We start from the raw sequence: 143,830 nt of genomic DNA on the forward strand, positions 1-143,830 counted from the left end.
TGTACCATCTATACATCATTTTCATCACATTTTCCTTCAACGCATTACATGCAGTGAAGTTCAGCCCAGAGGTCCACAACCTTTCCCAATCTTCAAACATAATATTATACCCAATATCCTGCGCCCATTTTATCATTGTTGATTTTACCATTTCGTCATGTGTGTTCCATTTCAGCAGCAAGTTATACATTCTTGAAAGTACCTTAGTCTTAGGTTCTAACAGTTCAGTTTCTAACTTTGACTTTTCCACTTGGAATCCTAACTTTTTGTCGTTTTTAAACACTTCTTTAATCTGAGCATAGTGTAACCAGTCTCGCACTTTGTCTCTCATCTTTTCTAAACTCTGCAATTTCCAGTTGTCACCATCCTTTTCTATTATCTCCCAATATTTTGGCCAGTTGGCCTCCATATTGGCTCTTTTCCGAGCCTTAGCCTCCAGGGGTGACAGCCACCTCGGAGTTTTATTCTCCAGTAAGTCTTTATATTTTGTCCAGACATTAAAAACTGATTTTCTGACAATATGGTTCTTGAAGGCCTTATTTATCTTAGCTTTATCATACCATAAATATGCATGCCATCCAAACGCATTATTATAACCTTCCAAATCCAAGACATCCGTATCTTCAAGAAGTAACCAATCTTTTAACCAGCAGAAAGCTGCAGCTTCATAATACAACTTTAAGTCTGTCCCTGAGACCTACAGGAATAGGGCGGTATATAAATTCAATCAATAATAATAATAGTAATAATTGTTGGCAGGCACCCTGTCCGGTTGTGCATCTGATGCACATAGTAACAGAGAACACCATGTACCGGTACTTGACTCTATGAATCAGTTCTGTGATTTCCTGCTGTAATAAACAAAATCTGCCCTTATTCCCTTATGGGGTATCCAAGAGCCCTTATAGAGTCCTTTGTAGGTTCTCCATCGGTCAGAGAAAAATAACAGAGGCCAGCCAGAGAATATTGAGAAGCAAAGCAGCTCGTAAGCCTGATCTTTATTGATCTGTTGCAACAGGGTGCTCCCCTCACACGCAGGAAAGGAGGAGGACCCAGAACCAAGGTGTGTTTGCCCTTATATAGACATTTTAAATTGCCTTCCCTGGAGCTCAAGACCACCCCTCCATATATCATACATACATCACAGAAGGGATGTAACCCAAGACCACCCCCCACAAACATCATACCTACATCACAGAAAAGGTGGTCTACAACAGAAATTTGAATGTAGTTTTTCCTGTCTGCCAGTTTATCTGATAATGCCTTATCTGATTGCCTTTCCTGGTAGTCTGGCCATTTATTTGAGATGGTGATTACCAAATTCCTGAGACAATGGGGTGGCTCCCTCACCCCCTCCCTCCTTGCAGAGAAAACATTTGGTCAGTTTGGGAGTCAAAATGATTTCAGAATGGTCTTCTTGTGCTGCTCCAGACCATAGCTATCAATGTTTCAATTTTTTTAAAGGGAAATTCCCTTATTCCGAATAGGATTCCTCGCAAGAAAAGGGAAAAGTTGGCAGCCATGCTCCAGACATGTGGTCCACATATCTATGTCCGTGCTTGGTTGGTACATCTTTGAGCATTTATTATATATATAAGAGGGACGCGAGTGGCGCTGTGGGTTAACCACAGAGCCTAGGACTCGCCAATCAGAAGGTCGGTGGTTCGAATCCCCGCAACGGGGTGAGCTCCCGTTGCTCGGTCCCTGCTCCTGCCAACCTAGCAGTTCGAAAGCACGTCAAAGTGCAAGTAGATAAATAGGTACCACTCCAGTGGGAAGGTAAACGGCATTTTCGTGCGCTGCTCTGCTTCGCCAGAAGCGGCTTAGTCATGCTGGCCACATGACCCGGAAGCTGTACGCCAGCTCCCTCTGCCAGTAAAGCGAGATGAGCGCCGCAACCCCAGAGTCATCTGCGACTGGACCTAATGGTCAGGGGTCACTTTACCTATTATATATATATATAAGACCCTAAAATTTTTATTTCACTGCCATTACAGTGATGGTTAAGCTTCCTGGGGTTTGCAGCAGGCTGCATGCCTTTTTCTGAACTTTTCTGCTTTATGCTAACTCTTGGTTGTAAAAAATAAGTTGTGGCGGAGCCTCTCCTCTCCCTCTCAGGTTCCTTCCTTTCAGGGGGTTGGACTAGATGACTCTGGGGGTACCTTCCAACTGTAAAATTCTCTACGATTCTATGCCGATTCCAGACGGCAGACGTTGCTGAACATAAAAATATTTTTTTCCTTCCAATAGCACCTTAAAGACCAACTAAGTTAGTTCTTGGTATGAGCTTTCGTGTGCATGCACACTTCTTCAGATAACAGGTATCTGAAGAAGTGTGCATGCACACGAAAGCTCATACCAAGAACTAACTTAGTTGGTCTTTAAGGTGCTACTGGAAGGAAAAAAATATTTTTTTGTTTTGACTATGGCAGACCAACACGGCTACCTATCTGTAACTGTTGCTGAATATGTTTGACAAGTCCTCCTCAAATTTGTCTTTGCCCCTTGGCTCATCCACTGAGCTCTGGCCCTTCCTGAACTTGAGGAAGGCAGAGCCAGTGTGGTGTAGTGGTTAAGAGCGGTAGTCTCGTAATCTGGGGAACCGGGTTCACGTCTCCGCTCCTCCACATGCAGCTGCTGGGTGACCTTGGGCCAGTCACACTTCTTTGAAGTCTCTCAGCCCCACTCACCTCACAGAGTGTTTGTTGTGGGGGAGGAAGGGAAAGGAGAATGTTAGCTGCTTTGAGACTCCTGAAGGGGAGTGAAAGGCGGGATATCAAATCCAAACTCTTCTTGAGTGTAGAAGGTCTCAGGTTCAGCTCCATGCAGGGTTGGGAATCTGGGACCTTCTACATGCAGAGCAGAGACATCACCTTGCCAACAAAGGTCCGTATAGTAAAAGCTATGGTTTTCCCAGTAATGATGTATGGAAGTGAGAGCTGGACCATAAAGAAGGCTGATCGCCGAAGAATTGATGCTTTTGAATTCTGGTGCTGGAGGAGACTCTGGAGAGTCCCATGGACTGCAAGACCAAACTGATCCATTCTTAAGGAAATCAGCCCTGAGTGCTCGCTGGAAGGACAGATCATGAAGCTGAGGCTCCAAGACTTTGGCCACCTCATGAGAAGAGAAGACTCCCTGGAAAAGACCCCAATGTTGGGAAAGATGGAGGGCAGAAGGAGAAGAGGAGGACGAGATGGTTGGACAGTGTTCTCGAAGCTACCAGCATGAGTTTGACCAAACTGCGGGAGGCAGTGGAAGACAGGAGTGCCTGGCATGCTCTGGTCCAGGGGGTCACGAAGAGGCGGACACCACTAAACGACTAAACAACAACAACACATGCAGAGCAGCTGCTGCACCCGCTGCGCTGTGTCCCTTCACTATTAGCCTTCTAGAGAGCACCCTTTTAATCATCTTGTTTTAAAAAATATTGCCCCGCAAGGTGAAAGGCTTCTGGGAAAAGATTTATAATGCATTGAAAAAAATGTTGAAATATACATTTATAAAGAAACCAGAGGCCTTTCTTCTTGGAATAACAGGTTTGAAATTGCCCAAGAAAGATGTTAAATTATTTTTGTATGCCACAACTTCTGCTCGAATTATACTAGCTAAGAACTGGAAGACCCAGGAAATACCAACAGTGGAAGAGTGGCAGATGAAAATGATGGGTTTTTCGGAGCTAGCCGACCTGACCGGAAGAGTCCGCGACCAGAAGGAGGGGGAGTTCCAGGAAGAATGAAAGAAATTTAATGACTATTTAGTTAAATATGTTAAGTTAAATTAGTTGGGAAAACCTTGCAAATAACGGACAGGCTTAGGACTACAATATGTATTATGTGATGGATTAATATGTTTAATACGGAATTGGGAAGAAAAAAAGATGTCAAGAGATAAAAATTTTATAAGAACACTGATTTGGAAAACCGTTAAAATGATATATATTGAGGAAGTCACTAAACTATGTTAATTAAATCAAGGTTTATAAAGACTATGATCTATGTTTGTTTGTTTATATGTGTGTATTTGTTTGTTTAAATTTTTGTGAAAAACCAATAAAAATTAAAAATAAAATAAAATAAAATATTGCCTTCTTGGCTTGATATGAGCAAAGAATTTTATGGACTGTATGCAATCACTCTTAAATTACTAAGTGCTTAAGCTGGTGGTAATTAATTCATGGTGCGTCCCAGCAGAGCCCTATGCATCTATTTCCCAAGTGTTCTGCTTTCCTAAGGGGCAATCCCCTGTTTCCTGGTTTCTCCCCCTGGCAAATCAATCTTATCGGACTCTCTTTTGTCTTTTAAATTTCCAAGCTCAAATGTATACATTGGGAGATTAGCTGGTGCCCATTCATTGCAGATTGAATTTCTGCCTCCCCAGTACATTGTGAAAGGCACCATTCTCCAATAAAAGGTCTTCAAAAGGAGGTCCGTGGCAAAATTACTGAATAAGAATTAATTAGCAAATATGTTTAGGATTCAGTGGAGATCAAGTGCTTTTTCCTCTCTTTCCCCCCACTGCAGGCTGCAAGTGGGAGCCCAGCAACAGCTAAGATTTTTATCGCCAATATTTTGTTACCAGTTCCGTGTTTATCTTTTGTACATTTGAACTTTGCAGAAGTTGTCTCAGAGGGCCTAACTCCTGTACTTCATGACTTTGAGCCCATGCATTATTTTAATAGACTGATTGATAAAATTTATATAGCATTATATGGTTTACAGAAAGAATCATCCAATCAATGTATCAGTAACAACAACAAAAAGTTAAAAGCAACTATCTAAAACGTTAAGAAAATAATTAAAATTAGCTATAAGCTAAGACCAGATTAAAACACCTGCCATCATTCTACATGTCTGGAGAGGCTTACCTAAACAAAAAATGTTGACAAGTATACAGTGAAGAAGAAGTTTGCCTGGTGTCAAGAGGCAGGGAGTTCCACAGGATGGGCGCTGCCAAGCTAAAAATTTGAATTCTTACAAATACAAAGGAGAATTGTGTGGCACCCGTTAGAGTGCTAGTTCCACCAATCAAAGCAGCTTATTTGGTGCGTATGGGGTGATAAACAGTTCCCAAGCCTTTGAAGGTTTTCGTGTACTAGGAGTAACCTGCCAGGGTCTCACTCCTGTCAGCAACAGTGTTAGCATCCTTCACTAACAGCACATTGCAGCAATCCAGCCTTGAATCATTTGCCATTTCCCTCCTTCTCATCTTGTATCTGCACAACGAGGGTAACACAGCTTTGCCCCTTCTGCATGTGAACATAAGAGAGCTAGTGTAGTAGTTAGGGTGTCAGAGCCTGGCCTGGGAGACCAGGGTTCGAATCCCCACTCAGCCAGGAAGCTCACCGGGTGACCTTGGGTGCCAGTCACTGCCTTTCCTCTGTTGTAAACAAAAATCTGCTCCCCTTCCCTTATGGGGTATCCAAGAGCCCATATAGAGTCCTTACATAGGTTCCCTATCGGTAGGAGAAAATAACGGAGGCCAAACAGAGAATATTGAGAAGCAAAGCAGCTAGTAAGCCCGATCTTTATTGATCTGTTGCAACAGGGTCCTCACTCACCACACGCAGGAGGGAGGAGGAACCCAGAACAATGGCGTGCAAGGCCTTATATAGACATTTTAAATTCCCTACCCTGGAACTCAAGACCCCCCCCCAGATACATCATACCTACATCACAGAAAGGGTGGTCTACAGCAGAAATCTGAGTGCTTTGTTTACCTCCTGTCTGGCAGGTTACCTGTTTAATGGTCACTTGATTGGATTGCCTGGGGAGCCTGGCCAGTCTTTTGTAATGATAAATACTTAGTTCCTGAATCACGTCACAGCCTCACACCCTATCATATCTTAAATGTGTCTTTAAGACAGGATTTGTGAAGGAAAAGACAATGGGGAGGCTTTTCCATTTTCCTTTGACCTTGCAGAGAAAACATTTGCTCAGTTTGGGAATCAAAATGGTTCCAGGTTGGTCTTCCTGTGCTGATCTATGTATGTGCTTGGTTGGTACACTTATGAACATCTAACATATATCTAAGACCTCGAAATTCCTATCACACCGCCTGACCTACCTCACAGTGTTGTTGCCCTGGGGATAAAATGTGAGCCTCCTTGAGCTACTTGAAGAGGTGGGAGAAGAAGAAGAAGAAGAAGAAGAAGAAGAAGAAGAAGAAGAAGAAGAAGAAGAAGAAGAAGAAGAAGTAGTCTTGAAGCAGAGGTTGGGTGGTCAAAGGGATGCGAGTGGCGCTGTGGCCTAACCACTAATCCTCTTGGGCTTGCCAATCAGAAGGTTGGCGGTTCGAATCCTCGTGATGGGGTGAGCGCCCGTTGCTCTCTCCCAGCTTCTGCCAACCTGCCAGTTCAAAAGCACACCAGTGTGAGTAGATAAATAGGTACCACTGCAGCGGGAAGGTAAACAGCATTTCCGTGCGCTCTGTTTTTTGTCATGGTGTCCTGTTGCCCCAGAAGAAGTTTAGTCCTGCTGGTCACATGACCTGGAAAACTGTCTCTGGACAAACACCGGCTCCCTCAGTCTGAAAACAAGATGAGTGCTGCAACCCCATAGTTGCCTTTGACTGGACTTAACCTGTCCAGGGGTCCTTTACCTTTACCTGAATGGTCACCTGTCAATGATTTTTACCTGTGATTCCCTTGGGGATCCTTCCAACACGACAAAACTCTGTTTGTAATAAGGTGGAAACCTTAAAAAACTATGAAAAATAAAAAACCAGGATGTTGCAAAGCTCACCTCCCCCTTTCTGAAAAACAGCAACAGTGAACTGAAAGAGCATTGCAAAAGTAAAATAGATCACCTTGGGCAATATGTGGATCTGCATGACAGCTTTGCATCTCAGGCTTGTAAAAATAATTAGCATTATCTGAAGCTTCATTTAATCTTCCTTGAGAAGATGCATATTGTGGTCTTCACCCTCAGGAGAAAGGCTCTTCCAGATGTCCCAGGCCCTGGCCTCATCTGTATGCATGCCCTTCCTGCAAAAGGAATCCCTTTGTTCCTCTATATCAGGGACTGGCTTTAGCATCTGGGGGGGGGGGAATCCCGTGGAATTTCCCATCATCCCCTCCCCCCCCCTTTATCCTGGGTGCAGCCCGGAATACCTAATTAGTCTTGGAGGAATATCTTACTTTTGGGAACTGATTTATCCCAGGTCGGAGCAGAGATGGAGAAAGAAAAGGGCGTTGGGCCATAATCAGAAAAGAACTGGGCTTTGTTCTACAGTTTCATCAGTCATTTGGCTTCCCCCCAAAATATCCAACCCCCTTTTCAGTGTGGTTCTCCAAACAACCCTAGGCTGAGAGGAAGGGGTTGGGGGGTCCAGGGTCACCCTCTGAGCAGAGAATTTAAAAGAAAACTGCCAGCATCATAACGCCATTAGACAAATCTATGGTGCAGCCAGGGACGGAGAGCTTTAAAGCATTAAGATCAGAATGTGGAAAATATGAAAGCAACAAGAAGAGGCAGGAATATTGGAGATATTCCTCAGAGGTCCAGACTATGGGGCGCCCGGAAAAATTAATAATTAACAATTTGGACTGTAATTTGGTCATTTTTTAATTTTAGTTTACTGTTTTTAATTGGATTATAAGGTGCATATGTTGATTGGCTGTTTTTATTGGAAAATAAATAAAAATGATTTTTTTTAAAAAAAGACAAATCTATGGTGCAACTGCAGTTTTGGGATATTGTGTGCCGTTCTGGCCGCCTCACCTGAAAAAGGATATTGTAGATTTGGAAGACGTTCAGAAAAAGGCAACCCAAAGGAGCAAGGAGCAACGAAGAAACATTGGAGAGTTGGGGACTTTTTAGAGAAAAGGAAAGGGAGAGACGACACGATAGACGTTTAGAAAGTTATCCATGGCATGGAGAGAGCGAAATGTTTTTCTCCCTCTCTCCTATAATGCTATAACTGTTGTTGTTGTTGTTTAGTCGTGTCCGACTCTTTGTGAACCTTTGTTGGCAACGTGATGTCTCTGCTTTTTAAGATGCTGTCTAGGTTTGTCATTGCTTTACTCTCAAGAAGCAGGCATCTTTTAATTTTGTGACTGCTGTCACCATCTGCAGTGATCATGGAGCCCAAGAAAGTAAAATCTCTCACTGCCTCCATTTCTTCTCCTTCTATTTGCCAGGAGGTGATGGGACCAGTGGCCATGATCTTTGGGGTTTTTTGATGTTGAGCTTCAGACCATATTTTGCGCTCTCCTCTTTCATCCTCAATAAAAAATGCTAGAACTAGTGAACATCCAATGAAACCAATGAAACCGAAGGTTGGAAGGTTTAGGACAGATGAGAGAAAGTATAGGCAACTCCCCGTTCGTACGAGTCTTTTTTGGGGGGTCATTGCGTGCATCAGTTGTTGTGCATAAGCCCCGTTCTGCCCTCTTGTGTGGCTGAAATCGGCCCGGGCATTGGCAGTGGCACATCAATTGGCAGTTGTGCAGCATGGTTGGCGCCTGTACTTCATGCAGCGCACAGTTAGACTGTGGAACTCCCTGCCACAGTGATGGCCACCAACCTAGACGGCCTTTGAAGAGGATTAGACAAATTTGTGGAGGAGAGGGTTATCGATGGTTGCTAGGCAGGATGGCTCTGGCAGCGGTGCTTCTGAATCCCAGTTGCTGGAAACCACAGGAGGGGAGGCCTGATCCTGCAGCAGGCTCTTCTTCTGTCTGCATGAATGTGGGTCTCTCTCCGCCCGCCCCCTTCCCCATCCTGATCTGACACTTCTACTGCATCACCACTGTTGTAAACAAAAATCTGCCCTTTTCCCTTATGGGGAATCCAAGAGCCTATATAGAGTCCTTGCGTAGGTTCCCTATTGGTGGGAGAAGATAACAGAGGCCAACCAGAGAATATTGAGAAGCAAAGCAGCTAGTAAACCTGTTCTTTATATGCTGCTTGTGTGTAAAAACAAAACCATCGGCCTTGAAGGGATTTGCAAAAAGAATACAATGAATTAAAACCAGTTAAAAAAACTATTCAAAACATAAAACGTGAAAATCAACAATGAGGTAAAAATCAGTATAAAAGACATTTAAACATTCTAAATGTATGAATGTCTATAAGCAGTGAAGGACTCTGCCTGGTGTCATAGAATCATAGAATAGAATCATAGAATCATAGAGTTGGAAGAGACCACAAGGGCCATCGAGTCCAACCCCCTGCCAAGCAGGAAACACCATCAGAGTACTCCTGACATATGGTTGTCAAGCCTCTGCTTAAAGACCTCCAAAGAAGGAGACTCCACCACACTCCTTGGCAGCAAATTCCACTGTCGAACAGCTCTTACTGTCAGGAAGTTCTTCCTAATGTTTAGGTGGAATCTTCTTTCTTGTAGTTTGGATCCATTGCTCCGTGTCCGCTTCTCTGGAGCAGCAGAAAACAACCTTTCTCCCTCCTCTATGTGACATCCTTTTATATATTTGAACATGGCTATCATATCACCCCTTAACCTCCTCTTCTCCAGGCTAAACATGGCCAGCTCCCTTAGCCGTTCCTCGTAAGGCATCGTTTCCAGGCCTTTGACCATTTTGGTTGCCCTCCTCTGGACACGTTCCAGTTTGTCAGTGTCCTTCTTGAACTGTGGTGCCCAGAACTGGACACAGTACTCCAGGTGAGGTCTGACCAGAGCAGAATACAGTGGCACTATTACTTCCCTTGATCTAGATGCTATACTCCTATTGATGCAGCCCAGAATTGCATTGGCTTTTTTAGCTGCCGCGTCACACTGTTGGCTCATGTCAAGTTTGTGGTCAACCAAGACTCCTAGATCCTTTTCACATGTAGTGCTCTCAAGCCAGGTGTCAATAAGCAGGGAGTGCTGCCACACTGAAATAATTATTTATTAGAACTGTGGAACGCGTATTATTGTGGTTTTAATTGTGGAGGTTTAAGCTGTAATGTTGTGCCATTGGTTTTTATATTTTGTGAGCTGCTTAGAAGCCGTTCTGCATAAAGCTCCCCCAGCGGTGCTGAACAGGGAGCAATAAAAGAGACAGAACTTGCAAGGAGAAAGCTATTAATTAACATTGCAGGGGACCTTCACAGCAAATACCACATTCTCAGCAAATATTCTAATGTCGTTTTTGACCCAAAAGATCACCACGTTTGATCATCCCTCTCGCCGAAGAGATCCCAGGTATGTTTTAATTAATTTTATCATGCTGAATCTCCAGTGGTTTGACTCAGAGAAGCCAACTAAAATAATCTTCTTTCACAAAATGCCACCACCGTAACGCTTGCTTGGCTGCCACTAACCAGACTTCACGCCCGTGGCTCCCAAACTTTTCCGGGTCACCTCCCCCTTTGTTCCACATCTCTGGTGCCCCCTACCTGACACTATAAAAAACAGTATTCAGAAGAGCGGTTTGCACACCCCCCCCCAAGGAAGATAAAATAAATTTCAAAACTGTAACCATTAATTGCACATTGGTTCAAAACCCAGTTAAAACTACAGTGGTACCTCGGATTACATTCACTTCAGGTTGCATATGTTTCAGGTTACAGACTCCACTAACCCAGAAATAGTACCTCGGGTTAAGAACTTTGCTTCAGGATGAGAACAGAAATTGCATGGCGGCAGCAGGAGGCCCCATTAGCTAAAGTGCTTCAGGTTAAGAACAGTTTCAGGTTAAGAACGGACCTCCGGACATAGCTGTCAACTTACAGATTTGAAAATAAGGGACCAGCAGCCTCGAAAATAAGGGATCAGCAGCCAAAATAAGGGATCAACAATTACTTTGATAAAATACATATTTTGTTGCGTGCAAATGGCTTTAGATACCTATTAGGTCCATAAATTACCATATAGCATATATTCAACGCAAAAAACCCAGCAATGTTGTTGACAAAGGACAGCTGGACATAGAAAGGGCCCCATTAACTTCAGTAGCTTATTTAAGGGACATCATCAATAAGGGACAGCAGTGGGACATGGCGCTGGAATAAGGGACTGTCCCGCCAAATAAGGGACGCTTGACAGCTATGCCTCCCGAACGAATTAAGTACTTAACCCGAGGTACCACTGTATTTAGTCTGGTGGACTTGATCCAGGGAAATCAGATTTTCAAAGTCTGGTAGTCATTGATCCTGGCTCAACACCCCCTTGCTTCTTAGCGCGCCCCCTAGGTCATCCCTGGGGAGTAGCACCACAAACCTTGCGAACCACTTCTTTAGACTTTTAATATTTTTGCTGCAGCTGTGTGTGCCTCTCCCGCTTGCCATTTTACTGCAAATCATCCTCCACATTCCTCCTCATCTACGAGGGGCTGGGTGTGCTTGGACCCCCCCTCCCCTCCCCAGCACCATCTCCTGAAGTAGCTGCATTCAGGACGCAGCTGTCATAAGCTCACAGAGCCTGGAAACCACTAGTACTCGTGGAAAGAATTTCTTAATAAGTGCAGGCCCTTTTATTTTTACTGCAATAGGAAATGATAACCATGATTTTTACTGCACCGCTGGGGCACTGAGTCTCCCGGACAGCTCTACTGCTCCCAGAGCCCCAAAAAGCAGCTCTGTTTGCAGATGTTGACAACGCCCGTCTTCCTAAGGGCACCAGGAGAGCCCAGCAGATCAGGCCAGTGGCCCCATCTAGCGCAGCACCCCTTTATCACAGTGGAAAACCGGATGCCCATGGGACACACGCAAAGCGACTGGCATTCCAAAGCGTTGCTGCCTCTGTCTGGAGAAGCAGGGCAGAGCCATCCTGGCTAGGAGTCATCAAGAGCATTCTCCTCCATGAATTTGTATAATCCTGTTCTGAAGCCATCTAGGTTGGTGGCCATCGCATGTCATGTGGCAGTGAGTTCCATAGTTCAACAGTGCACTATGTCAAGAAGTATTTTTATTTTTTATTTTTTTACCATTTGAAGTTTATTATCCTTTGTTGTTGCTGTTTAGTCGTGTCCGACTCTTTGTGACCCCCTGGACCAGAGCACGCCAGGCACTCCTGTCTTCCACTGCCTCCCGCAGTTTGGTCAAACTCATGTTCGTAGCTTCTATGACACTGTCCCACCATCTCGTCCTCTGTCGTCCCCTTCTCTTTGTGCCCTCCGTCTTTCCCAACATCAGGGTCTTTTCCAGGGAGTCTTCTCTTCTCATGAGGTGGCCAAAGTATTGAAGTCTCAGCTTCAGGATCTGTCCTTCCAGTGAGCACTCAGGGCTGATTTCCTTCAGAATGGAGAGGTTTGATCTTCTTGCAGTCCATGGGACTCTCAAGAGTCTCCTCCAGCACCATAATGACTACCAAATACAGAGGACATTCAAAACACACCGGGAAAGAGTTATTTACAGCCATCAAGAAGTCTGGCATTGTTTTGAAGGAGCCAAGATAGCCAGTTTAGAAGTTAAAGAAGGACAACTTGCTTCCATGTTTGGATGTCTACAACTCGCCTTCAGTTGGTGGGTTTGGTTGTGGACTTTGCCTAGAATGATAGGGATTCTCAGGCAGTGGCCGGTCAGTCTTCACTTTAGTGACCTTTGACAGCTGTCCCAGATCAGGTCTCACCCAGCCCAACTTATCCAGAACGCACTCTTCCAAGACCTGCTACTGCTGCTTGCGCCACTGGCGAAGCTCTAGCAGGTTATTATAGTCAATGCAAGTCCAGTATTGGATAAATGGCTCCTCACAGTGCAGTTTAAGCTGCCTGAAGAAGTCCATTGCACACTTGTTCACTTCCTTGCCTTCCTTTAAACATTTCCGTGGGTCCTTTTCTTCTCAGCGGCAAAGCATGAACTTGTTGGGCTTGTCACACTCTGAACCATAATGATGAGCTGCTTCTTTCAGTACGGCTGAGGTTACATTCACCTCTGTGATAGGAATTTTGAGGTCTTAGATATATGGTAATGTTCATAAGTGTACCAACCAAGCACCTACATAGATCAGCACAGGAAGACCGACCTGGAACCATTTTGATTCCTAAACTGAGCAAATGTTTTCTCTGCAAGGTCAAAGTGGGAAACCTCCCCATTGTCTCTTTCCTCACAAATCCTGTCTTAAGGGCACATTTAAGATATGAATAGGGTGTGAGCCTGTGACCTTGCCCAGGAATTAACTATTTATCATTACAAAAGACTAGCCAGGCTCCCCAGGCAATCCAATCAAGGTAACCTGCCAGACAGGAGATAAACAATGCACTCAAATTTATGTTGTAGACCGCCTTTTCTGTGATGTAGGTATGATGTATCTGAGGGGTGGTCTTAGGTTACACCCCTTCTGTGATGTATGTATGATGTTTCTGGGGGTGGTCTTGATCTACAGGGTGGCAATTTCAAAAGTCTTTATAAGGCCTCGCGCACCATTTTTCTGGGTTCCTCCTCTCTCCTGCAGGTGAGGGGAGCACCCTGTTGCTACTGTTCAATAAAGATCAGGCTTACTAGCTGCTTTGCTTCTCAATATTCTCTGGTTGGGCTCTGTTATTCTCTCCTACCAATAGGGAACCTGTGTAAGGTCTCTATATGGGCTCTTGGATACCCCATAGGGGAAAAGGGCAATTTTTGTTTACAACAGGGGCCAACTCCAAGTTCCCTGGAGCAAAGCAATCTGCTTCAAATGGACCATGGGCCTTTCCCTGAAATTTCAGGGAAGGTAGAGATGATGCTTTAAAAAAAATATAAAATGGTAAAGATCCTTTGTGCTTCACATTGGCCTCAAAAGCCAACTTTCAAGCAGGTATGGTGCATTTTGCCTGCTAAAGAAAGTAAGGTCTGCTGAGTTTCACCTTTCACCTTTCTATTAAAGGCACAGGACAGGAGCCTTGCCCGAAAAGAGGTTGGCAGCTCAACTGCTTCCTAGTTTCCCATGCACATTTTGAAACTATGCATGCTTTGAAAGCAATAATCCAGAGTATCTGATTAAAATGACACCCAGAAGCCCTAACATTCCTCACAGAATTAAGTATTAAGCAAAATGGATTTCTGGTTTGATAAGGATCATTTCATTTCATGCTGTGCTTTTGTGTTAACGGAGGAGTTTCAGGTCAGTGTTTTCTGCAGAATTTAGGCAGCAGTCCTGCACCCACTTACCTGGGAGTGAGTGGGACTTACTTCTGAGTAACCAGCCATGCAAGCTAAGCCTGCAAAAGTGAAAATCATAATTTACGAATAAATCTGGTCAGCAGTCTAGAATTAAAATGTTGCCCAGTGTGAGAGATTACCCAGTCTAGATGCTTAAGATGTCAGGGCTACAGGAAGGGGTTAAGAGGATAGATACTTAAAAAACAAATATATATAATGAAATAAAACAGTATGTCTGAGTCGGCTTCTTTAACAGAAATATATTCAGCAGGTGCTGAGAACAATACAGCAAAAGCAGGGAGTTTGCAGAGTACAGGCGCTGTCACACTAAAATACTGATTTTTATCATGTGTGAAACAAACATTCTACGCATTTTACATTCTACTTGCAAAAGTGGCAGCTCTGCACTTTGCTAAATCTGGTCTCCTGCACAAAACTTGGAATAATCTGCTACTTGAAACACATTTAATCAACTTGCAATTGCCCTCTGCATTTGTGTGGGGTGGGGATGCGCTGGGAAAGAAAGGCAATCTGCACAGCCTCAGAGAAACACTTTCTACTATTACTGCACAGAGCAAAAACAAAACAATTTTCGGCACCCAGTCATTTGAATAACTTTTCCCAGAGGAGCAGGAGGTCTGTCAGAATTATTTATCTGCATATACAAACCATAGAGCCTAGGGCTTGCTGATCAGAAGGTCGGCGGTTTGAATCCCCGTGACGGGGTGAGCTCCCGTTGCTCAATCCCTGCTCCTGCCAACCTAGCAGTTCGAAAGCATGTCAAAGTGCAAGTAGATAAATAGGTACCGCTCCAGCAGGAAGGTAAACAGCATTTCCGTGCACTGCTCTGGTTCGCCAGAAGCGGCTTAGTCATGCTGGCCACATGACCCGGAAGCTGTACACCAGCTCCCTCGGCCAATAAAGCGAGATGAGCGCCGCAACCCCAGAGTCGGTCACGACTGGACCTAATGGTCAGGGGTCCCTTTACCTTGGTCCTGAATTAGGCAAACTCTGTAGAACAGAGCTTTCCAAACTTTTCATGCTGGTGACACACTTTTTAGACATGCGTCATTTCACGACACCGTAATTCTGTTTTACTAGCAAGAGGGAGGTTAAACGAACCCTTTTCCGGCCCCGAGAGGAACTCGTGGAGTGTTCACACGACACAACCACACACTATAGCCGACACACTAATGTATTGTGACACACAGTTTGGGAAGCTCTGCTATAGAAGTTCTATCAGCAATTGGGCCGAGGTCTGAGGCTTTAAATACAGGAACCGTTCCAGGGGAAAAAACCTGAGGTTAATTTATTACAAAAGTCCACAGATAAAGAAAGCTAAATCCCCACCCAAATTTCTGATTCCCAACACAATGTTTGCTCATTGCATCATACAACACATCCTGGTCAATCACTAATCTTTAAGCAATGTTTCCTGGTTTGAGCAATAAGACCACAGTTAAAGCTAGATTGATCAGAGACCATTTTAAACAAACTGAGAGACCAGGTTTCTATGCTCTCTTTCTCTCGCTCTCTCATTAAGGATCTCATTAGAACTTTTCCACAGGATCCGGTAATGATCTGGCTGCATGTCAGTCATTGCTTATTTATTTCTATTTTCTTTCTGCCTTTCCACACTGGCCAAGGTAGCTAACAAAACGAAAACACAAAACACATATATACAACACACACACACACACACACACACACACACACACACAATCATCGGCCTGTGAAAACGCAGATCATTAAACAACAACAGGCAAATGAGCCCATCAGGCTAAAGGTCTGTTCAAACCAGTAGCTCCCAAAGTTTTTCCAGCCTCTGACCCCGTGGTTCCAAAAATTCATCCGCAGAGCCCCCCTGCCCGACCCTATAAAACGCATTATTCAGAATAGCGGTTGCATGAAGAAAGATGATAACACCATAAAATTCAAAACAGAAATAATTAATTGCACATTGATTTGAATTCCAATCAAAACTAGTTAGTTTAATCCAACAAAATGGATGAACTTGATCCAGGAATACCAGCTTCTCAAAGTCTGATACTCATTTACATCTCCAGGTAATCTCACTGCCGCCCAGGGAGTTGTACGTCTCACTCTGGGAACCAGTGCTTTAAAACTCCAAGGAAGATCCTGGCTAAAAGAACAAAGTTATTTTGAGTCATGTATAACTGCTGCATTTCAGTTTTGCCTGATACAGATTTCCGAGGATCAAAAAAAATGTGCAGACCAAGCTAGACTGGTCCTTTATACATGTATGATTTCAATTTCTGTGTATCCCTGGGACTAAGAAGGTGACGTTGACCTACTGAAACTCTTGGCCTTAGCTCTTATCTCTCATCCATGAGACCAGGAAACCGCTGCAGATATCATCTTTATCAAAAAGTCTGTTCCATACAATATAGGAATCAAGCCTTTAGTGTGGAACTCCCTCCCATATCTCTCTATTGTCATTTATATGTGTTTGTTGAAGACCTTTCTTTTTTCAACAACCCCTTTGAAGTTGGATATTTTATTTGTCCCAATCCATATTTGCATTAGATCAGACCTTGTTTTCACATATGGCTTTCGATATATGGAATTGTTTAAAGTTGTTTTTACTGTTGACGCTCCATGCAATGCGATTCATAAACAGAACCACTTTTTTAAAAAAATAAATAATATTTTGTATCTTCAGGAACTAAATTCTACGCAGAAAGTATTCATAGCTCACACTGCCTCCAAGCTCAAGACTGGAATCCAATTTCGGGTTCCTGCATATTTTGACCTTGGAATCTGGCCTTGTTACTGTCTCTCTGTAATTAAATCTATTATGAGGACTCTGGGTGGGAAGAGGGAAGTTTCAAATGCTAATGAGTTAAATGACTTGTTCACAATTCCAACTGTATATGCATATGCTGATTTGACAGCCCGTCAATCACCTCCAAGGAACAAGTCTATTTCTGACAGTACCTTTTAAAAACCGCCCTCTTTTTAGAACTTGCAAATTTTAGCATAATATTGCAGGAAACGCACCCCGTTCACCCAGAGCTTTTGGTGCTGCACCTTGCTTTCATTAACCTGGAAGAACAGGTTGGGTCATCTGTAAAAATGTTTGCTTGGATACATTGCTGGCTGGATCAGACCCAAAGCCCCATCTAGTGCAGCATTCTGTTCTGACAAGGGCCAACTTTCCCATGCATTAACTATTTTTACACATACGTATTTATTTTAACTGTGAGAGCTGGACCATAAAGAAGGCTGATCGCCGAAGAATTGATGCTTTTGAATTCTGGTGCTGGAGGAGACTCTTGAGAGTCCCATGGACTGCAAGAAGATCAAACTTCTCCATTCTGAAGGAAATCAGCCCTGAGTGCTCACGGGAAGGACAGATCCTGAAGCTGAGGCTCCAAGACTTTGGCCACCTCCTGAGAAGAGAAGACTCCCTGGAAAAGACCCTGATGTTGGGAAAGATGGAGGGCACAAGGAGAAGGGGACGACAGAGGACGAGATGGTGGGACAGTGTTCTCGAAGCTACCAGCATGAGTTTGACCAAACTGCGGGAGGCAGTGGAAGACAGGAGGGCCTGGCGTGCTCTGGTCCAGGGGGTCACGAAGAGTTGGACATGACTAAACAACTAAACAACAACAATTTATTTTAACTGACTACAGCTGGCTTTTCCAACACGGAAATTGGCATTAGATTAGGAAGAGAACCAGGGCTGATGTTCCTGGACTACAAATCCCATAATCCCTGACCACTGACCCCCACTTGCTGAGGCTGATGGGAGCTGGTTTAACATCAAGCAGTTTCTCCCAGCACCCCCTCCAACAAGACAAAATCTTAAAAGAGCAAGCAATATATGTGTATATTTTTAAAGTCCTCCACCTCCTAACGCAGCCTTTGCCCATATATTTCGGAGTACAACTCCCATTGGCACACCTGGAGGGAACTGGGTTGCCCAAATCTGCAGTAACTCAACCCATTTAGCCGTGATTCCTGCACTGCGAGGGGTTGGCCTAGATGACCTTTGGGTTCCATCCCCACTCTACAATTCTATGATTGCTTTTTTGAACAACAACAAAAAAGTCTTTTTGCAATTGTAACCGATGGAACTACCCGCCACTGTACACTGACTCCCCTTCCCAGGTCTCACGGTGATGTAAATTCTTTTTCAAAAAATCAATTCCAAAACCAGGTCATGATTGCCGGCCATGCAATTCTACTCTCTGCCAAAGAATGCTGTGTGAGCTGCAAGCTTGCAGCCTGGAAGCAGGGCCAGATTTAGGTTTGATGAGGCCCTAAGCTACTGAAGGTAACGGGGCCCTTTATATGTCCAGCTGTCCTTTGTCAACAACAAATTGTCGCTGTTTTTTGTGTTGTAAAGGGACCCCTGACCATTAGGTCCAGTCGTGGCCGACTCTGGGGTTGCGGCGCTCATCTCACTTTATTGGCCGACGGAGCCGGCGTACAGCTTCCGGGTCATGTGGCCAGCATGACTAAGCCGCTTCTGGCTGTTTACTTTCCCGACGGAGCGGTACCTATTTATCTACTTGCACTTTGATGTGCTTTCAAATTCCTAGGTTGGCAGGAGCAGGGACCGAGCAACGGGAGCTCACCCTGTTGTGGGGATTCAAACCGCCGACCTTCTGATCAGCAAGTCCTAGGCTCTGTGGTTTAACCCACAGCGCCACCCACGTCCCGTTTTTTGTGTTGAATATATGCTGTATGGCAATTGATGGACCTAATAGGTATCTAAAGCCATTTGCACATAACAAAAGATGTATTTTATCAAAGTATCTGTTGAATTGAAATACAGTTAAGAAGACGTATATTAATAGTGAAGTAATTATTAACTTACAATGATTTTTTATTCATAACAAGCCTAATAATGCAAACACAGGTTTTATTTTATTTGTTTTTTGTTTTATCTTTTGGAAATGTACATCCAGTTTTTGTTTCCTTTAAATTTTTGGGGGGCCCCCAAGAGCGTGGGGCCCTAAACTAGAGCTTGTTCTAGGAAGTTTTTAATGTGTGACATTTTAATGTATTTTTATTCTTTGTTGGAAGCCGCCCAGAGTGGCTGGGGAAACCCAGCCGGATGGGTGGGGTACAAATAATAAAATTATTATTATATTATATTATATTATATTATATTATATTATATTATATTATATTATATTATATTATATTATATTATATTATATTATTATATTATATTATATTATTATATTATTATGTTATGTTATGTTATGTTGTTATATTATATTATATTATATTATATTATATTATATTATATTATATTATATTATATTATATTATATTATATTATATTATATTATATTATATTATATTATATTTAAATCCGGCACTGCCTGCAAGCTCCTTCCCGGAGATGCGCTCGCTCGCTCTAGCAGCCGCCTTGTGGGTGGGCGCGCGCGCGCGCGCACGTGGAGCCCCGCAGCTGCGGAAGGGTTAAGCACCTGCGGGCGAGAGGCGCGCTCCTTGCTGGCTCCACCTTTCGGCCGAGCGAGAGGAGGGTCCGGCGGCGGCGAGGCGCTTCTCCTCCGGCTCAGAAGCTGGTGCCATCCGCCGCCGCCGCCTGCGCTCCGCGTGGGGACCCCGAGACGCCTCTCTTTGTGCTCCTCCAAGCCAGAGAAACTTCTCCCGGCTCCGAGGCGTCCAGCATGTTCCAGTGGTGAGTGAATCTCTTTCTCAAAAGAAACCTCTTTGATTTGCATCTTTCCCAGCTGCGCGTTGCTCCAACTCCGAGGGTCCTTTTTTGGCTCTCCAAGACGCGCGTTTAAAGAATCGCCTCTTTCCTTCCCATCTTTCGCTGGCTAAGCTGAGCATCCCAATTCAAGGCTCCTTCCTTCTTCTTTTTCAGCGTGAGTTTTTCTCATCCGCCCTCCTTCCTTTTGCCTTTCCTGCTGAAACACCATCCTAGGGGCTGTGCTTAAAAGCGTGGAGCAGAGTGGTTTTCTTCAACTCCAGCTCTTGCTTTCAGAGTAACGCACCCCACTACAGTGGTACCTCGGGTTAAGTACTTAATTCGTTCCGGAGGTCCGTTCTTAACCTGAAACTGTTCTTAACCTGAAGCACCACTTTAGCTAATGGAGCCTCCCGCTGCTGCTGTGCCGCCGGAGCACGATTTCTGTTCTCATCCTGAAGCAAAGTTCTTAACCCGAGGTACTATTTCTGGGTTAGCGGAGTCTGTAACCTGAAGCGTCTGTAACCTGAAGCGTCTGTAACCCGAGGTACCACTGTATTCATCTTTTCTGTGCTTTGCTTCACTCGCCCCCATCCCATTTAATTTTATTTTTTTGTGCCCGGGCTTCAGTGTTCTTGTAAAAAACAAAAGGCGACAAGTTATGTGGGCCTGGGGGTGGCTGGATGAAGATGTTGAAACTCTGCAGGGTGTAAATTCCATACTAGGGGATTTGTTAAGAGGAGAGAGATCCGAGTCAGAACTGGCGATATCTTAAGGCTGCCCTAGTGGCGAGACCCGGCTCGGAATTCTGTGTGCATTTCTGGTTCTTGGACCTCGAAAAGGCTATTGTGGAGTTGGGGAAATGTTCAGAAAAGGGGAAATGTTCAGAAAAGGTTGCAGCGTTTGGGATTTCTTAGTTCAGAGGAAAAGCGAATTAAAGGGTTGGGGGGAACAATGGTAGAGATGTCTGAGATGGTGTCTAGAAAATGGACAGTCAGACGTTTTTCTCCCTCTTTCATAATCCTAGGGCACAGGGTCATCGAGGGAAACTGAAGGATAAGAGATTCAGGACAGAAACAAAGGGAGTTTTCCAGTGGCTTGCTAGCCACAGTGGCGATGTTCAGGCAGTGCGCCTCTGAATGCCGGTTTTTGGAAGCCACGGGAGGGGAGATGTGTTCTTGCGCCCGGATCCCGCTTGCAGGTTCCCTGTGCTGTCTGTCTGCTTGGCCACTGGGAACACAGGCTACTGGACTCGATTGGCCATTGCATTGCTCCGGCAAAGTTCATATTTTCTTTTACTGGCTGACAGTTTATCAGTGGGTAGGACTTTTAATGCATTTAGGAAGTTAGGAAATGCAGATCTGAGAGTCATATGCATTGCATATGAATTGCATTGCTCCGGCAAAGTTCTTCATATTTTCTCTTATTAGCTGACAGTATATCTAGCTGACAGTACAGTGGTACCTCGGGTTAAGTACTTAATTCGTTCTGGAGTTCCGTTCTTAACCTGAAACTGTTCTTAACCTGAAGCACCACTTTAGCTAATGGGGCCTCCCGCTGCTGCCGCGTGATTTCTGTTCTCATCCTGAAGCAAAGTTCTTAACCCGAGGTACTATTTCTGGGTTAGCGGAGTCTGTAACCTGAAGCCTATGTAACCCAAGGTACCACTGTATATCAATGGGTAGGACTTTTAATGCATTTAGGGAGTTAGGAAATGCAGATCTGAGAGTCATATGCATTGCATATGAGTTGCATTGCTCCGGCAAAGTTCATATTTCCTCTTATTAGCTGACAGTATATCAGTGGGTAGTACTTTTAATGCATTTAGGAAGTTAGGAAGTGCAGATCTGCAGCTGAGAGAGAGAGAGAAGTCGGTGGCCAAAGATGCTTGCCAACTGTAGTTTCCTGTAACAGATCCTTCTCAGAAACAACCCTATCTTTCCATCCCAGTCTTGCATTTTCTCGGTTTGAGGTTTTCATCCTGAATTCAAAAGATTACTGAGACCTACGACTTATGGTGTGATCCTGTGTCTGATGATTACTCAGCAGTCTTCCTATATTTAGTGGGGCTTACTCCCGAGTAATAGGATCACAGGTGTATGGGGGGGGGCTTGTGTTCAAGCATCTTTTCACCCATAGGGCTCCGTGGATGACTTGGTGCTGGGCGTCACACACTTTCAACCCAACCTGCCTCGCAGAGTTGTCGTAAGGATAGCCTATCCCTTGAGCAACTTGCAAATCAAAATATGATGTTGATGGTGGTGGTTGGAGTGAAGGACAAGTGGTCAAACTCTTATTTATTCCTTCATTATTATTATTATTATTTAAAAGAGAGACTAGGATACTAGTCCACTGGCGTGTTGCACATCTGCAGAGCCAGGAGTGTGGATCCAGTTTAACAACTGAACTGCCACTGATTTTCTGCTCGGTGATCCAGAATATGAGACTCTTGCTTCGAAACATGAGCAATTGCTTGCTGGATCAAATCAAGGTCCATTTAGGGGGTCTGCTAGAACAGGCTTCCTCAACCTCGGCCCTCCAGATGTTTTTGGCCTACAACTCCCATGATTCCTAGCTAGCAGGACCAGTGGTCAGGGATGATGGGAATTGTAGTCTCAAAACATCTGGAGGGCTGAGGTTGAGGAAGCCTGTGCTAGAACACTGGCCAGTGGTCTGTTCATGAACTACAACAGACCTTCTGTTCATCCTGGCTAAAGATAAGAAGAGACCACTGGCACCAACCTTTTTGCAAGCTCCTTTGCACAGGATAAGTTTGGTCCATCTAGCTCAGTATTGTACGTTAGCAATATCAAAAGCAACACGATGGCCAGAAACAATTACAATGTTTTGAATAAAGTTTTTCACATTGTAATTGTTTCTGGCCACGGTGTTGCTTTTGCTATTGCTGGCTCATATTTTGCAACACAGGGGTTTATTTGTTTACTCAGTATTGTACGTTGACTGCTAACTCTCCAGGGTTTATAGACAGGGGGCATCCCAAGTCCCACCAGGAAATGCCAGGGACTCACCATCTTGTGTTACCTGTTGGGAAAGATGGAAGCTGCCTTAGATGTCAGGCTGCTGGTGTATCTTGGCTCCTGGGGGTTTTTAGCTCTAGGTGAATTTGCAGCAAAATCTGCTTCTTCCTCCTGTAACAAAGGGGCGAGTTGGTTTGGGACAAGTTCGCAGAACCTCCAGAAATCAGAAGGATTGAGAGCGGAGCGGAAGAGGATCTCCTTTTCTGCACCATCTCTGTATGGCGCTCCGGAGAAGTTGGTGGCTATTTTTGTGAGGGGTTCGGTCACATGCTGCACAGGTTGCATCATCATCATTATTTTTTATTGAATTTTACAAGAAAAGGAAAGGAAAAAGAAACAAAAAACAATACATAGCACTGTAAACACATTTATATACATGTTTTCCAAAATGCAAACTAACAAAGAAAATACTTTTCATAATCAATAATATTACCAAATTCATGATTCGAGCATTACAATGTATAAATCTTAGTTAAAATATTATAAAAGACTTTCAGCGCACGTCTCTTAGTTATGTTGCTCGCCTTTACATCTGTTCTTCAATCATTTCCCTTCCTTAGATTCTTTCATAATCAGTCAAATATTTATGTTCTCTATATTCTTTGCATGGTTAGTCTAGGCACAACCAAACTTCCATATTTGAGCCCTGCTTGTATAAATATTCGTTTAAGCATTCCCATTGTTTCTGAATTATGATTTTTGATTTATGCCTTATTGAATACGTCAGTTTTGCTAACTCCAGGTACTCACATAGTTTACTTAGCCATTCCCCTTTTGTTGGGAAATAATTTCCTTTCCAATGACTGGCTACCAACGTTCTCGCTGCTGTTGCATCATTAAATAGCTGGTTGGGAGGGTCTTGTGCAACAACCTGCTTCCCCGGAAGATCAGACTTTTTGCGATAAGGAAAGTGAAGATGTGAAAAGGATAAGGGAAAGGGCAGTGTGGAGGGAACGCTTGCTTTTGACACACCATCCCTCTAACCTCCCTGCAAACATAGAAGAATTGTTGTTGTTTAGTCATTTAGTCGTGTCCGACTCTTCGTGCCCCCCGGACCAGAGCACGCCAGGCACTCCTGTCTTCCACTGCCTCCCGCAGTTTGGTCAAACTCATGCTGGTAGCTTCGAGAACACTGTTCCACCATCTCGTCCTCTGTCGTCCCCTTCTCCTTGTGCCCTCCATCTATCCCAACATCAGTCTTTTCCAGGGAGTCTTCTCTTCTCATGAGGTGGCCAAAGTCTTGGAGCCTCAGCTTCAGGATCTGTCCTTCCAGTGAGCACTCAGGGCTGATTTTCTTCAGAATGGAGAGGTTATACAGATATAAGAATTAAGGTAAAGGTAAAGGGACCCCTGACCATTAGGTCCAGTCGCAGACAACTGTGGGGTTGCAGCACTCATCATGCTTTACTGGCCGAGGGAGCCGGTGCGCAGCTTTCGGGTCATGTGGCCAGCATGACTAAGCCGCTCCTGGCGAACCAGAGCAGCGCACGGAAACGCCGTTTACCTTCCCGCTGGAGCGGTACCTATTTACCTACTTGCACTTTGACGTGCTTTCGAACTGCTAGGTTGGCAGGAGCAGGGACTGAGCAACGGGAGCTCACCCCGTCGCTGGGATTCGAACTGCTGACCTTCTGATCGGCAAGCCCTAGGCTCTGTGGTTTAACCCACAGCACCCACAGCTCATCAAATAGAACACACAGTCTAATCTCCCTGCAACAAATGAAGATGGGTGCTCATTAACTAGGTTGTCTGGATGTGTCTTTTGACACCTCCTATTTAATTATTTTATTGCATTTTCATCCCTCCTTTTCCTCCAAGGGGTTCAGGGTGGTGTAGTTGGTTCCCTCCTCATTTAATCCCCAAAATAACCCTGTGGGAAAGGTTAGGCTGAGAGGCAGCGACCGGCCCAAAGCGAGACCTTCATGGCCAAGTGGGGATTTGAGCCTTCATGTCCCAGGTCTTAGTCTGAGGCTCTAACCACTAAACCACACTGTCCCTCCTAAATATCTCCTTTAAAGATCTGCTGTCACTTAATTCGGACCGCTGCTGCTTCCACGGATAAGAATCCACAGCCTGTTTTATAGCTGAAAGCTTCTGAGCGGGTGACTTACGGTTTTCTGTTTTCTTTTGTTCTTTTTGCGTAGAGCAACAGGAAATGGCAGATCTGCCACAGGGGAGATTTTGTGCATTGGGATCTAAACTGCTGGCTGAAAGCAGAGGTTGCATGGCCATCTGCCATGGATGCTTTAGCCGAGATTCCTGCATTTCAGGGGGTTGGACTAGATGACCCCTTGGGTACCCCCAACTCTACAATTCTATGGTTCTACGAAGGGCTTCTCCTTTTTTCATCATAATTTTTATTAAGTTTTCCATATTTCATTACATTTTCATTACACAAATCCATGACTTAAAGCATTGCTCAAACAGAGCACTGACCTCCTTCCCTCCCTCTTTTTGACTTCCAAACTCTTTTACCAATTCTTCACATTTCCATAGCCACTTTTTTACCTTATATCTTCTTTTGACATTCACCTCCTTATATGTAAATCATCTCCTTATTTTCACATTACCAAACATTTCAACTCAGACCTACAAACGTTTTCAAACGTTTACAGTTTTCTTTCATATAAGAGATAAATTTGCTCCAGTCCTTTTGAAACTTTTTGTCACGCTGATTCCGGATTTTCCCCATCAGCTTTGCCAACTCCACGTATTCAACCATCTTTATCTGCCAGTCTTCCAGTATAGGAAGTTCCTGCTGCTTCCATTTCTGGGCCAGAAGTATTCTTGCAGCCGTTGTGGCATACATGAACAAATTTACATCTTTTAAAAAAAATTCCTCACCAATTAACCCCAACAAAAAAGCCTCTGGTTTTTTTTACTAAAATTCTACTTAAATACCTTTTTCAATTCATTATATATAATATCCCAGAAGGCTTTCACCTTAGTACAAGTCCACCACATATGGAGGAAATTCCCCTTATGAAGGGCTTTTCCTTATCTCCCCCTTGCACAAGCTTTAACCTTTTTAGGTTTCATTTCATCGTTCCAGGCTGAAGTTTCGTTTATTTCTTTCCAAGCATCAGCCGTAACGCATTAGGCCTGAGGGTCTCTATTTCACTTTTGATGGAAAGAAAGTGTTAATTTCACAACTGGGGAGAAAGCCACACACCTGCAGCTGGGTCAGAGCAGCAGCCAGGAACTGTATGAGTAAGCTCTAGCTACCGTATTTTTTGCTCTATAAGACGCACCAGACCATAAGATGCACCTAGTTTTTCGAGGAGGAAAACAAGAAAAAAATATTCTGAATCTCAGAAGCCAGAACAACAAGAGGGATCGCTGCGCAGTGAAATCAGCGATCCCTCTTGCTGGGATAGCTGCGCAGCCTGCATTCGCTGCATAAGATGCACACACATTTCCCCTTACTTTTTAGGAGGGAAAAAGTGAGTCTTATAGAGCAAAAAATATGGTATTCTCTTGCCCTCAGCTTGTCTTCCGAAACATGGGGATTACAGCATTGGCCTACCTTACAAGGATGTTGTAAAGAGTATTTATTTATTTCATGCAATTTAAATACTGCTCCATTGTAAGAAGAAGAAGAAACCTCGAAGCTCCTTATTGGGATAATGGAACGTGCCGCGTTTTTAAATCCCCGGAAATGTACTACACAAAGGTTCTCTGGAATAAGCTGCCAACTTAAATTAGACAAGAGCTGAGCACCTTGGTATTTGGGACAGCCGCTTTTGTTTAAGAAGGCGACCCCCGAAGGATGGCCCAGGGCGCTTCCAGACTGTTGCTATTCCCATATCGGCAAATCCAGGCTGCACAATTGTGGGTGACAGAGGAACCCGCTTCCCCGACAAGATAATACGTTTTGCGATAAGGAAAGTGGTCGGGGAAATTGCCAGTGTGGGAAGAATGACACTTGACCTGACGCGACGCCCATCTAATCTCCCCAGAAGCGACTACCAGAAAAATTCACTGGAAAGTGTAATCTAACATTTGCTTAATGCAACACTATCTTATCTTCCCTTGAAGGAGACCAGGATGAATGCTAAGCAAACAGGTCACCTGGTTACAGCCACAGACATTTTAAGAAATATTGTACAACTGTAGATACGGCTTTATTGCTTTTCATTTTCTGAGTGCATCACCTTTTGCAGTTTATCTTATTTTTATTGTTTTGCACATCTTATTGTTTGCACATTATAAATCTTCAAAGTGGGGGTGGGGGTGAAACGTTGGATAGTAGCTCCCTTATGCCTTAGGGCAGATTTTCCTGGGCTTGTAGTTTTCCTTTCCCATTCCTTCTCATTTTGCCAGGCTGAAGCCTAACGTAACGCAGGGCGATGGTCTTATCCAGCCACAGTGAAGCCCCAAGTCTTGTTGAAAACCAGCGGTGCTTGACTTTGGCTGCATCACAGACCGTGTCTCTGCAACCTCTGTAATTTTCTTCAGTGGATGAAACATAGTGGTATGTTGTTGTTTTTTCAAAAAAATAATATTTTTTTAAAAAAATGTTGGCACAAAGCTTGCTAGTCTAAAGTTGTGCCTTCCATATTCATCTTGTATTTGACATGCTGCATCGTACAAGAGTCCCTCTGTATTAAACTCTTGCGTCTAGCTCACAGAGTCTTCTCCCAAGCAGGGATTGCTCGCTCAATGAGAAAAAGTTCAGATTGTGTGAATAGCCCTCCTGCTGAATCAAGGGCCCCTTCAGGCCAGTAGGGTGGGTTTTCCTTTTTTTACAGGCGCATTCTGCATTGCGTCATTGATGCAATGGTTGTGCATTGTTGTTGCTGTTTAGTCGTTTAGTCGTGTCCGCCTCTTCATGACCCCATGGGCCAGAGCACGCCAGGCACTCCTGTCTTCCACTGCCTCCCGCAGTTTGGTCAGACTCATGCGGGTAGCTTCGAGAACACTGTCCAACCATCTCGTCCTCTGTCGTCCCCTTCTCCTTGTGCCCTCCATCTTTCCCAACATCAGGGTCTTTTCCAGGGAGTCTTCTCTTCTCATGAGGTGGCCAAAGTCTTGGAGCCTCAGCTTCAGGATCTGTCCTTCCAGTGAGCACTCAGGGCTGATTTCCTTCAGAATTGAGAGGTTTGATCTTCTTGCAGTCCATGGGACTCTCAAGAGTCTCCTCCAGCACCAGAATTCAAAAGCATCAATTCTTCGGCGATCAGCGGAATTAGCGGTGGATATATATTGGACCGTCCATAAGTCAATCTGCTTTATCAGTTGTTCTGTGATGCTGCTGCAATGCTGTTGCACGATTGCCGTCTGGAGGGGAGCTCTCACACGATACAGCAACAGAAGCAGGACAAAAATTAAGAATAATCCCAGAACGTTTGCTGTAAGAAAGGTTACAGGATTTTAGCAGGAAGTTGCCGTATGTCTGCCCTGAAACTTCTGCAAGTGCAAAAAAAAATTGAAAACAAGGTCATGTGTGGCATAAATGCACGTCTGGAGGGCTCCTAGACTGGCCAGAGGCCTCCCAAAATGCCACAGGAATGACCTAGAATCAAACTCACTCCATCTTCAGTTTTTTAAAAAATATTTTATTTATTTAATTTATACGCTGTCCTTCATCAAAAGATCTCATGGTGGTTAACAGAATGAAATACTATGTGACAACCCTTCAGATACTTGATGATGGCTCTCATATCTCCTCTTAGTTTCCTCTTCTCCAGGCTAAACATATCTAGCTCCTTCAACCATTCCTCATACAGCTTGGTTTCTAGATCCTTGTTAATCTTGGTCTCACTCTTCTGCACAGGTTCCAGCTTGTCAACACTAACTATATTGTGGTGCCCAGAACTGGACAGGGTATTCCAGACGTGGTCTGAGCAAGGCAGAATAGAATTGGACTATGACTTCCCTTGATCTGGACACTTGACTTCTGTTGAAGCAGCCTAGAATAGTATTAGCTTTTTTTGCTGCTGCATCACACTGTGGACTCAGGTTTGTGGTCTGCTAAGACCCCCTAGAAGATAAATGACTTATGCTCAGATGACTGCTGCTGCTATCTTCTTGTTTCTTCCTTCTTGTTTCTTCCTGAGTAGCTAGCCATGACAGCTAAATGGAACCTCCATGTTCAGACAAGGTGTATTTCCAGATACCGATTCCTGCAGGACATATCAACGGGGAGGGTCATCACTTTCCTGCTTTGCTTGTGGGTTTTTTGGGAGCACCTAGTTGGCCACTGCTGGAAACAGGATGCTAGAGTAGGTGCTCTCAGGCTCACATTCTAAAAAGTACAGCACAAAACGAAAAGAGGTTGGGAGGGAGGAGGAAAAAAGCAAACTCAGGCATTAGTTCTTGGATCCAAAGTTCTTAGAAATGACCAGCTGGAATTGAAACCGACCAGGGAGAGGAGAAATCAGAAGCTGCTGATTTCTCAGCCGAGCTGATGGAGTGACTCTGCTTCTCTTCTTTCCCTCCGCCGTGGGCAGTTTTATCTTTCTCATTCCAGCTGCCTCTTTTCTGATTGTTGAATTCCCAATTTGCAGGGGCTCTTGAAAAGGGGAGCCTTGCTGGTTTAGAATAAGGGTCCGCCTAGTCTCAAGACTGCTACTCGCAGTAGCCCAGTGCAGACCCTCAGAAGACTCGCCACATAGCAATGGAGAGCTCACACGCAGGCTGCAAATGTTCCGTTTTGAGTTTGCAAATGTTACCTTTAGGGGTATGGGGAAAGTTGCGAGATAAAATGTCAAGCGTGCCCCAAAATAAAGGGGTTGTGATGGCCCAGCATAATTTTGATTTCCCCCCTCCCTTTTTCTGCGATTCAAATATTGATAAGGAAAAGGACAGCAGTCGGGGAGCCACTACAGAAAAGGCCACCCTCCAAATCTCTCTGGGATGGGGGACATAAGAGAAGGGTCTCAGATGGCAAGCACAGGTGATCCTAAAGATATTGAGGTCCTGAGCCATATAAGCCTTTCCCCCCACATGTTTAGAGATATCTCTTCAACACTGAAAAAACCTAGCTGTAGTCCTACATCTGGATTTTGGAATTTCAAAGATAGAATTGTTGGGGGGGGGGGTTTCTCCAAAAGGCGGGGCTTTGTCCTGGATCTTAGAGAAGTCAACTGAATAATCATTTTTCTTGGGTGTTTTGTAAAAAGTAAAAAAAAGAGCTCAACAAAAATAAACCTGGTCTATATTGATCCAAGTTTGAGTAAGAGCCAAACTTGATCTTTGCATTTAGGTATTTGCAGTGCTTTTGTTCTAAAAAAATAATAAATGTTATGGGGTACTCTCATTTTCCTACTCATATTGAAATACTGTCCCTCAACGAGGCCAAACTTTGATTCACAAAATGTTTAGGGGTAGCGTCCCCCCCTAAGAAAAAAGCACTGGGTATTTGAAACCTGCAGGTATTTGAGAAATGCAAATTGCAGCAGCTGTTTGGGGAATCCTTGAATCAAAGCAGGTGAGAAATTTAACCCTTTTCTCTCCTGCTGAAGTCCGGGGGAATTATCTCTTCCCTGAAGCTGCTAGTGGAGGAATCCCATGCACCCCCAGCAAATACTCTACTTCAGGAGAGCACCTAGCAGAGGAGAAAAGGGTTATATGTCCCTTGACTCAGTCTACAGATCTGTGAGGCGGCTGGCCTTGTGGAGGTTTACAAAGTCAGAGTAGGCCATCAGCTCTTGTTTCAGCCCCACATCATATCAAGGAGGAGAACGATAGGGACACACCTTTATTTATTTCCTGCCCTGCCTTCCAAAGGAGCCCGGGGTGGAAAAGGCTTCAGTAATCAAAAAATAAAATTGTTTAAATACAATTAAGCGGCATAAAATGTCTGAAGCATGTGGTGGTTTGCCAAGATTAGTAGCAGAATGCACGTCAAGTGCTGAATTACATATTAAATTTGTTTGCTAAGACCAGACCTTCCCCCTGAATTAAATTACGTATTAAATTTGTTTGCTAAGACTAGACCTTCCCCCCTGAACACATGCTGTAGAAGTTTCACTGAGCGCAGTGGCCCAGGTGAGATGCAATGGTTTCTTGGCCTGATATGCTCTTCTTCTTCTTCCTCCTTCCTTTTTTTCACCAGGTCTATAAAACCATAGTTTACTTCATACGGAGGTCACGCTAAACTCTGGTTCCCTCAAACTGTGGAAGGAAGGAATCTGAAGAAGTTTGCACACAAGCCCAAAACCCATTCACAATGCCCAACAGTTTTGTTACAGCACAGATGGGGAATCTGTGGCCCTCCAGATGTTGCAGGATTGTACCCCCCCACTCCTGGCAATTGGCCGTGTTCACTGGGGCTGTTGAGAGTCAGAGTCTAGCAACTCCTGAAAATATGTTAGAGAGGATGTAATTAGATAAGACGGAACCTTAAAATGCAATTGTATGTAATTTGGGTTATAAACCAGTGTTGGGTGAGCAGAAAGTCACTAGTTTTGTTGAATTGGAATATAGTTGTTGAGTAACAAATGTAACTTTCTGTCTGGAAAAAAGAATAAAGCATTATTATAAAAAAGGTGACTCTTGGGAACGTGCAACTATTCTTGCAGTTCCCAGGCCCAACGGATGGAAACTGCCCTTCTGAACTGCACCAGCCACTGGGCAGGAGTGATTTCAGTTCTTGATAAGATCTGACACTAGGCTGATGCCCTCTGGGCACTTGAAAGGATCAGCTTTTGAAACCTAGAGGAGAAATGCTTCGCCTTTGCTCTACCTGGAAATTTGAGCCAAACTCGTCTGTCCCGTCCCAACCAGGAGAGCCAGCCTGATAAAATGATCCCTGTTCTTCTACTGCAAACATTTGCACATTTAATGTGTTTCTGAGTGTTAACAGGATCCTGGGAAATGTGGCTTTCAGAGAGGCTGACGGCTGCTATCCCACACTAACAATAAAAGAAGAATATCAGGGCAGCTTGCTGGATCCGGCCAGCATCCCATAAGTCTTACCTTTCAAATGATGGACTGATTGTGATTGATCCTCAGTTAAACATTCGACTAATTCAGATTACAACCTTGAGCTCGGTTAATAACTTTGAGAACTAAAAAAAGAAAAGTCCCTTGATCCAGGGGCAGCCTATGTATATATTGGATTATTCCTACCTCTTTTTCTTAAGGTACCATTCTTAATGTAACAATATTCTTCACAGGTGTGAGCAGGGCAGTGCGGTGGGGGACGTTGAGACAAGTGACAACAATTAACGTTGTTCACTGCTCTTGATAAGGTTGCACAGAAAAAGCTTTTCGGTTCCTGAAATTGGTTCTGATCGTGCTGATAAAATATAATGGATAGAATTCCATGGGATGTGGTATTAGTGTGCAAAAACAGTCCAGATCCAATGATCCCCGGATGGTGGAGATGTCAGGTGCTATCCTGACACCCAGGCATCTTCACTTGGTTGCAAGTGGCCGGAAGCCAGGGGCCAAATGCAACTTGTTGTTTAGTCGTTTAGTTGTGTCCTGCTCTTCGTGACCCCCTGGACCAGAGCACGCCAGGCCCTCCTGTCTTTCACTGCCTCCCGCAGTTTGGTCAAACTCATGCTGGTAGCTTCAAGAACACTGTCCAACCATCTCGTCCTCTGTCGTCCCCTTCTCCTTGTGCCCTCCATCTTTCCCAACATCAGGGTCTTTTCCAGGGAGTCTTCTCTTCTCATGAGGTGGCCAAAGTCTTGGAGCCTCAGCTTCAGGATCTGTCCTTCCAGTGAGCACTCAGGGCTGATTTCCTTAAGAATGGAGAGGTTGGATCTTCTTACAGTCTATGGGACTCTCAAGAGTCTCCTCCAGCACCATAATTCAAAACCAAATGCAACTGGTGCCTGGCTAATTCCAAACACTGCTGGGATACCATTGCTCCAAGAAACTAGGAACTTCTCCCTGCTTCCCTTTTGCCCTGTGCTCCCCCCTTTTTTCTATTTGAACAATTTATTAGTTTGCCTGTTTTTACAAGTTTAGAAAAAGAATCCCAGGATTTTCCCCCTGTGTGTTTTCGCCTAGCTTCCTTGTGGTCCATGATGCCAGCTGAAGTTGTCAGCACAATGTACCCAAACTGGCGTGAAGGTAGCAGGTTGTTCTGCCACTTTTCCAAATCCTTCATTTGGACATCAGATCTGGGGCTGATCACACCACACTTGTTGAGTCTGCCTGTGAGATTAACAACAGTATTCCCAGCTCTGTGATCATCAATGATCTCAAATTCACCTGTGTAACCATGCTTCATCATCACGGTTAAGAAGCGGACGATAACTTTGGAGCACGGTCTGATGAGAACTTGACGTTTTCCATGCTTCTCGGCATTGTTGATGCTTTTAAGAGCATCTGCCAGAACGTTCATGCGCACCGTTATGCCAGTGCAGCAATATGGCGGAAAAAAGGCTGCACTTTCTAAGGCACAGATCCACACTGTCCCGGCCTGGCCTGGGCGCTCCCCCCACCCCCTGCCCCTTTCCCCAGGAAAACCTGCTCTTTAACGCTGAATCGGAACAAACAGCAATTCGGGTTTTCTGAAGATTGCCCTATTTGGCGGGAAAGAGCGGTTTTCCGCATGGAAAGCGCCAGGCAGAACCGAATGAAGAAGAAAAGAGCTCTAACCCAGACCTGGAAAGCCCATACCACTATCTAGAAATGCAGAGCGAAGGTGGTTATGCATGAGCCCCAGATTCTAATCTTCCCATTCTTTGTGTGTGTTCTGCTAGCAATTGCAGGCGTTCCCGTTTAAGCCAGCTTCTGACTCTGTTGCTGCTTAGGGTGCTGCTATGGGTGCCGCCCTTCCTGGCGTTGTCGTTTTCTTGCTGGTGTTTTTAGTCTGATAGTTTTGTGTCCTCTTGGTTGTGTTTTTGTGTTGTCATTGACATTTGCAAGTTGCTTTGAGCAACACATTGTGGAGAAAGGATATTGTGCAGGAGAGGAGCCGGGATGCCTGGCAGTGAATGAAGAATCATAATACAGTGGTACCTCGGGTTAAGAACTTAAGTCGTTCCGGAGGCCCGTTCTTAACCTGAAACTGTTCTTAACCTGAAGCACCACTTTAGCTAATGGGGCCTCCCACTGCCGCCGCAGAACGATTTCTTAACCCGAGGTACTATTTCTGGGTTAGCGGAGTCTGTAACCTGAAGTGTATGTAACCTGAAGCATATGTAACCCAAGGTACTGTACCGTTATACAGAGCTCTGGTGCGGCCACATTTGAAAGACAGTTGCGCAGTTCTGGTCACCACACCCAAAAAAGGATATTGCAGAGTCGGATAAGGTTCAGAAAAGGGCAACCAAAATTATTGAGGGGATGGAGTGACCCTCTGCATGAGGAAATATTTGCAGGGCTTGGGACTCTTAAGTTCAGAGAAAATGCAAGTGGTGACATGATAGAAGAAGGATATGAAATAATCCATAGCATGGTAAAAGTGGAAAGAGAAAACATTTTCTCCCTTTATTATAACACTCAAATTGCTGGAACTGCTAGCATCCTGTTCTCACGGTAGCCACTCAGATGACTGTGAGAAATCAGCAAGCAGGATTCGAACACAAGAGCAGGATTCAAACTCCCCTCTGCAATACAGAAGCATTGCTGTGTCCCGACTGTGGAGGCAGAGCAATAGCCAGGGTAGTAGCCGTTGATAGCGCTCTCCTCCTCAATGAATTTGTCTAATCCTCTTTTCAAGCCACCCAAGTTGGTGATCATCCCTGCCTCATGTGGCAGGGAGTTCCACGGTTTAAACTGTGCACTGCAAGAACAACTCTCTTTTACAAGAAAAGAGGTTCCGACTAAACATCAGGAAGACCTTTCTGACAGCAAGAGCTGTTGGACAGTGGAACGGACTTCTTCATAAGGTGGTGGACTCCCTGCATTGCGGGGGTTGGACTAGATGACCCTCCGGGTCCCAACTCTACAATTCTAGGATTGGATGTCCATGAGAGAGGCAGAAAAGCTTACACACACCGTATTTTTCCATGTATAAGATGTCCCCATGTATAAGACGCCCCCTATTTTGGGGGACTTAATTTAAAGAAAATGAAGGGAGATGGCCCAAAGTTGTTGGGCTTTTTTAAAAGGGGGAATTGCACGCACGCCATCACCCCAGCAGGGCCGTTGCTGGGGGTTGGCAAAGTGGGCAGCCGCCCCCCCCCCCACTGTAGGCGGGAAGCTCCCTAGACTGGGCCACCAACCAGCTGGCTGGCGGCGCACAGCTCCCCCCCCCCATGCCACTATCCGTGTATAGGACGACCCCAGTTTTTTGACATGATTTTTGAGTCAAAAAAAACCTTGTCTAATACATGGGAAAGTGTGTGTGTGTGTGTGTGTGTGTGTGTGTGTGCGCGCATGTATATGTATATATTATAATACAGTGGTACCTTGGGTTAAGTACTTAATATGTTCCAGAGGTCTGTTCTTAACCTGAAACTGTTCTTAACCTGAAGCACCACTTTAGCTAATGAGGCCTCCCACTGCCACCGTGCCGCTGTAGCACGATTTCTGTTCTCATCCTGAAGCAAAGTTCTTAACCCGAGGTACTATTTCTGGGTTAGTGGAGTCTGTAACCCGAACCTGAAGTGTATGTAACCCGAGGTACCACTGTACAGTGGTACCTTTAGTTGTGAATGGGATCCATTCCAGAGCCCCGTTCGCAACATGAGCAGAACGCAACCCGCATCTGCGCATGCGCGTGACCTCATTTTTTAGCGTCTGCGCGAGTGGCGAAACCCGGAAGTAACCCTTTCCAGTACTTCTGGGTCGCCGCGGGACGCAACCTGAAAAGACGTAAGCTGAACCGAACGTAAGAAGAGGTATGGCTGTATATTAAAGATTTCTTGGTTTACAAAAGTATGTGCAATGTCTCTTTTGTCAAGTTACATTTTCTACAGATCATTTTCATTTGTTGAGACGTTAGTGTTACATTAGGAAGAAAAGGGGGAAAGAGGTGGAGGGGGAATGGTAGGTGGGGTGGGGTCGGGGGGGCAATGCTTCTATTTTCTATCAGATTGACTCTTGTAATAACAAATTTAAGGTCTTATATATAAAATAAATGTTCATAAATGTGCCAACCAAGATGTGTGGACCACATGTGTGGAGCAGCACAGGAGGACCACCCTGAAACCATTTTGACTCCCAAACTGACCAAATGTTTTCTCTGCAACGAGGGAGGGGGTGAGGGAACCTCCCCATTGTCTCTGGAATTGGGTAATCACCATCTCAAAGGAATGGCCAGACAACCAGGAAAGACAATCAGATAAGGCATGATCAGATAACTTGGCAGGCAGGAAAAACAACAACGTTCAAATTTCTGTTGTAGACCGCCTTTTCTGTGATGTAGGTATGATGTTTGTGGGGGGTGGTCTTGGGTTACACCCCTTCTGTGATGTATGTATGATGTATGGAGGGGTGGTCTTGAGCTCCAGGGAATTTAAAATGTCTATATAAGGGCGGACACACCTTGGTTCTGGGTTCTTCTTCCTTTCCTGCGTGTGAGGGGAGCACCCTGTTGCAACAGATCAATAAAGATCAGGCTTACTAGCTGCTTTACCTCTCAATATCCTCTGGTTGGCCTCTGTTATTTTTGCCTACCGATAGGGAACCCACTTAAGGACTCTATACGGGCTCTTGGATACCCCATAAGGGAAGAAGGGCAGATTTTGTTCACAACACTCTGCAGTAGCCAGCCTCCCCTTCCTCCTTGGTTTAACCTTGCCAGGCGATGCTTTGATTAAGATAGCGGGCAGACGAGAGAGGAGCAGGGGAGCGTATGGCAGTTGCAGAGGGAAAACCTCCAGTTCCTGTCTGGCCGAAGTGATGGGAGGTGTGTGCCTCTCTGAACATTGCACACTTATTCGATGCAGCAAGCATCAAAGAGCCCTAATGATGAGCTCCGTGTTTCTCCCCCCCCCCGGCCCTTCCCCGCTTCGGTCTTGCTTTGAGGGCGAAGAATGTCCTCTGTAGACCCCGAGGCCGGCAAACAGACCTCCTTCTATTCAGGGAAGGCCCCGTTCCGCAAACAGAAACTTGACTTCTGCCTTCCCCCCCCCTCCCTTTGCCGGTAGCAAACTGATGGAGAGAGCCCAGGTGACTGGAATGTGAGGGATTTGGAAACACAGGGAGGGGTGTGTGTGTGTGTAAGCCTGCGGAAATTGGACACTGCCCTGGGTAGAAGTTCAGTTTTTTGCTAATGGAATAAATTTTGGCTGCTGACGTCTCTGGTGGGATGTCTCAGGTCGGGTGGAAAGTACTGAAAACTTGCAACGATTCCCCAGCACTTTGGGACCATTTTATTCCATCAGCAAAGTCGCACTTAGGTTGTCGGTCCTTTCCTGTTATTTTCTCCTCCTTGGTTTTCATAGCTAAACTTAAATTTCTTCAAACCTGCGTGGAAATGACTGATCAAACCTATCTGTGGCTCCTCTTGGCTTTTCACTCTGTAAGCCTTTTTGGCTAAGGCTAGGGTTTCGCGCTGTGGGTTAAACCACTGAGCCTAGGGCTTGCCGATCAGAAGGTCAGCGGTTCGAATCTCCGCGACGGGGTGAGCTCCCATTGCTCAGTCCCACCTCCTGCCAACCTAGCAGTTTGAAAGCACGTCAAAGTGCAAGTAGATAAATAGGTACTGCTCTGGCGGGAAGGATACGGCGTTTTCGTGCGCTGCTCTGGTTCACGGCTTAGCGGCTTAGTCATGCTGGCCACATGACCCAGAAGCTGTACGCCGGCTCCCTCGGCCAATAAAGCGAGATGAGCGTCGCAACCCCAGAGTTGGCCATGACTGGACCTAATGGTCAGGGGTCCCTTTACCTTTACCTAGGGTTTTGCCAGACATTACCGGGATTTCAAAGGCAGAATCGAAGTCCGGGGGATTTCTGAAATGTGTTGCTTTGTCCTGGATCTCAATCAAAAATTCATGTTTTTGTAAAAAGAAGCTCAATAACTTTGGGGGTTGTCTAAGAAAAGCGCAACAATTTTGGGGTCTTCCTAAAAAACTTTGCAACATTTGGGATTTTTTTCCTCACGTTTTGAGCCATGTTTCCCAAACTTGGGTCTTCAGTTGTTTTTGGACTACAACTCCCATCATCCCTAGCTAGCAGGACCAGTGGTGAGGGATGATGGGAAGTGTAGTGCAGAAAAAATAAAATCTGGAGACTCAAGATTGGGAAACACCGGTTTAGAGAAAAGGTAAGTGAGAAATGACATGAGAGAAGTTTATGAGAAAAGCTTTCCTCCCTCTCTCATAACGCCTAGAACACAGGCACATCCCCTGAAGCTTTCTGTAGGAAGATTCAGAAGACATAAAAGAAAGTCCTATACTTGGGGCAGCAGGTTAGTTTAGGAGGTCCAGGATGAGCAAGGTGGCAAGCAGAACTCTTGTCTTCTAGTTGAAGGGATCGGCTTGGCAGAAACAGTCAGGGGTGGGTGGGTGCTGTGTCTGCTCTCCGCACCTGCTGCCTGAAGCAAACTCCTCACTTTGCCCAACAATAGGGCCGGCACATCCCTTCCTGCTTAATGTAGCCCGCACATGTCTGCCCAGAACACCTGGAGAAGGATATCAATGTACATCAGTGTGAGCAGGGCTCGTAAATAATTAGACCGATACGACGTCACCATTTTCTTATTTCAAGGATTTTTATAGCCTGCTTCCCAGGCGTAAACAACTTCACAAAGAGATTTAGGGTAAGATTAAATCAAAGCACTCATCAGGAGCTCACAGAATAAAGATCTGCAGTGCCGGGTTGCGGAAACTCTTATAAGAGCAGATAAAACCATAGTTATAAGTTAAGGAACAAACAGGATAATTTTGATGCAACACTAAACAAGCGATAGTTTTTGGAAACCTGTCTGAGCTATCTAATCTCCATTAATATCTTTTCTGAGTAAAGTTTTTAACTTGCTTCCCCCCCCACCTCTTTTTGAAAGCTGTCATTCAAATGAATGTACCTGTGAGGTTGTTAAAAAGAACAGAACAAATCAGGGCTTCTGACACCAACGTTATGTAGGAGAATAGCCAAAGTTTGCCATCTATATGTATTCAGCATTCAGTTACAGTATTTTAATATTTTTTGGGAAGCCACCCAGAGTGGCTGGGGAAGCCCAGCCTGATGGGCGGGGTATAAATAATAAATAATAAGTTTATTATTATTATTATTATTATTATTATTATTATTATTATCTAATCATATCCTTTCTCCAAGAAGATGACTAGAGTGTGTTAGTATTAGTGCCAAGTGCCTTCTGGCGGTTCCCTCCCTGCGAGAAGTGAGGTTACAGGGAGCCAGGCAGAGGGCCTTCTCGGTGGTGGCGCCCGCCCTGTGGAATGCCCTCCCATCAGATGTCAAGGAAATTAACAACTATCTGTCTTTTAGAAGACATCTAAAGGCAACCCTGTATTGGGAAGTTTTTAATGTTTGGTGTTTTATCGTGTTTTTAATATTCTGTTGGGAGCCACCCAGAGTGACTGGGCAAACCCAGCCAGATGGGGTATAAATAATAAATTATTATTATTATTGTGTTGCCCCCAGCTTTGACCCCTTGCTTTGTTTTTACCGTAGGAAGAAAACCCTCTACAGAAGCGTCTTCCTCTCCTTCCTGCTGGTGGTGACAGTGACGGTTTTGCAGCGGGGCATGGCGCCCAGCCAGTTGCTCCAGGGCCAGCCGCAAAAAGAACTCGCGGCCCAGGAGTCCATGAAAGCTCAGAAGCGGGACGGCGTGCTCCCCGTCGCCAGCGACTTCTGGAAGAAGCAGGGCCCGGCTCTCAAGGCCGCGGAAGCGACGGAGAAGGCGGTTCGGTCTTGGGACGTCACCTCTGTCAACTGCTCTGCAAACCAGAACTTCAGCAAGGAGGACTGGTTCAAAGGCCTGGAGCCCAACTTCCGGCAGTTCATGCTGTACCGCCACTGCCGCTATTTCCCCATGCTCATCAACCACGCGGAGAAGTGCCGCGGAGACATCCACCTGCTGATCGTGGTGAAGTCCATCATCACCCAGCACGACCGGCGAGAGGCCATCCGTAGGACGTGGGGCCAGGAGAGAGAGATGGAGGGCAAGAAGGTGAGAACCCTCTTCCTCCTGGGCGTGGCCTCCAAGGAAGAGGAGCGGGCTAATTACCAGAAGCTCCTCGACTATGAGGACCGCATCTACGGGGACATCTTGCAGTGGGACTTCCTGGACAGCTTCTTCAACCTCACCCTCAAGGAAGTCCACTTCCTCAAGTGGTTCAGCATCTACTGCGACCACGTGAGGTACATTTTCAAGGGCGACGACGACGTCTACGTGAGCCCCAGCAATATCCTGGAGTTCCTGCAGGACCAGAAGGCGGACAACCTGTTTGTTGGGGATGTCCTCTTCAAGGCCCGGCCCATTCGCAAGAAGGAGAACAAGTACTACATCCCAAACGCCTTGTACAACAAGAACACCTACCCGCCTTATGCAGGCGGTGGTGGTTTTGTCATGGATGGCCCCCTGGCGAAGAAGCTCCACAGAGTCTCGGAGAGCCTGGAGCTCTACCCCATTGATGACGTCTTCTTGGGCATGTGCTTGGAGGTCCTCAAGGTGACGCCCGTGGCCCACGCCGGCTTCAAGACGTTTGGCATCGTGAAAAACAAGAACAGCAAGATGAACAAGGAGCCATGCTTCTACCAGAACATGCTGGTGGTCCATAAACTCCTCCCCTCAGAGCTGCTGGCCATGTGGGATCTGGTCCACAGTAACTTGACGTGCTCCAGAAAGCTCCAGATCCTTTAGCACTCCCTGTTATCTCTGTCTGAGGGGAAAACGCTTAAGGGGAAGACATTTGTTGCTCAGAGCCGTGAGCCAACACCCAGCGCTGTCTTTTCCAATGGTGTTCAAGGTGGAACCATATATTTTTGGGAAGGGGGTGTTTGAAGGGGGACGAAGCTCTGAAATGTTGATATTGGGGGGTATTTTATTCCCCTTTGGGTGGTTTTTTTTTTTTTTTGGATGCCTTAGAAGAGAGTTTGACAAAGATGGGCTGCTCAGCCCTGGAGGTTCTTCTACCAGCTTTCTTGCAGAGATACCGGAAGGTTCTCTGTGGTGACCAGACCAAAGTAGGGCAGAGATGCCCCTTTTGTTGCTGTTCGTTTTGTGACATACTTTTCAGCTGAGGGCTGGTCCCGAAGCTAAGACACAACTCTGCGTGTGCGTTTGTGTATGTGCAAAAGAGCGGACTGTTCAAAAGAGAGCGGAACGAGTTTTTGAACCAACACTTGAAATATGAACTCTTCCTCTCCCTTCCTTGCTGTTTGTCGCGGGGAATTTCAGAGAAAGAACAGTTTGGAAATTGCTCTGCTTGGGGTGGGAGGTGATGTTGCTAACAGGCTAGCGTGCATCTCCTTCGGGCATGGCTGGCTGCAGAAGTGCCTGTGCGTCTTTCTCACAGAACGAGGGAAAGACGACCCTCACCCAGCCCTCTCTAAGCTGTGTAACACTCGATTTCCATCTTTGCCAACCTGGTGCCCTGATGTGTTGGCACTATAACTCCCAGCGGCACTGGCTGCGGCTGACAGAAATTGTAGTCCAAAACATCTATCGACATGACACCATCTATAAACTGAGGCCAGTTTTGTTTTTGTTTTTTAAGAAAAAAGAAGTGTCACCATGAGGGGAGAGGGATTTTTGTGTGTGTATTTTCTCTCTGTGTGGTAACTTAAAACAAGAAACGCATCCAAAATTGAAGGGAAGAAAACCCATCCAACAATTGTCTTCCAGTTGGGGGGGGGGAAGCAAGTCCCCCCCCCCTTGGCTGACTGTATCACATGGGGGTATATTTAACTTTTAAAAGATAAGTTATGGTTGAATAAGAATGCATTTCTTACCCAGAGTTTTCCCTGTAAAGCAGGGATCTGTCAGTGTGTTCCAGATGCATTTTTATCCTTGTGACCTGTTTGGGCAGCAGCCGATCCCAGGACCTCGAGCCGGCTCTATTATTGGGCGGAACGTACATCGGGCACCATGTGCCTCTTTCATAGAAGTTACGAGGTGAGAAACTGCTTCCTCCCAACGCCCTGGTGTGAAACCGGGCAAGTTTTGCACACACAGGTACATTTGTACGCTGTTCCAGCCCCTGGCCACCCACCCACCCTTTAGTCCTATCCCAATCCCATATTTTAAGTCCATACTTAAAAAAGAACAGGCAGAATCCAAAGTAATAAAATAACATTGATCCAACGATAGGCAGGGGACAAACGCTTCTGACAAATTATAAGAAACTCCAAAATTCAACAAAAGAAGATTATTTAGATAAGGGAAAAGCCATGAGGTGTTTTTGATTGCCTGCCAATTGTAACTTAGCCTTGCCATTTCTCGCTCAGTATTGACTAGGCCCTAATCAGCCAACCTTTTGCTGTTGAAACTACAATCTCCAATTGAACGCTACCTTGAATTTTGCTGTAATTGACTCTCACCTACTTCACTCCCCTTGATGTCAGGCAGGGGCGGCCCATCCTATTTAGCCACCTGAGGCGAAATGGGAATTGGCAGCTCCTGCCCTGCTCCCTTTCGCATCCCAACACTTCTGCTGCCACCGCCGCACCCTGGTGGGAGCCCCGGTGCTCCCCTGGGGACAGAAAAGATGAGTGGCAATGCCGTGCGCCATAACAGCTCCCTCGCCGGCAGAGCGCCGCCTCTCGCACTTGTACCGCCTGAGGCAGGCGCTTGCTCCCGGCTCTGATGTTGGGGGACCACTTCATCTTGCTTGGTCCCCTACAAGTGGTAAATTGGGCAAAAGATTCCGCCTCTCCTGTCCTGTCCCATCTCACCCCAGCTGTACCAGATGTTTTGTTCCTGCTGTGGCAGAGTTGGCTGTCTTCGTTTTAAGAATGTCCTTATCCAATAAGTAAATAATATACATTTGGCAAGCCGGTCCTTAAGACATCTTCAAAGCGCCATCCAATTTCACTTGATTTTAATTAAAAGTGCTCCTCCAGTGTTGCTGAAATTCAGGAATCTTCGTTTTATTTGGAAGGAGTGCGAAGAGATCCTTTAGGCGCGATTTGCTGCATTGCAAAGGGGGCTTGGATGAGTTGGGAGAGGCATGGGGCAATTCTGACCCACATCTCTTCATGTTGATTGGAGAAGAGTTGGAAAGCTTTAGGATGTGGCCGGTTGCTTGAACAGGTGGAAGGCAGAATGTTTCAAAGAGGAGCTTGAACATGTGTCAACCAGCCCACAGCGTGATGGAGGACTTAATATTGAGCAATGCCACAGCCAGGAACAAAACATCTGGTACAGCTGGGGTGAGATGAGCATTGCTCATTGGCTGTTCTCCGTAGCCACCTGCATGATGTTTCCCTCTTTCCTTAGTGTAGCAGTTGCATAGAAAAGTTGTTCACGCTCCCCAACGACAGAGCCGGCTCCAGGAAATGGCTACTTGTGCTTTGGGTCGTTCCAACGGCAAAGACTCCGGTCAGACTTTTGAGTGATGTTTATTACTGTGAAACTTTTAATTTATGATGATTACTTTTTTTCCAAGGGGGAGGGGAGGAGGGGCACTTGCCCCTCCCTCCAAGAAGCAACTGATTTTTTTATTCCTGCTCAGTTCAAGTGGGAGCGGCTGGCACGGTATCTCATCCCGGGCTGCGCCTGACGACCATCGCCTGCGGTGGAAATCCTTCTGCGATCTCTATTTATGAGAAGACACACGTGCTATAATTTATATGTGTCTGCAGTGTCTCTGAATGTCTATTATTTATAGCAGGTTCCGTTGCACACTCAGAAACAGTGTGGATGCTTGCAGATCTCTCTTTCTCTGTGTTGCTTCGACATAGTGGAGTTGTACATATGATTGCCATAAGATTTATGGATATTTTTGGGGTTTCTAAATAAAGGTTTGTGCTAAAAAGAAGAAAGGAGATTGGTTGCAAATGTGGGAGGGCCGGCGTGGAAATGCAAAGGAAGCATGATTCCGCTGGGTGTTTGGAAAGGGGGGTTGTTTATTCATTCATACCCAAAAGTTCCCTGCAGGTTTTACGCCGCAATTCTGTGTTCGTGTAACAAGAAAACCCATTGGATCTCATAAGACGCATGTAGCAGAATGAGGCAAATAAAACCATGCGCAGCACTTAGGACTGCAGTCAGTCAGTCAGTAGACCTGGTTGAATGCTCCCCCAGCATTAAGTAAATGGACACCCACCCACACCCCTGTCCTTCCCCACAAGTAGAAAACTAGTGTGTCAGTGAGAGAGAGTCTGTATGATTATGATCTGCCAGAACTTTCTGACGGTAAGAGCTGTTTGACTGTGGAACGGACTCCCTTCGGAAAGTGGTGGACTCCCCTTCTTGCAGGTTTTAAGCAGAGATTTTGTGGCCACCTGTCAGGGATTATTTAGTTGTGATTTCTGCATTGCAAGGAGTTGGGCTAGAGGAACTTTGGAGTTACTTCTAACTTTGCAATTCTAATGTTATTTACTAATATTGTATACTGCCCTATGCACGTAGATCTCAGGGTGATTCGCAACACAAAACCACAGCATAAAGAACACAAAATATATAATCAAAATAAGAACAACCCAATAATTCCTTGATCCACAACACAAAGGGCATTGGATGTCAATAGCCTGGTTAAAGAGGAGCATTTTCACCTGGTGTATAATGATGTATTCAATTTGTATATCAAATACAAAGGAGCCTGGGCTAGCAAACATCAAGAGGCTAAAGCAATGCAACTGAAAATAAAACAAAACCTGTTTAAGGGCATGGAAACCATCTGAAACATTTTTTTAAAAAAATAACACGCCTTCCTTCCCAGTTGCTAATTTCAAGGTTGTGGTGGGCAGCTGTCAAGTGCTTGGTATGAACAGGAAGCTATTGAAATTTCTCCCAAAAATCAGTAGAGAAAGAAAAGAATGTGTCTCACCAGAGAGGGCATCCCACAAATGGGGAGCCACCACCGAGAAAGCCCTGTCAGGCGGTCAGTGGCAACTGGGCAGCAGTTTGAGGAGATACCGCCAACAGGGCATAGTTATTTAGCTGGGACGGGGGGACAGTTCAAAGTGGCAACATCTCCTTCGACTTCATCTACAGGTCAGGAACATGAGATGTTGCCTTCTATGCAGCCAGCCCATTCGTCTATTGCAGAGTGGACTCAGATCAAGTGAACTGCAATAGGACTTTGGCACAGAAGCCACAGACCACCCCCTGAATTAAATTTCCATGTCATAAAGTGTTCACAGGACATTTAATATACACAGTATATTTAATTAAATACAAGGTGTGACCAGAAAGTTTGGTGAATGGTCACAGAAACAGGACTGCGAGAAATATTCAAACATACAGTTGGCGTCGCAAACCCACAAAATGTAACTCGAAAGACTGTGTGTGAATGGTTTAAACGTTTCCGTGAAGGGCGGCAAACCATTGAAGATGACCCTCAGTCTGGCAGACCGTCGACGAGCAGAACGGCGGCAAATGTCGACAGAGTCTGAGTTTGTGGATCGGCGTTTGTCCGTCTGAATGATGGCGGAATAATTGCATAAATCGTTACTGAGGTTACTGAATTGTCCTACCGTCCATATTCACCTGATCTGTTCCAATCAGATTTTTTTCTTTTTCCGAAACGGAAATCTTCACTGAAAGGGCACAGATTTTCCAACATTTCACACGTCCAAGCTGCTGTGACGAGGGAACTGAAAGCAGTACGAAAAGAGGGACTTCAGAAGTTTCCGACAGTTCTACGAACGTTGTCAACGGTGCGTTGTATCAGAGGGGCCCTACTTTGAAGGCCTGTAAGGTGTGTATGTTTGAATATTTCTCGCTGTCCGATTTCTGTGGCCATTCACCAAACTTTCCAGTCACACCTTGTATATAGTGAAATACACATTTAAGAGATTTAATGATTAAACTAAGGCACAAACAGATGTATGCTTGTTAAACGCAGGACACAAACCTTGATTTTAAATGGTTTTTAAGATGTTTTTTCTTGAATGCTGCCGAGGGCCTCCAAAATAGGACTGGACCACCCTGATCTTGTCTGCCCTGACTGGGCGTAGCCCTCAAAGACTTCAGAATGGGTCTCTTCTGCATGCAAAAGAGATGCTCCATCACTGAGCTGAGTCATGAATGGCAGCTTTATAGCCTCTTAGCAGTCTTGCTTGACACTTACATGAAACTGATAAGACTAGAAACCCAACAGGGAAGAAGGTCAACTGAAAAAGGGCAAGGCAGGTAAGGTAACTGACTAACTACACCTGTTCTGGGCTCATGACCTGTTGATGATGCTGATCAAATAACTTCAGGTGGAAGATGGAGGCAGGGAGCAAGCTTGTTTTCTGCTGCTCCAAAGGGGAGGACCCAACCGAACCAATGGATTCGGATTTTGAGAAAGGAGATTCCCACTGAACCTTAGGAAGGGCTTTCTGACAGAGCTGTATGACAGTGGAACGGTGTCCCTCGGGTTTTTCCTTAGAGGTTTTTAAGCTGAGGTGGGATGGCCATCTCTCAGGAATGCTTTAGCCAAGATTCCTGCATTGCAGGGGGTTGGACTATAACAACAACAACAACAACAACAACAACAACAACAACAACAACAACAACAACAACAACATAATAAAGGTAAAGGCGCCCCTGACCATTAGGTCCAGTCACGGACGATTCTGGGGTTGCGGCGCTCATCTCGCTTTATTGGCTGAGGGAGCCGGCGTACAGCTTCCGGGTCATGTGGCCAGCATGACTAAGCCGCTTCTGACGAACCAGAGCAGCGCACGGAAACATCGTTTACCTTCCCGCCGGAGCGGTACCTATTTATCTACTTGCACTCTGACGTGCTTTCGAACTGCTAGGTGGGTAGGAGCAGGGACCGCGCAATGGGAGCTCACCCCATCACAGGGATTCGAACCGCCGACCTTCTGATCGGCAAGCCCTAGGCTCTGTGGTTTAACCCACGGCACCACCCGCGTCCCAATAATAATAATAATAATAATAATAATAATAATAATAATAATAATAATAATTTATTATTCATACCCCACCCATCTGGCTGGGTTTCCCCAGCCACTCTGGGCGGCTTCCAACCGAATATTAAAAACAACACAGCACCAGACATTTAAAAACTTCCCTAAACAGGGCCGCCTTCAGTTGTCTTTTAAAAGTAAAATAGTTGTTTATTGCCTTGACATCTGCTGGGAGGGTGTCCCCTGAGGAATCAGTTCTGTGGTTCTACATGAATTGAACTGAGGCAATCACTCCATCCCCGAATAGGGAAGCAGAATGCACGGACTGCACGCTGGATTGGTGTAATCCAGGGACATTAAACTCCCAATAGACTGTGATCTACTCACAGTATAAAAAAACTGGCAGTGATCTACACATTGTCGTAAAAAGACTAGCAGTGATCTACCCAAAGTTATGGAATTTTTTTTAGGAAGCCAAAGTTTGGGGTTTGTTTGTTTTTTGCTCTTTTGTAAGGAGATTACTGAAGGGCCAGAGATTGACCAGGATCTACCAGGAACACCTTGTCATCTACCAGTTGGACATACCTGGCTGTAACCCAACAGTCCTAGGCTGACCCGTGAACGAGGTGCTGCAGGAATCGCTTGCTGGATTCCTGGACATGAAAAAGCCGCGTGGCCACCAGCAGCGATGTAGATGTCAAAGTTTTCCCAGATACGTGCCAAGAATACGTTAATCAACTGGAATTTGACCTCCATCCAGGAATAAATATTGAACCATCTGAAAGCTCTAGGGCTTGTGTATGTTGTGACGTGGGGTTTGTGATTTCAGCTCTCTTGACATAATATGCTGGAGACAGTTCTGTAGTAACGCTTCTTTATTACAGCAAACAAGACTGAGAACTGAGGAGGGGAGAGCTACATTTATAGGGACAGGGAACTAGCTAGAAAGGATACATTTTGGAGGGAACAATATCAGGCAATCACAGTCCTGCCTTTTGGAGGAAACCAATAAGACAGAGGATCCAAATACAGCAGCTTAAATGAACCAATAGTAGCTGTACCCTCTGGAACCAAAAGGCAGTTACTTTACCCTAATGCAAATACAGACAACAATAATACAGATATAAAATCCTTTGACTCAATACACAACACCCCTCCCCCCCTAGTGAGCACTGCAGACGTAATCTCTCAGGTACTGTGGGGTCCTACAACTTCTACTTGATCTCCTGACAACAGGTGTTGCCGGTTCTGGATTGGATGTTACCTGTGGTAGGGGGGGTGCTATAGGGGTTTCGTCAGGAACAGATGGAGTCCCAGACATCGCAGGGTCCCCTACCTGTACCTCGTCCTCCTGAGGACTAGCAGACCCTGGTTCATTTGTTGAAATCCCTGGTGACTGCACCTCTGGGCCATTTTCACTCTGGTCTTGCAGCTCTGCGTCGTTAGCCAGGGATGAATTATCTGACCCCTCCCTGCTGAGCGCCCGGCGCCTCAGCTGATCTATATGTCTCTTCCAAACTTGCCCATTTTCCAAGGTCACATAGTAGGACACTGGTCCACTAGTCCGGGTGACCACACCAGCCACCCACCGCGGACCTCGTGAATAGTTCCTCACCCAGACCAGATCTTCAGGGGCGAGATACCTTGTTGTGTCAGCCTCAGCCTGGGGGGTTGCTCTTGAATTACGGTTTGGCATTTTATCTGGGTGGACATAATCCAGCACCGTTACCAGTCTTCTACCCAAGAGCAGCTCAGCTGGCGACTTGCCCGTCGCAGTACACGGAGTCGCATGCTGCAAAATAACATTCGCTCAGCCTGCCCATTGGAGGATGGGTGAAAGGGCGCGGATGTGACCCCTCTTATGAAGTTATCAGCCAAGAATGCCCTGAATTCTTGGGATACAAAAGCTGCCCCATTATCTGATACAATGGTCTCAGGTAACCCGTGGGTTGCAAACAGCTGCCTCAACACCTTGATTACGGCAGCTGATGCCATGCTAGGGACCATCGCCACTTCTAACCATTTGGAATATGCATCGACAATAACCAAAAAGACCTTCCCCTGGAATGGCCCAGCAAAATCTAAGTGCAGCCGGCTCCAGGGAGATCTGGACTGCTCCCACCAGTGAACTGGTGCTCTGGCCACTTCTGGCCGCACCTCTTGGCATGCCTTGCATGTTCGTACCCATTGTTCTATGTTCTGGTCCATTCCAGGCCACCACACATAACATCGGGCTAGCGACTTCATCCTGACCATTCCCGGGTGTCCCATGTGAAGCGTCTCAAGAACCCTGTTTCTCAGTGGTGCTGGGATAATCACCCTATCTCCCCACAGGAGACAACCCTTATGCATGGACAACTCGTGCTGCCTTGTCGCATAAGGCCTGAATTTGTCTTCATGCGGACCACCTGGCCACCCCCTCCCCACCCAAGTGAGCACACGGGAGAGAACAGCATCTTTCCTCGTTTTCTCAGCTATATCAGTAGCCGTTACAGGAGCCCCCGGAAGTGTTTCCAGCATCATTATGTGCTCCGCTGGAGCAGGATCCACATTGCTCCCGCCAGGAAGAGGCAATCGACTCAGCGCATCAGCGTGGCACAACCGTTTCCCCGGCACATGGGTCAAGGTGTACTGGAACCCGTTCAGGAATATAGACCAACGCAACATTCTGGGGGAGAGAATTTGTGGCGTTTGTTTGTTCGGGTTGAACAACCCTAACAGTGGTTTGTGGTCCGTTTCAATGGAGAAATGGCGACCATACACATAATCATGGAACTTTTTGATTCCTGCCACAATTGCAAGCGCCTCTTTGTCAATTTGAGCATAGTTGTGCTCCGTGGGCGACAACGTACGGGAATAGAAAGAGATGGGCTTTTCCGACCCATCCGGTTCCCTATGACTCAGCACCGCCCCCAGGCCGTATTGAGAGGCATCACATGCCAGGACCAGCGGCTTCGACTCATCGTAATGAGCAAGGACGCTCCTGCTACTCAGCATTCCTCGCAAGGAGTCAAAAGCCTTCTGCTGCCCCTGCCCCCATCGCCACACATTCTTTTTCTGCAACAGTCGATGTAATGGTTCAGCTACCGAAGCTTTGTGGGGTAAGAACGAATGATAAAAGTTAATAAGTCCCAGGAATGACTGCAACTGCGTCTTGTTCTGTGGTCGTGGTGCCTCGATGATGGCCTTAATCTTAGCATCTGTGGGGTGGATGCCTGATGCATCAATTTTAAACCCCAAGAAATCCACGGTTGGCACCCCAAAACTGCATTTTTCCTTTTTCAGTTGCAACCCCACCTCCTTGAACTTGAGCAACACTGCACGGACACGCGCAACCAGTTCCTGTGGGTCTTTTCCAGCAATCAAAACGTCATCAAAAAATGGCAAGACCCCCGGCAGACCTCTTAACAGGCGTTCCATGAGCCCTTGAAAAATCCCTGGGGCCACACAAACTCCAAATTGTAATCTGTTAACTCTGAACGCCCCTTTATGTGTGACAATAGTCTGCGCTTCCGCTGATTGTGGGGTTACTGGCAGCTGTTGGTAAGCTTGTGCCAGGTCAATTTTGGCGAACACCTTGCCCCCAGCCAGTTTAGCCAACAGATGTGATACGACTGGAATGGGGTATGAGTTTCCCCTGAGTGCCTTATTGATAGTACATTTGTAATCTGCACAGATCCTGACTTCCCCATTTGCTTTAAGGGGCGTGACAATTGGAGTCTCCCACTTAGCAGAGTCCACGGGTGAGAGAACTCCCTGCTTGACCAATTTATCCAGCTCTGCTTCGATCTTGGGTTGCAGTGCAAATGGCACTCGCCTTGGTTTGAGTCGGATTGGGGCTACCCCAGGGTCCAATTCGAAGTCAACTGGGGGCCCTTTATAACAACCCAGTTTTCCATTAAAGAGACCGGCAAATTCTTTGCATAATGCCTCGCTCATCTCAGGGCAGGTTTGGATTGAATGAAGCCCTGATATACTCAGTCCCAGGGCGGGGAAACAGTCAGTGCCCAGGAGACTGGGGCGACTGCCCTTCGCAATCACCAGTTTGAGTACCGCCTGTTTGTCCCGGAACTGTACTCTCACGGCACACATTCCCATGACATGGATGCGGCCCGCTGAGTATGACTGCAAGGTTGCCGGGAAGGGCTCCAGAGGGGGCAACTTACCCCTGGGGAAGAATGTCCTCGCGGTCTGGTCCGACACGATAGTGAATCCAGATCCGGAGTCCACCTCCATGTCGCACAGCTGACCCTCAATCTTCACCTTGACGTGTGCCTTGCCTTGCGCTGGAAACTGCACGACCCTCCCGTTGATCTCCGTTACGTAGTGGCAGTCCTTTAGAACATGGTTTGCCGTGGACGGTCTGCGATGCTCCAGTCTAGTTGCTCCTGTCGCTCCCAGCGCCGCCGATGTACAGACCCTGGCGATGTGACCTGTCTTCCCACACGTCCGGCACATAGCATCCCGGAAACGACAACTCTTCCGCTCATGGTTTCCGCCACAACCAGGGCACCTGCCTCGGTGATCTTTGTGCACTGTGCAGGCCTGATGCACTGACTCGACCCCACGGACTGGGCTTTGGCTCGGAGTAGCCTCTAGCTCGTCCATGGCATGCGCAACTTCTATCTTAGGGGCCTTGCGACTGGCATCAAGCTCCTCTCTTTCATAATTCTCCGTGGCAGCGGCCTCCTTCAAGGCTGAAGCAAGGGTAACCTCTTCTTTAGCCACGATGCGTCTTCTGGCTTTCTTGCTGCTCAGACCACCGATAAACCGATCCAGGAGAGTCTCTTCCAGACATTGGAAGTCGCAGTGCTGAGCGAGCTTCCGCAGTTCAGCTAGGAATGCAGATACAGACTCCCCAGCACGCTGCTGCCTCTTATGAAACTCCAACCGCCGGGCCATCTTGGTCTCAGTAGGCGCCAAATGGCTTGTCAGGCAGGCAAGAATATCTTTGAGAGGTGTCTCACTTAGCTTCGCTGGAGCAATCAATGCCTTGGCCAGCTTGAAGGTCTCAGGCCCACAGTAGCTCAGGAATGTGGCCCTTCTTTTGCTGGCATCGGTGATCCCTTGAGCCACTGCGAAGAACTCAAAGCGTTCGACGTAGTCTTCCCACGTGTGGGGCTCTGATGGCTGGAAGGGCTCCAATACCCTTGGACTCTCCATTGTCCTGTGGGCAGGGTCGTCTTCTCAGCCGGCCAGTGAGTCTTGTTCTTAGCTACAATCCGGACTCTGAGGCAGGGCTGCGTTTAACCGCTCCTCAGCATTCCGGATCCCATCCTCGTCGCCAGTTGTTGTGACGTGGGGTTTGTGATTTCAGCTCTCTTGACATAATATGCTGGAGACAGTTCTGTAGTAACGCTTCTTTATTACAGCAAACAAGACTGAGAACTGAGGAGGGGAGAGCTACATTTATAGGGACAGGGAACTAGCTAGAAAGGATACATTTTGGAGGGAACAATATCAGGCAATCACAGTCCTGCCTTTTGGAGGAAACCAATAAGACAGAGGATCCAAATACAGCAGCTTAAATGAACCAATAGTAGCTGTACCCTCTGGAACCAAAAGGCAGTTACTTTACCCTAATGCAAATACAGACAACAATAATACAGATATAAAATCCTGAAGCAATCCCACAAGCAGTGTCTGCATTTTGAGCTCTGCCTTGAATAATTTTGCAGTTGTTCAGCCCAGAAGCTCCCTGGGTGATATTGGGCCAGTCACAGCCTTTCAGCTTAACCTGCCTCGCCAGGTTGTTGTGAAGATGGCATGGAGAGGAGGTGGGTGGGGAAGAACCATGAGCTGTTGTAGGATATCTCTTTGGCCATCACTTGTAGCTGAGTACGATTGTCTTCCATAAACACGGTTTTAACAATGAGTCCGTAAGTGACTGTGGAGGCCAATTCTGGATCCACACGTCCTTCCACAGTGGGGACATAGGTTTCCGGGTGGGAGTTGATCATGGTGTGGATTTGCCAAGCGTGCCTTCCTCTTAGCACATTTCTCCCTTGCGTCCTGAGTTCGAATGTCTTCAAAACCCATGACTCCTTTGGTAAAGGCTGTTTTCCAATTGGAACGCTCGCAGGCCAGTGTTTCCCAGTTGTCAGTGTTTATACTACATTTTTTTAGATTTGCCTTGAGAGAGTCTTTAAACCTCTTTTGTTGACCACCAGCATTACACTTTCCATTTTTGAGTTCGGAATAGAGTAGCTGCTTTGGAAGACGATCATCAGGCATCCACACAACATGACCAGTCCAACGAAGTTGATGTTGAAGAATCATTGCTTCAACACTGGCGATCTTTGCTTCTTCCAGTACACTGGTATTAGTTTGCCTGCCTTCCCAAGTGATGTGTAAAATTTTTCGGAGACACTGTTGATGGAATCTTTCAAGGAGTTGGAGATGGCGTTTATAGATGGTCCATGTTTCACAAGCATACAGTAAGGTTAGTAGTACAATAACTTTGTAAAAAGGGTTTCCCTGCGAGTGTCCCAGTCCGCAAACACTCTGCACTTCAATCGGGAGAAAGCTGCACTCACAGAGATAAGGAGATGCTGGCTTTCGGCATCAATGTCGGCCCTTGTGGAAAGATACAAGCTCCTTGTAGGATATAAAGTAATAACAAAAATACATTGGGCACAGCAGGACAGGGCAGCCAGATGACAGTATCTTTCACTATTTAGCTGCAGACATTTTATGTTTCAGGACAGATAAAAGAAAGTGCTTCTTGAGTTCTGAAGCAGAATTTCCGCCTTCAAATGCTACCATTTTGTCCCGTCAGAGCAGGTGCAGGGAATGGCTTTGAACAGGTGGGCCAAATCTTGTATCTCCCCTCCACAGACCAACCACAGGCAGGGCAGAAAAGAACACTGGCAGGTGGTGTCTGGCGGAGGGCAGGCTGAGCCTAAACAGCCTCGGCCCAGTATACCTTCTGGTGGTTCCCTCACTGCAAGAAGTGAGGTTACAGGGAACCAGGCAGAGGGCCTTCTTGGTAGTGGCGCCCGCCCTGTGGAACGCCCTCCCACCAGATGTCAAAGAGAAAAACAATTACCAGATTTTTAGAAGACATCTGAAGGCAGCCCTGTTCAGGGAAGTTTTTATTGTGTGACATTTTAATGTATTTTAATCTTTGTTGGAAGCCGTCCAGAGTGGCTGGGGAAATAATATTATTATTATAGTGGGGCAGCCAGCGTCCCATTCATCCTCATGGACCAGCTGTCATTGCTTCTTTTTCTTATGGGTTTCCTCTCGGATTCCTGGTGTGAGTTGCCTTGAACCAAAGCCTGGCCAGCAGTTCATCCTTGACCAAGTGATAGATTCAGGTCAGAGAACATGACACTTCCCAGTATTTATAGAACTCTATCTCGATTGTTTAAATGTTTAGGATCCGATCTGATTTTCAACAGCGTGTTTTTAAGAGTTTGTTAGCTGCCCCGTGCTCTGTATGAGGAAGGCAGGATGCAAGAAACAATTAACAATAATAAATGTTGTTGTTGTTTAGTCATTTAGCCGTGTCCGACTCTTTGTGACCCCATGGACCGGAGCACGCCAGGCACTTCTCCACTGCCTCCCGCAGTTTGATAAAACTCATGCTGGTAGCTTCAAGAACACCATCCAACCATCTCATCCTCTGTCGTCCCCTTCTCCTTGTGCCCTCCATCTTTCCCAACATCAGGGATAACAATAATAAATAACAATAAATAAATAACTATAATAAATAGCCATGGCAAATCATCAGGAGGGAAAGTGGGCGAGCTAGATCTCTGTGTCAAAGGGATAGAATTGCAGCGGACACATGTGTCTATATATTTAAGGAAGCACAAATATTAGGAAATTCTACACCTACAAGCGACCTCCATCCAACGACCGCCAAACTCAGGGAATTTCTTGCTTCCCAGGACTGTGGGGTTTGTGAGGTGCAAGACTTTGTTCTTCTCACTGGAGCCAGAATTGCTGCTTTTTGTTGCTTTGTGACAGCTGTCTAGGTTGAGACAGGCACAGGAGCCTCGAGAGAGCACAATGTTGGCAACTCAAGTAGGCAGAAGACAGGCAATCCAGATTGCTCTTCTGCATCTCCAGCTAGCCTTCTGTGCCTCAAACTCCCTGTCGCTACAGAGCATCTGTAGCAGAGAAGCTGGCCTTTGAAATATATGAGAAGTGTCTGTGGTCCATGGAGGGCAACCAATGTTGAAAAAAATAAAATAAAATGAACCAATTCCTATGCCCCACAAATAACCCAGAGATGCATTTTAAATAAAAGGACACATTCTACATGCTGATTCCTGGACCGTCTGCGGGCCAGATTGAGACGGCGATTGGGCTGGATCCGGCACCCGGACCTTAGGTTGCCTACCAGAGCTACTGCCAGCAAACCAGTTCCTTTGGGCACTGCTGCCACCTAGTGCTCAGCCCACAGAACAACACCTTTCCTACCATTTCAAGAGGGTCTCTGCTAAGTTTCCAAAATGGCTGAGTCTCGCTGCCAGCGCTCTCTTTGTGCCCGTACACCAACACGAGGTGTGGATCAGAGCTAGGAGTTGGGTCATTTGCTCCCACAGCTCTCATTCATACTATTGATGGGTTGGTAGCGGCTTTTTCTCATGAGGCGGTAGAGGGCTGCCCCCCAATGGCATTGGGTTTTGCACGCAGGTCACGTTTAATTCCTGGCATCTCCAGGGAAGGGCTGGGAACATCCTGCCCGAAACCCTGGAGCTGGTTTAATTCAGCAGCTGGTTTAGATCAGGGCACCTTTGACCCTCCAGGTGTTGCTGAACTACAACTCCCATGGACCTCAGCAAGCCTGGCCAAGAAGCAGGTCTGGTGGGACTTTAAGACACAATGCTCTGGCTTTCCTACACCTCCCTCGTCCCTTTCAATCCCTCTTCCCTTATTGCATCCACCTCTTGCACCTGTAAGCTTCCCTTGCCCTCTCAATTCCAAGTTTTAAAGATATTAGCCCCTTCTTTCTGGAGAAAAACCAGCACCAGCGCAGACTTCCTCCCTGCTTCCTCTTCCCCCACATGCAAAATGGTCACAAGAACCATTTTGTTTCTGCATGCTAAAGCCTTCCTTGTTGCTTTGTCTGATGCCATGGGCACCCATGTACTACAAAGAAAACACCTAAAATTATCAGGCCATCCAAAGGGCAGAGACGGCATGCTGCATTGAGGCCAACTAGCAGAATTTAACATGCTAAAAGCCCAAAGCACATTTCTTTAGCTGCTACTAATGCAGAGTTCAAGGAACTACCTGCACAAAGCAAGCAACCCCCTTACTATTTTGCCTCTGAAGAAATTGGGAATATAGATTCTCAACTTTGCAGGGCAACCAGAGCATCACTGAACACACATAGTCCTCAAAAGGTCTTTGTGCAGGAGTCCACAAGCTTTCAATGCACACTGGAGTTGCATTTATTATTTAAGTGTGATTTTTATCCTACCTTTTGCAGCCGCACTTCCTCAAGCTCCCCCTGCCCCAAACAATCCTGGGAAAATGGGACTGGCCCAAGGTCATATTATACTTTCTTCATACTCACAAGAGACAAAAAAATGCCCATAGCATTAGGTTCTAATAGGAGCAGCCAAGCAGGATTTATAAGCCCCATCTTAGTAAACTCCTACTTGAAAGGCTCTAGCACATGGCTACATCACTAGAGGGGAACACTTTGGTTCTAGAGAAATATAGTTAAGGCAAAGAGCAAGGTAGAAATTCATAGCCGGAAGTTTCCCATTTCAGATGAGACAACACAATTATGTCTCACTTTGAAGCCACCAAACTTACAACAGAACATTCGACCCCTATCGACAAATTTCCACCCATTTGTGTATGTTGCACCATGCTTGAGAAAACAAGTAAATTTTCACTTTTGAGAATATTTCTGAGACCTCTGCCACCTGAGAAATTCACAGCATAAAATTATGTGCCCGCTTCAAAAAAATGAATTAGGTGTACTAAAGAATCACTGATGGCATCTCTGCCTGTGATGGCAGCTTAAGCACAATTTCAGGTGTTGGGGGTACAAAAGTATGGAGCAGTGAAGGTACACAGCCACTTTCTCTCCGTTCCCAGCAATCCTTCCAAGCTTTGTGTAAAACCCCATTTGCCTGGCTAGTTTGTGGATTCCCCTGGAACTTTGCTGAGAAACACACAAGAAATCTGTTTAGGCCCTTTAATCTGTCCAAGACAGTGTGCCAAGACACAAATGATAAAACATTTTTGCATTTTTACAGCAAATAAACAAAAAACAAAAAAAGGAAAAACCCTACAGAAATGTATAAGGAAGTTAATTTTGTACATGGGGTAAAACGTTATAAATTCAGGACAAATGCACTGACACAGGTCAACTCCCACATTTCTTGTTGCTTTTTAAAAGTTCATATGCGTGGCCAGGCAGTCAGATGGCTGTTTCTTCATTGAAAGGAATTTTTCCAAGTAGCTCTTAAGAGGGACTGCAACGCATCTTGGAATGTCCTCAGAAGGCTCCGTCATATTGGTAGTGACAGAATTAAAAACCCCAGAGTCCTTTCAGATATAGGGACAAGCCACTCAGTCATCAAATTTTATCTTTTTCCCTTGTGGTTTGTGGTCGCCACCTCCTCCTCGGCCTCCCCTGAAGCCGCCGCCTCTGCCTAAAAGAGATAAAGAGAGTAATTTTTAAAAATCCAAGCTCTTCACACACTGCCATTATTCAAATATGAAAGGACAAACATTATCAGCACAAATACCTCCAAATCCTCTGCCGCCACCCCGTCCGCCGAAGCCTCCTCTGCCACCCCGGCCTCCTCTGCCGCCACGACCGAAGCCGCCGCCGCCACGTGGCCCATCGCCCTTGGGCTTGGCAAAGTCGAGGGTCACTTTGTTTCCATCGATCTCTCCGTCCTCCATGGCTTCCTTTGCTGCTTTGGCTTCTTCTGGGGAGCTGAAGTCCACAAAGCCAAATCTAGGAAAGAGCAGGGGACAGTTTCAACACTCCACCCTGTTGCTGAAGAACTGATTCAGATGGAGGGGTCTTTAATACCTGCAATCATCATTACAACTCCCTTTGGAGGAATTCTAGGGCCAAATGAGACACATCCAACTAGTGCATCACAAAAAAACTGGGAGGACAGACTGAGAATGTCCCAAGTTATCTGCAATACACCCCGAGGCATCTAGCCCACCTTCCCGCCAAAGGGACTCAAAGGGTGTTAAACTCAGCTCGCTGACAGAACATGCCTGCTGAAACAGGACTTTCAACCCTAGACTACAACTAAGTTTCAACAGAACAGCTGATCTGCACTCCTGAAGTATTTAGCCTGAAAGAAGAGCAGCAAACAAGCCAGGTATCAGCTAATTTTCAGCTGTCTAGGAAATGCATACAAAAGGCAGGTCTTCCCTGTAGAGGATGGCCAGATTAGTTTTTAAATGCAGGTAAGCACCAGCTAATAGGGAAGCGGGTGGCGCTGTGGGTTAAACTACAGAGCCTAGGACTTGTTGATCAGGTTACGGTTCAAATTGCTGCGACAGGGTGAGCTCCCTTTGCTTGGTCCCAGCTCCTGCCAACCTAGCAGTTCGAAAGCACATCAAAGTGCAAGTAGATAAATAGGTACTGTGTTTCCGTGCGCTGCTCTGGTTCGCCAGAAGCGGCTTAGTCATGCTGACCACATGACCCGGAAGCTGTCTGCAGACAAATGCCGGCTCCCGCAACCCCAGAGTCGGTCACGACTGGACCTAATGGTCAGGGGTCCCTGTACCTTTAAGCACCAGCTAAGGTTATGCTCAAAGTCAATTGAACTACAATAAATATTACAATTTAATGCTGGTGTGGTAGTTCTGATTTCTGCATGGCTACAAACAATGCTGCTCAAATGCCCTGGCCCTGAAATGAAAGAATATTCCCCCCCCTAACGTGGGGCCTGAACATACAACCTTGAGACTAAGCGTCTCTTGCTTTACTCTCTAAGCTTCTGACATCAACAGTCTACACTTGTGAAAGCCGCATAGATGGGGATTTTGCCCATCCTAGACGTAGATATCCACACACTTAACTGCAGGTTGCACTGCATGCTATGAATCTGCAGGCAGGCAAATTGCAGGGTTGTCCCACAGCAGTGACAGTTGCTCATCTGAAGCAGACAAGGCACCCAAGGTCAGGGCTGCAGTTTTACTCTTCTTCTCGTGCGAATCCATAGCCTGCCACTGGATTATCAGCAGGAAGGAGCTCATTGAGAAGGCAGGAAGGCTCCTGAGTTTACACAGAGAAGCTCAAAGGAGAGGCCTAGTGGGATCAAGGGGAGGTCAGCAGCAGTGAGACTTTTGTGCTTGCCATCAGGTCAAAAACTCTGGGACAGAGGCAGCTTTACACCTACCCTTTGGATGAGCCAGTATCTCTGTCAGTGACTATTCTTGCGGTAACGGAGCCTTCAAACGACTCTTTCAAGGTTTCTTCTGTTGTTTCCTCAGACAAGCCTTTGACAAACAATGTTTTGCTTTGCTCTGAATAAAAAACAAACATAAAATTTTAGCCCTGTTGATACAGCAAGGGCTAAATAAAACACCACCCCCACCCTCAAATGATTTTAAGTTAGGGCACGGAGAAAGACTTACGTCCAAATCCTCCTCTAGCATTGAAATTCCTGTTTTGTCCCCCTGGTGTGCTGAATTCCAGCCTGATTGTCCGGCCTTCAATTTCTGTGTTGTTGAAGGAATTCATTGCTTCTTTTGCATCCTCAGTTGTGGGGAAGTCTATAAATGCGTACCTGCACAAAGAGAAGCAAGAATCAAGTTAAGAAACTGAGTCACAGGGGTAGATGGGGAAGTAGCTTCAGCCCAAGCCAGTGGCGGGTGCAGCCAGAGGCAAAAGCGAGCCCAACAATGCATGTTATTTCCTTCGTTTAGCAGCCTAGCTTCTAACCCACCCACTCCGTCCTCCAGCTAAACAAGCATCAATCATTATCTGAATCCAAAGACACACTTCAGCCAGGCAAGTCTTAAGGAGTTCTAACTTCCTAGGGAAATGACATTTAATGTTCTGAGGGGTTGCCTAGTCAAGAGAGAGGATTTAATCATCAGGTCACCACACGCCTGCTCCTACATACCCTTTTGGCCTCCCCTGGTTGTTCTGTGGGATCCTGATTGCTGCCGCTTTCTCAAAGACTTCCTGGAGAGATTCTTCTGTCGCATCGTATGAGAGGTTGTTCACAACAAGGGTCTTTGACTCTCCACCTGCAGAAAAGAAAGGTTCATTCTAGAGTCTCTCCAATATTTTCCACTTACTCTTATTATTATCATTAACATTCTCCTCCATCTATTAACAAGAAACAGAACTGCCTTTGACAAACTGTCAAAGAAGAGAGAACGTTTTGGTTAGACTAGTCGCAGATGGGGTGCAGGTGTTTGTTGTTAGCTTTCCTGGTTGCCCATGCTAAGATGCAATGGCTCTCGTGGAACTTTATGTACGGTTCAGAAAGCGTGGGCAGCTGAGGCTGCAGAAGGCTAAAGAAATGTTTCCAGGAAAGGAAAACACAAACACCCACCCACACTTACATAAGGTAAGCTGAAGCCCCACAGCAACCAAAATTCTAAAGGGTCATCAGAAGGAAGCAGAAACCAACTAAGCCTCTTTTTTCAAGGCAAGATGCCTTTTGAGAATTGGGAGTACAGTGGTACCTCAGGTTACATACGCTGCAGGTTACAGACTCCGCTAACCAGAAATAGTACCTCGGGTTAAGAACTTTGCTTCAGGATGAGAACAGAAATCGTGCTCTGGTGGCGCACCTGCAGCAGGAGGCCCCATTAGCTAAAGTGGTGCTTCAGGTTAAGAACAGACCTCTGGAACGAATTAAGTACTTAACCCGAGGTACCACTGTATGCCACTGTAATGACCGCAGCTTCTCTGCAGTCACCTTTCAGTGTTTTGTCATGCCAAGCCAATTCCAACACCAGATAACAACTGAATGCAGCAAAGCAGATTACCTGGCTGTCCTCCTTTACTGAATTTTCTGCCATCCACCTGGCTCTTCTCACCAGTGTAGTCAAGCATGATGGCACGGCCCTCAATCTCCATCCCTTGCTTTTCCTCCATCGCTTTCTCTGCGTCTGCCTCGGATTTAAACTCAATGTAGGCAATCCTGAGGGATGGGGAGAACACAAAAACGGCAAGTTTGTTCTGAATGTCTTGGGGAGACAATTCTCTAGAAGAAAATAGCTAGCAATGACATTAAACACCATCCCAAAGATACGTTCAATACAATGAACCTTGCAGGCGAGTGAAAAAACTCCTGCAGACAGATACAGCCCTGTTGTAGTACAACAAATTTGAAATCGTGTTGGGTAGTAGGAGGGTCAGAACTTTTAGGATTTCCTGGATAGAAAAGCATATGCAGAGTAGCTGGGGAATTCTGCTGCTGAATGGCAGGGTCCACAGCAATGCAGCCCACAATCTCGTGCTAATGGAGGTACATACCCTTTGCTATTTCCATCCTTGGACACCAGCCTGACTTCCAGGGCATTGTCAAAGACTTCTTGCAGGTCTTCTTGGGTTATACTGTAAGAAAGGTTCTTCACAAAGATAGTCCTTGCATCTCTCTCTAAAAAGCAAACACCACAAGAGGTTATAGACCCAGAGAAAAGTACTTTGAACACTCACACTCTGTGGCATCTATTTGGAAACTTCACTCTATCAGGAGAGCCGCAGGAACATGTGCAGGCAAAGGCTGCTATAAAGTCCTTCGTCTATGAGAACAATAAGAGGGTCCAAGAATACCAAGCTTGTACTAAAAAGAGAGCTTACCTTTCTTGTTCTCTTGGATGCACTCCCTGGTCTTTGCTTTTTCCAGTTTTATTTCCAAGCCCAATAATTTCTTTCCATTTAGCTTAAGTGCTTTATCCACATCAGCTTCCGATGAGAAATCCACATAGCCAAACCTCCTGCAGAACAGAAGGTTTATTTTCAGTGTTCAAACCAAATATCCACAAGGTAACCAAAGTAAACAACAGCCTTAATGTGGCATCTAAAAACTAGCAAGTCTACCCAATGGACACACTAGGCTGAACATGTGCAGTATTTGCAAGGGGACACAGAAACTTTGTCACATTTTAGGTGATGACTGCTTGCAAAGCTTTAAAAGTTAACATGTTTTACAGCAGTCTCATTCAAAATCCAGTTGAAATATTATCCTTCTGCTACCCACTCTTCTCCTGGAAGAACCACTGTAAGATGCAGCAGTCTCCTTATCTCCAGAACAAATACTACTTTTTGCACGAGTGTCTAATGTGTGTCCCTCCAGTTGCTGTCAGGCCTCGCAACTCCCACTGGCCCCAACCAGCATGGCCAGAGATGACAGGAGTTGCTGTCCAACAAAATATGCTCTTCATCCCTAGACTGAAGAAGCATTCACTTCCTCCTTGCCACAACAGAAAGGCGTTTTAAAGTGAAGTTTTTACTTTTAAAGAATTCTTAAGATTTCGTAATATACACAAGTAAACTTAGTTCTTACTTTGAGTTTCCAATTCTGACTTCTTGCACTTCAAGATCCTTTTTGGCAAAGAAATCCTTGACGGCAACTTTCAGTTCCTCAAAGTCTTTGTTTCCATTCAGGTTGCCCATGAAGATGGAGAAGGCAGCTTCTAAAAAGTTAATGGGAGATTACATGAGTTATGCAAACACTTCAAGGAAATGACTACAAGAAAGGCCTGGTGGAGCCACCTGTGCAAAACTCTTAGTGCACCAAGCCTGGGAATCTCCCAACATTAGCTGTCATTTCCACAGGTAACTATGCTGCACTAAGAGTATACTGCACACTCACTGGAGCAGTGCAACAAGGACCTTCCATTCTAGTCTCTTTTCCTCTTAATTCTCATGCTCCACAGCACCCTTTTAAAGCCTCACAGATGTCCATTTTAACAGGCAGCGTGCTAATAAATAAAAGGATCCTTGAAAAAAGGCCACTATGGGATCCCTGAGATGTGACACAAACAGTATGTGGCCGCTACACTTGGCTTCAGCACCCCAAGAATCAAACCCTCTCCTACTTGAAGAGGCATATCCTTGGATTTAACTTTTAGGTTAGGTGTTGGAAATTGGCCTTACTCTGCACAGAGGCATTATGGGATAGGTTACCATACTTTTTCAAGGGCCAATCTAAAGAACAAGTGAAAACATGGTGGATTTCTCACCTTCCACTTTCTTTTTCTTGGCATCTGGGGCTCCTTTCTGCTTGGCCATTTCCTTCTTTCTTTTTCCAGACATTTCTTGCACGTTCTCTGTAGTGGGAAGAGAAGCAAAGGAGGTGTCAGAAAGATCCCAGGGGGTGCACGGAGCACATCAGAAGCGAGCAGCTGGATCAGGACTTGACTATCTTCAGGATGTGTTCATATGTGATTAATACCACATCAGCTCAGCGAGAATTCATCATTTCCAGCTCTAGGACCAAAGCAGAAGGCAAGACAACTGCAAGGTTTTGAGAGCTCTGGGGGACTTCAGAGATGGCCAACTCACCTTCCTCCTCTTCATCGTCCTCTTCGTCGTCGTCGTCCTCCTCCTCGTCATCATCTTCCTCATCCTCAGAATCTTCTTTGGCGGCTTTAGCAGGTGTGACTTTTACTGGTGCTGTTTTTGCCAGCGCAGCTTTTTTCCCTTTTGCAGGGGTGATCTCCATGGGCTCATCTTCAGATTCTAGAACCACAGGGAGCTCTTTTAGGTTAACACTCACAGTGCATAGCCACTGTATCAAAGAGATGCACTCAAGAACAACTCCTTTTGCTCACTTTGACTCCTTAAAAAAATTATGGTTGTTACTAGAAAACTATGCTTATGAACATGAGAGTCACGAGCCTCAGTGATGTCATTGTGCAACATCACAGAATCAGACAACTCAACTGTGCAAACCAGAGTTTGGAATGCGAGTCAAGCCTGCCTAACACTACATGGGCCTCCATTTTGATGTGCCAGTGTGTCCAGATTTAAGTTTATTGTGTCCTGATTCAGCTGGGAAGCAGGATTAGTATGCCCCCGCTATGGGCGCTGTTTAAACATCCAACACATCAGCTCATACTAGAGACATCACAAGATCAGTATTAAGTCCCAATACTCATCATCTGTGCTGGTATCTAGACTCAAACAAGGCAGCAAGTTATCTCAACCTATTCTGCTTTTTCCAACCCAACTATTTATTCTGAAACTGGATGACTCAGAATAATCCCTACATATGCTTCTCATAAATGAAAGAGCCTTACCGTCTTCCTCCTCCTCATCTTCGTCGTCTTCATCATCCTCAGACTCTTGTTTGGCTGATATGGCAGCTACAGCGGCTACAGGCTTTTTTCCTGCCGCCTGCACGGCTTTCCTTACTGGTACTGCAGGCTCCTCCTCAGATTCATCTGCATGAAGCAATTTATCAGCAGTTGTTGAAAGATCAATACTGGAACATTTATAAAGGCCTACTGAACCTCTAACTGCATGATGGGAACCAGAAACCATGATTCAAGACCTAACTACCTGAAGGATTGAAATGAATCATATGGTTCATGCACGGCAACACTGACTCCAAATGGTGACCATCTTGTACTACAAAACTTAGTAGCACACACAAGTTATCTATCTATCTATCTATCTATCTATCTATCTATCGCAAGAAATATCATGCTGTTCTCGTGTATTTTTGCTTGCTTTGAATGATTTACTGCTTTGCTGTAAAAGCCAGAAACTTTTCTGAATCTGGCAACAGCAATTTCAGTTTACTAAAGTAATTTACTCCCACCAAATTCACCTTCATCCTCCTCGCTATCCTCCTCCTCATCTTCCTCCTCTTCACTCTCTTCTTTCTTGGCGTTCTTCCCATTTTTTGCTCCTTTGGCAGGAACCGGTGTCTTCTTCAGTGGAGTAGCGGCTTTCTTTGCTGGGGTAGCCACAGCTTTTTTGGCTGGGGTAGCCACTATCTTCTTACCAGGAGTTGCTGCTTTTTTGTTGGGAGTGGCTACGGCTGCTGCTTTTGCTGGGGTAACTGCTTTCTTCTGGGGAACCATCTGCGGGAAGAGAAATATTCCAGTCAACAAGACACCATGCAATCTAAGATGGATGCAAAACTGAGAATATTGTTAAGATTCATGCTCCCTTACCTGGGAGCAAGCCCATCTGAACACAGCAAGGTTTGTTTCCAAGTCAACATGCAAAGGATTGCATGGTACAATCTCTAACCACTAGTTTGCTCCACAAATTAAGACAGTTGGATCTCCTTAGGAATCATCACTAGGGACTACTATGAGGTAATATATATAGATGGGACTTAGGAAGAGAAATTAACTTAAGAACTTGACCTTTGCCCCTAGGAGTGCCTTCCATTTCATGCAATCTTTTTTTTCTCTGCCCAAAACTTGATTTTTCAGCTAATGAGCTACTTTAACACTAGTAATAGTAATATAATATATAAAATATTTATTATTTATACCCTGACCATCTGGCTTGGTTTCCCCAGCCACTCCGGGTGGCTCACAGCATATATAGAAACATAAAACATTAAAAACCTCCAGATACAGGTCTGCCTTCTTCTAAAAGTCAGATAGTTTATATCCTTGACATCTGAAGTGTAAGGATTTAGGCAGGAAAGCAAGATTTGGCTCACTGTACTTTATCATTTACACAACTTCAGGCTAAATATTGACAAGCAGCTTAAGACATTAGATTTAAGGTTACACTAACTGGCTTCAAGCACCAAAGGCCAAATTCTTACCTCTTCCTCACTGCTCTCCTCCTCTTCTGAAGATTCCTCCTCTTCACTGTCGTCCACATCCTTTGGAGGAGGAGCCATTTTCTTCTGTTTAGGCTGGCTTTTAACGTTCTGGTGGGAGACAGAGCACGAGTTAGAAGTCTGTTTTTCCCAATGCTCAAAATTGCTGCTATCAGGATACACTTATAATAAGTCTCCTTACTTACTGAAAAGCGTGCTACTCCTTTTAATAGTTCGCAGTGAAGCGCAACTGCTTAAACACCCCTACCTTATACCTTCCTCTTTTTCATACAGGAGATCTTCCCATTTGAGTGGGAATGCTTAAATAATTAACATTAAACATTCCAGCCTTGCTTCCCTCTTACTACTACTGCCACAATCCAACCACAGGTAGGCAATGCAAAGTCCCACTGATCTCACTGATAACTAGCACATGGAAGTTAAGTCCCACTGATCTCACTGGAACTTAACGCCACGTGCTTAGTTATATTACGAACATCAGCAGGCCTCTGAACTAAACTCCATTAATAGAGACACATTCTGCCCAACCATATGCAAGCTCACTGTGCCACAGGAGCAAATGCCCCCCCCCCACTGAAGCATCACGTACAAGCACTTCAGACGGCACGTGGGATTCACTCTCTAGGTTATTAAAGCAATTATAAAATGTTATTTGCTCCCGCCCGCTTTACAGCAGCACCCCTCGAGGGAGGACCTGTTTTTGCGCCTGGCGGAAGATCAATCTGGTCCTGCATAGAGATACCCAATATCCCTACGAGAGGCGGGGCTCCAAACTGGTCGGCTGGCCTCAGGAATCCCGTGAGGAGCCCTCCGAGCCTGTCTGAGGTACGAGGGCCGGCGGAAAAACCCCTCAGCGGCTGCTTCCCCCGGGAGCCTCGTGGGCGCAAAGCGCAGTCCCAGCTCCGCTTTCCCCGCCACCGGTCATCGGCTGACCCGTTGCTCGGTTCCTTTCCTCAAGATGGCTAGTGCGATGTTTCCCTCCGCAGCCGCGTGGCCGGAGGGACCAGACCCAGGCAGCGGCGGCGGAGGCCGCAAGGCCCGCGATGCCGCACCACGTGGAACCCCCCTGGAGAGCGGCTTCCTTCCCCCTCCCACGTGCTCCGCTACGCACGGCCGGGATCACGTGGCCACGGCGCGGCGACGCCGAAACGCGCGCGCGAGGCCCGCTCCCAACGCCCCCCCTCCCTCCCCTCGAAAACCGCTCGCGCGCCCGCCAAGCTAGGCTACGCTAAGCTAAGCTCGGTTGACCCGCGTATGCGCGCCCCCCCCCCGCCCGCGGGACGTACGTCGAGCGCGTTTAAAAGATTCCGGCTGAGGCGGAGCGGAGGGCGCCTAGAAACTCCTCGTGTGGCGCGCGCGCGCGCCCTCTCGATCCCGTTGGAAGAGAAAGGGCGATGGGCCTCTAGAAACCGCCCGACGTTCTACTACCGTGGCGTGCGCGCGCCGCTTTGAGAGGCCGTTGGTTGGGGGGGGAGCCTTGAAACAACAGCATCTTCTTATTCTCTCTCCCCCCCCCCCCGCTTAATTCTCCCTCAGTGAAACCTGCGGGAGGCCTCGAAACCGCCGCGCGCGCGCCAGGCCGCCGTCACGCCGCCCTCGTTTCCCCCTCCCTCAGAATTCCGCGCGGGCCAAAGAAAGGGGCCTCCATGTTGTGGGCCTTTCTCTCCCTTCCCGCCATGTAGGCCGCGGCGCTCACCTTGGCGAGCTTCACCATAATGGCGGCGGGGTTGTCCGGATGTGTAGAGCGTCGAAAGAAGCCTCCGCTCGCTCCTGGCGCCTCGCTCGAGTCTCGGCCCGAACCGAAAAGAGTGAGGTCGAGGACTAGCTTAACTCTTCCTCCCGCCCCGCGGCGCTGCCTTAGCCAATCGGCGCTCGCGGAGCCCACCGCCCGCCCCCTCGCCGAGATGAGGAGCCACTCCTCGGGCTCTTTCGGAGTAGGCGGGGGGAGCCGATAGCAGCAAGGCCCGCCCCGCCCAATCAGAAACCGCGCCTAATTCGGAGGCGGGTCGAAGGGCCGCGGCCAATAGGGCGGCAGCGCTGGTAAGTGCGAGAGCTGCGATAGGCCCGCGCTGACGGGCGGAAGTGGCGGAGTGAAGGAAGAGGAGCACGTGGCGCTGGTCTGTCTTCAACCATGTGGGGCTGCCCATTTTGTGTGCTGGTTTCTCGGGGGGGGGGGTTTGGGAAACTGCCTAGCGAGGTGGGAGACAAGGATCCAGCACTCTGCACTTACCTGGGAGTAAGCCCCCTAGATCACAGCGCTGTAAAGACGTGGTGGTGGAGAAGCGGGTGCTTTAGGAATTGGACTAAGCCTATGCATGGCTATTAACTGGGTTCAGTGGGGTTTACTTCACGGAAAGTGCGCGTGTGCTTGCCAGCACCTAGGTAGAGATTTGGAGAGGCAGGAGGGGGTTAGGGACCCGCTGGGTTGAGGGACGCGTGTGCGTTCCTCATCCTCGGCTGGAGAGTCAAAACCGAAAGACACGTTAGGTCAAGCCTGCAGACAGGCAATCAGTATTTATTCTGTAGCTATCTGCTGCACGGTTCTAGTATGGTTCTAGCATTCAGTGTTCCGGACTGAGGAGGCTGATCTAGGGTGGTTGGCCAGGTGCAGGAATAAACGTGTGTGGGTGTGCATGTGTAGTAGATACCATGCCTAAGCCCTGGGGGATCAGAAGGAATTGTATTGTATCCTAGGCAAAGTATTCAGGCACGTGCGACAAAAAACATGCCTTCTCCATAATGGGTGATCCTTTCTTTGAAAGGAAGCAGCTTTGGGGGAAGACCATGTGGTAGACCATGTGCTTTGCATGTAAAAAGTTCCAGGTTTGATGCCAAGCACTTCCAGGTAGGGCTGGAGAAATCCCGTTTAAAAAATTGCCAGTCAGCATAGATAGCACTGAGTTAGATACCTAAACCGTGACCTGACTTTTCATAAAAGTGCTTCCTTTATTCCAACATGCTGGGGAAATATTGTGTATTTAAGGCTGTGCACACGCCATACATTTTAAGCACACACACCCTCCCCAAAGAGTCATTGGAATGGTAGTTTGTTAAGGGTGCTGGGAATTGTAGTGCAGTGAGGGGTAAACTATAGTTCTTGGGAGCCTTTGGGGGTGGTGGGTGGTGAATATGCAGGTTAGGCAATGTGAATTTATTTGGAGATTGGATTAACATGCAGGATTTGGGAATTCAGTTTCAATCTCCTTTTTCCTCTTTGAGTCATTAGATGGAATATGGAGTTCTGGGCACCTTTAATTTGACCTGTGCTGAAAATATTCCAAAGCCATCAGCTCATCGGAAATATCCAGGGTGAATGTATTCTGTGTGCTGTTGCTGCTAAAGTATGCTGGGTAGAAAACAAGCAGAATCCGCCTGCTGGAAATTCTACACAGTTTAGCTGACCACACTGTGAAATCTATTTGTCAAGGCAAACATTTCGCTTTGCTAACAGATGGCGTACCTTTTCTCCCTCCTCCCAGCAAGTAAAATAATACCACTTCAGAATTGTTTTAAATGTTTCCAGGGTTTCAACAAGTTTCATTTTCAGTCTGCTTTTAATTGCAACTCTTCTCTCATCATCTGAAGCTTGCAAAATTGAGATGGTTACTGTTCACTTTTAAAAAATGAATCTGAAGTTGCTTCCCTGCCCTTCCCCCCCTCCCCCATCCACATGGAGAACCCTCAGCAAGGCAAAGAAGTTGTTGGGTGATTTTAATAGAATCATATAATTTGAAGAGACCATGAGGATCATCAAGTCCTCATGTTCCCAGGAATATTTTGCACAATGTGGGGCTTGAACCCACGACCCTGAAATTATTATTTCAGTATCCTGTTCAGTGCCGGATTTATGTACTATATAAGCCAAAGCTTAGAGCCTCACTCCAAAAAAACAAAACCTGGATGTACATTTCCAAAATCTAAGATAAAAAACAAATAAAACCTACATACAGCAATAGTGTTTTGTGTTGTGTAGGCTCCTATGATGTAAGTAATGGGCCTCGCCTGCTAGCCTGCTCCCTAAAACATCACTGGTTTGCTCATTTCTATATACAGTGCTACCTCGGGTTACAGACGCTTCAGGTTACAGACTCTGCTAACCCCGAAATAGTACCTCAGGTTAAGAACTTTGCTTCAGGATGAGAACAGAAATCATGCGGTGGGTTAAGAACAGACCTCCAGAACGAATTAAGTTCTTAACCAGAGGTACCACTGTATAGGGTGCCTACATTCTGCATGAAGGTCGGCTGTTAGAATCCCTGCGACGGGGTGAGCTCCCATTGCTCAGTCCCTGCTCCTGCCAACCTAGTAGTTCAAAAGCACATCAAAGTGCAAGTAGATAAATAGGTACCGCTCCGGTGGGAAGGTAAACGGCATTTCCGTACGCTGCTCTGGTTTGCCAGAAGTGGCTTAGTCATGCAGGCCACATGACCCGGAAGCTGTATGCCGGCTCCCTCGGCCAATAAAGCAAGATGAGCGCCTGAACCCTAGAGTTGTCTGCAACTGGACCTAATGGTCAGGGGTCCCTTTACCTTTACATTCTGCATGGACTTTGCATTCTGCATGGACTTTTCAACAATTACTTTGATAAAATACATGTTTTGTTACGTGCAAATGGCTTGAGATACTTATTAAGTCCATCAATTACTATATAGCATATATTCAACACAAAAAGCAGTGACAATTTGTTGTTGACAAAGGACAGCTGCACATATAAAGGGCTCCGTTATCACCAGTAGCTTAGGGCCTCATCAAACCTAAATCCGGCCCTGATCCTATAATTAGAGAGTTCAAAGGATTGCATGTGTAAAGTTGTAATTCATGCTGCTCTGAGCCTCTTAAGAACAGGCAAGGCTTGGCCATTTGATGCTTGAGTGGATCATTTCCAGGCAGGCACACCTGTATACGTTTATCTTTACCTGCTACCTGTTCCTTTTAGCTGTAGATGCCTAGAACCTTCTGTACACAGAGTACATTATTTATTCCTGGAGTGGGCAGAGGGCAGGTGAGAATTGACTGTCAACTCTGGGTGATTAGAAGCTGGCTGGTGAGAACTTCTGGCTCAAAGCCACCCACCGCCACAAACTGGGTAGGTAACTATGGAGAAGTATTCCCAGTCTGTGAAGAGGTCAAGCCCAGTACCTTGCCTTGGGCTGCAAGCAGAATGGTGCGATGTGCCCATATAATCCAGTCCCAGTTAGTTGACTAGCAGCCGTTGACTGCAATACATGAGGTTTCTATAATGTTTTCAAGGGCAACCCCATGCACAAAGCACTGCAGTGGTCAAAAAGGGAGTTTACTATACCAGGGATGGAGAACCGAGGCAAAGCTAGCTCTCCTTGCCCAGGTAGGGGCTAATAGCCATGATGGCTAAACCTATGTCCCCACTGGGGAAGGACGTGTGGATCCAGAATAGGCCTCCACTGTCACGTACTCGCTGTTAAGACCGTGTTCATGGAAGACAATCTTTCTTGAGCTAGAGCAATAATCTGCCAACGAATTTGGGATGTGGAACTGCAATGCCACGTGAGCAAGAGGAATAAACTCCCAGCAATAAAAGATAATGGGAGAGGATTTACCCCAGCAAATTATCTGTCAAAATTACAAATACCTAAATACAGACGGTCATTTACCCTCGCTAGATTCAACGTGCTGCCATCTGCCTTATTGCAGGGCAGATTCGAGGCTAAATCATACACGGAACGAGTCTGCCTCTGCGGATTGTTGGAGGTAGAAACTGTCTCTCATGCATTGTTATGCTGCTGTTCCTACGGGGATATACGCTCGGTATTTATTCCCCCTGCTATGCAGAAATCTCCAAATGAATCCGAACTTCCAAAATCCCTGGTAGAGGACAAGCATCCTGAGATCACGTTAAGGTAGCCAAATTCTGCTCGATTGCCATAAAACTTAGGGAACAAGCTGTGCTATCATAATGATCAAGGCCTTAAATGATAATTTTAGGTTATATGTTAGTTTTAATTTACATATTTTTAACTGTTGCTATATCTGTATTGTCCTTGCTATACCTAATTGCACATTCAAATGTATTCCTACCGTGTTTTATGACTTCTTTGATATTGTTTGTGGGCTGGAACTGGTCTGTGGCCGAAATAATAAATTCATTCACAATCTTTCTTAGCTACGAGAAGAAGAAAAGAAGGTCAGCCTCCATGGCTGGAGGCAAAAAAAATGCCTCCAAATACCATTTGCTGGAAGCCACAGGAGTGGAGAGGACTCTTGTGATGGGATTCTGCTAGTGATTTCCCCACAGGCATCTGGATGGCCACTGTGAGAACAGGATGCTGGACTAGAGAGGCCATTCTTCTTAGGTTCTTATAAGCTGCGGAACAGGAGCAGGAAAACTGAGCAGGGGGCAGGATAGAATTGTCGAACATGGGACTGTAGAGCTGGAAAGGGCCCTAGGGTCATCTAGTCCAACCCCCTGCAATGCATATCCATTTAAATTAAGCAGCCAGGTGCTAGAATCTGAAATTGGACCAGACCTTATGCAGCTTAGGTTTGACAAGAGGCAAGGCCAATCAGGGTCTATATGGGAAAGAATATACGCTTAGGTACATGCAGTGCTTTTTTCTGGGAGGTATGCATACCCCTCAACATTTTGTGAATCTAAGTTTAGCCTAATTGAGGGGCAGTATTTCAATACGAGTAGGAAAATGAGAGTACCCCTAAACATTTTTTTAGAAAAAAAGAGCACTGTGTATATGTACTTGATTTCATTTTTAAAATTGTTCTTCTTAAAGATTTTCCTTGGTTGCAAAGTACATACGGCATCTCTGCTTTCAGTTCATAGAGTTCTTTCTACAGATCATTCATATTCGATGTGAGGCACTAATGTTATAGACAGCATACAGAGGGGGGAGAAAAGAGAAGGGGAGAAAGAGTGGGGGGAGTAAACTTTCATTCTATTCCTCAATTTCATTTGTTGAGGACTTGATTGCAAACCAGATGTCCGGTCGGGAGGGTGACCAAGGATTATGGAGAGAGACACTTGCTCAGTAAAGACTCAGCTGGACCACTGCATATGGGGCTGTGCAGATAAAGCAGTGCCCATCGTCAGGGCGGTACTGAGAAAAAACCCTCCACTAGCTCCATCAAGGCTTCCTCTTCATTAAAGGTCACTTGGGAGTTGTTGTTGTTGTTTTGTTGTGTCTGACTCTTCGTGACCCCCTGGACCAGAGCACACCAGGTACTCCTGTCTTCCACTGCCTCCCGCACTTTAGTCAAACTCATGCTGGTAGCTTCGAGAACACTGTCCAACCATCTCATCCTCTGTCGTCCCTTCTCCTTGTGCCCTCCGTCTTTCCTAACATCAGGGTCTTTTCCAGGGAGTCTTCTCTTCTCATGAGGTGGGAGTAGCCATTCCATCAGGCTGCCTCTGTGGGAGAGGTGGGCAGCCAGGCTCAGCTTTGCCAAAAGACCCTCTCCATCAGGCACCTCCTACCCCTCAACTGTGCCAGTTATAAAAACAACTTTAAGAATTGGTGCCCGAGTTGTTTTCCCCCTCTTCCCTCCCTATCCCTCTTCCCTTGTGTGCTGTTTCTTGTTTCAAAAAGATAGCCTGCAGGCAAGGACAGTGTTGTTTTAATTTACTTCCTGTACAATATGATACGATAATCTTTATTGTCATTGTCCCATACAGAACAATGAAATTGAAAAATCTACATAGGACATTCAAAAGCCAACAAGCCTGCTAGCCCAGCTATCCCAACCTGGTTAGCCCCCTAAAAACTCATACCCCATTTTTAAATACAATATACTCCCATAGAGACTCCTTATACTGCATTTAAAACCAAAATCGCATTTGGATAGAAACTGTTTCTCAGGCGGCTAGTCCAGTCTTTATAACCCCGTACCTTCTTCCAGAAGGCAGAAGCTGAAAGAGATAATTTCCGGGGTGCACACTATCCTGCGCTATCTCTGCAGCTTTCTTATGGCACCTGGAAGCATAGATTTGATCCAAGGTGGGAAGAGTGCACCCAATTCTTCTCTCCACAGTCTTTACAACCCTGGACAGTATTGTTTCCCCCCCCAAAAAAGCTACTCTAGAGCCTTTTTGCCTGAAGAGTGGGCTACAATTGCTCTAAATAAATAGAGGCACGTGTGGGACATCCCAATGAATCTTTGAGCATCCATTCTGTGCTGGCTGGGGCTGATGGGAATTGTAGTCCAAAGCGCCTGGATGGCTCCCAGTTGGCCAAGGCTGTGTGTGTTTAGTTGTTTAGTCGTGTCCGACTCTTCGTGACCCCATGGACCAGAGCACGCCAGGCACTCCTGTCTTCCACTGCCTCCCACAGTTGGGTCAAACTCATGCTGGTAGCTTTGAGAACACTGTCCAACCATCTCGTCCTCTGTCGTCCCCTTCTCCTTGTGCCCTCCATCTTTCCCAACATCAGGGTCTTTTCCAGGGAGTCTTCTCTTCTCATGAGGTGGCCAAAGTCTTGGAGCCTCAGCTTCGGGATCTGTCCTTCCAGTGAGCACTCAGGGCTGATTTCCTTAAGAATGGATGAAATCCTTCATAATATTCCATTTAAATCTCTCACCAGGAGTTTAATCAGGCCTGCCACTTTGGGGCACAATAAAGCCAGAACTGGGATGGATGCTTGGTCAGACACCGGAAGGCCTTTGATTCTTCGCTTCCTTTGGTTAGATTTCCAGGTGTTCATTCTTCTTTTCCACTAGGTGGCAACAGGCGGCTGCATTATGACCATTAGCTCAGAGCCTCTGCTGAAGGAGATGTTGGAAGCTACATTGTGAAAGCGACAGGTTATTTGAGAAGAAGGAGGAGTGCTGAAAACAAAAGCAAATCAGTTGAATAAACTTAAAAACAAAAGCAAATCAATTGAATAAGCGTTTCAATAGGAGCAGATAGGCAGGTGGGCTTTGTGGAGCAGAGGGGGCATGTGAGTCAAGCAGATAATGGAATCCTGATTAGTTTACCTGTCAAACATATTGGGAAACTGGTGGTGGGGAAAAAGGCCGACTGATTTAAAAGGATGTTTATATGCACCTATGCAAAACTGTCTTATCTCTGCATCCATGGCTTTCAGATTTCTTAGCTTCAGGGATCCCCTCTGCCGAGGAACTTGCAGATATGGGAAGTATTTTGTGGCTGCATTTTAGAGCAGGGCTCCTTGGATCTTCTTCGCTTTCTCTTAGGAGAATCCCAAGCTCCTCCACCCAGAAAGATAAAACGAAAGGGCAAGGCTGCCTCTGAGCACATGCTGAGCCTATGAATTGCTTCTCAGTGCCAGAAATGAACTCTCCGGTCACACAAAAGTGTGGGGCAGCCCCAGCACTTTGGAACTCCATCCCTAGTGATATGAGGCAGCTGCCTTTCCCTTTAGCCTTTTTGGTTCCTGATATCAGGCAGTTGCCTTTCCTGCTTAAAAACCATTTTGGTTTAGACAATCTACCCAGATGCGTAGAAAATCAAAGCGAGTTTTAATCAGCCTTCTGCTATTTTATATTTCTAAAAGTCTTAAATAGCTATTAATTCTTCTTATTGGTAATTTTATTGCTTTGTCTTTCTGTAAATCACTTCTGAGGGTTTTTTGTTTTTTAATAATGAGTGATGTATAAAGTGTATGAAATAAATTAATGGAAGCCCACTCCTGACTCACGTTCTTTGTGAACGGCCCTTGGCGGGCAGAGAGGAGCGAGTAGACCAGACCACGCAGGGGGCGCTTGCATAAGTGCGCCTGGTTCACGCGCCCTGAAAAATTGTGTGCCTGGGGCCACAGTCTCCCTGGCACCCCTCATGCTATGCCCCTGGTCAGACCTTCTGATCCATCCCGCTCAGTACTGCCTACACGGACTGGCAGCAGCTCTCCAGGGTTTCAGACCAGGCACTGTACCTGTCAGTTTGCACTTCTTAGTGCAGAAAGTATTGATCTGATGTGTGATTGATCTTTCCTATTCTAATTAATTCAAGAGGGTTCTGGAAGCTTCTCTGTGTGAAAGAAGCAAGCAGGAGGTTCGTGATGTTTGGGCTATTCCTTCGGAGAAGCTGAGCGCAGCTGGTTTCAACTGGCTCTGTTATCTCTTTCTGTCAAGGTCATGCTGACTATAATAAGAGGCCAGAAGGAGCCAGAGTTTCACACTCTCTCTATCTCTCTTCCTGCTGGTGTTGTGTTCTGTACACAGATAGTGTTAAGGTTTAGACTTATTGTAAGTTATTGTAAGTTTAAGTTAAGTCTGCTGCAACTGGATTTCCTGAATGCATTGGATTTGTGACCATTATGCTCATTTGCCTTCAGTAGCAGTAAAGCTCTGCCGGATGAAATATCAAATGCCTCTGGTCTATGTTTTGGGAATCCTGTTTAAGCTTTTACTCTGCTAACTATACGTTGGAATCTGCTCTGGATCAGTATTGAGTAGAATTCCATGACGGTACCACACAGCTAGGGACGCAGGTGGCGCTGTGGGTTAAACCACAGAGTCTAGGGCTTGCTGATCAGAAGGTCGGTGGTTCGAATCCCTGCGACGGGGTGAGCTCCCGTTGCACGGTCCCTGCTCCTGCCAACCTAACAGTTTGAAAGCATGCCAAAGTTCAAGTAGATAAATAGGTACCGCTCCAGCGGGAAGGTAAACGGTGTTTCCGTGCACTGCTCTGGTTCGCCAGAAGCAGCTTAGTCATGCTGGCCACATGACCTGGAAGCTGTACGCCGGCTCCCTCGGCCAATAAAGCGAGATGAGCGCCGCAACCCCAGAGTCGGCCATGACTGGACCTAATGGTCAGGGGTCCCTTTACCTTTACCACGCAGCTATGGCCCGCCAAGGAAAAGAATTCGTCTGTGTTTGACTCAGAGCAGACAGACTGAAATGAATCAGTGAGGTCCATTAATTTCTGAAAAAAACTTGGTTGACTTCTACCCTCTATTACTACTATTTCCTCAAACACTCCACTAGTCTGAGGTTCAGCAACTACTTGGGTGAGTTTTCCCATGTCCTCCAAGCTTTGCACAAATGCGAAATCCAAAGGGCGCCAACACCACACCCCTCCCATCGCTGCAGGCAGAATAAACTCTCAAGTTAACCTTAGCCGACCTCCTTTGTGTGTGGATCTCCGAGGTAAAGCAGTTGCAATTGGGTGCTTGGCCTTTGTACCTGCCCTCTGCTTTCTGCGAGGACCTGGAGACCTCTCCAAATGGATCGGGAGCCAGAAACGTGTCTTAACCAGGATGTGAGGCTGTTTTCTTACACCATCCCAAGTTTCGAAAGTCTTGATGACAGAGAATAAGCGCCCGTCTGTTAGGAATGCACAAGCAGCAAGTGAATTAACCGTCCTTTGTTCCCATAGCACCTGCCAAAGTTGGACTTAAGAATTTCCCTGCTGGATCTGAGACTCTTGAGAGTCCCCTGGACTGCAAGAAGATCAAACCTCTCCATTCTGAAGGAAATCAGCCCTGAGTGCTCACTGGAAGGACAGATCCTGAAGCTGAGGCTCCAATACTTTGGCCACCTCATGAGAAGAGAAGACTCCCTGGAAAAGAGCCTGATGTTGGGAAAGATGGAGGGCACAAGGAGAAGGGGACGACAGAGGACGAGATGGTGGGACAGTGTTCTCGAAGCGACCAGCATGAGTCTGACCAAACTGCGGGAGGCAGTGGAAGACAGGAGTGCCTGGTGTGCTCTGGTCCAGGGGGTCACGAAGAGGCGGACACGACTAAACGACTAAACAACAACAACAACCTAGCATCTTCTTCTGGGGTGAGGTGTGTACCAGATTTCTTTGGGACGCTTGCCAGCAGCACCTGAGCAGGGCAGCAGCTCTCCCCATATTCCTTGCAACTGGTGTTCGGAAGCGAAGTGCCTTATTCTCAGAGCTTTGCAGGTGTGCATGTGGATTTTTGCTGCTGCCTAAATTGCCTAGGCAATTTAAATGCTAAATTAGCCAGAATGCACATTTGCATTACAAATCCTCTACTTTCCCTTTCCATTCCTCGTGAAGGGCGGCACAGCATTCTCAAATAGAGGTTCGCCTGCAATTTGAAATTGTGAATGTGTCCTTAGGCTGCTGAGCTGGGGCCACCGCTCATTTTTATTTTAGTTCAGTTTGCCTCTCTTTCACCCAGCGTGGCTTCTCTGGGCTTGGTTGTTTTTCTGCAAATTTACATGGCTGGCCCCTGCCCACAGCTCCTTTCAGGTTTTCTAGCAAGGCTCCTGATCTGCAGGCGAAAACGTTGATGTGAAAAGCTTTGCATGTTCATTTATGCAGACTGAGCTGCTGTTAGAATTAGAGGAGCACATCAGGCATGTGTTTTTCTGGACACTTGGCAACCTGAATTATGCATAGCATCACGGGGAGCCTTCAGACCACCTGCTTATTGAGCATTCATCCTGATTTGTTTGCAGGGAGAAAATGTTGGCTGTTCTATGAACATTCACATTGATCTGTTTGCCGGAAAGTTAGAAAATTGTGCCATACACTTTGCAGTGTATCTTCCCATCAATTGTAGTAGAATAAAATGAATTTTCCAAGATGGGATTGAATACCTCCTGAACATAGAGACAGTCTAGCGGTGCTCCAAGAGAAAGGTGCATATTTGAAAGCAGAGTCCAGCCTTAAAAACCACTGCTGGGAAATCAGGCTTTGGGGTGAATTAGGAGGTGCATTGGACTGCAAGAAGATCAAACCTCTCCATTCTGAAGGAAATCAGCCCTGAGTGCTCACTGGAAGGACAAATCCTGAAGCTGAGACTCCAAGACTCTGGCCACCTCATGAGAAGAGAAGACTCCCTGGAAAAGACCCTGATGCTGGGAAAGATGGAGGGCACAAGGAGAAGGGGACGACAGAGGACGAGATGGTGGGACAGTGTTCTCGAAGCTACCAGCATGAGTTTGACCAAACTGCGGGAGGCAGTGGATGACAGGAGTGTCTGGCGTGCTCCGGTCCAGGGGGTCACGAAGAGTCGGACACGACTAAATGACTAAACAACAACAACAACAGGAGGTGCATGCTTACGTTTTTGTACATTAACTGTATCACAAATAATACTACAAGTGGTGTGGCATTTGCTTGTGCCTCATAAAACCGAAATGCTCCCCCGCCCTTTTTAAAAACCATATTTAAAGTAAGACAGATATTACTCACTGATTCCTAGATGAAGTACCAATATGTTCAGAGGCCAAAAGAAAAAGCACCAGAGACATTGAAAATATTTAGCCTTTCGGCGTTCATCATATTTCACAGTTAAGTATGCGACCCAATCGGATATCTCAATATCATTATATATGTTCTCCATTGTATTTTTCACAAGAGTGAAGGAATTTATTAAGACGCCTCTCAATTGCCCATATCTCCTATCATGCGCTTTCTTTATCAAATCATGTATCCTTTTCTGGAAGAGACTCCTAAACGGCTTGCAATAAATCTGGTCAGATTTGATTCAAATAAATTGGTATTTTGATACTCTCAATATTCTTCTGCTGGTGCTCCACAGATTCTCCCCCCCCCCTTCTATAGCTCCACTGCTGGTTTCCTTTGCCGCCGTAAGAGAGAGATTCAGTTTCCAGATGTTATCAATTTCATCAGGATGGTTGATGGCTCAGAGCTCAGGTGGGAAGCGTCAGGACCCAGGGCCGAAACGCATCCCTCCAGACCTCTCTCTCTGGCCCTCGGGAGTCTCTACAAGCCACAGCTGCCATTGGACTACTCCATGGCGATGGAACAGGACCGTGATCGTGGCTCTTGCTTGTTTGGTGAAGGATGGAGAGGTGTGTGAGGATAGAAACCTCTGATTTTTGTAGGATGTCCCTATTTTCATTAGAGAAATGTTGGAGGGTATTGGGTTATTCAACCTCTAAGCCAAGGAGATAAGTAACTTTACAACCTTTAGAAGACATCTGAAGGCAACCCCTACAGGGAAGTTTTTTAATGTTTAATGTTTTATTATGTTTATATAAGGTAAAAAGGTAAAGGACCCCTGGATGGTTAAGTCCAGTCAAAGGCGTGTGGCACTCATCTCGCTTCAGGCTGAGGGAGCCGGCGTTTGTCCACAGACAGCTTTCTGGGTCATGTGGCCAGCAGGACTAAACCGCTTCTGGCACAATGGGACACCGTGACAGAAACCAGAGCTCACAGAAACGCCGTTTACCTTCCTGCTGCAGTGGTACCTATTTATCTACTTGCACTAGTGTGCTTTCGAACTGCTAGGTTGGCAGAAGCTGGGACAGAGCAACGTGAGCTCACCCCGTCGCACAGATTTGAACTGCCGACCTTCCGATCAGCAAGCTCAAGAGGCTCAAGTAGTTTAGACCACAGCACCATCTGTGTCCCTATATAGGTTGGAAGCCGCCCAGAGTGGCTGGGGAAACCCAGCCAGATGGGCGGAGTATAAATAATAATTTATTATTATTATTATTATTATTTATTACAGTGGTACCGCGGGATGCGAACGGGATCCGTTCCGGAGCCCTGTTTGCATCCTGAACAGAATGTAAGACACGACTGCATGAGCGTGGGTCGCGTTTTGCCACTTCTGCACATGCGCGTGATGTCATTTTGACCGTCTGCACATGCACGAGCGGCGAAACCCGGAAGTAACGCACTCCGTTACTTCCGGGTCGCCGTGGAATGCAACCCGAAAATACTTATCCTGAAGCGTATTTATCCCGAGGTATGACTATATTAAGGGATGCGGGTGGCGCTGTGGGTTAAACCACAGAGTCTAGGACTTGCTGATCAGAAGGTCGGCAGTTTGAATCCCTGTGACAGGGTGAGCTCCCCTGCTCCTGCCAACCTAACAGTTCGAAAGCACGTCAAAGTGCAAGTAGATAAATAGGTACCGCTCCGGCAGGAAGGTAAATGGCGTTTCCGTGCGCTGCTCTGGTTCGCCAGAAGTGGCTTAGTCATGCTGGCCACATGACCCGGAAGCTGTACGCCGGCTCCCTCGGCCAATAAAGCGAGATGAGCGCCAAAACCCCAGAGTCGGCCACGACTGGACCTAACGGTCAGGGGTCCCTTTACCTTTACTATGAGTGTATTGTTATTATTATTATTTTCACCGGAAAATGGTTGAAGGGTATGCAAGATTTCAGCCTTCCAGAACTGAATACAGATGTTTCTGAAGCCTTGTTGAAAGGAACTGCAGTCACTGAACACCAATAAGCTGCATGTATGTGTGTTTATTGAAATAATTCCCGCACTAATTTATGCAAAAGCCCTCTAACATAAAACGCTGGTTATTTAGCAGGGAGTAAAAGAGTGTAGACACCAGAAATATTAATAGTATCACGGCACATGGCCTGCGGTTGGAGATCCACCCTCTTGCTTTATTAATACCATAGATCATTTCCCAACCCTTTCGTCTCCCTGATTGCCTTTGCTCATTAGCCCTGTGAAAGAGCATCCCAGCGGCAGGCTGTGTGTCTCACGCCTCCATTTCTGAAGGCATAACCGCACGTGGAAACAAGATGATGAGTTGTTTTTCATGGAAGTGGCCAGATTTGGGGCGGATTCATTTTCAGGCACCGGGTTGGCGCAGCGGCAGGTGACCCCAACGGCAGGCACCATGGCGACACAGCCACGTACGGTTTCGATTTCCTTGCCCTGGCTGGCGAGAAGTCCTCAGCGAGCCTTCTCAGCTGCTTTTGGGAGGAGAGAACGCAGAGGCTTCTATAAAGCAGCTTGCAAATTCACAAGCTGGGGATGAACGACACGGACACAGAGTAGCCGGCAGAGGAAAACCTCATGCTAAGTGAAAATATGAAAAGAGACGCAGGAGGCAGCAGAGGTGGCCACCAATTCGGATGGCTTCCCTTCATTTATTTATTTTACAATTTGTTGTTTATTCTTCAACAGCAACAAACGACAAAAATAATGGACAACTATGGTAAAATGGAGTATGACAGAATTACATAAAACATTAAGCATAATAAGAATAAGAATTTATTATTTATACCCTGCCCATCTGGCTGTGCTTCCCCAGCCACTCTGGGTGGCTTCCAACAAAATATTAAAATACCGTAATACATCAAACATTAAAAGCTTCCCTAAACAGGGCTTCCTTCAGATGTCTCCTAAAAGTCTGGTAGTAGTTGTTCTCTTTGACATCTGGTGGAAGGGCGTTCCACAGGGCGGGTGCCACCACCAAGAAGGCCCTCTGCCTGGTTCCCTGTAACTGGGCTTTTCACAGCAAGGGAACCGCCAGAAGGCCCTTGGCGCTGGACCTCAGTGTCCGAGCGAAACAATGCGGGTGGAGACGCTCCTTCAGGTATACTGGACCGAGGCCATTTAGGACTTTAAAGGTCAGCACCAATACTTTGAATTGTGCTCGGAAACCAACTGGGAGCCAATGTAGGTCTTTCAAGGCTGGTGTTATATGGTCTCGGCAGCCGCTCCCAGTCCCCAGTCTAGCTGCCGCATTCTGGATTAGTTGCAGTTTCCGGGTCACCTTCAAAGGTAGCCCCACATAGAGCGCATTGCAGTAGTCCAAGCGGGAGATAACTAGAGCATGCACCACTCTGGCAAGACAGTCTGCAGGCAGGGAGGGTCTCATCCTGCGTACCAGATGGAGCTGGTAAGCAGCTGCCCTGGACACAGAATTGACCTGCGCCTCCATGGACAGCTGTGAATCCAAAATGACTCCCAGGCTGCGCACCTGGTCCTTCAGGGGCACAGTTACCCCATTCAGGACCTCCAGACCCACCCGCCTCCTGTCCCCCCAAAACAGTACCTCTGTCTTGTCAGGATTCAGCTTCAATCTATGCGTCCAAAAGCCCAAACTCCATCAAATAACCCTGCCATGAAGATGACTGAATCACTGGAGGCTGTCTAAATCCACACCCATCCTTAATAAACTTTCAAAACCATTCTTTGTGAAAGGAATTGAGTTTAGTCTCCCTTGAATTACTTGGAGGTGGTAAGTTAGGGGTTCCAAGAGAGCTATAATCCCTTATGGAGTTATACCACATCTCTTTGTAATATAGTTTCTAACTCACACTTGTGTGCACAAAAGGGATAACCTGAGCCCTGGGCTCAAGTTGCAAGTGGGTGTGGCTTAGCAGGACTCAGTAGCCTCTGCTCCCCCTCCCCCCTCCTCAATTATTTTTTTTAAAAGATATTTATTGAAGTTTTACAGAAAGAAGAAAATTACAGAATAAAAAGAAAACAAGAGAAAAAGAAGAAAAAAGAGAAAAATACAAAAAATACAAAAATACATAGAAAAAAAGATACAAAATACAGAAAAAATATATATAAAAAATTAAAAACAAATCAATTTTTTCATGTCTTAAATTTCGTTTGCTTATTTCCCTGACCTCCTCACACCTCCCTTTTTTGTATTCCCATTCACATGGTTAGTTCAGCAAATCCTTACCCTCTTTGATTTATCTTAACTCTATATCTCAACATACTATAACTATATATTTTCATCCGTTATCAATCCATTTTTACATATTCTTATTGACCTTGTTACTAAGGCCGCTTAATTTCAATCCAACATCATTTTAACATTCATTAATTTTACAATGTTTCTGTAAATAATCTTTAAATTTCTTCCAATCTTCTTCCACCGCCTCTTCTCCCTGGTCCCGGATTCTGCCAGTCATTCCCGCCAGTTCCATATAGTCCATCACCTTCATCTGCCACTCTTCCAGGGTGGGTAAATCTTGTGTCTTCCAATACTTTGCAACGAGTATTCTTGCTGCTGTTGTAGCATACATAAAGAAAGTTCTGTCCTTCTTTGGCACCAATTGGCCGACTATGCCCAGGAGGAAGGCCTCTGGTTTCTTCAGGAAGGTATATTTAAATACCTTTTTCATTTCATTATAGATCATCTCCCAGAAAGCCTTAATCTTTGGGCACGTCCACCAAAGGTGAAAGTCTGTACCTTCATTTTCTTTACATTTCCAACATTTATTATCGGGCAAATGATAGATATTTGCAAGCTTGACTGGTGTCATGTACCACCTGTATATCATTTTCATAATATTCTCCCTTAGGGCATTACATGCCGTAAATTTTATACCTGTGGTCCACAACTGTTCCCAGTCAGCAAACATAATGTTATGTCCAACATCTTGTGCCCATTTAATCATAGCAGATTTAACCGTTTCATCCCGAGTATTCCATTTCAACAGCAAGTTATACATTCTTGAAAGTATCTTTGTTTTGGGATCTAACAGTTCTGTTTCCAATTTTGATTTTTCCACCTGGAAGCCATTTTTTTTGTCCAAATTATAAGCCTCCCTTATTTGATAATAGTGAAGCCAGTCTTGCACTTTATCTTTTAATTTCTCAAAACTCTGCAATTTCAATTTGTCTCCTTCTTGTTCCAAAATTTCCCAATATTTTGGCCATTTGGCCTCCATATTGAGCTTTTTCTGAGCCTTCGCTTCCATTGGTGACAACCACCTTGGGGTTTTATTTTCAAGTAAGTCCTTATATCTTATCCAGACATTAAACAACACTTTCCTGACAATATGATTTTTAAATGCTTTATGTGCTTTGACCTTGTCATACCACAAATATGCATGCCACCCAAAAACATTATTAAAACCTTCTAAATCCAAAATGTCTGTGTTCTCAAGAAGCAGCCATTCTTTCAACCAGCAGAATGCTGCTGATTCATAATAGAGTTTAAGGTCTGGCAGGGCAAATCCACCTCTTTCCTTTACATCAGTTAATATTTTAAATTTTATTCTGGGCTTCTTGTCCTGCCAGACAAATCTAGAAATCTCTCTCTGCCACTTCTTGAAACAATCCATTTTGTCCAAAATTTGCAATGATTGAAACAAAAATAACATTCTTGGCAATACATTCATCTTTATAACAGCAATTCGACCTAACAAGGAAAGCTTCAAGTTTGACCATATCTCTAGATCCTTTTTCACTTCTGACCAACATTTATCATAATTGTCTTTAAATAGGTTTAAGTTCTTAGCAGTCATATTAACCCCCAGGTATTTTACTTTCTTAACCAATGTTAAACCTGTCTCCTTCTGAAACCTCTCTTTCTCAATCGGTGTTAAGTTTTTCTCAAGAACTTTAGTTTTTAACTTGTTCAACTTAAATCCTGCCACATGACCAAATTCTTGAATCAATTCTAATACTCTTTTAGTACTAGGTTCTGGCTCCTGTAACGTCAGTACTAAGTCATCTGCAAAAGCTTTCGATTTGTACTGTTTGGCTCCGACCTGTATACCTTTAATCAGACGGTCCCTTCTGATCATATTTAGCAGAACCTCCAGGACCGAAATAAAAAGCAATGGGGAAATTGGGCAGCCTTGTCGTGTCCCTTTCTCTATCTTAAATTCCTCTGTCACCACATTGTTAACTATTAGTTTAGCCTTTTGTTCTGAGTAAATTGCACTTATACCATTTTCAAACCCTTGACCAACCCCCATCCCCTGAAGATTTTTCTTCATGAAACTCCAAGAAATATTATCAAAGGCTTTCTCCGCATCTACAAAAATTAAGACTGCTTTAGTATTAATGTTCACTTGCAACTTCTCCAAAATGTTAATTATATTCCTCGTGTTGTCAGACAAGTGTCTACCCGGGAGAAAGCCAGCTTGGTCTTTATGTATCTCCTCCACTAATACTTTTTTTAACCTTTTAGCCAAAATATCTGCAAAAATTTTGTAATCCACATTAAGCAGGGATATGGGGCGGTAGTTCTTAAGTTGTGTCTTTTCAGACTCATTTTTCGGTATAAGTGTAATATAGGCTTCCTTCCACGACTCTGGCGCTTTTTCCCCCTCCAAAATTTCATTACAAACCTCCTTTAGTGGTTGAATTATCCAATCTTTCAAGGATGTATAATATTTTGAGGTTAAGCCATCCGGCCCTGGAGATTTGCCCAACTGCATATTCTGGATGGCACCTTCCACCTCCTGTTCTGTTATTTTATAGTTCAACATTAACTTGTTTTCTTGAGAGATTTTTTGTAGTCCATTTGTTTTTAAAAATTGGTCTATATCAAACTCTTTCTGTGGCCCTTGTGTATATAACTGTTTAAAGTACCTCTGGAAGCATTTTCTAATTTCCACTGGATTCTGAATATTCTTTCCTTCCACTACCAAGTTGGTAATGGTGTTAAGTTTATGTCTTTTTTTCATTTGCCAGGCTAGCAATTTTCCACATTTATTGGCCGATTCAAATGTCCTTTGTCTCATCTGTTTAATTTTCCATTCTATTTCCTGATTCATCATCTTCATGTATTGATATAACTTTATTTCTCTCAGAATCTCTTGTGACTTTGGATTCGCTCTCAGTTTCTTCTCACCCTCTTTTATTTTTTCCAAAATTTTGTCTTTTTTCTCATTTTGAGTTCTCTTCTTTATTGCATTCTGTTGAATTAGAAACCCCCTCATAACTGCTTTGCTTGCGTCCCAGATTACTCTTTTTTCGATGGTAGTGTTCATATTTATCTCAAAATAGTCTCTCAAGGTTTTTTGCGCCTTCTTGGTAACCTCTTGATCTCTAAACAAGGTGTCATTCATCCTCCATCTGAAGGAACCAGTTGGTGTTAATTTCATCTCCATTTTCACAGCATTATGGTCGGAGCAAGTTTTAGGGCAAATTTCCACTTTTCGAGTCTTAGGTGCCAGTCCTCTAGTTATCCAGATTTGGTCAATTCTTGTCCATGTCATTTTGGCTTCAGAGAAGAAGGTTCCCTCTCTACCCAAGGGATTCTTTATTCTCCAAATGTCAATCAAGTCCATATTGTCAGTCATCTCAAAAAAGGTTCTTGGTAGTCTGCCATCTTTGGTAACTACCTGTCTCTGTGACTTGTCCATGTTTGTAGATACCACTCCATTCATATCTCCCATCATGATAATGTTGTAATCCATATAGTCTAACAATGTCTCATGCAACTTCTTAAAAAATTCAGATTTCCCCTCATTTGGTGCATATACTCTTACTACTATTAGCAGGACTCAGTAGCCTCTGCTCCCCCTCCCCCCTTCTCAATTTTTTTCTCTTCATGCTTCCTGGAACTCGCAAGGAGCCATGCAGCTATTGGCTCCCAGCTGGAAGAAAAACCAAGTGATCTGAATCTCCAAAAGGGAGATTTTAAAGCCTGCATCTTTGCTAGCCTGAATATTGCACAATCCTTTTGTAAGGAACCTACTACAGCTTCAGGGACGCGGGTGGCGCTGTGGGTTAAACCACTGAGCCTAGGACTTGCTGATCAGAAGGTCGGCGGTTCGAATCCCTGTGACGGGGTGAGCTCCCGTTGCTCAGTCCCTGCTCCTGCCAACCCAGCAGTTCGGAAGCAAAGTGCAAGTAGATAAATAGGTACTGCTCCAGCGGGAAGGTAAACGGTGTTTCCATGCGCTGCTCTGGTTCGCCAGAAGTGGCTTAGTCCTGTTGGCCACATGACCAGGAAGCTGTACGCCCGCTCCCTCAGCCAGTAAAGCGAGATGAGTGCCGCAACCCCAGAGTCGGTCACGACTGGACCTAATGGTCAGGGGTCCCTTTGCCTTTACCTTTACTTCAGCTTCATTTTAATTCCGATGGATGGAGACTTGTTTGCTGTAACTTCTGGAGACCCTGTGAGTACAGTAAAGCATTCACTTATTTGCAAAGACGAGGGTCTATGATTTGTTCTTGCCAAAGTAAGAAACGTTTGTTTAAACGTGGATGAGGGCAGGTGCAAATCTAACCAAGTTTAAATGTGTTTGAAGCAATCACCATTGTGCCACTGGAGAGCAACAATCTCTGTCCCTAAGTTCTCCCTCCAACAATCTCTTGTGGCATTGACTCTTGAGATTTCCAGTGGGAGGCTATTTCTTGTCTTGTGGTAAGTAAAGGTAAAGGGACCCCTGACCGTTAGGTCCAGTCGTGACCAACTCGGGTTGCGGCGCTCATCTCGCTTTACTGGCTGAGGGAGCTGGTGTACAGCTTCCGGGTCATGTGGCCAGCATGACTAAGCCGCTTCTGGCGAACCAGAGCAGCACACGGAAACGCCGTTTACCTTCCCGCAACCTATTTGGTTTACCTTCCACAACAACAAGACTTTGCAAGTAAAGTATAGATGAACTAGTGAAACACAATGGCAATACATCCAGTTGAAACGTATGTTGGTCTCCCTCTGCAGTCAAATGTTGCGTGTTTCTGAATGCGCTCAGATCCTGGCTGCAGGTTTCTTGTAAGCATCTAGTTGGCCACTGCGAAAACAGGGTGTTGGACTAATGTTCTCATCTGACCTGGGGGGGGTGGGGAGTATTTTCTAACCTCCCTTTAGAAAATGCTCTTTTTCATCTGCTTCACTGTGCTATGAATTCCGTGCCCCATTCATTACATGTCTCTATTTCTGCTTCCACAAAGGTAAAGTCAGGCATGAATAATGCTAAACTTGATGAGTGTTGATGTCATTGGATTCTATCAATTTTCTGCTTACACCATGGTTGGATGGATCTGCCCACTTTGCACTCTCTCTCTCTCTCTTCAGTTTGCAACATCTGTTTGCAATTTGACAAGGAAAGAAGATAATTAACCAGCATTTTAGAGCAAATTTATCTTTGCATACTCATTCTCTCAAGGAAATTTTCCTAATTTACTGCATTTTGGTGTGCTATTTTTGCCAAGGTGGTACCCTGGATCATGAGCTGTGGGACAGTCTGCAAGGCTGGGCTTTGTCAGCATAGAACACCTGTGGCTCGGAGATCTGTACTGGTTGCAAATTATATACTATTAGTATATAAAGCCCTTAACAACTTGGGACCAGTTTACCTACGAGACCGTCTTACCCCACATATGCCAACACAACTGCTTTGATTGGCAGAATTGCCATATTGCAGGTGCCACGTAATACCCATGCCACCTTTGTAGGGACTTTACTGTTTAGTGTGACAGCAGCTACACTTTGGAACTCCCTGCCACTTGATAGCAATCAGGCGCCTTCAGTGTATTCTTTTCTGCAACATTCTGGTTTAGACAAGCCTACCCAGAGAGCTGGTGTGAGTTTTAATTTCTTTCCGTCTATTGTGGCTTTAACTTTTTGTACATTTTAAATTATTGCTGTAAAAATGAAATTCAGTGAGTATTTTTTGGTTTCATCCGTTTTGGAAACTGCTCTAAGGTTCTTTCTACAATCAATTATAAATTTTATCAACCAAACCAACCAGACAGACAGACAGACAGACTCGATCCTAGCCGCAGCCCTGAGACACTTGGATGGAAGCTTTGCCTCAGTTCTTCTGCACATGAAATGGGTACAGAATGATACAAGGCTGAAGAATGAGAAAAGGAGAGTTCCCAGTTTGCACCTATAAAGTACCATTGAGACTGGGAATTTGACCACAAACTCAAGATGGTTTCTGAAAGTTAAGGGAACGGGCTGAAAAGTGATACGAGTTGGTCTTGTAGGTCTTCAAGACATCGAAGTCAGATTCTGTCCTACTTTTCACTTTTTAATAGCCTGTTACAGGCCATTACCAAATGAGAAGATTTCACATTAACCTCAGGGAGATTAGAGGGCTGTCGGCTAAGATTTATTCTCTTCTGTTGGAAAAAGGACCAAGGGAAGGCAAATTGATAGTTTTGTGAGCTGAAACATTCTCGGCAGAAGGAAGACCAGGGATTTAAAGGGGGAGGCGCAAAAAGTAACAGCAATTCTCATGGGCTCTTCCTCCATTATTACTATTTTTTAAAAAGCTCATTGAATCATTATACAGAGCGTATCGTGTTTCCCTGCCTTTGAAAAAGTTCCAGATTAATTGAATTTTGGAAGTCAGGGGATTGGAGATGTATTTGGTGGACTTACAGAATCAACAACTAGTCTCTGGAAAAAGATAATGAAGACTAATTATAAACCACTCGAAGTAGATGATCACCTAGTCATCCCGTGTGCTTGATGCCCATGCCTCTCCCTCCTCGGCCCAATCTCTGCCTTCTTTTGATTGTATGCGCCCTGAGGCAGGGGCCTAACTTTTGCCCGACTACATTGTTGGCAGTACTGTTAAATATACATAAATACAGTAATTAATAGCCTTGCCGTGGCTTTCCTGGAGGGCTGTGGGAGGCAGTGTTGGAGTAGGGCCTGGGAGACCTGGGTTCAAATTACCACCCAGGAATGAAGTTCACGAGGTGACCTTGGGCTAGTCAGTGTCTCTCAGCCCAACCTACTTCGCAAGGTTGTTGTTTCGATGAGATGGGGAGGGATGAAACATACTGTTATGTACTGAAGTTCTCACCCTGGGCCAGCAGGGGGATACTGTAGATAGTTCAGGCCCACATATGCAAATAAAGGATCGAAAGTGACGTTCAGTGATTGGATAGTTACAGAAAGTTGTTACAGTTACGTTGTACTGGAGCTCTATATAAGCAGGCTAGCTGAACCCTTCAGTTCAGATCTGTTCTGCCTGTGAATAAACAAGAGCTGTTGAAGAATCGCTGTGTCGTCTGATATGTTCACCTACAACTTAACACATACGTTGAGCTGCTTGCAGGAAGGGTGGGAGAGAAATGTAATTAAGAAGGAAGGAAGGAAGGAAGGAAGGAGAAAAACTTTCTGCACCCACTTTTTCCAAAGCATGCATAATTTTTATAAACACTAATCGTGCCCCCTCTTGCCCCCAATTAAATAATCCCCCAAAGTCGCAAATATTTCTTATAGAGGAGATGCTTCAGCACATTAATCTATTTGAAGAGCAACTGTAATCAACAAATTACGCTAGCAGGCCTACAAGAAGTTTTGTAAGGAGAAATATATGAAATATTGCAAAGAAGAGGAAGAAGAGAGACATTAGTTATGAGATTTAAATGTAATAGTGAAAGTAAGAAATGTATATTACGGTAAGTAAAAAGATGGGAAAATTTGAAAATAAAACCCCAAGGTGGTTGTCACCGATGGAAGCGAAGGCTCAGAAAAAGCTCAGTATGGAGGCCAAATGGCCGAAATATTGGGAAATTTTGGAACAAGAGGGAGATAAATTAAAATTGCAGAGCTTTGAAAAACTAAAAAATAAAGTGCGAGATTGGCTTCATTATTATCAAATAATGGAGGCATACAATTTGGACAAGAAAATTGGCTTCCAGGTGGAAAAATCAAAATTGGAAACAGAACTGTTAGATCCCAAAACTAAGATTCAAACCGCCGACCTTCTGATCAGCAAGTCCTAGGCTCTGTGGTTTAACCCACAGCGCCACCCGCACCCCTCGGACTCATGTTTAGCTTGTGGCCTACTAAGACCCTAAGTCCTGTTCTTAATCAGCTAATTGTCTAGCCCCGCTGCACATCGGGGAGGGCTGTGTGGAGAGAGTCTCTTTCTTTAAATTCCTAGGAGTTTATCTCATTGAAGACCTTACTTGGAAAATCAATACAACCCAGGTGGTTAAGAAAGCCCAACAGAGACTCCATCTCCTCAGAGTATTGCGGAAGAATGATGTCAATCAACATTTGATGATCTCCTTCTACCGGTCCACAATAGAAAGTGTCCTTTCATACTGCATCACGGTGTCGTACGCTGGTTTGATAAGAAGTGCCTACAGAGGGTGGTGAATACAGCACAAGATATTATGGGCTGTCCCGTGAATCGGCTGGATGAAACAGCGGAAGAACGTTGTCTCAGGAGAGTGAGGAAAATTCTCAGGGATGATTCACACCCTGGCCGGCACTTTCTTGATCTCCTGCCCTCGGGCAGAAGATATATAAGTAATAATAATAATAATAATAATAATAATAATAATAATAATAATAATTTATTTATATCCCGCCCATCTGGCTGGGTTTCCCCAGCCACTCTGGGTGGCTTCCAACAGAACACTAAAATACAACAACCTATTAAACATTAAAAGCTTCCCTAAACAGGGCTGCCTTCAGATGTCTTCTAAAAGTTTGGTAGTTGTTTTTCTCTTTGAATAATAATAAATTATTATTTATGTTTAGAAGCATGATTAGTCACATCAACAGGGTAAAGAACAGCTTCTATCCATGGGCTGTTAGGCTGCTGAATGAAAAGATAACAACAGGGCAACTGACTTTCGGGTTTGGTGGGTGTGCGGCAGCAAACGAGGGGAATTAAGACTAAGAGAGCTGAGTGGCGGGTGCTCGTGTAATCTCACTGTATACAAGTTGTACAAGGGACAATAAAATATTTCAATTGTCCCTGCAGCTGGAACTCTGGGGTAGAGTGGCTCTGAACAGGGAGGCTCCTTTCAACAATCGTGGTTCAGAGCTCTTAATAAGGCAATTTTCCTCTACAGATTTGTCCGTTCCTTTTTTAAAAAAAGAAAAAAGAAAGCCATATCAAGTAGGGGTCATCACCTCCACATCTCATCGTCCTGCAACTACAACCCATAATATACGCAGCTTTACCACATCCCTAATCATCATTTCAGTTCTTTTGGCTTTACAAAAGGCTCTCTTTTATCCTACAGTTGAAGCCACGATTAATCTGCCAGAGCTTGCCTGCTCCTTGCTTCCCCTCCCCCTGGATAAAATAAAATAAAAAATCTCTTCAAACTTCGTATTAATTGCCATCCCTGGGGTGGGGCAGGGAAGCATTTTAATATTCTACCAAACTTCCCTCTTCTGCTTACATGAAGTCAGAGAGGAGAGACGCTGTTCTGTTCTTCTCTGAAAGTGCCCCCGGAGGATCTGCCTTATGATAATTTCCAGCCCTGCAGAACCGGGGGGCACATTTTGACAGAGCATGCCATCTCCTGGAAGGTGACCCTATTTCAGAGCCAGCGGCTGCTAGCAAACACCCCTCAGCCTGCATTTGATACCCTCCTGATTTCCATGTTCATTTGCTGAAACTGAACGAGCACTTTGCATTTAAATGTGCCAATGGGTGCAGAGTAGGCCAAAGCGGAGGGGGAAATGGGATGGGAAAATGACTATTAATGCACTATATCCGGTGGTTTTGTTTTTTTTGAAAAACATTTTGTTCAGTGCAATAGCACCTGTGCCTTCATGGCGCCACCATACTTCTCCCTGTGTTCAGGGTCCAAACTCTCCCTTGTATTTTTTTTTTTTAAAGATATTTATTGGAGTTTTACAAAGATATGAATTTAAAAGATCATATACAAAGAAAGAAATACAATAGAAGAAACATAGAAAAATACATAAAGTAAGAAAAGGAAAATAAAAACAAATCCATTTTTGTAACCCTAACTCGTTATCTTATTTCCTTGGCCTCCTCACACCTCCCCTTTTTGTATTCCCATTTAAATAATCAAGTCAGCAAATCCTTACCCTCTTTCGTTTATCTTAACTCTATATCTTAACATATTATAACTCTATATTTTCATCCATTTATCAATTCATTTTTGCATATTCTTATTAACTTTGTTGCTAATGCCACTTATTTTCAGTCCAACATCATTTTAACATTCATTAATTTTACAGTGTTTCTGAAGATAGTCTTTAAATTTCTTCCAGTCTTCTTCCACCAACTCTTCTCCCAGGTCACGGATTCTGCCAGTCATTTCTGCCAATTCCATATAATCCATCACCTTCGTCTGCCACTCTTCCAGGGTGGGTAGATCTTGTGTCTTCCAATACTTTGCAATAAGTATTCTTGCTGCTGTTGTTGCATACATAAAGAAAGTTCTATCCTTCTTTGGCACCAATTGGCCGACTATGCCCAGGAGAAAGGCCTCTGGTTTCTTCAGGAAGGTATATTTAAATACCTTTTTCATTTCATTATAGATCATCTCGCAGAAAGCCTTAATCTTTGGGCACGTCCACCAGAGGTGAAAGAATGTACCTTCATTTTCTTGACATTTCCAACATTTATTATCGGGCAAATGATAGATTTTTGCAAGCTTGACTGGGGTCATGTACCACCTGTATATCATTTTCATAATATTCTCTCTTAAGGCATTACATGCCGTAAATTTCATACCGGTGGTCCACAACTGTTCCCAGTCAGCAAACATAATCTTATGACCAATATCTTGTGCCCATTTAATCATAGCACAAACTCTCCCTTGTATTTTTAAGGGGTTGATGTATGCAGTAATATAGTTCATGCCTTTTTACTGCAAGTCTTGTGCTTTTTGACTTTTGCCGTGGCATTTATTCTTCTTATGCTGTGAAATGTGCTTAAAAAACCCCAAACCTTGGCATAGTAAAAGGTAAAGGGACCCCTGACCGTTAGGTCCAGTCGTGACCGACTCTGGGGTTGTGGCGCTCATCTCGCTTTACTGGCCGAGGGAGCTGGCGTACAGCTTCCGGGTCATGTGGCCAGCATGACTAAGCCAGTTCTGGCGAACCAGAGCAGCGCACAGAAACACCATTTACCTTCCCGCCAGAGTGGTACCTATTTATCTACTTGCACTTTGATGTGCTTTCGAACTGCTAGGTTGGCAGGAGCAGGGACCGAGCAACGGGAGCTCACCCCGTTGCGGGGATTCGAACCGCCACCTTCTGATCAGCAAGTCCTAGGCTCTGTGGTTTAACACACAGTGCCACCCGCGTCCCTATGCTGTGTGTCCCTATGTGCTTAAAAAGCCCAAAACCTTGGCATAGTAATCATCGCAGTTAAAGAGACTTTATTTAAAAATTATTTCTTAAAGATATTAATAAGAGCCTGTGTGTGTGTGTGTGTGTGTGTGTCTGTTTATTACATCCACAGAGCACCTTTTCTTCAAAGGAGCCCGAGGTGGTGCACATGGTTTTCCTCCTCTCCATTTTCTCCTCACAACAACCCTGTGAGGTAGGCTAGGTTGATAGATGGTGACCGGCCCAAGGTCACCCAGTGAGTTTTATGACTGAGTGGGGATTCGAACCCTGCTCTCCAGGTCCAAATCCAACACTCTGAACCACTACACCACACTGGCTCTTATTTAAATGTTATTTGAATGTTTCAAAGAGTTGGTGGTTGTTTTTTTTTACTATAATTTTATTATTTTATTCTGTTTGTAAATCGCTTGGAGGGTTGTGTGTGTGTGTCTGTGTGTGTTTTGCAATCAAGCGATGTGTGAATTTTATGAAATAAATAAAATACCTTTTGGGTGGCTTGCAAAGCTGGAGCTTTTGACTTCCCAAAATCAGCCCCCTGCAGCTGCCCTTCAGGGAGCGGGGAAGAGAAGGGGAGACTTGCACCGATGAGTAGCCTCTGCTCTTCCCCCTTGGAGGGTGTTGATGTGAAGCACTCTGTGCGTGCTTATGCGCCATGGCAGGCAGAGTTTTAAAGAAAGGCAAGGGCACATCATTCCCCCCCTTGCCTTTCATATTCCCAGTTTTGCACCCTCGGGTTTGTAGGCATGGTCTGTTTTGGTTTTCCTCCTAGTCAATTTCACAGCCCACTTCTTCAGCAGAAGCTTAAAGGGGCTGCGACATCCTTGAGACACAATAGCAGGGTGGCAATGGGAGAGAGAGAACTGTTGGGCTGTGAGCGGAGAAAATTGCCTTTTAAAGGCTGTCTGAGAGCCAGAAAAAAACATATATTATTTTCCTCTCTCTTTACTATCAGTTTTTGGCCTTTTAAATAAATAAACACCAAAAAGAAAGGAACAAGTCTGGTTTTATAAAACCGGAACATGATTTACCGTGAAACTGCTCCGTAGCACTTCATCAGTTAGAGGGCAACAAGTTAATAAGCATGGGGGTGATGCAAATTGGAGTGGGGTGGGGGAATAATCCCACAGATGAGTTGCGAATTGTGGGGGAGGAAGTCTTGAAATCGAAGCAGGAAAATGAAAGCACTGCAGCACGATAGAACTGTAGAGTTGTAGATATGATAGCCATCTGCAGATATCTCAAGGGCTGTCACATGGATGGTGGAGCAAGCTTGTTTTCTCCTGCTCTGGAGGGAAGGCCTGAACCAATGGATTCATTTTTGTTGTTGTTTAGTCGTGTGCGCCTCTTCGTGACCCCATGGACCAGAGCATACCAGGCACTCCTGTCTTCCACTGCCTCCCGCAGCTTGGTCAAACTCATCTTGGTAGTTTCGAGAACACTGTCCAACCATCTCGTCCTCTGTCACCCCCTTCTCCTTGTGCCCTCCATCTTTCCCAGCATCAGGGTCTTTTCCAGGGAGTCTTCTCTTCTCATGAGGTGGCCAAAGTCTTGGAGCCTCAGCTTCAGGATCTGTCCTTCCAGTGAGCACTCAGGGCTGATTTCCTTCAGAATGGATAGGTTTAATCTTCTTGCAGTCCATGGGACTCTCAAGAGTCTCCTCCAGCACCATAATTCAAAAGCATCCATTCTTTGGCGATCAGCCTTCTTGATGGTCCAGCTCTCACTTCCATACATCACTACTGGGAAAACCATGGCTTTAATTATATGGACCTTTGTTGGCAAGGTAATGTCTCTCCTAATGGATTCATAGAATTGTAGAGTTGGAAGGGACCCCAAGGCTCATTTATTCCAACCCCCTGCAATGCAGGAATGACAGCTGAAGAATCCCTGACAGATGGCAACCCAAACTCTGCTTAGAAACCTCCAAGGAAGGAAAGTCTACAACTTCCCAAGGGAGTCTGTTCCACTTTCAAATGGCTCTTATCGTCAGAAAGTTCTTCCTAATGTTTAGTTGGAATTTCTTTTCTTGACATTTGAATGCTTTAGCTGAGATTCCTGAATTGCAGGGGGTTGGAAGGGGAGTCCCTTCAAACTACAGTGGTACTTTGGTACTCGAATGGCTTGGCTCCTGAACAAATTGGCTCCTGAACGCCGCAAACCCTGAAGTGAGTGTTCCCGTTTGCGGACGTTTTTTGGAAGCCGAACATCCGATGCAGCTTCCACAGCTACCGGTTGAGTGCAAGAAGCTCCTGCAGCCAATCGGAAGCCACACCTTGGTTTTTGAACTGTTTTGGAAGTCGAACGGACTCCCGGAATGGATTAAGTTTGAGAACCAAGGATGGTACATGACCCCAGTCAAGCTTGCAAAAATTTATCACACGCCCAATAATAAATGCTGGAAATGTAAGGAAACTGAAGGCACCTTTTACCACCTTTGGTGGACGTGCCCAAGGATTAAGGTCTTCTGGGAAATGATTTATAATGAAATGAAGAAGGTGCTTAAATGCACATTTGTGAAGAAACCAGAAGCCTTTCTCCTGGGCATGGTGGGTCAATTGGTATCAAGGAAAGATAGGATGTTTTTTATGTATGCTACAACAGCAGCAAGAGTACTTCTAGCAAAGTACTGGAAGACACAAGAACTACCCACACTGGAAGAATGGCAGACCAAGGTGATTGACTACATGGGATTGGCGGAGATGACTGGCAGAATCCGTGACCAAGGGAGAGAGACGGTGGAAGAAGATTGGAAGAAATTTAAAGTTTATCTCAAGAACTGTTGAAAAATTAATGAGTGCTAAAATGTTTTGGGTCAGGTAAAACAGAATTGCGGGGAAAAATAAATGGATATGAGAAAAAGGATTCAAAGGGAAAAAAAGTGTTATAAATTGACATTGGGGCTTGCTGGAAAACTTCAAAACAGGGATGCAGAAAGGGGAGGTATGAGGAAGTCGATGAAAGAAGGTTTAGGAAAAAAAATGTGAAGAAATTATACGTGTTTATATGTTTGTTTGTTTTTGTATTGTTTTGTATTGTCTATTATTAAGTGTTAAAAAACCAATAAAAATTTCATAAAAAAAAAAAAGTTTGAGAACCAAGGTACCACTCTATACAATTCTATGAATCCATTGGTTCGGGTCCTCCCTTCTGGAGCAGGAGAAAACAAGCTTGCTCCACCTTTGACGTGACAGCCCTTGGGATACCTGCAGATGGCTATCATATCTCCTCAGTGTTCTCTTCTCCAGGCTAAATATCAGGAAGGCTGACGCTACAGAACATGAGAGTGTTAGAATTCCTGCTCTGTGATTGCAGTCATGGGATTTTTGTCTGTCACATGACGGTGTATGTTTTGACACCACAGAGTGGGAAGTGACGGAGACAGGATGTTTGAGTTACTGTGTTCTGTGAAGTGGGACTATTGTCCTTTGTTCTTTCTCTTTGCTGTCTGATGCTAGAGAGAGAGGGAGCCATGTTGCAGTGCTCCTTGTGTGTTTAGATGTAAATAAAGTAGATTAGCCAAAATGCTGAGTTGCTGAGGTCTGTCACGCAAGCTGCGAAGACTCTGCGGATCCCTAAGTGTGCCGATGTCTGTTGGCATTGGTCGCTGTGATGTTCTGGCAGAAGAAAGCTTTTGAAGCTCCCGAACGAAAGACTAGGAGGGAGGGAACATGCCAGTCAGGCATGTGTCTCTGCCAGGGTCCTACTCGAGAGTAGGATGACCTCCTGACAGAGAGTGCCTGGCACCAGGCAGAAGTGGTGGTGCTTGAGCTGTGAACCTTCACGAGACAATTAGGGGGTCTTACAGCAAGCACACAAGGCTGTCCTAGACAGCCTGTCTTTGAGCATTAGGCGGGATTTTTTTGCACGAAGCTTATGCAGAGGATCACATTTAAAGCACGTGGCTTCCACCCAAGGAACCCAGTGAACTGTAGTTTACCCCTTGTTGTTGTTGTTGTTTAGTTGTTTAGTCATGTCCACTTCTTCGTGACCCCCTGGACCAGAGCACGCCAGGCCCTCCTGTCTTCCACTGCCTCCTGCAGTTTGGTCAAACTCATGCTGGTAGCTTCGAGAACACTGTCCCAACATCTCGTCCTCCGTCGTCCCCTTCTCCTTGTGTCCTCCATCTTTCCCAACATCAGGGTCTTTTCCAGGGAGTCTTCTCTTCTCATGAGGTGGCCAAAGTCTTGGAGCCTCAGCTTCAGGATCTGTCCTTCCAGTGAGCACTCAGGGCTGATTTCCTTCAGAATGGAGAGGTTTGATCTTCTTGCAGTCCATGGGACTCTCAAGAGTCTCCTCCAGCACCATAATTCAAAAGCATCAATTCTTCGGCGATCAGCTTTCTTTACGGTCCAGCTCTCACTTCCATACATCACTACTGGGAAAACCATAGCTTTAACTATACGGACCTTTGTTGGCAAAGTGATGTCTCTGCTTTTTAAGATGCTGTCTAGGTTTGTCATTGCTTTTCTCCCAAGAAGCAGCGTCTTTTAATTTCGTGGCTGCTTGTCACCATCTGCAGTGATCATGGAGCCCAAGAAAGTAAAATCCCCTTCATGGATTGCCGTGGCGAAGGGGCTTGAATAACTCAGAGAAGCTATGAACTACGCCAAGCAGGGCACCCAAGATGGACAGTTCATAGTGGAGAGTTTTGACCAAACGTGATCCACCTGGAGCAGGAACTGGCAAGCCACTCCAGTATCCCTGCCAAGAAAACTCCATGGACAAAGACAACAGTTTTCCCCTCACAGGGCTACAGTTCCCAGCCTCTGACCAAGCTCCAGTTGCCTGGTTTCTTTGGGGGGAAAGACATGTGCTGAAAATGTATGGTGTGTGCACAGCCATATAGCATCAAGGCAGTAAGTCCAGAACCAGCATCTGGGAAGTTGGGGGAAAAGAATCAGTGCCACCATTATCCTTCCCAGCCTTTTGATTTCAATCAGGAAGAAATGAGGGGAGCCAGCTGTGAATCATCTACCCTGCTGAGAAGACCCTTTACCCCCTCTCTGAACTACATTCATTTATTTATTGCTTGTTAACTTTCATTTTACCCTGCCCTTTAGCTCTAGCTTATTTCCTTGCAAGACTGAATTTATTCTACGTCCCTCTAATTGTTGGTTTTGTCCCATTTATTGACACGTTTTGCAGACTGGGTTTCTAACCCCCACACCCAATGTCTTATATTTTGATAATTAGTGGGTGTTTTTCTGTCCTGTTTCTCACGGGCTTTTGGCTAGCCTTATCGGCTGGCACCCATTGCTTTTGCTGCTGTTGTCGAAGGGGTAGCAGAGGCTGCCTGCGGAATTAATAACAGAGAAACCCTCTTTGCTAATGCAGCTGTAAGTGGGTGCTTGTGTCTGTTAATGGGGTCATCCTAGGGAAAGCGAGAGATTTCCAGCTGCAAACCGCCGGCCCTCGAACCATGACCCTCCCACAGGTGCACCTCGCCCACCTGTTCCTCTTGATCAGTTAACATTGCAAGAGACTGCGGCAGACTGAATGCTGGTTAATGTTTGCAGTGCGTCTAGAGACACACTTTCATGGAAGGCAATCTTACTCTGCTATGAGTGATCGCCACAGAAAGAAGAGATAATAAAAACACCAGTAAAATTCCTGTTGTCATGCTTTGTGTGTGTGCTGCAAAAGAGCCTGCCTGCCTGTTTCAGAGACTGCTTCGTTGTGGTGCAGAATGCATATTATTATTATTATTATTATTATTATTATTATTATTATTATTATTAGCTGTCCCGTGAATCCACTGGATGACACTGCGGAAGAACGTTGCCTCAGGAGAGTGAGGAAAATTCTCAGGGATGATTCACACCCTGGCCGGCACTTTCTTGTTCTCCTGCCCTCGGGCAGAAGATATAGAAGTAATAATAATAATAATAATAATAATAATAATAATAATAATAATAATAATTTATTTATACCCTGCCCATCTGGCTGGGTTTCCCCAGCCACTCTGGGCGGCTTCCAACAGAACACTAAAATACAACAACCTATTAAACATTAAAAGCTTCCCTAAACAGGGCTGCCTTCAGATGTCTTCTAAAAGTTTGGTAGTTGTTTTTCTCTTTGAATAATAATAATTTATTATTTATGTTTAGAAGCATGATTAGTCGCACCAACAGGGTAAAGAACAGCTTCTATCCATGGGCTGTTAGGCTGCCGAATGAAAAGATATCAACAGGGCAACTGACTTTTGGGTTTGGTGGGTGTGCGGCAGCAAATGAGGGGAATTAAGACTAAGAGAGCACGACTGGAGGCAACATGGCTTCTAAATCCCAGTTGCTGGAAATTGCAGCAAGAGAGAGTTCTGCTCTTGTGCTTGCATCCTGCTTGCAAGTTTCCCACGGGGGCACCCGGTTGGTCATTGTGTGAACAGGATCCTGGACCGGATGGGTGCCGAATGGCCTGACCCAGCAGCCTCCTCTTACGATCTCATCCATTGTCTAGGTTGGAGAGCGTGCCGTGCTTTAGATTTCCCTGGAAAAGTGAATGGCAGTGAAATAAAAAAATTAAGGTCATATATATATATATATATATATATATATATATATATATATACACACACACACACACAATAAATGTTCATAAATGTACCAACCAAGCACATACATAGATGTGTGGACCACAGGTCTGTAGCAGCACAGGAAGACCGCCCTGAAACCATTTTGACTCCCAAACTGACCAAATGTTTTATCTGCAAGGAGGGAGGAGGTGGGGAAGCCTCCCTGTTCTCTTTTTGTTCACAAATCCTGTCTTAAGGGTATGTCTGTGTATGAATAGGGTGAGCCTGTGCCCTGGCTCAGGAACTAAGTATTTGTCATTACAAAAGACTGGCCAGGCTCCCCAGGGTATCCAATCAAGTAAGCATTAACGGGTAACCTGCCAGACAGGAGGTAAACAACGCGCTCAGATTTCTTTTTTTTTAAAGATATTTATTAAAGTTTCAAAAAAGATTACAAAATAAGAAAAAGAAGGGGGAAAAAAGAAAAATACAAAATACAGAAAAATAAAAACAGTTAAAAACAAGTCAATCTTTTCATATCTTGTCTTTCATTTACTTGTTTCCCTGACCTCCTCACACCTCCCTTTTTTTGTATTCCAGTTCAGTTAGTTAATTCAGCAAATCCTTTCCCTCCTTGTTTTTATCTTAATCCTTTACCTTGATATATTATAACTTTACATTCTCACCTGTTAACAATCCATTTTTACATACTCCTTTATAACATTGCTGCTAAAACCACTTAACTTCATTCCGACATCATTCTAACATTCATTAATTTTGCAGTATTTCTGTAGATAGTCTTTAAATTTCTTCCAATCTTCTTCCACCAACTCTTCTCCCAGGTCTCGGATTCTGCCAGTCATTTCCGCTAATTCCATATAGTCCATCACCTTCATCTGCCATTCTTCCAGGGTGGGTAGATCTTGTGTCTTCCAATACTTTGCAATGAGTATTCTTGCTGCTGTTGTTGCATACATAAAGAAAGTTCTATCCTTCTTTGGCACCAATTGGCCGACCATGCCCAGGAGAAAGGCCTCTGGTTTCTTCAGGAAGGTATATTTAAATACCTTTTTCATTTCATTATAGATCACCTCCCAGAAAGCCTTAATCTTTGGGCACGTCCACCAAAGGTGAAAGAATGTACCTTCATTTTCTTTACATTTCCAACATTTATTATCGGGCAAATGATAGATTTTTGCAAGCTTGACTGGTGTCATGTACCACCTGTATATCATTTTCATAATATTCTCTCTTAAGGCATTACATGCCGTAAATTTCAGATTTCTGTTGTAGACTGCCCTTTCTGTGATGTAGGCGTGATGTATCTGGGGTGATGGTCTTGAGCTACACCCCTTCTGTGATGTATGTATGATGTATCTGGGGGTGGTCTTGGGCTCCAGGGTGGGCAATTTAAAATGTCAATGTAAGGGTGGGCACACCTTTGTTCTGGGTCCTCCTCCTCTCTCCTGCGTGTGAGGGGAGCGCCCTGTTGCAACAGTTCAATAAAGATCAGGCTTACTAGCTGCTTTGCTTCTCAATATTCTCTAGTTGGTCTCTGTTATTTTCTCCTACCAATGGAGAACCTGCAACGGACTCTATAAGGGCTCTTGTGTCCCCCATAAGGGAAGAAGGGCAGATTTCCGTTTATTACAGCAGCCACGCTTGTAAAGAGGAGAGAGTCAAGAGGTGTTTCGAAGGGAAATGTTAGAGTGGGGCGTAGATTTGAAGGGTGGATCCAGCCCAGGAAAGTGCACTCCGAAATTCAGCCCCCTCAAGCTGCTCCACTAAGCCGTGTACAATTAATCACTCTGTGGAACCGAACGTTCATCTGCTTATCCCACCAGGCCAATTCAGTGGCGCGTTATAGGTAACCCATTAGGAACAATTGCAAAAGTGCCACAGAAGTAATCGGGGAGGAAGAGGAACCCAATAAAGATAATGAAGGGGTTTATTAGCACATCCAAGCCTTGCCTCTGTAGAGCTACCTGGGGAGGAATCGTTACACTCAATGCATGTTATGGGAATAACATGTGAGAAAGCGAGTAAGAGGAGAAATGATTGTTAAAGACAAGGCTGTCAGCTGGGCCGGGTGGTTCCCTTGGCCGCCTCCAGTCGCCTCAGGCTGCAGCTTCCCAGTGGAGGATTCGCACGACTGCAGCGGTCCCCAGCGTCATTCGCACCCAGAGCTGGCAAGGGGCGTGGCCTGCCACTGCTGCTGCTCGATGCTGGTGGGGCTGCAAGGAAAGGGAAGGGAAGTGATTCTTCCCTGTGTTTTGCATATACCGTATTTTTTGCTCTATAAGACTCACTTTTTCCCTCCTAAAAAAGTAAGGGGTGTGTGTGTGTGCGTCTTATGGAGCGAATGCAGGCTGCGCAGCTATCCCAGAAGCCAGAACAGCAAGCGGGATCGCTGCTTTCACTGCACAGCGATCCCTCTTGCTGCTCTGGCTTCTGAGATTCAGAATATTTTTTTTCTTGTTTTCCTCCTCCAAAAACTAGGTGCGTCTTGTGGTCTGGTGCGTCTTATAGAGCGAAAAATATGGTATTAAAAAATCCCCCTTAGCAAATTACGGTTCCCGGAAGGGGCGCCATTTTCTGATTCGCCTCAGGCGGCGAAACATATTGGCCTGGCTCTGGCAGGCATTCAAGTCAGGACTGGGCTGGAGGAGGGGGCGGGCAAATGAGCCCCCCCTGCCACGACTCAGTCAAAACCCCAAAGAACTCGCAAGCCTGCCGGCTCTCTCTTTTTCACCGCCGATTCATCTCTCCGTTCTTACACACCGCCGATCGGCTTTTAATTGCGCTTAAGCAATCTGCACAGAATTAGAGCAGCTTTGGGGGAAATGAAAAGAGCAAAAAAAACAAAACCCCTAAGTAAGCCCCTAGACGGAAATGAGTGAGAAGAACCAAAGAGCAGAGGAATATCAAGGCGCTAATTTAGCCCATAAAGCCAGGGCCAGGGGAGGCCCCGTCATACCGTTGAAAACGATCTCTCTGAGACTTGGCAATTCTCTGCCAGCCCCCAGCCCCCCTCAGCTGGGAGAAACACATCAGTGGTAATTATGCACAACAGATGTCTCTCCTGCCAGTGCTTTTGTAATCTTAGTGCCGACATTCAACACTCAACCCTTGGCGCTGTGGCTCTCTTTCCAATTTCGGAGTTACAAAATGAACAGGACAAGCTGGCACCTCCCCAGGTAGGAAAGTGGAGAGAGAGCAATTCCTGTGGCCTCAGGGTACCAAGGAGGAGACAGCCACATGACTGAGGCGTATTTGACTACCCATTCCTCTTTAGTGGGTGTATTTTTATCTTTCCAGTGTTTTGCCACTATAACCCTTGCTGCTGACGTTGCATACATAAATAGCCTAGTTTTGTTTTTGGCAATATTATCTGAAACCATTCCTAATAAAAATTCTTCCAGTTTCTTGCTAAATGTAGTTTTTATCAATCTCTTTATCTCTTCATAAATCATGTTCCAAAATCTTTGTATCTCTAGACAGGACCACCACATATGGTAGTATGTTCCTATCTGTTCCTTACATCGCCAGCACTTGTTATTGTTTGATTTATTTATTTTTGAAAGTTTTACAGGGGTCAGGTACCACCTATAGTACATTTTCATAAGATTTTCCCTTATAAGGAAACAAGCCGTGAATTTTATATTTTTAGTCCATAATTCATTCCAAATATTGGGTTTGATCGTATGTCCCAGGTCCCTCTCCCATTTTACTGTAATTTCTTTGATATCTTCCTCCTTTCTTTGCCAATTCAAAAGTAGCTTGTACATTTTAGAAAGTATCTTTTGATTATTATATAAAATACCCTTCTCTAGATAGGATATTTTTTTGTCAAATCCTTTGGTTCTTTTATCCTTTTCAAGGGCGGCTTTTAATTGATAGTACTGCAGCCAGGTTATTCCCTTCTGTTTCAATTCGCTTAGGCCCTTTATTTTCGGATCACTACTTGTTTCCTCTACTAAATCCTTATATGTTAGCCAATCGCTGTTCATATTTATCCTGTTACAGATAGGTAGCCGTGTTGGTCTGCCATAGTCAAAACAAAATTTTTTTTTTCCTTCCAGTAGCACCTTAAAGACCAACTAAGTTAGTTCTTGGTATGAGCTTTCGTGTGCATGCACACTTCTTCAGATACCCAGGTATCTGAAGAAGTATCAGGTATCTGAAGAAGTGTGCATGCACACGAAAGCTCATACCAAGAACTAACTTAGTTGGTCTTTAAGGTGCTACTGGAAGGAATTTTTTTTTTTTCATATTTATCCTGTGAACCGACATAGATTCCATTGGTGACAGCCACCATGGTGTTTTGGTTACTACTGATTTTTTGCTCCTCTCCCATACTTCATATAATGCCCTTCTCACAATATGATTTAAAAATCCTTTGTGGGATTTAACCTTGTCATAGCCTATATACCCATGCCACCCGTACACAATATCCCATCCCTCCAGATCTAGGACTTCCGTGTTTTTAATTAATATCCAGTCCTTAATCCATGTCCAGCACGCTGCCTCAAAGTACAGTTTAAGGTCAGGGACCGAAAGTCTCCTTTTTCCTTCAACTCTGTTAGTAGCTTAAATTTTATGCGTGGTTTTTTTCCCTTGCGAAATAAACTTGGTAAGGTCTTTCTGCCATTCCTTAAAACACTTTACGCCTCTAATTATAGGTATTGTTTGGAACATAAAAATCATCTTTGGCAATACCATCATTTTAACTGTGGATATTCTCCCCCACAGAGACAAATTCAATTTTCCCCAAGTCTCTAATTCTTTTTTTATTTCCTTCCATTTCTTCTCATAATTGTCCTTATATAAGTTTATATTCTTATTGGTGATCCAAACCCCCAAATGATTTACCTTATTAGCTACCTTTAAACCTGTTGTATTTTCCAGTTCCTCTTGTTCCAACTTACACAATTATTTTCGTTAATAATTTGGATTTTCCTTTATTCAGTTTGAACCCAGAGACCTTCCCAAATTCTTCCAGTTGTGCAAGCGTTTTTTGGATACTTTCCACTGGGTTTTCAGTGGTTACGATTACATCATCGGCAAAGGCTTAAATTTTGTAGTATTGCGTTCCTAGGTTAATTCCTCTTATATTTTTATCCTTTCTTATTGCTATTAAAAGTGATTCCAAGGTGGCAATAAAAAGAAGTGGGGAGAGAAGGCACCCTGTCTTGTCCCCCTTTCGATGCTGAACTCTTCGGTGATCTCGTTATTGATTAGCAATTTTGCTTTTTTGTACTTCTGTCTTGTCAGGATTCAACCTCAATCTGTTAGCCGCCATCCATCCTTCAACTGCCTCCAGGCACTCACACAGGACCTTCACCGCCTTCACTGGTTCTGATTTAAAGGAGAGGTAGAGCTGGTAATTTGGATCCATTGGTTCGAGTCCCAACCTTCTGGAGCAGCAGAAAGCAAGCTTGCTCCATCTTTCACGTGGCAACCCTTCAGATATTTGAATCAATCGCGCACACGCCACCTCTCAGTGTCTGAATAAGCTGTGGTTCAGCTACGTGACAACTTTTCTAAACAGCATTCTCACTTAGGAAATAACTACATTATTTAGAAGAAGGCGTTCTCATAAATTGCCAGGCTGGTCTCCTCCATAATGCGTCTTTTAATGAGCCTCTTGCTTTGGTTTAATCATTCTTTTAATTGAAAAAAATAATTCTATGGCTCCTGAAAGCTGTTCTGTTTGCCCTTAAACTGCCCATCTGAGTCTCCTCACCAGAACCTCCTTCCAAGTCTTCTCGACTGGCTGGACTTCAAGTCCTGTAACAGGCTCATAAATGTACAATTAAGTGCTAACTGAAGCTCCATGCAGATAAGCAAGAGACTCTGTTAGTTGGTGCTTTTTCCATCCAGATATGTATAGGAGCAGCCTGTTCTCATTGGAGGGGTCCCACTCTTCAACTTGGGGGTACATCAAGATCCACCACTCTCGTTGGAGGCACAAGTGATCTCTGTGGCAGTCACCCCTGCCAAGTCCGTGGAACGCTTTCCCCAGAGATGCTGACCTGGTGCCAACACTGTCATCTGGTGCCAGGTGGAGACATGTTTATTCTTCCAGCCTCCCTGGGCATTTGGGCAATGACATGGCTTGGGTGGAGCAGGCTAGCTTCTGCACATGTTTGCACAGCCCTCCCTGTCCTCCGTCCAAGCAAGCAGAAGGCATTGACCAACATTCGAGGATGCATTCCAACCAGGCAGAAGAAGAGAGCTTCAGGGGTCAGGTGGAGAAAACGGAAGGGCCACATTCCTTGCTGGGGCCTTAGGTTCTCCTCTCCTGCCATAGACTAGACTAGACTAGACTAGACTAGACTTTGACTTTGACTTTGAGACTTGGGACTTGACCTGAGACTTGGGACTTTTGTTTTATTTTATTTTATTTTATTTTATTTTATTTTATTTTATTTTATTTATACCCCGCCCGCCCTGGCCAAGACCGGGCTCAGGGCGGCTAACATCAGGTATAAAAACAATTGATTAAAATACAATTAAAATACTACTTAAGATTAAAATACTACTTAGAATGCAGCCTCATTTCAGTGGGAGCCCAGATCAAAAAACTGTTTGAGGGGAGAAAACATCAAATCTTCGTATAAGTGCAATTTACTCAGAACAAAAGGCTAAACTAATAGTTAACAATGTGGTGACAGAGGAATTTAAGATAGAGAAAGGGACACGACAAGGCTGCCCAATTTCCCCATTACTTTTTATTTCGGTCCTGGAGGTTCTGCTAAATATGATCAGAAGGGACCGTCTGATTAAAGGTATACAGGTCGGAGCCAAACAATACAAACTGAAAGCTTTTGCAGATGACTTAGTTTTGACGTTACAGGAGCCAGAATCTAGTACGAAAAGAGTATTAGAACTGATTCAAGAATTTGGTCATGTGGCAGGATTTAAGTTGAACAAGTCAAAAACTAAAGTTCTTGAGAAAAATTTAACACTGATTGAGAAAGAGAGGTTTCAGAAGGAGACAGGTTTAACATTAGTTAAGAAAGTAAAATACATGGGGGTTAATATGACTGCTAAGAACTTAAACTTATTTAAAGATAACTATGAGAAATGTTGGACAGAAGTGAAAAAAGACTTAGAAATATGGTCAAATTTGAAGCTTTCCTTGTTGGGTCGAATTGCAGCTATAAAGATGAATGTATTGCCAAGAATGTTATTTTTGTTTCAATCATTGCAAATTTTGGACAAAATGGACTGTTTCAAGAAGTGGCAGAGAGACATTTCTAGATTTGTCTGGCAGGGCAAGAAGCCCAGAATAAAATTTAAAATATTAACTGACGCAAAGGAAAGAGGCGGATTTGCCCTGCCAGACCTTAAACTTTACTATGAATCAGCAGCATTTTGCTGGCTGAAAGATTGGCTTCTTCTTGAGAACACAGACATTTTGGACTTAGAAGGTTTTAATAATGTTTTTGGGTGGCATGCATATCTGTGGTATGACAAGGTTAAAGCACATAAAGCATTTAAAAACCATATTGTCAGGAAAGCATTGTTTAATGTCTGGATAAGATATAAAGACTTACTTGAAAATAAAACCCCAAGGTGGTTGTCACCGATGGAAGCAAAGGCTCAGAAAAAGCTCAATATGGAGGCCAAATGGCCGAAATATTGGGAAATTTTGGAACAAGGAGACAAATTGAAATTGCAGAGTTTTGAGAAATTAAAAGATAAAGTGCGAGACTGGCTTCATTATTATCAAATAAGAGAGGCCTATAATTTGGACAAAAAAATTGGCTTCCAGGTGGAAAAATCAAGATTGGAAACAGAACTGTTAGATCCCAAAACTAAGATACTTTCAAGAATGTATAACTTGCTGTTAAAATGGAATACGCAGGATGAAACGGTTAAATCTGCTATGATTAAATGGGCACAGGATGTTGGACATAACATTATGTTTGCTGACTGGGAAAAGTTGTGGACCACTGGTATGAAATTTACGGCATGTAATGCCTTAAGAGAGAATATTATGAAAAAGATATATAGGTGGTACATGACACCAGTCAAGCTTGCAAAAATATATCATTTCCCCGATAAAAAATGTTGGAAATGTAAAGAAAATGAAGGTACATTCTTTCACCTCTGGCGGACGTGCCCAAAGATTAAGGCTTTCTGGGAGATGATCTATAATGAAATGAAAAAGGTATTTAAATATACCTTTTTGAAGAAACCAGAGGCCTTCCTCCTGGGCATAGTCGGCCAATTGGTGCCAAAGAAGGACAGAACTTTCTTTATGTATGCTACAACAGCAGCAAGAATACTCATCGCAAAGTATTGGAAGACACAAGAGTTACCCACCCTGGAAGAGTGGCAGATGAAGGTGATGGACTATATGGAATTGGCGGAAATGACTGGCAGAATCCGAGACCTGGGAGAAGAGTTGGTGGAAGAAGATTGGAAGAAATTTAAAGACTATCTACAGAAATACTGCAAAATTAATGAATGTTAAAATGATGCTGGATTGAAAATAAGTGGCATTAGCAACAAAGTTAATAAGAATATGCAAAAATGGATTGATAATGCATGAAAATATATAGCTATAATATGTTAAGATATAGAGTTAAGATAAATGAAAGAGGGTAAGTATTTGCTGAATTGATTATGTAAATGGGAATACAAAAAGGGGAGGTGTGAGGAGGTCAAGGAAACAAGCAAATGAGCTTAAAGATAACCAAAAAATAGATTTGTTTTTTAATTTTTTATCTTGTATTTTTTTTTCTTTTTTCTTTTCTATGTATTTTTGTATTTTTTGTATTTTTTCTTATTTCTTCTTTTTTATGCTTTCTTTTTATTCTGTAAACCTTTTTTTGGTAAAACCTTAATAAATATTTTATTAAAAAAATAAAAAAAATCAAATCTTCACCAAGGCCAACTATCCAGACTGGTCCTACGTGGGCCAGAAAAGCCAGGGAAGTCCCCAAATATGGGTTCCATCGCAGAAGGAAAGAGGGGGAGGGGATCAGGCTGGTTCCAAGCCAAAGGCCAGGCGGAACAACTCTGTCTTACAGGCGCTGCGGAAAGAAATCAGATCCTGCAGGGGCCTGGTCTCATGTGTGGTGTAGTGGTTAAGAGCGGTGGACTCGTAATCTGGGGAACCGGGTTCGCTTCCCCGCTCCTCCACATGCAGCTGCTGGGGGACCTTGGGCTAGTCACACTTCTCTGGAGTCTCTGAAGTATCTCAGCCTCACTCACCTCATAGAGTGTTTGTTGTGGCAGAGGAAGGAAAAGGAGAATGTTAGCCGCTTTGAGACTCCTTCGGGTAGTGATAAAGCGGGATATCAAATCCAAACTCCTCCTCCTCCTCTTCTTCTTCTTCTTGAGACAGAGCATTCCACCAGGTCGAAGCCATCACTAAGAAGGCCCTGGCCCTGGAGTAGGATAATCTGACTTCCTTAGGGCCCAGGACCTCTAGGGTGTTGCTATTTATGGACCTTAAGGTCCTCTGCGGGGCATACCAGGCAAAGCTCCACTGATAACTTTTCTTATTTTTCTTTAAAGTGGAATGGTTAGCAGGGGTAGCCAACATGGTGTAGGTGCAGTGGCGTAGCGTGGGGGGTGCAGGGGGGGCCGGCCGCACCGGCCGCAACATCTGGGGGTTAGGGGGCGCAAATCCATGGGTTAGGGGGCGCAAATTACTTGACTTGCCCCGGGTGCTGACAACCCATGCTACGCCACTGTGTAGGTGGCCCCTAGCTGTTTCGGGCTGCGATTCCCATCAGTCCCAACCACACGACCTGGTAATGTCAAGCTGGGGCTGGTGGGAATTGCAGTCTAAAACATCAGAGTGGGGTGGGATAGGGGGTTCACCAGGTGTGTGTGTGGGGGGGAGCGTACCTCCAAGGTAAGAACTTTTCAAGGAAGACAAAAGAACAACTCCTTTGAAAATGAAACAGAAAAGGCCATTGTTTTTACAGTAGTTTGAAAATCTTCAACAGGCTTCTTCAGTTTGAATTGGTTTCTTGCAATTTCTAAGGTTGATCAGCAAAGATTCATCAGTAATTGACGCATCTTTATTCCTCTCCAAGCATATTTCCCTGGGGGTGTTGGCTTGGGGGCGATTAGGAACAGAGGAAATGAGAAGAATGTCATCCAGTCCCCTTTTCTGCTTTCTGCTACATGTTCTGAATCTGAATACCAGTTAGCAAAGCTACCGAAAACCCAGCAGGATTCTCCATCTTCACCTGAAATAATGACTGTTTCTCAGATAATGGCCTTCCCTTTCCTACTACAGACCAATTTATTTGTGGTGGAATAATTATATAGTACGTGAAAGGGGAAGGGCTTTGCTATCCTCATTCCGCTATTACGGTAATTATATGGGCACAATAAGATGAACTAAAATAGTTTTTAAAGAGGTTATTTGGGGGGGGGGTGAAGATTAAGAGAAAATCAGCAAAGTTCTGTTGAATATTCTCCAGTTTTGATCTTCAAGTTGAAACAAACAGCAGGAGGAAACACGATAGAAGTTTATAAAACTACTCATGGCAAGAAGAAAGGGGATAGAAAAATGGTTATCTCCCTCACTACTAGCACTGGGATTTGTGGTCACCCAATTAAACGGAAGGCTGGAAGATTCAGGAAAGATAAAACACAGCACTTTTCTCACACAGAGTATAGTTAAACTGTGGAGCTCACTTGGATGGCTTTAGAAGAGGATTAGGGGAAAAAACCCCTCATGAATTATATTGGCGCAGTAAGATTAAATAAAATAGTTTTTAAAATGGGTTTATTTTTGTGAAGATTCAGAGAAAATCAGTGCAGTTCTCCTGAATATTCTTCAGTTTTGATTTTCAAGCTGAAAATAACAGCAAGAGGAGACATGATAGAAGTTTATAAAATTACGCACGGCAAAAGAGAAAGTGGACAGAAAAAGGTTTTCTCCCTCTCTGCTAGCACTAGAACTTGCGGACTTGCAGTTAAGCCAAAGGTTGGAAGATTCAGGTCAGAAAAAAGAAAGTCCTTCTTCATGCCGTGCAGAATTAACCTGGGGAACTCCCTGCCACAGGAGGCACTGATGGCCACCAATGCCTGTGCTGGGCCCGGGGGTAACCCATGAAACGCGGTCCAGGACTGGTCCAGAATCTGAAGGTTCTGCTGGTAGTCAGTTCGACAGGGTCAAGGCAGGACACGAGGCAGGAAACCAGGCAAGGACAGGTGCAGGATCTGGCATACAGCAATGTTGCTCCCATAACCTGGGGCGGGGTCCGGCAGCCTTTTGTCTTTGTCAGGGTAGCAGCCGGTCCTGACCCCCCGGCGACTCACCTCCCTGTTTTGCCCGAAGGCGAGCACTCTTCCTGGGAGTACTCAGGTCTCTCCTTCTCTCAGACCTCAGTCTCTGCAGCTCGGGAGACGTCGGTGAGTTACTAGACCCAGGGACCGCCTCAGCCTCCCCTGACCCAACCGGTGGTGGAGCAGCTGTAAGTGATGGCCCAGCTGGAGGCAACGAGGTCATCCCTGCATCTGGAGCCAGGGCAGGTTCAGGCCCCGGACTCGGCCCAGCTGGTGCTTGTTGCAGGGGAACCTGTGCAGACTGGGACTCTTCAGGATCAGGCCCCAGACTTGGTTCAGGTGATGCCTGAGGTAAAGGGTCTGGTGCGGACTGAGACTCCTCTGGTTCTGAGTCTGAGCCCGAGTCCCAGGCACCACAATGCCTTTAAAAGAAAATGAGACAAACTCATGGATGAGGAGAGGGCTATCGGTGGCTGCTGGCCAAGACGCTTATGCCCTGCCTCCACAATTCAGAATCCCAGTTGCTGGAAACCACAGGAGGGGAGAGGACTCTTGGTCTCGGATCCTGCTTGCTGGTTTTCCACCAGCCACTGTAAGAACAGGATGCTGCGCTAGATGGGCCATGGGCCTGATCCAGCAGGCCGCCTTTTGTCTTCTTGCAAGCCCCAGTTGAGTCTCTTTCCAGCTTTCAGCAGCCCTTGCCAGTTATAGAAAATAGACAAATTATTTATACAGTGGCACATACAGTGGCACCTCTGGTTGTGAACGGGATCTGTTCCCGAGGCCTGTTCGCAACATGAAAAGAGCGCAACCTGAAGCGTCGTATCTGCGCAGGTGCGAAGCACGATTTAGCACTTGTGCGCATGTGCAATTGGCAAAACCTGGAAGTACCGTATTTTTCGCTCCATAAGACGCACTTTTTCCCTCCTAAAAAGCAAGGGGAAATGTGTGTGTGTCTTATGGAGCGAATGCAGGGGGGGGCAGGCGGGAAATCCCCCACCTCGTAGAAAAGCCAGTAGAAGCCGCGCATCCTTTAAAGAGCGCACGGCTTCTGCGGGAGGTGGGGGAATTCCTGCAAAAAAAAAAAAAAAAAAGCCCGCAAAAGCTGCGCTCTCTTTAGAGGGTGCACGGCTCTTGGCGGCTTTTCACTGAGGAGGGAGAAGGGACTGACTGGCTGCGTCAGTCCCTTCTCCCACCTCGTAGAAAAGCCCGCAGGAGCCGTGCGCTCTTTAGAGGGTGCGTGGCTCCTGTGGGCTTTTCTACGGGGTGGGAGAAGGGACTGATGCGGCCAGTCAGTCCCTTCTCCCTCCTGGGGAAAAGCCCACGAGAGCCACGCGGAGCTTGTGTGCGGCTCTTGGGGGCTTTTCCCACCTGCCTCCGCCCTGCATTCGCTCCATAAGACGCACACACATTTCCCCTTGCTTTTTAGGAGGGTAAAAGTGCGTCTTATGGAGCGAAAAATACGGTACTTCCAGGTTTTGCCAATTGCACATGCGCACAAGTGCTAAATCGTGCTTAACGCATGCACACATGCGCCAAATCGTGCCGCGCACCTGCGCAGATATGGCGCTTCAGGTTGCACTCTTTTCATGTTGCGAACAGTCACTGACGGGCTGCCCTTCTCCCTTCTCGGGGAAAAGCCCCCAAGAGCCACACACACACTCCACCCGGCTTGTGAAAGGGAGCGCTGAGCAGAGCCTGGGATGCATACAGGCTCTGCTCGGCACTCCCTTTAAATAATATTTTTCCCCTTAAATTCCCCCTCTAGAAACTAGGTGTGCCTTATGATCAGGTGCACCTTATAGAGCGAAAAATACAGTAACCCTTTCCGGTACTTCCGGGTCGCCGTGGGACGTAACCTGAAAGAATGTAACATGAAGCAAATGTAACATGAGGTGTGACTATACCTATGTCCAGCCTATATGCCAAAGGGGGCTCATTCAGACTCCCGCTTATCCTGTCATTTTCCCTGGGAAAACCCAACCCTTGCCGATCAGTTGGAGCAAATGTCAGTTGCGAGTGATGTTTGCTCCGATTCAGCACTAAAGGGCAGGTTTTCTGGAGGAAAGCAGCAGGGAAACCGCTCAGCCCCATGTTGTCACAGAGCAAGCTGGTCAGTAAATCACACCTTTGAAAGCTGGAGTTAATTCTTCTTCAGTGAAACGCAATCGCCACAGGTTTGGTTGAGGGTCAGGCCTAATGAGCCCAGCAGCTCGTGCCCTGTAGGTCCTACTCCATGAAATCTGTTGCTGAGACTAAAAATCTCTGCCTCCTCCCAGCTGCCGATGTCGTCTCTCTGGGGCTTCTTGCAAGTAACTGGAGACTGTGCCTGCATGAAGCCAACCTCTCCCACCCTTTTCATGCCTCTTCTGGGTCTGGGAGATCAGATGGGAAGGGAGCTTGTCACAGCAGGAGGGAGAGGCACCTGTGGCTCATCTCTGCCTCTTGGCCTCTCCTGCTTCAGCTTCTGCCTCTGATTCTGGAATTCTCTCCGCCACAGACTCTCCCAGCTCACTGAGCCCTGTTACCACTTCCCAATCTTCTCCCACTAACCACTCGTCGTCGTCCCACCACCACGCCCCGGGCTCTGAGCCTTCTTCCCTGGGGGGCTTCCCCAGCTGGTTCCTCCCAAAGTTCCTCTGCATCCAACCTGTCCACGAGATGTGTTCTATAATTATTATTATTATTATTATTATTATTATTATTATTATTATTTATACCCCGCCCTCCCCAGCCAAGGCCGGGCTCAGGGCGGCTAACAAGCAATAATAAAAACAAGTTGAATGAATACAACTTAAAAACAAGATTAAAATACAACATTAAAATATTGAAACATTAAAATATTAAAATGCAGCCTCATCACAGGAGGAGAAAGGAAAAAGGAAAAAGAAAGAGGGGGAGGGAATCAAATTGGCTCCAAGCCAAAGGCCAGGCGGAACAACTCTGTCTTACAGGCCCTGCGGAAAGAAATCAGATCCTGCAGGGCCCTGGTCTCATGAGGCAGAGCGTTCCACCAGGCCGGAGCCACCACTGAGAAGGCCCTGGCTCTGGTTGAGGCTAATCTAACTTCCTTAGGGCCCGGGACCACTAGGGTGTTGCTATTTATGGACCTTGAGGCTCTCTGTGGGGCATACCGGGAGAGGCTGTCCCGTAGGTACGAGGGTCCTAGGCCGTGAAGGGCTTTAAAGGTCAAAACCTTCTTTAGGCACAGGTCAAGCGGAAGTGTGGACAAGCCCTTAGTGTTGATGAACATGCTTGTGTCATCCTTGTAACCTGGGCCTATACCGACTGCTACCTTTGGCGATTCCTACGTCTGTTAAAATCGAAAGCTGCCCCATTGTTTTGATCCTCTAATTGCGCCTGGCGTAAACGTCTGTCAAGGGATGAGCAAGGCAGAATTTTAACTCTCTGCTTGCGCCCTGCTTTTCCCCGTCAATAGCAAGCAACAAAGCTTGAACGATGGAGGCTCCGAGTCGCCCCATCCACGCAATGGAGTTTGAGAACCAGAAGCACGGAGCCCTCTCTACCATTGTCCTCCTGGGTGAAATTCATCAGCGCTGTGCTCCGCAGATAGAACGACACAAAGAACATCCGTAACCCCTCCCTTCCTCTTGGGAATTATAACATATCCCTTGCTTTAATCCTCTTATCTTGAATATGCTTCTGCCCCCACACTGAAGCATTTAATTAATCAGAGTATTTTCTTTGTTGTGGAGATCTCAGTGTCGTGCATAACTGAGCAGGTGCCTCGTTCTTTTAATATCCTTTAGCGTATCAGCAAATCACGGTTCGTCCAATGAACCTTTTGGCCATTTTCCGACTTGGAAGGTGGTTCGCCTTTCCAATTTGTTTTTAATATTGGGCTAGTAGACATTCTGTAAGAAGGATTCCAAAGCCTGATGCAACGTTTGAGAATTTATTAGCTGATTGTATTCATATCCCAACTTTTCCTCCAAGGAGCTCAAGGTGACCTGCATGGTCCCCCTCCTCCTCATTTAATCCCCACAACACCCCTGTGGGGTAGGTTAGGAGTGACCGACCCAGTGGGCTTCTTCATGGCTGAGTGGCAATTTGAACCCAAGTCTCTCAGGTCCTAGTCCAACACTCTAACCACTAAACCGCATGGTGTACCCTCCACCCCATAACTGAATTCTAGAGAGTTCTCTAGTTGACCTTATGTGATTGGCTAACATTGGTCACAGGGAGGTATCTAGTGAAGGAGAGACTCCATTTTATGTGACGCAAGATGGCTGTGTTTTCGAATCCACTGTGAACACTGCTAAGTTGAATAGAGCGTTGTTCTTCTCTTGAAAGTTGCATTTTCGGTCCTCTTACTTCAACAAAGGAAACATGGAGATGACAAGCCCTTCCTTGAGTGATGTTTGACGCTGGAAGATCTGCTTCCACAGTTTAATCTTTATTTGATTCTGCTCTCCGTACGCCCATGCACCGCTTGCCTTCACGACAGCTTTCCGCGTCCCCCAGTACAGTCAATAACGCGACTAATGTCTAATAAAAAGGGCCATTAATATGATTCATGGGTAGTCGTCACCCGCCGTGAAGTGCTGGGAACAGCAGCCTCACGTGGCGCAGAGTTCTCATCTGAGAAGACAAATATTGCCCACATTATATTCCCTGTCAGGGAGGAAGATCCCTAGTCTTCTCGTATGATCTTCTTTTGCTCCAACCAATGGATTCATCCACAGCCCGAAACTTGAGGTGCTCTGGGAGGAAAAGTCCCTTTGGGACATCTGGTTGGCCACTGTGAGAACAGGACACTGCAGGAGACGAGCCATTGGCCATTGGGATCTTTTTATGTTCTTGTTTCGGCCAGAGATATTCCCTGTTTCTGCAAAGAGTCATGGGTGATTGTCCCTGAGTCTTGACCCGCAGAGGAGTTGCGTTAGGAACGCAAGAGATGACCTCGCCCCCTCCAATTTCCAATCTATTCTGTTTATATTTATTGTCTATTTGTTCATGCTGGTTTTCAATGTAAATATGCTCAAAGCAGCTCGCCACGGAACTACGCAACTGCAAATCTATGCATCATCCTAAAATGCAAATGATTTGGGGGGGAAACAGAGCAATCCAACAAATAACTCAACTTGATTACAGTACGTGAACATGACAACATTTAAAGTCATCATATATTAGATATTGCTTCACATTGCCAGGAGGAGTCTTGAAGTGACTGTAAAGCGACTTTACAGGGGCAATTATGTGCAAAACGCATTAAAATGGAACAAATATGCTAAAAATGTTCACGAACGAAAAATTCCCAACAACGCAAAACACTGGCAACATGATCGTAGGAAGATGCCTTGCAACGCGCCAGACCAACAATCCATCTAGCTGAGTATTGAATATTGTTTATCATCTATTGATTAAAGCTGATGTTTTCACTGCTAAATCGCGTTGAGACATTGGAAGCGATCAAACAAATGGAAATAAATCAGTAAATTACAAGCCTTGCAGCCAGTACTGGGAGAAGCTCCCTGCTTGCCTGCTGGTGCCTTGATCTTCTGCTTAAAAGAGTCGATTTCCCCATGCCAGACTTTTCTGGTTGTTTGCAATGATTCCATCACACCTTGCAGGGATAATGAGTGAAGAAGCCAAACCCTTTGCGAGTGCAGGAGAGGGAGGCAGGGCCCAGCCGTGCTGGGACTCGTTCCTGGAACCTCAGGGATCCGCTTTAATAGGGGGAACCTGCACCAAAGGCCACTCGCTCATCAGAGACGCTACTGAAGGCAGATTTTGCAGGCACATTTCATGCCGGTTCCCCAGCAAACTCACAGCTTGTTGCAAGTTTCAAAGGCTGCGTTTGGATGCTGCGACTGCACAGATGCTGGCGAATCACCTGGGTGTGCGATGTCTCGCAGTGAGACACCAAGCACAGGAGCTGTGATCTGGGCTGGGGTGATAGGCAGAGGGAGCTTTAGGAAAGAACCAGGATGATCTCTGGGATGCGATGGAGGAAAGCAGACGGGCAGCTGGGTTTTAAGGGCATTCAGTCAAGGTGTGAGAAGCAAAAGGCCACTGAAACAGCAAACGAGGTTTGTTCCTATTGATTCATTTTATCTAAGAAGACTTCTATACTGCTTTTAAGCAGTTGGCATGAAACAATGGGAAATGTACCTAAAACAATACCGATAAAATCCAGCATTAGAAAGAAGTAAACATGTATCACAATTAAAATTAAATTAGCAGTGTTAAAACAGAGATACATTATAAAATCAAATGCCTGGATAGTCTGGCCTTAAATAAAGGCATCGAAAACATTCGGTACGGCTGCACCGTTCTGTAACCACGCTTGGAATGCAGTGTATAGTTCTGGTTGCCTCGACTCAAAAAGGGTACTGAAAAAGGTTCAGGAAAAGGCAATCAAAATGAGCAAAGGGATGGAGCGACTCTCCTGTGAGGAAAGCATATGGGGCTCTTTAGTTTGGAGCAGGGGTTCCCCAAGGGGCAGGACTGCTCCGGAGGGCAGGATCACCTGGGGTGTGTGTGTGTGCTAAGTGTTAAGCAGATAGCAGAACAGGGAGGTGGGCTGGAGATACAGCTGACTATCGGGCTTTGAAAAACTGATGCCACTGGATCAAATTCACCAGTTTTGTTGAATTAATTTAACTGGATAGTTTAAATTGGATTTTGAATGAATATGCAATCAGTTGTCACTGTTCTGAGTTTTATTGTGGTGTGATCTTTCTTAGTGGGTCCTGCAAACCGCTATTCTGAATAATGCTTTTTGCAGAGTAGGGGGCACTGGGGGTGAGTTTTTGGAGCTGGTGGCCCAAAAATAGTATGGAAACACTGGTCTAGAGAACAGGCAAGCCAAGAGCTGATGCAATAGAAGTGCGTGAAATTATTCATGGCATGAAGAAAGCAGAATGCAGGAGGAAAGAGTCGCAAGGGGCTTTCAGGGACATTTATTCCTGGTTGATCTCACTGATCTTCTCATTGCGGAGCCTCTGACAAGCTTCCAAGGGATGCCCCAGGGCTTCCCAGAACAGAGTTTGAAATTCACTGAACTCATAACACAGCAGAACCAAACAAGCTTTGGAAAGGAAATGTGTTCAGGCTATTTGCCCAAACCAAGGATAAATTATAATCTCAATGAATTTAGAACCCACGATGTTGGACTTTCATTATCCCCCACCCCCGCGCCAAAACAGCTTCATTAATGGGGAATATTGGGAATCAAATCAGGAGAATGTTTGTGAGCAAATTCCACCAGGAGATGGACTCAGAGGGGGATCTTGCCCATATTCTTTTCAGCAAAAACATCAGCCACATCCTGCTCACCAGTTCCGTAAAGACCCAGAGAAAACCCTGCTCTCATTTTCCACGGCCCCACATATGAAGATCAGGCCAAAGGTCAACCACATGTGGATGGGAAGCCCCAAGAGCAAAAATCCAAAGCTGTCAGTGTCCACAGTCGACAGTTTAGTACAGGGGTCAGCAAACTTCCAGCAGGGGGCCGGTCCACTGTCCCTCAGACCTTGTGGGGGGCCGGACTATATTTTTTTGGGGGGAAATGAACGAATTCCTATGCCCCACAAATAACCCAGAGATGCATTTTAAATAAAAGAACACATTCTGATGTATGGAAGTGAGAGCTGGACCATAAAGAAGGCTGATCGCTGAAGAATGGATGCCTTTGAATTCTGGTGCTGGAGGAGACTCTTGAGAGTCCCATGGACTGCAAGAAGATCAAACCTCTCCATTCTGAAGGAAATCAGCCCTGAGTGCTCACTGGAAGGACAGATCCTGAAGCTGAGGCTCCAATACTTTGGCCACCTCATGAGAAGAGAAGACTCCCTGGAAAAGACCCTGATGTTGGGAAAGATGGAGGGCACAAGGAGAAGGGGACGACAGAGGACGAGATGGTGGGACAGTGTTCTCGAAGCTACAAACATGAGTTTGGCCAAGCTGTGGGAGGCAGTGGAAGACAGGAGTGCCTGGCGTGCTCTGGTCCAGGGGGTCACGAAGAGTCAGACACGACTAAACGACTAAACAACAACAACAACAACAACACACTGGTTCCCAGACCATCCGCGGGCCGGATTTAGAAGGTGATTGGGCCTGATCCAGCCCCCGGGCCTTAGTTTGCCTACCCATGGTTTAGTGTGAAATGCTTTGAAAGTGGCTGTTCTGATCTTCCAGCCAGCTGAGCTTGAGTCTGATATTGTAAATAAATAAATGCAGAAATTTGCCAGGCCCTGTGAAGTTCCATCTGTGCTTGGCTTTTCCATTCAATCAGAGACAACAGCAGACTGTCTTTGTGGCCAGGGAGAGGGTAGGAGGAGGCGAGAGGCAACTGCTTCCAGATTATCTGTTTATTGAAAATTCACCCCGATTTATCCGTGGGGAGGTTAGATGACGTTGTGCCAAGCAAGTGTTATCTCAGATTTTGCGGTATAATTTCCCCATCACTTTCCATTTTGCAAAAAGTTTGATTGGGGCGGCGAGTGAGTGGGTTTCCTGTACAAGTTGCAAATGTAGAACCTGAGATTCTTGATCTCAGGGCTGTGGGTTCGTGTTGGGCAAAAGATTCCTGCATCACGGGGGTGGGACTAGATGACTCTAAGGGTCCCTTCCAACTCTACGCTTCCGTGATTCTGTGACATTAATTGTGAACCCCGAATCTGCCGGAATGTGATTGAATCCCAGCTGAAAATAAAAATAGCCTGGAAACGCCTTTGGTTTTATTAAATGCACTAGAAACAGTTGTTGTTGTTGTTTAGTTGTTTAGTTGGGTCCGCCTCTTCGTGACCCCCTGGACCAGAGCACACCAGGCACTCCTGTCTTCCACTGCCTCCCGCAGTTTGGTCAGACTCATGTTTGTGGCTTCGAGAACACTGTCCCACCATCTCGTCCTTCATCGTCCCCTTCTCCTTGTGCCCTCCATCTTTCGCAACATCAGGGTCTTTTCCAGGGAGTCTTCTCTTCTCATGAGGTGGCCAAAGTACTGGAGCCTCAGCTTCAGGATCTGTCCTTCCAGTGAGCACTCAGGGCTGATTTCCTTCAGAATGGATACGTTTGATCTTCTTGCAGTCCATGGGACTCTCAAGATTCTCCTCCAGCACCATAGTTCAAAAGCATCAATTCTTCGGTGATCAGCCTTCTTTATGGTCCAGCTCTCACTTCCATACATCATTACTGGGAAAACCATAGCTTTAACAATACGGACCTTTGTTGGCAAGGTGATGTCTCTGCTTTTTAAGATGGTGTCTAGGTTTGCCATCGCCTTTCTCCCAAGGAGCAGGCGTCTTTTAATTTCGTGGCTGCTGTCACCATCTGCAGTGATCATGGAGCCCAAGAAAGTAAAATCTCTCACTGCCTCCATTTCTTCCCCTTCTATTTGCCAGGAGGTGATGGGACCAGTGGCCATGATCTTCGTTTTTTTGATGTTGAGCTTCAGACCATATTTTGCGCTCTCCTCTTTCACCCTCATTAAAAGGTTCTTTAATTCCTCCTCACTTTCTGCCATCAAGGTTGTGTCATCTGCATATCTGAGGTTGTTGATATTTCTTCCAGCGATCTTAATTCCGGCTTGGGATTCATCCAGCCCAGCCTTTCGCATGATGAATTCTGCATATAAGTTAAATAAGCAGGGGGACAATATACAGCCTTGCCGTACTCCTTTCCCAATTTTGAACCAGTCAGTTGTTCCATATCCAGTTCTAACTGTAGCTTCTTGTCCCACATAGAGGTTTCTCAGGGGACAGATGAGGTGATCAGGCACTCCCATTTCTTTAAGAACTTGCCATAGTTTGCTGTGGTCGACACAGTCAAAGGCTTCTGCATAGTCAATGAAGCAGAAGTAGATGTCTTTCTGGAACTCTCTAGCTTTCTCCATAATCCAGCGCATGTTTGCAATTTGGTCTCTGGTTCCTCTGCCTCTTCTAAATCCAGCTTGAGGGAAATGAGGGAAAGATTGCTTCCACTTAATTGTTCTGTGTTTAGGATTTAATTTTAAGTGATTGAATGGTCTGTAAAAAATTACCATACACTGCTTGGAGACTTCAGTATTTAACAAGTATGTAAATAAGTATCTAGCCCCACCCACTTTGCCTATGACCCCACCCACCTCTGTCATGTGACCCTCCCCAGAACATTGCCTCTGTGGGAATGTAGCAGTTGGTTTATTAAAGGCTCCCTACCTGCACCTTATGGGACGCGGGTGGCGCTGTGGGTTAAACTACAGAGCCTAGGGCTTGCCGATCAGAAGGTTGGAGGTCCGAATCCCCGCAACGGGGTGAGCTCCTGTTGCTCGGTCCCTGCTCCTGCCAACCTAGCAGTTCGAAAGCACATCAAAGTGCAAGTAGATAAATAGGTACCGCTCCGGCGGGAAGGTGAACAGCGTTTCCGTGCGCTGCTCTTGTTTGCCAGAAGCGGCTTAGTCATGCTGGCCACATGACCCGGAAGCTGTACGCCGGCTCCCTCGGCCAATAAAGTGAGATGAGCACTGCAACCCCAGAGTCGGCCACGACTGGACCTAATGGTCAGGGGTCCCTTTACCCTTTACCTTATGCCATACCTTTAAAGCATATTCCTGCTCCAGGTGAACCGGAGTTTACTCCACAGAGCAACACCTTTAACAAATTAAAGTTCCCAGGGTTCTTAGGATGTGTGCACTGTAAATGTGGTTTTAAGGTATGGTGTGTACACAGGCTTGCCCATATATACTAGTCACTTCCTGCTGTACACAACAGCCCTGCTCGGTCTCCTTCATTTCCCCAATGTGTATGCTGGTCAGAGCTAGAGTTGCCAACTGACCAAGGAAAACCCTTCATGGTTTGCTCCTGTGCTCTTTGGCAACCGCTGTCTGCAAAAATGACCAAGTGTTATCATCTGCTAAGGCCTGCGGATACTGCAGCTTGTAACAGCACAGGAGCAGGGGTCGATATATTGCTTTGGCAACCAGAGCCAGAGCCTGGTGGCCTGAGGAGCCTTCTGGAAGTTTGTTCCAGCAAGAAACATTAATTAAAGCAGTCAAAGGAGCAGGAGCTGCTGGCGGAATCCAAATCTTGGCGAAGCGTATTGAGGTTTTTCCTTTCGTTGCTGCGGCTGGTTCACCACGGCCAGTTGAACCGAGAGGTCTGTTGAGATCGCAGAGCAAAATGAAAGTAATTGCTTGATGATAGGGAAGAGTTCAGCTAAACCTTCTCAGGGGGAACCTTTCCTCCATTCTGAATTTGATCAGACAAGAGGCTCCAGAGAAACGGCAGCAACTCGCATCTCTGGGAGCCTCCTTCTGGGTTTGCACTTGCCTCTCTCGAGCCTCTTCACGCAACTAATCGCTTCTGCCAGAACTGCTGAGAGAGGAGCAGCAACAGATTGCAGTCTCTCTTCTGGCTCGTGGACCATTAGAACGGAACAGCTGGCCTGGGTAACATCGCAGCCAAGAGAGAGGGCTGAGCTGGAATCTGGGATAAGTGGCCTTTTGTTCAACGGCTGGAAGAAGCTGCTATCATTTGAACGGCAAGAGTGGGTAATCTACGCTGGATATTGTAGCCCCTGCAGTATCAGATCTGTCTGCAAAAGCAGAAGGCAGTCCAAAAGAAAATCTCTCCCTGTCTCTCTCTTTTTAATAATATCCCTGCAGTTTGTCATTGGTATTGTTACGGATGTATGTGTGTTCCAGGGGTTGTGTGTGTGTACACAGCCCCAAAAGAGATGACAAAGAGATCACCTGTTGTTGTCGTTGTTGTTAACGTTTATATACTGCCCTTCATAGGGTTTAAAGTATAAAAACACAAAATACATAGCAACAAGTATTGTATTTTGTATTGTATTGTATTGTGTTCTTAATATTTTTTGTTGAGAGCTGCCCAGAGTGGCTGGAGCAATCCAGTCAGATGGGCGGTATATAAATAATCAATTCCTATTACTATATATAAGTCCAAATGTTGCCCCCCAACACATTTAACCCTGGGGAAAAGTGGCAAGAGGGGTGCCGCAAGGTTCTCTCCTGGGCCCGTTGTTGTTCAACAACTTTATAAACAACTTGGATGAAGGAATTGAGGGAAGGCTCATCAAATCTGCAGATGACGCCAAACTGGAAGGGGTAGCTAGTGTTGCAGAAGACAGAATCAGGATTCAAGATATCCTTAACAGATTGGAGAACTGGGCTGAAATGAACAGATTGCATTTCAATAGGGACAAATGAAAGGGTCTGTACTTAGGCAGCAAGAATCAGCTGCACAAATATAAGATGGGGGACACCTGGCTTACTAGCAGTACACGTAAAAAGGATCTAGGGTAGGGTTACCAGACGTCCCTGGTTCCCGGGGACAGTCCCCAGATTTGCAAATCTGTCCCCGGAAAACGTGGCAGTGGCAGCCTCAGCAGCCCAGAGCCAGCCTGGTAGCGCAGTTGGCTCTGACTGGCTTCAGGAGCTGCTTGCTGCTTGCTGCCATGGCGTCCGCCATTTTTCCTCGCCAGAAGTCCCCATATGATGTGTTGTCTGGACTGCTGACTGCTGCTGCTGCTGCCACTGCTGAAGGGGAACCGGGGACGTCCAGCGGTACAGGCTCCCGCCCCCTTCCCCCTTTGTTTTGACTGATCAGGGGAGGCTCAGGAGTTGCGGGTGGGCGGGTGTTGCCCAGTTTTTAAAAAACTCTGCGCATTTATGTTTCACAGGGTGCAAAAGAAGGGCTTTGCACCTTTACACAATATGCATGTGTGCTTGGGCCCGGGATCTTTTGCCTCACCATCCCCTCTACAGTGGTACCTCTGGTTATGTACTTAATTCGTTCTGGAGGTCTGTTCTTAACCTGAAACTGTTCTTAACCTGAAACACCACTTTAGCTAATGGGGCCTCCCACTGCTGCCGCGCAATTTCTGTTTTCATCCTGAAGTAAAGTTCTTAACCCGAGGTACTATTTCTGGGTTAGCGGAGTCTGTAACCTGAAGCGTATGTAACCCAAGGTACCACTGTACTGACTCCCTGTTGCTACTCAGCCTCAAAAAAATAATAATAAAAAGTGTCCCCAGATTCATTGAAAAAAATCTGGAAACCATAATCTAGGGGTTTTGGTGGACCACAAACTGAACATGAGTCAACAGTGTGATGAAGCAGCAAAAAAGGCTAAATTGATTCTGCACCTGGAAAACTGTGTCCAATTCTGGGCACCACAATTTAAGAAGGATGTTGACAAGTGGAACGTGTGCAGAGGAGGCCGGCCATGATGAATAAAGGTATGGAAACCAAGCCTTATGAAGAACAGGTGAAGGAGTTTAGCCGGGGGGGAAAGGAGACTGAGAGGAGGCCAGGGATTGAATTTGCAACCTTCTGCATACAGAGCAGATGTTGCAACCATGACAGCACTGGGCCTTCATTCACCTGCTTGTCTTCCAGTGTGATTTGTGCTGTCCGTTGCCAGCAATGCCCTTCTGTGTCTACATGGGACAGAATAAACGGATCCAAATCTGACATCAGAAAGTGGGAGAATACTTCGACCTCCCAGGACACTCTGTAACTGGTTTTCAGCTGGCTGTTCTGGAACAAGGAACTTCAGAGGAAGAATAGGAGGGGAAACAGTTGAATTTCCATTCATGGACAAGTTAAATGTCATCAGGTGAGGGTTAAATCAGGAGAAAGCATTTTTATCACTCTGCAATGAGTTGATTAGCTCACCAGTGCCTTGATGTCTGTGCTATCTGTGACTGATTCTTGTGAATGGTTCCCTTATACCCAGAGGCATTCAGGTGTGCCTGTTTCATTTACATTTAAACTCTAAATCACCACTGGGTGGAATTTTTACATCTCTCTGCCATTCAGCTGTCAACTTCTGCTTTTTTCCTTTATCAACTTAAATTTCATTTCATACATCTGAATAGGTGGGTTTGAGTCTAGGAAAGCATATAAGGTTTTTTGTTAGTTTTAATTTTATTTATTCAAGGTTTTTGTTAGTTTTAATTTTATTGGTCGTAAAAAAAAGCTTTCAAAAGTAGCACATAAAACCATATAACAAAAACCCTGTTAAAAAGTTTAAATCAGACATCAATTAACTATTGTGGAAATATGTGTTCTTGATTTTCTGCACAGGCCTGGCGGAAGAGAAAAGTTTTCTGCAGGCGGTTAAAAGTTGAAAAAGTTAATTGTTGATCTTTCTTTGTCATTAAAGTTATCCAACTTGGACAACTTTAAAAGAGGATTCGACAAATGAATGGAGAATAAGGCCATCCATGGCTGCTAACCCCGATGGCATGCAGCACCTTCCATGCAGCAATGCCAGTCGCTGGAAACCATTTGAGGGGAGAGTGTGGTCTTGTGTTCGAATCCCGCTTGCGGGTTTCCCACACGCATCTGGTTGGCCATTGTGAGAACAGGAAGCTGGGTTAGATGGGCCCCCTTTGATGTTTGAAGATTGGGAAAGATTATGTAAAACAGATTTAAATTTTACAGACTGTTCTTTGTTGAAAGAAAATTACATGAAAATAATGTATAGATGGTCTATAACACCAGTGCAGATAGGGAGAATGTACAAAACTGGCTCAAATTTATGTTGGAAATGTAAGGAAAAAGAAGGGACTTTTTACCATATGTGGTGGGACTGTAGTAAAATTTAATAATTCTTGGAAATGATATACAATGAGTTGAAGAAAATGTTCTGTTAAGTTGTGGGTGAACATATCAGACGACACAGCGATTCTTCAAACAGCTCTTGTTTAGTCACAGGCCAGAACAGAACAGAACTGAAGGGTTCAGCCATCCTGCTTATATAGAGCTCCACTACAATGCAACAGTAACCATTTTCTGTAACTATCCAATCACTGAACGTCACTTTCGATCCCTTATTTGCATATGTGGACCTGAACTATCTACAGTATCCCCCTGCTGGCCCAGGGTGAGAACTTCAGTACATAACATGTTCCAATTAACATTTGTAAAAAAGCCTGAAGCTTTCTTGTTAGGGATTGTAGGAAAAGACCTGCCAAGGAAACTAAAAAACATTTTCATGTATGCGACAACAGCGGCAAGAGTCTTAATAGCACAAGGATGGAAGAATGAGGAAATCCCAACTAAAGAACTGTGGCAAGAGAAACTGGTGGATTATGTGGAATTGGCGAAACTGACACACAAACTACGTGATAAGGACAACTGACTTTAAAGAAGAATGGGAACCTTTCACAAAGTATTTAAAGAAACAACAAAATGAACTGGACGCCTTGGCAGGTTTTGAATAAGCATTCACAAACTTTTTATTGGTAATATACAGATAGATAAATTAAGGATCTTTACAATTTTATAATATGCAGAGAATAACATGTGCTGAAAAACCAGAGAGAGGAGCTGAGGGAAGTCTGGGGTGGGGTGGGAGAGGGTGGTTTCTTTTTTGGGGAGGGAAAAATGGGGGGGGGGAAGGATGTATTCTTGATAAACTGTTATGTTGAAATTCCTAATAAAAAATATTTAAAAAAAGAATTAGATGGGCCCCCTTTGGTCTGACCCAGCAGGCTCTGCATGTGTTCATTTGTATGTGCGGCATTTTCACACTCTCATTCAGGGGTCGGCAACCTAAGGTCCATGGGCCACAAGCGGCCCACAGGGGTCGTTTAATTGGCCCCCGAACTGAGCCACCCACTCGCCGAGTCCCCGCACACTGCGCTAAACCGGTGCAGCGCAGTGTGGGGACTCGCCTCTGCGGTGCCAGAAATCGTGTCTGTGCAGACGCTGATGCCGGAAATCGCAGGAGTGCGTGCGATCCAGCCCTCGGAGGGATCTCCGCTGGAGTGAACTGGCCCAGGCCAGGTAAACCTTGCCCACCCCTGCTCTCACTGAAGACAACTTTCTGAAGTTTCCTCCCATGGCATCTGCCTTCCTCCTTTGCAATCCCTTGCATGCCTGCAGGGGATTAGGAAAATGATTTTTTTCAGCCCATCTAAATTTCGTGGTTCAGCAACAGACTTCAAAGGACAAAGGGAAGCGCAGTAAATGATGGTTGAGAGAGCAGTGTGTACAAAAAGATAAAGGTACTAGCAAAAGAGAGCCAATTTACCTCCCCCCCTCCTCCACCAGCCCCACGTACCAGGGTGAAATCTGGCTACCAAACCAATTGCTGTTTGTTTAAGGAAGTTTGGGAGTTTGTGCAATCTGCAGGTGGCCCTTTCAGCATTTGTGGGGACCGTATCCAGACAGCGCTGGAGAACAACCCGTCCCAATGTTTTCCTCTTCTGGCTCCTGCCATCGCCAGGTGCTGCAAGGCAGGGAAAGGAGAAAGTCAGCTGCTCAAGTGCATTTGTGGCAATAATTATGCAAACTAGGCTATTGCCTGAATCCCGAGGTTGCGTTTTTTGCTGTTGCCACAGAGCCAGCTCAAGTCTGAGAAGAATCAAACAGGCACATATTTTTTTTAATAAGTATTGGGGGCAGGTGGGCTATGTGCCTGGGCCCCCTTCTAATTCCTGGAACAGCCAGGCTAGCTTCCCGGTGAGGTAATGGGCCATTAAGGAAACAAAGGGAGTAGCTCTGTGCCCAGAAACCAGAGGAGTGGGTCGCTCTCCCTCAACTCACTGGTAGAAAGGCTAAGGCCACAGCAGAGTCATGTGAGCTTGAAGGTGGAAGCAAAGAAACAGGCCTGGGATGGGAGTCTTGTTAGGAAAAAAGTTATAAACTAGTTGTAAACAAAATCTGCCCCTTTTCCCTTATCGGGTATCCAAGAGCCCGTTTGTTGTTGTTTAGTCATTTAGTCGTGTCCGCCTCTTCGTGACCCCCTGGACCAGAGCACACCAGGCACTCCTGTCTTCCACTGCCTCCTGCAGTTGGGTCAAACTCATGCTGGTAGCTTCGAGAACACTGTCCAACCATCTCGTCCTCTGTCGTCCCCTTCTCCTTGTGCCCTCCATCTTTCCCAACATCAGGGTCTTTTCCAGGGAGTCTTCTCTTCTCATGAGGTGGCCAAAGTATTGGAGCTTCAGCTTCAGGATCTGTCCTTCCAGTGAGCACTCAGGGTTGATTTCCTTAAGAATGGAGAGGTTTGATCTTCTTGCAGTCCATGGGACTCTCCAGAGTCTCCTCCAGCACCAGAATTCAAAAGCATCAATTCTTCGGCGATCAGCCTTTTTTATGATCCAGCTCCCACTTCCATACATCACTACTGGGAAAACCATAGCTTTAACTATACGGACCTTTGTTGGCAAGGTGATGTCTCTGCTTTTTAAGATGCTGTCTAGCCCGTATAGAGTCCTTAAGTGGATTCCCTATCAGTAGGAGAAAAGAACAGAGGCCAACCAGAGAATATTGAGAAGCAAAGCAGCTAGTAAGCCTGGTCTTTATTGAACTGTTGCAACAGGGTCCCCACTCACCACATGCAGGAGGGAGGAGGAACCCAGAACAAAGGTGTGTCTGCCCTTATATAGACATTTTAAATTGCCTGCCCTGGAGCTCCAGACCACCCCTCCATACATCATACATACATCGCAGAAGGGGTGTAACCCAAGACCACCCCCCACAAACATCATACCTACATTACAGAAAAGGTGGTCTACAACAGAAATTTGAATGTTGTTGTTTTTCCTGTCTGCCAGGTTAGCTGATAATGCCTTATCTGATTGCCTTTCCTGGTAGTCTGTCACCCTTTGAGAAGGTGATTACCCAATTCCTGAGACAATGGGGAGGTTCCCTCACCCCCTCCCTCTTTGCAGAGAAAACATTTGCTCAGTTTGGGAGTCAAAATGGTTTCAGGAAGGTCTTCCTGTGCTGCTCCAGACATGTGGTCCACATATCTATGTGTGTGCTTGGTTGGTACATATATGAACATTTATTATATATATAAGACCTTAATTTTTTTATTACAAACTCAAACAAACAAACAAAAAGCAGCCAGTCCCTGGCAGGTCCCCCACCCTGGCTGGCTTAGTCCTCCGAGACCGGGGCAAAAGAATCCTGGGAACTGTAGTTTGTTAAAGGTGCTAAGACTTGTTGGGAGGCCTCTAGTCCCCTCACAGAACTACGGTTCCCAGAGTAAAACCAGTCTGGGAATTGTAGCTCTGAGAAGGGGATAAGGGTTCTCCTTCAGCGCCCTGAAGAGGCTACAACTCCCAGAATTCCTTGGGGGAAGCCATGACGGTTTATAAAGCGGTATCGTGGCGCTTTAAACGCATGGCATGAATGTGAATTGCGCAAGGCGCTCAAATTCTTCTTGCAAAAGATTGTCTGTCTAGAGCCTTCCCCTCCTGCCCCTGGATTTTGTCGAGGAGAATATATATATATATATATAGAATGTTCCGGAAGGAATAGTTACCTGTTCTGTTTTCCCTGCTCATCCATCACTGGCCCAAAAGCCGTGAGACAATGCAGCTGTACTTCTGTCCACCCAAAAGGGGAACGAAAAATAAATAAAATAAAACGTCACTTTCACAGAAAACAGCTCCGAAGAGAGCCTTACAAGGCTGGCGAAGTCTCCTCAGATGGATGGCTTTTTAATCCGAAAGCCGAGGTGATAAATCGGCCGGCTGGAAGGGCCCAAATAAGACACGCACGCATACAGTCTGCTGATGCATCTAGACGGCATGAGACTCGGCCAAATATCCTAGGAAAGTCGGTGGAAGGAAAGAAAAGAGAATTTAGGAGTTCCTCACCCAAAAAACGGGGACACAATTGCCTTGTGATGATCCATTTCAGCCCTCAGCACCCCACACGTACAGCTTCAGGGGGGGAAACATAATAAATTCTGATTTCTCTCCTAGCACAAACTGTTCACACTACTTTTTTTCCACGTTGCCCTGGCCAAGCATTGCGTCCGCCTTTGGCAGGAGGTCTTGATGGCTTTTCTGGGATGAATTGCTTAAAAAAAAAAGATAAATACTGTTTAGAAGAAAGACAATAGATGGTGTCCAACATTTGTCATATTCAGAGAAGATCCGCTGGAATTAAAGAGTGTGACTCACTCGGGCCCCTTTGTTTTCCACTCAGATCCAATTCCTGAGCTGTATTCCTGTGCGCAGTTACACCAGAGAAAGGCTCTGTGGGGCTTACTTATGAGTAAAGCTGCTACTGAACAGTCCACTCCTGTCATGCCTACTCTGAAGTATGCTGCATTATGTTGGATGGGGATTGTAGCCTTAGCAATTAACTGCATACGTGAATTAGCCTATGAGTAAATTCAACACTCCTTAAGGAAAACACACACATACACACTTAGGGTTTTCCCTAGTGTTGGTTCTACTCAGAGTAAACCCATTGAAATGAATGGACATGACTAACTTAGGTCCATTAATGTCTCTGGATCTGCCTAGTTTCTATTTTTAGATGATAGAGTGTGTCACTTAAACAGACGGGTCTGTAATGCTTGTTTATTGATTGTGCGTGCATAAAATAGCTCTTTTGGACCCTGTTTTTTTTAAAAAACAAAAATACAAATACAAGAACATTACTAACAATCTCGTATTTGTATTTTCTGTGTTGATTTACCTGCCAAGGTTATTGGTGCAAGGAAAAAGAGAGAACAAGCCCTTTTCCTTTAAATAACATCATTAGACACTGAAATGTGATATTATGTGTCAAAATTTTTCATTTCAGATTGCATGATGTTATCAGATTTGCAAACATCTATTCAGTTAGCGATGTGCAACCTGTGCCCCCCCCCCATGCATGTTTATTCTGGATAAGAGGAGATATGATCGCCAACTTCAAATCTCTAAAGGGCTGTCACATGGAAGATGGAGAAAACTTGTTTTCTCCTGTTCTGGCAGGTAGGACATGAACCAGTGGATTCAAATTAGCTGAAAGTCCTTCATGGCAGGGGGTTGGACTAGATGACCCCCAGAAGCCCTTCCAACTCTACACTTCTGTGATTCTATATTGTTGGACTCCCAAATCTCATTCGCCCTAGCCAGCCTGACCAGTAGTCAGGGATGATGGAAGTAACACCTGTTGTAGATTGCATTATCTGTAGCTGATGTTTCGTAATGTCCTTCGAGACTTCCTTGGCAGTAGGGAAGCAATGCATAAATTACTAACTTATAACTAACTGATCCGCTGAACCGTTTTAAGCCCGATATGAACTTCTGGAGGAAATGATGCTCATTTTGTAGCACAGCCAAGCATCACACACTGATAGCTAAATGGAGTGATTATGAAATTCGGCAACATCGGTAATTAGGATTCAAACTTATTATCGTGGCAGGGAAGGAAACCTGCTGCTCACTTGTAGAATGTGCAATGTGAGTGTCAGTTTTATCCCTCTTCACACTCATCAAGCAGTCTCACTATGACCGCTGCAAATGTGAGAATCCTACACAGACAGGGAGTTACAGGGGGTATGCATGCCCTGGTTCCTGATCCAGAAGGGACTCTGGAATCTTAGCTTTTCTTTTTTTAAAAAATATATAAAGGTAAGTCCATTAGGCATCTGTAAATAAAGTTAGAAAGTAGCCCATGAAGACAATGTTCTAAAGCAAATCTGAAGATGCTGTTGTTGCTAAGATCTGATGTAATAATAATAATAATAATAATAATAATAATAATAATAATAATATATTTATACCCTGCCCATCTGGCTGGGTTTCCCCAGGCACTCTGGGCATCTCACAACCGAATATTAAAAACACAATATAGCATTAAACATTAAAAACTTCCGTAAACAGGGCTGCCTTCAGATGTCTTTTAAAAGTCAGATAGTTGCTTATTTCCTTGACGTCTGATGGGAGAGCGTTCCACAGGGCAGGTGCCACTACCGAGAATTCCCTGTGCCTGATTCCCTGTAACCTTGCAGTGAGGGAACCACCAGAAGGCCCTCGGAGCTGGACCTCAGTGTCTGGGCAGAACAATGGGGGTGGAGACACTCCTTCAGGTATACTGGGCCGAGGCTGTTTAGGGCTTTGTAGGTCAGCAGCAGCACTTTGAATTGTGCTCGGAAACGTACTGGGAGGCAATGAAGATCTTTTAGGACTGGTGTTATGTGGTCTCGGCGGCCGCCCCCAGTCACCAGTCTAGCTGCCTCATTCTGGATTAGTTGTAGTTTTTGAGTCACCTTCAAAGGTAGCCCCATGTAGAGCGCATGGCAGTAGTCCAAGTGGGAGATAACCAGAGCATGCACCACTCTGGCAAGACAGTCTGTGGGCAGGTGGGGTCTCAGCCTGCGTACCAGATGGAGCTGGTAGACAGCTGCCCTGGATACAGAATTGTCCAAAATGACTCCCAGGCTGCGCACCTGGTCCTTCAGTGACACAGTTACCCCATTCAGGACCAGGGAGTCCTCCACACCCGCCCGCCTCCTGTTCCCCCAAAACAGTACTTCTGTCTTGTCATGATTCAACCTCAATCCGTTAGCCACCATCCATCCTCCAACCGCCTCCAGACACTCACACAGGACCTTCACTGCCATAGTCAAACCATTGTTGTCGAGTCAATAGAGGAAGGGATGCTGAGCACCCATGCCTGGCTCTTGGGATGAGGACCTCCCAGAGCAACAGAAAAAACCAGGAACATGCTTGTGCTGGCTGGGGCTGGTGGGAGTTGTAGTCGTATCAGGGCACTAGGTTGGAAAAGACTGCTTTAAGGATTTTCTTGTTTATTTTGTCTATTGAATGTTGCCTGTTGATTCACGTTCTGCACAAGCGTTGGTAATTTGCAGTTGATTAAAGGAGGTTTTGGGACGCGGGTGGCGCTGTGGGTTAAACCACAGAGCCTAGGGCTTGCCGATCAGAAGGTTGGCGGTTCGAATCCCCGCAACGGGGTGAGCTCCTGTTGCTTGGTCCCTGCTCCTGCCCACCTAGCAGTTCGAAAGCACGTCAAAGTGCAAGTAGATAAATAGGTACTGCTCCGGTGGGAAGGTGAACGGCGTTTCCGTGCGCTGCTCTGGTTTGCCAGAAGCGGCTTAGTCATGCTGGCTTAGTCAAGCTGTACGCCGGCTCCCTCGGCCAATAAAGCGAGATGAGCGTGCAACCCCAGAGTCGGTCACGACTGGACCTAATGGTCAGGGGTCCCTTTACTTTTACCTTAAAGGAGGTTTATATACAGTTTCCTGGCAGGGGTCCTCACACAGGCCTGCAGCAAGGTTCCTACCCTTGCACCAGGGAAGAGGAGGGGAATCATAGAAGCTGGCTGCGTTGCGCTTAAGGGGGCAGCACACAGTTAATACGCAGTTCCTGAAGACAACAAATTGTTAATGTTATTTCATAAACAGACTGCAGTGGATCTCGTTCTCAGCAGGAGAGCCTCTGCCAGGTTGCTGTGATGAATCTTCTTTCAGAAATCTCTGTTTTACACAAAACGGCAGCCAGGAAAAGGCATCATTAGCTGCAGTAATGTGGTGGCTTGTGTGCGCACTCAAATTTTTCATGGTGCATAACATTTCACTCCTATGGGTTTTCTGTATCAAGAAGAAGGTGGCAAACAGTCCTATATACACTGACCACTGGGACTAGAGGCTCAGTGGGGCTTACTTCTGAGTAAGCATACATTGTGTAGCAGTATGATGACTCAACAAGCAAGTAAAATGCAAAGGGGAATAGCATATGTTCCTATTGGACGGTCAGTTAAGTCCAGTCAAAGGCGACTCTGGGGTTGCGGTGCTCATCTCGCTTTTCAGGCCAAGGGAGCCGGCGTTTGTCCACAGACAGCTTTCCAGGTCATGTGGCCAGCACCACCTCAACAAAACACTGCGCAACAAGACACTGTGGCAGAAGCCACAGCACATGGAAACGCTGTTTACCTTCCTGCCACAGCTCTACCTATTTATCTACTTGCACTGGTGTGCTTTCGAATTGCTAGGTTGGCAGGAGCTGGGACAGAGCAACAGGAGCTTACTCCATTGTGGGGATTCAATTATCTCTATTCCTGTGGGGTTTTGGGGGGAAGGAGTTAATGTAAGGGTGAGAATCTAATAAAAGAATCTACTGCTGAAATAGTTAGATAGAGCTGCCGTACGCCTGGATTTTCCCAGACATTACTGAGATTTCAAAGGCAGAAATGATGTGTGGTAGGGAATTTTCAGAAGGCGGTGGTTTGTCCAGGATCTTCGGCAAGTAAACCCCAAAATCCTGGTTTTTTGGCGTTTTTGTTAAAAAAAAAGTGACCTGCTTGCTCTGTGCTGGGTCCAAAGCTGTGACTAACGGCAAAGCAAGATTTGTGGGGGTGTTAATGCCATGAGCCCCTCCCTCTGATATTCAGGTTGTATATGTGTGTAACTAAAACCATATATCCTAAAGCAGTGGTGAAGCTGCATGCTCCGGCACCGGAGGCGGAGTGCAGCCGGGGGCTTGGCTGGCGCATGTCCCAGTGGCATGGCATGCTGCCCTGCAGGGTGTGGTGTGCGTCTCGGGGGCGTGGTGCGCTGCCCATGGGGGTGTGGCACCCGCACGGTGGGGGGGGGGTCACAGTGCACGGCACGTATCCGGGGGGCGGCCACAATGGTAACCCCCTCCCCAATGGTGCTGGGGGCCGTGCACTCCCCCCGCTCTTCCGCCATGGTCTCTGCTGACCTTCATTCCAAGGAAACTGAACCCTGGGTAAACTTTGTAACTCCTGAGATATTAAGTAGTGGGTGGACATAGCAGATGACACAGAGATTTCTCCAAGTACAGTGGTACCTCGGGTTACAGACACTTCAGGTTACAGAGCTTCAGGTTACAGACTCTGCTAACCCAGAAATAGTGCTTCAGGTTAAGAACTTTGCTTTAGAATGAGAGCAGAAATCGTGCTCCGGCGGCCCAGCAGCAGCAGGAGGCCCCATTAGCTAAAGTGGTGATTCAGGTTAAGAACAGTTTCAGGTTAAGAACGGATCTCCAGAACGAATTAAGTTCTTAACCCGAGGTACCATTGTAGTTCTTTATAAGTAAGCCGGAACTGAACTAAACTGAACAGCTCAGCCGGGATGCTTTTATAGGCAGCTGGCTGTCAACATTATAACAACAACATCAACCCATAGCTGTCAACGTTTCCCTTTTTTTAAGGGAAATTCCCCTATTCCGAATAGGATTCCTCGCAAGAAAAGGGAAAAGTTGACAGCTATGCAACAACCCAGGGTTTCCCGCCTAAATTAACTGACGTGGACCTGAGTGAAAACTATATACACAACACCCCTGGTGGCCGGGGTGAGACTTCAATACATAACATGAGATATCTCACCGTTTGGAGATTTGTGTGGCGTGCAACACTGTTTTACTTAAGAAGCGACCCTGCGTTCGGCTAAGCTGCTCCTATTTCTCCTCTTTTTCCATTTAAATGAATAATTCTTGACCGCTTTAATGACCGTGCTATAAATACAGACCGCCTGATGCTTTGATGATCGCTAGATGATCACTACTTTTTATGTAGAAGGTCTTGGGTTCAATCTCTCCCCGTCTCTGGCCAGAGCTGGCCGAGGCTCCCTGCCTGCGGCCCAATCAATACAGGCGTTTTTAATCAAGCTGAAGCTGAATCCTGATTCTTGCTGGTAAGAAGGGTAAAAGCGTTTTTATAGTTAAGCATCGCATTGCCATGATTTCCCCCTCTTTCCCTGCTCCCACAAACCCCCCAGGATTAGGGAGCACTGTAGAAATGAACTAGCGAGGGGACAAAGAGCTCCTTCTCCAACCTGAAGCAAAGTGAAGTCAGCTTCACGGAGTCACTCTTAGGACCCCTTAGATATATCCGTCAACATTTCGTTGGTGCAATAAGAGTGTGTTGCTGCTGGCTTTGTATTGAACCACCCACACACCATTTCACTTTATTAGTTGCTCCGTGGTGCTTTCTCAATATTACAGCATTCTTGCCATCAATAGCACAACAGAAGTGGGATAGGGGGAAGAAAAAACCCCTCTGGAACCTTTGCAGTATGAAATGTTACTGTACAGGTTTTCAGCCTTCAGATTGAGGCTGAATCCTGACAAGACAGAAGTACAGTGGTACCTCGGGTTTCATACGCTTCAGGTTACATACGCTTCAGGTTACAGACTCTGCTAAAACAGAAATAATACCTCGGGTTAAGAACTTTGCTTTGGGATGACAACAGAAATCGTGCTGCGGCGGCAGCGGGAGGCCCCATTAGCTAAAGTGGTGCTTCAGGTTAAGAACAGTTTCAGGTTAAGAACAGACCTCTGGAACGAATTAAGTACTTAACCCGAGGTACCACTATACTGTTCTTGGGGGAAAGGGGGTGGGCTGGTGTGGGGGACTCCCTGGTCCTGAATAATAATAATAATAATAATAATAATAATAATAATAATAATAATAATTTATTTATACCCCGCCCATCTGGCTGAGTTTCCCCAGCCACTCTGGGCAGCTCCCAATCAAGTGTTAAAAACACTGAATGGGGCAACTGTGCCCCTGAAGGACCAGGTGTGCAGCCTGGGAGTCATTTTGGACTCGCAGCTGTCCATGGAGGTGCAGGTCAATTCTGTGTCCACGGCAGCTGTCTACCAGCTCCATCTGGTACGCAGGCAGAGACCCTACCTGCCTGCGAACTGTCTCACCAGAGTGATGCATGCTCTGGTTATCTCCCACTTGGACTACTGCAAAGCCCTCTACATGGGGCTACCTTTGAAGGTGACTCAGAAACTGTAATTAATCCAGAATGCAGCAGCTAGACTGGTGACTGGGAGCGGCCGCCGAGACCACATAACACCGGTCTTGAAAGACCTACGCTGGCTCCCAGTACGTTTCCGAGCACAATTCAAAGTGTTGGTGCTGACCTTTAAAGCCCTAAACGGCCTCAGTCCTGTATACCTGAAGGAGCGTCTCCACCCCATCATTCTGCCCGGACACTGAGGTCCAGCGCCAAGGGCCTTCTGGCGGTTCCCTCACTGCGAGAAGCGAAGCTACAGGGAACCAGGCAGAGGGCCTTCTCGGTAGTGGCGCCCTCCCTGTGGAATGCTCTCCCACCAGATGTCGAAGAGAAAAACAACTACCAGACTTTTAGAAGACGTCTGAAGGCAGCCCTGTTTAGGGAAGCTTTTAATGTTTAATATTGCATTTTAATATTCTGTTGGAAGCCACCCAGAGTGGCTGGGGAAACCCAGCCAGGTGGGCGGGATATAAATAAATTATGATTATGATTATGATTATGATTATCATCATCATCTATAGCACAACAGAAGTGGGATGGGGGAAAGAAAAAACCCCTCTGGAACTTTTGCAGTATGAAAAGTCACAGGTTTTCAGCCGGAAGTGCTGGAACATGTGCCGAGAGGAAATGAAGCAGTATGTCTGCCCTGAAACTGTCGCAGTTTTGGAGACGTATTTAAAGTGGGCTGGCGGATAAACCCTCCGATACAAATGCAAGCACAAAGCATCGTGATTCCACAGTGAAAATGATGTCTCTGGAGGGGCCCTGAGTGGACCGCCTGATTGGAAGGACGTCAGGCTAGAGCAAGAATTAAGCCAGAGGTGCAACTGGCAGCCTCACCTATTGCCTCTTTGCATTCATTACAGCACTGCACTGCAATATTACCACCCAGTACCCCTTCAAATTCTGCCTCCATCAGAGCATTGGATACACTAACTCCAGGGGTTTGGGGGAAAGAAAAATATTGGTGGCTGCTGCGATCTGCCAGGGGGACCTCTGTGGCAGTGGCAACTTAATACCCCCTGAATTTCATCCAATCTCCAAACACATTTTTTAGCTCAGGGTGATTGCCCCCCCCAATCCTTTTGCATTTCCAAAATTACTTGTGAGTCAGCGTTACCTAAGAGAACTTGTTTCGAATGTTATCAATCCAGCTTGAGCCCTGGTTCATTTCTTTTTCCAAAATTAAGCACTGACCACCACACTGCTTTGCAATCAGGAAGGAGCACCTAATTAATCTGCCTTCTGGGGTGACATGAGCTCTCCCTCTCTGTCAAATAAACTCTTTTGCCGAACAAACTTTGCATCAGTCTGGTGAATCATTGCTGATTTATGATGTAGTGGGTGCAGCTTAACATAATAACCCAAACACGAACCAGAATGATTTCATTTGCTGGTTTATCTGCAATTATGCAGGCAATAATTAATAGCTCACAGGTACAGCAGATATTCAATGCACAAGGCGGTAAATAATGGTGGCAGTCGTCTGTTCTGAATTGAAATAAACTCTTGGGAGGAATGAAGGCTGCAAGATCTGGAGATCAGAGGGGAGCAATTTGAGTGGGTCCAGACATAGTATTGGAACTGCAAGTTTCCTAGATTGTGAATCGAGACACACTTCCTAGGACTAAGTCCCATTAAACAGAATGAGAATTATTGCCAGGTAAACAGGCATAGGATGTATGCTGTTAAAGCTTCTTTAAACAATATGCTATCGCAAAAGAATAACAGACATTTAGCCTGTTGTAATATAGAGTTACTGACTCACACTTGTGTGCATGAAAGGGTTAACCTGAGCTCAGGTTGCAAGTGGGTGTGGCATAGGCTCTCAGCAGTCTCTGCCCCCATTGCTTCTTTGTACTTCCTGGAACAAGCAAGAAGCCATGCGGCCATGGCTCCCTGCAAGTGAATTGCATCTCTCTAAAAGGAGTTTCTAAAGCCTGCATCTTTGCTAAACAAAGTTGCATGATCCTTTTTGTAAGGAAACCAAGTCTTTTCCTTTTCAAGTTGTTTGGAGACTTTTTTGCTGTATCTTCTGAAAGCTCTGTGAGTAAACCATTCACTTATTTGCAAAGCTAAGTGTCTCTGATTTATTCTAGCCTAAATGTTTTTATGGGGAGCATTTGTTTAAAGGTGGGTGACAGCAGATTTAACAAAGTTCTAATGTGCTTGGGGGATGCGGGTGGTGCTGTGGGTTAAACCCCAGAGCCTAGGACTTGCCGATCAGAAGATCAGCGGTTCGAATCCCCGCAACGGGGTGAGCTCTTGTTGCTCGGCCCCTGCTCCTGCCAACCTAGCAGTTCGAAAGCACGTCAAAGTGCAAGTAGATAAATAGGTACTGCTCTGGAGGGAAGGTAAACGGCATTTCCACGCGCTGCTCTGGTTCACCAGAAGCGGCTTAGTCATGCTGGCCACATGACCCAGAAGCTGTACACCGGTTCCCTCAGCCAATAAAGCGAGATGAGCGCCGCAACCCCAGAGTCGGCCATGACTGGACCTAATGGTCAGGGGTCCCTTTACCTTTACCTTTAATGTGCTTGGAGCAATAGCCGTTGTGCTTAGCTCTGCTTTTGGGGAGTAGGAATCTCTCCTCCAAACTTCTCTCTCCAACATAGCACACTTTACAGCAGCCTTTCCCAATCTGGTGCCATCCAGATGCTTTGGATCACAACTCCCATCAGCCCCAGGCAGTCATGCTGGCTGGGGCTGATGGGAATTGTAGTCCAAAACATCTGGATGGCACCAGGGAGGGAAAGGCTGCTTTAAAATATCTGATTCACTAGCATCTGAATTCTGGTGTACAAGGCATACTATTTTAGAATTTAACCGGAACAAATATAATTGTAAGTGGGTGTTGTAGGGTCAGCCAGATGGCAAAATCTCTGGGAACCAGATTTGTCCTCAGGGCTTCCGACTCTCTCTCTCCCATTAATGTCTATGGGCTTCTCCAGACAACTGGGCATTTATCCTGATGTGCTTGCACAAAGCTTATGTGATTAGACTATATACCGTATTGGCCTGAATATAAGCCGAACTTTCCCCCCAAATTCTGACCGTGAAAAAGTTCAAGTGCGGCTTAAATTCATGACCTTACAAAAACTGGCTTTTACGATATTGCTGCGGAAACAGACATATGGCAATACAGAACAAAAAAAGTTTTATTGTTGATTTGCGAGCTTGAGACTGTTGTGCAATTAATTCTAATGTCACCCATCGCTTTCACTTGCGGGTCCTCTCTAGGACCCGTATTATTTTCTTCTGTATTTGCCATTTATGGGTGTGAGCGCTTGCAGAATTTTAAGGATGCGGCTTATATTTGGGTATTGTCTTTTTCTCTCCCCCGCCCCCGCTCCCTTGAATTTTAAAGGTGCGGCTTTTTTGCGGGTTATGTTCTGGCCAATATGGTACAGTCTTTATCAGACATTCAGTCTGATTTGTTTTTAGGCACCAAACAGTAATTCTTCTCAGCTGCTCCCAGACTTTGGTACTCGCTTCCTAGAAAATCTAGATTGGCTCCCTCCTTGTTGTCCTTCTGCCAACAGGTGAAGACTGTTTTATTCAAACAGGCTTTCAGGGACTGACTGGTTTTGTTTTTTTAAAAAAAGGAAAGGGTTTTTAAATAATGCTGTGCTGTTTTTGTCGGAATCTCCGCTCTACTGAGCTACTCCTCCGGTCGAGGCCTTCATTCTCTCCTCCGACGATAATTAACAACCTGAGCCTTTGATAAGCCTCCAGGCATGTTCCCCATTCAGCAGAGTATCAAAGCAGCAGAAGTGACAAGATTTATGAGCTACATTGCAAGGTTTTATTTCTAACTACGCAGACGGAAAAGAAATATACATGCTCTCTCTGTGAAAGCAGAGAGCAACTGAAAACAAAGGAACAGGAAACAGTAACATCACATCCGTCTCCCGTCTTCCGTGAGACTTCCAACAGCCTGGAATCTCTGGTATGCAAAACAGAGTCTTGTGACTCCAAGCACTGCACAGTGGCACAAACAGAAACCAACAGTTTTTACCATGTGCATTTTAATGGATCTGTTTTTATATTTGGCAGAGGTGGCTGTGAAATGATCCACACTCAGCCTGGAAGGCCTAAAAGACTTTGGGGTTTCTACCTCCAGGACCCTGAAGGCAATCCTCCCTTTAGGGTGCTCCCAGCGTGTCACCGTTTTTGAGTGGGGTTCAGTTAGGTAAAGGGACCCCTGACTGTTAGGTCAAGTCGCAGATGACTCTGGGATTGCTCATCTCACTTTACTGGCCGAGGGAGCGGGCGTTTGTCCGCAGACGGTTTCCAGGTCATGTGGCCAGCATGACTAAGCTGCTTCTGGCGAACCAGAGCAGCACACGGAAGCGCCGTTTACCTTCCCGCCAGAGTGGTACCTATTTATCTACTTGCACTTTGATGTGCTTTTGAACTGCTAGGTTGGCAGGAGCAGGGACTGAGCAACGGGAGCTCACCCCGTCGCGGGGATTCGAACCGCCACCTTCTGATCAGCAAGTCCTAGGCTCTGTGGTTTAACACACAGCGCCACCCGTGTCCCTATGCTGTGTGTCCCTATGTGCTTAAAAAGCCCAAAACCTTGGCATAGTAATCATCGCAATTAAAGAGACTTTATTTAAAAATTATTTCTTAAAGATATTAATAAGAGCCTGTGTGTGTGTGTGTGTGTGTGTGTGTGTTTATTACATCCACTGAGCACCTTTTCTTCAAAGGAGCCCGAGGTGGTGCACATGGTTTTCCTCCTCTCCATTTTCTCCTCACAACAACCCTGTGAGGTAGGCTAGGTTGATAGATGGTGACTGGCCCAAGGTCACCCAGTGAGTTTTATGACTGAGTGGGGATTCGAACCCTGCTCTCCCAGGTCCTGGCAGGAGCAGGGACCGAGCAACGGGAGCTCACCCCATCGCGGGGATTCGAACCGCCACCTTCTGATCAACAAAGCCCTAGGCTCGGTGGTTTAGACCACAGCGCCACCTGCGCCCCTTATGGGGTTCAGTTACATAGCAGCGAACTCAGGCTGCAAAACAAAAGCTGGTTTGTGGTTCTTGCAAAGGACTGGCAATGTGGAAAGTGGGGGGGGGGGGAGAGAGCCACCTGAGGGTATGGGATAATATTTGCATGACTCAACTGTTGTCTCATCTCCTCACAAACAAATCAGGATGAATCTTAATTAAATAGCTCCTTTGCAATGCTTAAGCATCGCCTTGCAAAGAAAATAGTATGACTGCTAAATAAACAAGGTGACCGTATCCTTGACTTGCAGGCGGTTGCTGTTGGATTTTTAAAAATAAAATAAAATATAATCCTTCTGAGCCTGCAAATTTATTGATTTTTGGAAAGGCATGGGTCTCCAGACTGTCAGTAGTTTGCAGGAGGGATTCAATGCTTGCTGGAGATTGAAGTTTGTGTAAAACACTGCCGCAACAAATCCACTTTTGTGGTTAGGAAAGTGGTGAGGAAATGCATGGAGCAGTGCGATTAACGGGAAGGTGTGTAAGCAAATTGGACTGGGAATCAAGGCGACCTACACAAATTGAAACAACACAGGAGGCTAAAAAAGTATACATGATAATTGTTAAAAAGTAATTGAACTATAATGGGGTGTATGGGATGTTAGGAGAGGGGTAGTACTTCTGACAAGGTCCGTATAGTTAAAGCCATGGTTTTCCCAGTAGTGATGTATGGAAGTGAGAGCTGGACCAGCAAGAAGGCTGATCGCTGAAGAATTGATGCTTTTGAATTATGGTGCTGGAGGAGACTCTTGAGAGTCCCCTGGACTGCAAGAAGATCAAACCTATCCATTCTGAAGGAAATCAGCCCTGAGTGCTCACTGGAAGGACAGATCCTGAAGCTGAGGCTCCAAGACTTTGGCCACCTCATGAGAAGAGAAGACTCCCTGGAAAAGACCCTGACGTTGGGGAAGATGGGAGGGCACAAGGAGAAGGGGACGACAGAGGACAAGATGGTTGGACAGTGTTCTCAAAGCTACGAACATGAGTTTGACCAAACTGCGGGAGGCAGTGGAAGACAGGAGTGCCTAAACAACAACAGTACTTCTGACGGGAGACGTGTTGGGTTTCTTCTGGGGGAGTTTGTCCAGTTTTGGTCCCCATTCTGTACTCAGCTCTCACCTGTGGCTCCTACAAGCTGTCAGCAGGTGACAGTAGCCACCGCCCGTCCCCAGGAAATGGCTTTGACTAGCCGGCTAAACCTGGTGATGGGAGCCAATGGGTCTCAAACCCTCAGTCAGTTATGGATGTGAAGACAGACTCCAGCAGATACAGAGGATGAGACCAAGAGTGGCTCCGACAGTTTTTTCTGCACTTTCTGTAGACAGAAGTGAGGGGCAGATGGGGCTTGTCAACCTGGGAAGGAAGCCCATCTAGGAGAAGCAAAGCTCTGATCCAAAACCGACACTGCCTTGTGGGACATATTTGGAAGAAGAAAAGGTGAAGACCCTACACAAATGCGGAGTGGAGTTCCTAAGATGGTTGGATGGCGCCTTCAAGCCAAGCTGGTGCCAAAACATGCTCTGCTTTCCTTTGGACTACATGGAATCATGTGGAGTTGGAAGGGACCAAATTGTCCCCAGCTACAGCGGGAGAAGGAAGGGATGCAGGTGGCGCTGTGGGTTAAACCACAGAGCCTAGGACTTGCCGATCAGAAGTTCGGCGGTTCGAATCCCCGCAACAGGGTGAGCTCCCGTTGCTCAGTCCCTGCTCCTGCCAACCTAGCAGTTCGAAAGCACGTCAAAGTGCAAGTAGATAAATAGGTACCGCTGTGGCGGGAAG

The 143,830-nt window shown here is 45.6% G+C and overlaps 2 protein-coding genes and 2 pseudogenes across 8 annotated transcripts; 1 reads left to right on the plus strand and 3 right to left on the minus strand.

The window, feature by feature from the left end:
* Nucleotides 1-12,333: 12,333 nt before the first annotated feature.
* LOC310763246 (NADH dehydrogenase [ubiquinone] 1 alpha subcomplex subunit 8-like) lies at nucleotides 12,334-19,598 on the minus strand (annotated as a pseudogene). The gene is made up of 2 exons: nucleotides 19,493-19,598; nucleotides 12,334-12,839 (listed from the first exon to the last, which is right to left on the minus strand). The product of its transcript is annotated as an NADH dehydrogenase [ubiquinone] 1 alpha subcomplex subunit 8-like (transcript).
* Nucleotides 19,549-117,371, plus strand: B3GNT7 (UDP-GlcNAc:betaGal beta-1,3-N-acetylglucosaminyltransferase 7). 4 transcript variants are annotated; one of them, XR_014547904.1, is made up of 3 exons: nucleotides 19,551-19,707; nucleotides 39,245-40,634; nucleotides 117,352-117,371. XR_014547904.1 is itself a non-coding variant. In XM_083612940.1 (2 exons), exons 1-2 carry the CDS (start codon nucleotides 19,697-19,699, stop codon nucleotides 40,434-40,436), a joined length of 1,203 nt encoding a protein of 400 aa, XP_083469066.1. In that variant the 5' UTR covers nucleotides 19,549-19,696; the 3' UTR covers nucleotides 40,437-43,558. The 4 variants fall into 4 exon arrangements, 1 of the variants encoding a protein (XP_083469066.1); XR_014547905.1 differs by lacking the exon at nucleotides 117,352-117,371 and adding an exon at nucleotides 43,014-43,558 and having other exon boundaries at nucleotides 39,245-41,690; XR_014547906.1 differs by lacking the exon at nucleotides 117,352-117,371 and adding an exon at nucleotides 43,019-43,558 and having other exon boundaries at nucleotides 39,245-41,690.
* On the minus strand, nucleotides 32,633-33,375 carry LOC310763247 (small ribosomal subunit protein uS8-like; annotated as a pseudogene). Its single transcript has 2 exons — nucleotides 33,339-33,375; nucleotides 32,633-33,110 (listed from the first exon to the last, which is right to left on the minus strand). The product of its transcript is annotated as a small ribosomal subunit protein uS8-like (transcript).
* On the minus strand, nucleotides 56,749-67,254 carry NCL (nucleolin). 2 transcript variants are annotated; one of them, XR_014547895.1, is made up of 15 exons: nucleotides 67,016-67,225; nucleotides 65,302-65,409; nucleotides 64,342-64,597; nucleotides 63,809-63,952; nucleotides 63,072-63,248; nucleotides 62,750-62,836; nucleotides 62,071-62,200; nucleotides 61,365-61,501; nucleotides 61,038-61,161; nucleotides 60,548-60,702; nucleotides 59,671-59,797; nucleotides 59,180-59,331; nucleotides 58,012-59,068; nucleotides 57,319-57,842; nucleotides 56,749-57,222 (listed from the first exon to the last, which is right to left on the minus strand). XR_014547895.1 is itself a non-coding variant. In XM_083612828.1 (15 exons), the coding sequence occupies exons 1-15, from the start codon at nucleotides 67,031-67,033 to the stop codon at nucleotides 57,140-57,142; spliced, it is 2,040 nt and encodes a 679-aa protein (XP_083468954.1). In that variant the 5' UTR covers nucleotides 67,034-67,254; the 3' UTR covers nucleotides 56,749-57,139. The 2 variants fall into 2 exon arrangements, 1 of the variants encoding a protein (XP_083468954.1); XM_083612828.1 differs by having other exon boundaries at nucleotides 57,319-57,533; nucleotides 58,942-59,068; nucleotides 67,016-67,254.
* Nucleotides 117,372-143,830: the final 26,459 nt, after the last annotated feature.

Source organism: Podarcis filfolensis (genome assembly GCF_964270895.1).
Source record: "Podarcis filfolensis genome assembly, chromosome: 5".
NCBI classification, from domain to species: Eukaryota; Metazoa; Chordata; class Lepidosauria; order Squamata; family Lacertidae; genus Podarcis; species Podarcis filfolensis.

Bases quoted from the DNA above. Each gene is read 5' to 3' on its own strand.
- NCL (XM_083612828.1), bottom strand. The intron at 61,162-61,364 runs GTAAGCTCTCTT...TTTGCTTTTTAG, and splicing joins CATCCAAGAGAACAAGAAAG to AGAGAGATGCAAGGACTATC. The intron at 59,069-59,179 runs GTAAGTCTTTCT...TTTTTTATTCAG, and splicing joins TGCTAGAGGAGGATTTGGAC to AGCAAAGCAAAACATTGTTT.